The sequence below is a fragment of the Danio aesculapii genome, chromosome 9 (assembly GCF_903798145.1).
Source record: "Danio aesculapii chromosome 9, fDanAes4.1, whole genome shotgun sequence".
NCBI classification, from domain to species: domain Eukaryota; kingdom Metazoa; phylum Chordata; class Actinopteri; order Cypriniformes; family Danionidae; genus Danio; species Danio aesculapii.
The window spans coordinates 23,501,844-23,646,022 of NC_079443.1; the positions used below are offsets into that span (position 1 = coordinate 23,501,844).

General features: G+C 34.7%; 1 protein-coding gene across 1 annotated transcript; it reads right to left on the reverse strand.

The window, feature by feature from the left end:
- Window positions 1-19,341: 19,341 nt before the first annotated feature.
- On the reverse strand, window positions 19,342-86,137 carry fn1a (fibronectin 1a). The gene is made up of 46 exons (XM_056465229.1): window positions 85,884-86,137; window positions 85,538-85,663; window positions 83,960-84,097; window positions 83,728-83,859; window positions 81,689-81,826; window positions 81,260-81,418; window positions 79,236-79,433; window positions 78,964-79,146; window positions 77,521-77,697; window positions 72,402-72,557; window positions 72,185-72,313; window positions 71,834-71,977; window positions 64,536-64,657; window positions 62,916-63,084; window positions 62,613-62,798; window positions 62,364-62,492; window positions 60,426-60,515; window positions 60,122-60,322; window positions 55,826-56,104; window positions 54,871-55,134; window positions 52,950-53,044; window positions 52,183-52,351; window positions 51,975-52,061; window positions 50,853-51,044; window positions 48,766-49,038; window positions 44,220-44,411; window positions 44,040-44,129; window positions 42,397-42,663; window positions 42,028-42,144; window positions 40,340-40,504; window positions 38,568-38,723; window positions 38,359-38,472; window positions 36,950-37,219; window positions 34,039-34,226; window positions 31,060-31,147; window positions 30,780-30,959; window positions 30,600-30,689; window positions 29,546-29,734; window positions 29,333-29,422; window positions 26,439-26,893; window positions 25,329-25,467; window positions 25,084-25,251; window positions 22,119-22,244; window positions 21,933-22,039; window positions 21,725-21,841; window positions 19,342-20,222 (listed from the first exon to the last, which is right to left on the reverse strand). Exons 1-46 carry the CDS (start codon window positions 86,011-86,013, stop codon window positions 20,154-20,156), a joined length of 7,443 nt encoding a protein of 2,480 aa, XP_056321204.1. The 5' UTR covers window positions 86,014-86,137; the 3' UTR covers window positions 19,342-20,153.
- Between the last annotated feature and the right edge of the window lie 58,042 nt (window positions 86,138-144,179).

Sequence of the window (144,179 nt, forward strand, 5' to 3'; positions counted from 1 at the left end):
AACGATTCATATGTGTAATTAAAAAGTAACTTGGCATTTGTCACCCCCAAATTAAACAAATGCAGCGTGACTTGTGGAGAATTAAAACGATATCTGAAACATAAGAGAAAAACAAAAAAAAAAAAAGTCAACTGATGTCAGTTTATCCCTTCAAAGCAGTGTGCATTTTTTCAGATGCATAAATTTACCCACAAATTGTAACTGAGAGCTAGATAAGTACTATGCTTTCGCTTTGGTAAGCTAGTGTATCAAATAAATACAGCGTTGGACATATGAAACTTAATTTGAAACTTCATTAAAGCTAATCAAATCCCAACATCAATCTTTCGGTTTTAGTTTATAGTACATTTCCCATCCAATTATTTTGATTTGTGTCAATTTATGTTTGGTTTATAATCTTTTACTTCAGTAGTAAGTACAGTGTGCAAGAGCCCCCTCTAGCTGCAAGTATGAATTAAACAGATATTACATTAAGGCCAAATCCCAATTCTATTTTTGTTCCCTTTCGCCTTGGTGCTTGAAACGGAGTGTGAAGCTTCAAAATTTGGGGATTCAAAATTTACCCCTATGGGACAGCACTACAGCACCTGCTCACGTCATCATAAGTCATTGCAATCTCTTGCTTCATATAAGATCAAAAAACGTGACTGCTGTAGTTATTCCAGTGGTGTTATTTTTTGGTATTTATCTTCAGGAAATCACCTAAGGCATATATTATGTTATCATAATGATATAATGTGGCAATAAGATCGTAACTGTACTGTGTATTTACACAGGGGCCATATTAGTCGATGCAAAAACACAAACACAACATTAACATTATAGACACGGTAAAAAGGTCATTCCCAGCCACTAGACATTACTGGCAGGGTATTCGAGTGTCATCGAGAGACAGAATGTTGTGGGACTGCTGTACAGGAGTTATATGGATTATAGATAGCGAAATTTAGCAATTTTTATTTTAGAGTTTTTTTTAAAAAGCATGACGATAAAACAAGAGCGTGGTTATGAATGTATTAAAACATGTGCTTGTTGGTTGTAAAAATTTGTAATAATGACAAAAAATACTAATTTGTGCATCTCATTACTTCCAGGTGGAGCTATGCTGCCGCTGTGGCTAGTGTATTATAAAATGTGTGGTCCTGAAAAATCTCCGTTTGAAGGGGTATCTAGCTCTTCCCCTTAGCCCTACGTCTTCAAGCTAAAGAGAATTGGGACAGGGGGTAGAATTGGGATTAGTTATACTTTTCATCCAATTCAATATTCAATTCAATATTTCTTTATAAAGCACAATTAAAAACAATTGAAGTTGACCAAAGTGCTGTACTCAAAGGCAAAGAAGAATATAAGAAAATATTAATTAGTAAAAGGAATGAAGAACAGTACACTAGAAGTGATTGTTGAAAATGGAAGGCAGAGGGAGATTTGCAAGGTGAACAATACAGGCCCAAGTACTGATCCCTGTAGAACTCCACAACTGTGGAATACAATACTGGATTTTACAAACATGTTAGTATTCTCTCATTGAATGTGCATGTTTAAATATGTGCTTCTACTGACATCCTTGCAAAACTGCAAAAACATACAACCCCAAATAAGAAAAAGTTATTACAGTATGGAAAATGCTAATAAAAAAAGAAAGTAGCGATTTCCAAATTTATGTTGACTTGTTTTTCATTGCAGACAATATGAACACAAAATATTTCATGTTTTGTCTCATCAACTTCATTTTATTTGTAAATATACATCCTTTCCTGTCATTCAGACCTGCAACACATTCCAAAACCTGTTGGGACAGGTGCAGTAGGGCTAGAAATGTGGTAAATTGGTTAAATAATGATGTGATTTGAAACGGGGATGTCAACAGGTGATTGTAATTATGATTTGGTAAAAAAGAAAGAACTAGTCCTTTAGGAGTAAAGATAGGCTGAGGATTGGCAGTTTGCCAACAGATACGTGAGAATTTTATTTAGTTTAAAAACAATGTTCCTCAATGTTCAACAATGTTCACCTTCAACAGTGCATTTTTAAAGATTCAAGGAACATGGAGGAATTTTTAGTGTGTTAAGGATCATGGCACAAGCCTAAGCTAAAAAAACGTGATCTCCGATCCCTCAGGCACTGCATCAAGAATCTTCATTCATCTATTAGCAATATATCCATGTGAGCTCAGAACTACTTTGGCAAACCGTTGTCAAGTACCAAAATATGTAGTTACATCCACGAATGCCAGTTAAAACTGTACTGTGCCAAAAGGAAACCCTATGTTAACAGTGTTTTGAAGCTCCGTTGACTATTCTGGGCTCCGGCTGTATGCTCTGGACCAAATGAAAAAGGATTATCCAAACTGTTACAAGCAACAAGTCTAAAAGCCAAGGTCTGTCACGGTCAAGTGCCCTTGGCAAAGGTAACTTGCACTTCTGTAAAGGCACAGTTAATGCTGAAAAGTACATAGACATTTTGGAGCACAATATGCTGCCTTATTTTTCAGGGACGACCAGGCATATTTCAACAAGACAACGCAAAACCACATTCTGCGCACATTACAAAGTCCTGGCTGTGGAGGAAGAGGATACAGGTATTTGACTGGCCTGCCTGCAGTCCCGACCTGTCTCCAATAGCGAATGTATGTGGTGGTAGTTATACACAAGTGTCTTGACAGTTCCCAAGTGATATGAAGAATAGGATTCCATATAACATCAGCTCCTTTTGTTCCTTTTATAATTACAGGGACAAATTATCACTGAATAAAAACGTATTTTTTGTGCAGTCCTTTGCACAATACTATATAAATACTCATAAAAGTCTTACAATCATCCCCAGTAACACTCACAGAGATTTTCCAATGAGTATTGAATTAAGTGCCCAAGGTTAAATATAAATTAATTGTCTATATAATCTATCAGCTGAAGTTTGAGGTCAAACAAAGGGTTTTTCTTTTGAGTGTTATTGACCGAAGACAAGGATGTATGTGTGTATGTGTGTGCTTGTGTGTCTTTGATGTCAGGTTCCAGATGAAGGCTTCTGATAGGCACGAGGGAAAAGAAAAGGGTTCTGATTTGCTGTTCAACTCTAGTTCACAATCAGAGGGCAGAGCTACTGATCTGGGGTCAGCTGAAGTTTGAAGTTTCGAAAAGACATGACTCCATTTTAATTTCCTGCCTGTCTACTAAGGAAGGATTGAGTCAGTGGGTTAATCCACCAAATCAGCAAATCATCTGTATCCAAACCCAGCGAGAAAGAGTTTTTTCCTTTTTCACGACAGGTCATTCAAAGCGCAAAATGCACAAAGTAATCCGTTACGAGCCAAGAGATCCATTTTCTTGATTTCATGTTTCATTGTAGAGATGAAACTCCTTTAGATAACGTCTTAATACCCTGTTTCACGACACTTCTGAAGGGAGGAATGGAAATGTGGCGTGAATACGTTAATGTCTCACAGTCTGTGCTGCAATCTGGGAGAATGGAGAGTCGAGAGAGACCAACTGACACATTTCGGCAGGCAGGCCACACACACACACACACACACACACTCTCAACTGTGAAGGACACAAAATCTTCCCTCTGCCATGATGTAGCCATATGAATGCTGGCTGTGTAGGGTGAGACAGATAGTGAGAGCAGAGAATAATTCACACGGTGAACAGATGAAGGGTTATCAGTCCATATTCTGCTGCATAAATCTCAGAATATGGGCCTGCTGGAGTAAAAAAAAAGAAAAGAGAAAAGCAGTCAGGCTTTGGCTTCCAGCCTGTTTACATATGAGAGAAGTGAATGAATTAAAAGAATTTAGTAATTTTGCAGTATAGCCATAATGAGAGTTAACGCTGTCCTACCACTTAAGAATGGAGAAGTAAACTAGAATGTTTTAGTTGTATTAAATTGATATGTTACATTTTATTTTGGTATCCGCATTAAATTAAAAGTCCCAACTCGCATGGTGGCACTGTTTGGGTAAAAGTTGGCTTACACTTCTTTTTTGATATATGAAAACCCCTTTACATCTATGTATTATACTTTTTATTATTATTATCATTATTATTATTCGGTAACACTTTACAATAAGGTTGTATCAGTTAATGTTAGTCAATGTATTTTTACTAACATGAACAAACAATGAACAAATACATTTATTACCGTATTTATCAATATTTGTTAATGTTAGTTATTAAAAATAAAGTTATTTATTGTTAGTTCATTGTTAACTAGAGATGCATTAAGTAATGTTAACAAGCATGAATCTGGATTAAAACAATGCACTAGTAAATGTAGAAATATAATTATTAAATGAGGTTCATTTTTGTTACAGTCCCAGCCCAGTAAGTGTCTGATCCTGTTTTCTTATGTCTGTTACTCCTTGCTGTTGTCCTCTTGTGCCACACCCAAGGTTATTGTAAGGGTTATGCAGCAGTCATACTAGAGATTGTGCATGCGAAATTGTGTAGTACGGCACTGCGAAAAGGGGCGGGATTAAACAAGATGATTAGACATTAAAAAATTTCTGTCCAGAGAGGTCATGTTTTGATCCTCGAATGGACTCACGCAATCATGTGATGCGATTTCACAGGTCAGAGTTCACCAAGCTTGAACTGTCCAATGCAGCGAACTGTGAAACTTGCCGCACGACCTTGTGTTTCCAGCCTTTTGCGTGTGTATGAATGGAAGTCTATGGGAAAAAAGTGCAGTGTGACCGCAGCTTTACCACTGTTAGTTGCCCTGGTGAGTCATTGTCTCATCCCCTTGTTACCTTATCCATTTAATTAGCTCAATAGTTGTCACCTGTATAAATAGCCTTTGTATTTCAAAGTGTGTTTGTCTGTTGTTGAATGTGGTAGCTGAGGTGTGACTGTTCTCTGTGAGTTTAAATTTTTTGCTCTTTTGTTTCTTTGCCCCTTTCTTTTGTTCATGATTTATTTTTAATAAACTTTTGCTGCACATGGGTCTGTTTCATGCTCCAGTATTCATGACAATTCTTAGTTCATGCTATTGTGAATACGTTAACTAACATTAACCTTATTTATTTATTTATTTATTATTTATTTATTTATTGCCACATCAGCAGCTTATGGCTTTTTCATGGCAAGATGTATACATAAAAATATTACATGATAAAAACAAATTTGTATTACAATAAAAAGTTACTTAGATAAATATATAAAATATAAATAAATAAAATTCACACAAAAATATATTCAAAGATAAATATGATTTTTCAGTTCCATTTTTGATAAATAATTTAAGATTCTTCCTGGTGGTATCTTTTTAAAAATGTCCATCAAAGTACTCTCCTTATAAAAATGTTGTCTAATTGTATTAAAACTTCCACATTTCTAGAAAATATGTTTGATAGTAAGAGCAGCCTGGCAGTAATTACATTTAGGTGGGTCTTCATTATTGAATAAATACAAATGAGTCAACCTAGAATGTCCAACTAAATAACATTAACCTAATAAATTAAACACAAATGTAAACACAGTACAGTGTGGACAACTTTCAGTGTTTTTATAGATAATTCTTTTATTTATAAATAAATTTTTTCTTGCAATTAAATGCAAACAATACTACACTTAAAACTAAGCAATACTATTAAAACATTTTATCTAAGGAAAATAATCCATTTATTTTCAAGAGAATAATAAGAGTACATGATTATTGCTATTTTTGTTGTGATTTGGAAGGGCTGTTTTATATTTTACAGGGGAGTCTTAGGGTACGTTTATCTGACAATGATGTAGGCAAAAACCGATTTTTTTTCCCCTTGCGAAATTTTCAAATTCCATCACTGTTAAAAGCTGCGGTCACACTATAGTTTCAGCTTGCGAAATTCTGTAGTATGGTGCGGGTAAAGAGGCAGGATTAAACAAGATGATTAGACATTTAAAAAAAGTGAGTGATTGGTCCATATTTAAAATTTCTGTCCAGAGAGGTCATGTTTTGATCCTCGATTGGTCTCACGCAGTCAAGTGATGCGATTTCGCAAGTTAGAGTTCACCAAGCTTGAACTTTGCAATGCAGCGAACTGCGAAACTTGTCGCACAAGCTTGCGTTTCCGGTCCAACGCATTTGCATGCGTATGAATGGAAGTCTATGGGGAGAAAAGTGCAGTGTGACTGCAGCTTAAGAGACAAACATGTCCAATTATATTCAAAGATAATTTTATTCTCATGCAAGAGGGTCAGACAGTCATACAGAAACACAGGTCGCTGCAGAGTGTGACAAGGAAGGGAGGGCTTTCTCCAGCTTATATCGGTTATTCAAGGTTACATTACGGACCTGCTATACTTTTCCACAAAAGACAAAGTAATTAACAAAAATATGTCATACATCTCATGTTAGGGCCTCAAAACAACATGTTCAGACAGAAACACAATATTTCATAAGCATCCAAGTTTGGTTATAATGAATTTTTCCTCCACACGTTTAAAAAAAAAAAGATGCGTCTCCACTTTCGGCTTTAATGTGAAGTACACACTGAGAAATAACAACATTACCACATTCTACCACTTTAACTTCCCTAAACATACTATGCAAATGCATGATGTCAACATTTTCAAAGACTCTCATTTTCAAGTGTTTATGTGGACCTGAAAAAAGCACATTTTTAAAAACTGAGACATGTTTTCAGATTTATATGATTTATACAGTAAACGAACAGGCTCAATGCATAAAAGGTTTCCAGTTTAAGCTGAAAAGGTTGTTTTGTAAATGGCCGATGACAGTATTCAGCTACATAGAATAATCAAATGTAAAATAACCCTTATTAGTTGCTCCATATGAATTAATAACAAGTAAAAAAATATTAAATAAATTATAATTAATTAATAAATAATTACAAATGCTTTCATTTCATGTGTCTGAATGCTTTAAACTTGTTTGGAAAGTTTACACATTAAGAGGCTTTAAAACAAGTGCAAATTAAAAAAAATTCTCTTTATTAAAGTCAAACCTTGCTATTAATCCATAAATCACGTGTGTCTGGTCAACTATGACCCATACTTGAGATCACACATCTTGCATTGTGGACATTGTCATGTCAATGGAAAAACTATATATTTTGCTTAGGACTCTGAACATTTTTACTTGATATTGATCCTAAGAGCCAATCACACAGCAGAAATATGCAACAACAGGAATCTATAATTGTGTTGATATTAGAGATTCACCGAATTTTTTGTCACCGAAAATTATCGGCTGAAAATAGGTCATACTGCACCACCCAGTATTGTTTAGCATGCTCGTTTTAAGGCAACGCAAGGCACATGTACAATGTTATCATTCAATATAGAAAATAATTATGGAGATTGCATTTTTGCCACATTGCCCTAATTATGCTGCAAAAATACAGTATAAAAATTTTGATAATTCCATGTAATGTAATAAGTAAGTGTTGCTTAATATTATTTCAAGGTATTTTTACAATTTCAGTCATTTCAGTATATGTTGCTTAGATTTTGTTGCTTATTTGCAGCTATTAAGTATTAATGTTCTTGTCCACATTTAGTGAATGCATTGCTAATTGTATAATTTTGTGCATTTATTAGTAATTAGAACAGTACATGTCTTGGTAACTGAAAAGGGGGTACACTCATATTTGGTCTACTTCCACAATCCCATTCAGATCAGAATTAAGACGTACATAAACAGAAATGACATTCTATACCTTCATCTCCCCCCAAAACCCTTTCTTAATCAACTATACACAATGATAACAGATTTGTTAGACTCCTACAGAAAACTGCAGAGGAATTTCCTCCTTTTGAGAGCTTTGCCAAATCAAATATTTGGCCCTCCATACATCATAGAGCATCTGACATTAAGTAGCTCAGTGCGTCACGGCAGGGTAGAGAGGAAGGCCCACGGACTCGCCACAGATTGATTTACAGGGACATAAGGCAGTATATCAGCCGCCCGAGGGTGAGAGCGCCTCACAGGGCTCCAATAACAGGCCGGCAGCCAAAACGCTGTGCGAGTAATCCATCAAGACCTGTTACAGTCAGACGCAAGGGGGTACAGGGGGTCTACAACCTCAACCATGTCACTGAAACACCAGTGTTGTTGTCAGCTCCGTTCACAGACCACAAAACTCCCTTATCTGAGAGAATGAACTTCCTTTGTTCTTGGAGCAGCAGCACTGTTAATGTTTCCTGTAGAATCCTGATGCAGCAGTTCGTCAGTAACTTACTGTAAATCAATTACAACAAAATACTGTATTTATATTTACAGCACCATTTATCTTGCTGTATATGTATTTACAGCATTGCATGTCTTTCCTGTAAAATATAGTCATTTTCACAATGCAACTTTAAAATACAGTAACATACTGCATAACTGTCCTACAGTAAAATTAAATACTGTGCAATTTACAAAAAAATGCTAAGTGTAGTCTGTAGTGCAGTTGTCAGCCGGTAACTTACTGTAAATCAATTACAGTAAAAATAATGTATTTATATTTACAGCACCATTTATCTTGCTGTGTGTACTTACAGTATTTCATGTCTTTACGGTAAGTAATTTTCACAATGCAACTTTAAAATACAGTAACACACTGCAAAACTGTCCTACAGTAAAACACAGTTCATTTACAGTTAAATATTGTGTAATTTACAAAAAATGCTAATAGTGTAGTTTGTAACACAGCTGTCCACCAGTAACGTACTGTAAATCATTTACAGCAAAAATACTGTATTTACATTAACAGCACCATTTATCTTGCTGTATATGTATTTACAGTATTGTATGTCTTTACTGTAAAATATACAGCCATTTTCACAACGCAACTTTAAAACACAGTAACATCCAGCATAACTGCCCAACAGTAAAATTCAGTTCATTCATTCTTTCATTTTCTTTTCAGCTTAGTCCCTTTATTAATGCAGGGTTGCCACAGCGGAATGAACCGACAACTTATCGAGCACATGTTTTACGCAGCGGATGCCCTTCCAGCTGCAACCCATCTCTGGGAAACATCCACACATATTTATTCCCACTCATACACTACGGACAATTTAGCCTACCCAATTCACCTGTGCTGCATGTCTGGACTGTGGGGGAAGCGGGAGCACCCAGAGGAAACCCACGCGAACGCAGGGAGAACATGCAAACTCCACACAGAAACACCAACTGACCCAGCCGAGGCTCGAACCAGCGACCTAGTTGCTGTGAGGCGACAGCAAAATTCAGTTCATATTACAGTTAAATACTGTGTAATTAAAAAAATGCTAACAGTGTAGTTTGTAGTGCAGCAGTCCGCCAGTAACGTACTGTAAATCAGTTACAGCAAAAATACTGTATTTATATTTACAGCACTATTTATCTTGCTGTATTATATAGCTTTACTGTAAAATATAGTCATTTTCACAATGCAACTTTAAAATACAGTAACATAACTGTCCTACAGTAAAATTCAGTTCATATTACAGTCAAATACTGTGTAATTTACAAAAGTCGTTAACAGCATAGGAAGGTCAGGTCTGGGTTATTGACATGGTTGTGTTCGCTGTAGGGCTAGGTAATATGAACAACAGCAACATCTAAAAATTATCACAATAAAAATGTTCATATCAGTCAATATTGATAATTATCATGTCAATAATTATCATGTTTTTATTTTTCAAGTTTAAAGCCAGATTTCTGAACCATGAACTGGTCAGCATTCATTGAAGCAGCTAAAAAGCAGTGTGCCACATGGTTGTTGCTAGAAGGGGTACAGCTGTGGCTGAAAGTTAATGAGAATTATTTATATTATTTATTAAATTATCAATTAATTGTATTTTATTAGCATTAATCAGTACCCCAACCCTAAACACAGCATCGCAGTAATGTATAAAACAGTAATTAGAAATATTCAAATAATTGATTAAATTACCCATTAAATTGTATTTTATTAACATCTACCCATACGCTAAACCCTAGCCTCACAGTAATGTAAAAATATGAATTATTGTTGTACAGTGTCACAAAAATTATTCTATGTTAATGCGACTATCTATTAATGTGACTGTATGCCATATAGACTTTACCGTGCCACACCTCTTCTTTCTTCTTCTTCTAATGTTTAATGGGGAGTTACATTCTTAGCGCTTCGTCCCCTATTTGAACATTTTGTAAATGTTTGATTATTTTGTGTGAAAAAGAATTATATTGTTAGTTAGATGCTAATTATACATCAAACAAAAAGTAATTTAAACTCAAAAACACTCCTTGTTTGTTACTTTCAGAGCATAAGCTGCTATAGTAACTTACATATCCTGAAATTTAGGATTATCCTGTTGCATATCCTTATACATATTGGGGTATGTCACATAACCTGCTTTCTGGAATACCCCTCTGGTCAAGCAGTGAAATTGCCAAACTTAAACTCAGTATAGAGGTCAGGATCTTCCAGCTACCATGAGGTAAATTTGCAAATAGGTAATCACTTGCATGCTTAAGAAATCATAGATCAAATGAAATTGACATAACAGCTCTCATAAACACGCTCCTTAATTAAGATCTGCAAGAGCAGGCAGAATGGAAATGAATGAGAGAATTTAATTAGTGCATAGAGAGAAGTTCCAGATGCGCCGGACACTGGATTGGCCATTATCATGCAATGTTCTGATAACACAAAGCCAGGAAATAAACAAGAGTGAATCACAACTCAACAAAGTGAATGATCAGGTAATATGGACAGGGACAAAAGAAAAGCTCATGTTATAGAATATAAATAATAGTAAAAATAAAACTGCATGTAATGTTTTTCAAAAACTTACATTTTAGCTGCTATTAACTGAAAATGTATTCAAGTTTAAATGAATAGGAAAATTCATTAGCTGAAAAGTAGAGTGCCTTTTTAGCCACTTAGGTATATTTTTATAAGTATTTTAGCCACATTTAGAACTTAAGTACACTTTTATGAGTATCATTACTATTAGTTCTATTGTCTTTTAAATATTTACAAAAATTTTAGCTGAACTTACTCAGTAAACTTAAAAATAGTTTGATGCCATTCCTACTGAGGCTTAAATGTACCTAAATATCTAACTCTACACTTTTGATAATGAAGTCACATTTCGGTAATAAGTATTTTAAATATTATTCCTAGACGTAATCTTGAATAACATTACAGTTAAAAATCTAGTACTGCACAATACATGCAACACTTTAAAGGGTCACGAAACAACAAAACACATTTTTTGAGATGTTGAAAGTCATATATATGTCCTACATTGCTAAAAGCACTATTAGGACACATATATTTCATTAAAAAGTGGAAATTGTTTGTTTTTGCATTATTTCGAGCAAATTCGTTGATCCCAAATTAGTTTGAAAATAAATTTTGAAGCTGTGTCCCGATGATGGGATCCTTGCATAAACTCCAGCGTGGAGACTCAATGTCTGTACCAGCCGGTAAGCCCCCGTTATGAGAGCACTCCCATAGGGGAGGGGGGTGTGCATGAAATGTTACTAAATGAAAGTAAAAATGCTAAACTACAGTTAATGTCGACAAATTAAAAAAATTTTGAGCCACTTGTACATTAAGGTAGCGTTCATGAAAAACAAACCACCAGTGAAGAAACTCAACATAGAGGAACATAAAAACCTACTGCCAGCTAGCATTTTGGAAGTGTTATTGCTGAGCAACACAAACAGCGCGCAGAAGTATAAATGCACGACAATGTGCAAGACAAATGCCATGGGTCATGCCGATCACTCAACGCAGAAGTATAAACCAGGCTTTAGACTTAAGTTCATTTTAAGCACAAACTCGCTCATTTTGAGGTGGGAACCTGCGGACGTGCAGCAACATTAATCATAAGGTAAACACAAAACAAAACTTTCCACCTGGAGCTGCTTAATGGGACTCGACACTTGTAAACACTCGCTCCATCGGGCTTGCGCAGCTCTTGGTCCCACCCACACTCATCAGCGCTACCAAGCCGACCAATCACAGAGCTTGTGCCACGCGTCGTTGCGACGTGTAGTTACTTTTTTTGAGGGGTGCGAATCAACATCGATGACAGCCACGGCGAGAGCTATGCGACCACGCAGAGGCTGCGCCGGAGCATATGCCTTAAGAAAAATGAATGAATGAATGAATGTTTCTTGTGAAAAATAACAATGACTGTGTGTTTCTTAACACATCTAAGTACACTTACTGTACACAGAAGAGTAAATCAGCCATTAGTCTCTATTTCAGAGGTCGCTACAGCGGGATGAACCACCAATTTCAAACATATTGAAGTTTCCTTTAACTAGGGGCTCTTTGTTGCAAAAATGATTAAATAATAAAGAACTATTCATCTTAATTGTTAATTCAAATTCAGATATAATCCTTAAAAACTGATATTTCTTTCCAGTGCAATAAAAATGGTAAATATTCCAGAGCTAATTAATGCATCACCACTTTTGTCTACCGTTTTAAGTTCTCATAAATTAAAAACCCAATCCCATATTAGGACATTGAGTAATGAGAAAGGGTCAAAGTTCATTAATAATCACACCTTCAGTGGTTTTCTTCAAGACACACATCAAAACACCAGCTTTTACTAATCACAGTAGTTTTCTTTTTCCAGGGCTGATATTGATTAGAATCATTTTTGCACCAATCGCATGTAATGAGCACCCACAAAAGTGCACGCACAGAGCAAAGCCAGAGCATTCATCACTCAGACCAATGCAGACTCATAAATCTCAACAGTTTTTACACAAAACCATGGGCCATTGATCACTTCCATACTTGAAAGCGAGAGTCCAGGAAAACAGTGAGAGTGCTAGGAAAGATTAATAGAGATGTGTTGGTCATACACACAAATGGCATATAAATTAATTGATGGACAAGCTGGTATATGCAGACTAATCAATCACATTCCTAAAGATGGATGAGAGTATTGGCGATGGAGAGATGTAATCTCCAACAACACAATGGAAATTACCATTTTACTTCTTTTATAAGCCTTTCAAGCATCACAAATGCTCTGTGGCTTCAAACAGTCACACTTATAATTCAATAGTGAGGATGCCTTATTATTATAGACAATTTTTATGTCAATTTATTTCACAATGAATGGCATTATTTTACATTGATGAAATTATTGGAAAATGTACTCACATTCTTTTATTATGAAAAATATAAAGTAATTGTGTTCTTATCTCACAATTTTTATTTTTTTCAAGTGATTATAAGCTTATTTCTGCAATTCTGAGTTAATTCTGGTTTTATCTAAGGTTTTTGTCAATAATTTTTTTGCAATTTTGAGTTAATTCTAGTTTTATCCAAGGTTTTTGTCGTTTATTTTTTACAATTCAGAGATAATTCTAGTTTTATCCAAGGTTTTTGTCTCCCTTTTTTTCAATTCTGAGTTAATTCTAGTTGTATCTACGTTTTTTGTAAAAAAAAAATTTGCAATTCTGAGTTAATTCTAGTTTTATCCAAGGTTTTTGTCATTTATTTTTTGCAATTCTGAGTTAATTCTGGTTTTATCTACGTTTTTTGGCAATTATTTTTTGCAATTCAATTAAATCTAGTTTTATCCAAGGTTTTTGTTGTTTATTTTTTTGCAATTCTGAGTAAATTCTAGTTTTATCCAAGGTTTTTGTCATTTATTTGCAATTCTGAGTTAATTCTAGTTGTATCGAAGGTTTTTGTCATTTATTTTTTGCAATTCTGAGTTAATTCTGGTTTTATCTACGTTTTTTGGCAATTATTTTTTGCAATTCAATTAAATCTAGTTTTATCCAAGGTTTTTGTTGTTTATTTTTTTGCAATTCTGAGTAAATTCTAGTTTTATCCAAGGTTTTTGTCATTTATTTTTTGCAATTCTAAGTTAATTTTATTTCTCTCCCTTACAATTAAGTTTACATCTCACAACTCTATAAAAAATACACAGTTTTATCTTCTTTTCGCAATTTTAAGTTGACAATTGTGAGTTTAGGGCACAGTTGAGTTTACTTTTCAGCAATTCTAAATTTAATTATTTGATGTTTAGTTATGGCTGACATCTCACAATTATTGCTTTTTTGTGATTTTTGTGACTTCTGAATTTGTGAATTTTCAGCACTCTAAACGTACAGTACATTAGCATGTGTGCATCTATTTCACAAATCTTACTTGCTGCTATTAAAAGGCGACATTTTCATAATTGTAAGTTTACAGAATAAAACATGTAAATTTGTACTTTATCTAGAAGTTCAGACATTATACACAATTTTGGCTTATTTCTCACATCTTGCGATTCATTTTTTATAATGAATTGTACAACTTTTAGTAATCACAGCACTCTTAAGTTCATATCCAACAGTTCTGAATGTATATTTTATTTTTATTTTGTTCTCGAGTCATCATGAGTTAGAATGCTCTCATTTTCTTTATCATCACAGGGGTAACATCTTGTATCCTGACTTTCTTCTCACAATTATAGTAGTTCACCAAAAAAACTGAATATTCTGCTATCGTGTACTTTTTCTCCACCGGTTTGACTTTCTTTCTTCAGTTGAACAAAAACAACAACAAAAAAGAAGACGCAGCCATTGAAGTCCATAGTCAAACTACTGTACATAAACAAAAATATTTCCAATATTCTTCAGACTTTCTTGTTTAGCATTCACAGACGATAGTTTTTGGTGAACTATCCTTTTAAGGGCTTATAATACACCAAAGTTGTTAAAAACAGGCAGATTTATACAGACTTAAATCAAAAGAAAATTCTGAATAGTGAGATAGACTTGCAATTGGGAGTGGGGATGTCAGAACTGCAATTGAGACCTGAGGTCCTGAGGCAGAAACAAGTTTCCAAATACTTCACTTAACAGTAATTTACAACATATGTCTACATTATCAATGCATATGTAGCAATGTAATCCCCATTCCCCACACAAACAAACCTTGAGCTACAATGTAAAGGAAATTCTAGAAGAACTGGCATAATAATGTGATCTTAATACATTGTTCACTAATCCAAGGAGTAAATGAAGCACCTATGCAATATATGTCAAAAAGGAAAACAATTTAAATGGTCGCAACAGCTGTTTAAATGAATTTGTTGAATATAAACATACCTGAGAAACATGACAGGATGTAGAATGAGATGACGGCAGACCCAAGCTCCACTAAAGATCAACACTGCCCTCTGCTGTGGAAAACTAACAACATCTCCATCAGCAAATCAACAATCATATAAAACTTGGATTGTATTTTTTTTGCTAAACAAAAAAATAATTATTTGATATATAATAATAATAGTAGTAAAAAAAAGTAAAAGAATCAAATGAGTTTAATGGTACATCAGTGATAAATAATGTTATGTCCCTTTATGTATTAATTCTGCTCTTTTTATTTTTGTGAAGTATTCTGTGTATTTGTTCCCTCTGCTGGAAGCTACTTGCTCCTTTGCTTGGTCTTGCTCCCTGCCTAGTCAGCTGACTCCTGGCTGCCTGTAAATTCTTCCTTTGTCACTTCCTGTGTAGCTGTTTGAGCTCACTTGTGGTTGGTAGTGGGGTGTTGCCTTTCATTGAAGGAAATTGTGTGTGTAAGTGAGATTTAATGAATTGGAGTTTGTGTATGTATCTGAGAAAAATCTGTCACAGTATTTAGTGCATTAGTTCTTGCTTTGTTGTCATTGAAAATCTGACCTCTGCTTGTTACTCTGCTGTTTTGCCCTTTTTGGATTTGTTTGCTGAGTGTGAATATTTGTACATAGTATGTAGGAAGCTTGATGCCATTTTCTTTTGTACCTTCTTTTTATTGATTGTTTTTTTTTTTAAGTTTTTTGGACAAGGGAGTTAGGCAATAAAATGTTTTTTTTCTTTTGCTGAAAATGGGGAAGCTGTAGGGAATTTAAATTTAGATTGCTTTATTATTTTGGCCTGGTCAGCTCCTGAAGTAAAAAAAAGACACATTTTGTTTGAGAAAATCATTGTGAAAATAAAATCTAGATATATTTTCTTAAACAGCATTGTGTGTGCAGTCTTCCCTTTCAGGTTGCGTCCTTTTACCCCCAGACGGGACATAACATTGAAATCGGGGGCTCGTCCGGGATAATATTTGTGACAATTCATGAAAATAACTAAAATATAGCTGAAATATAAAGAAATATAGCTGACCAGTCAGAGAGTTACATCAAATAGTAATGAATTATTAATCTTTCAGGTATCACATTGGGATTGCTTTGCTTGCTCTAGTAACTGGGATTGGATGAATCCATAAATTTGCATGCAGCAAACGAGTGGATACCAGCATTTAGACTCCAAGGTCCAACCTTGTCTAAATTAAGATATTTCTTGGACATTCTTCATTCTGCTAGTTTTAATATAATAAAAAGTAATAAGTATATAAGTTCATTATAATCTAAAAATACAGCCTAAGTTCTTTGTAATTTTCCAAGATTTAATTTAACGATTAAAATTATATGGTTTTTCCAGTTTTTTATGGCAGTTCATCAATTTCTATTCAGCTCACCATTGCTAGAACAGTGTTCTGAAATAACTTCAATTTTTTTTAAAGCTTTAACAATTTTGATGTCATCATACTATTCAATTTATTTATTTATTTATTAGACTGCTGCAACAGTAAATTTATTGAGGGAATGGGATAAAGAAATGTGATCTAAGTCTTCATATTGGTTTTCAGCCATTTAGCTTGTTTCATAACACATTTTGCTTTATATTAAATTATTTGGTTCATTGACCTGGACCAATAATTGAGAACCAGTGCATGATCAGATGGCCCAGATGGTCCATGATTAGATTGTCCAAGCTCTATGAATCTTCTTATAAATCTTTTTACTACGAACGGTTTGTCATGGGAATATTTGATAATAAGATAAGCACATGAGCCTTTTCAAATGAAGGCTCGATCCGCTCTTCTGGAAGCTCAAAATCAAAATCCCCTGGTCTCAAAGCTCAAATGTAAATGAATAGGATTCCAATCAAACATGTGTCCAGTTTAGAGAATGGCTCTGTTTGAAAGAAAAACAGCAGAAAGTCATGGTTAAATCAGCGATAGCCAACAATCTTTTTAACATAGGAACATGAATGAGTATTATCGCCAAGAAGAAACAAATCAAGAGAGAGATTTCACTCACAACGAATATCTGGAGCAATTCCTGCTTTATCCTGCATTCTTTGTACTGTATGTCTGCTGCCAATCCAACCTCCATCTGTTATGCCATAGAAATCAAAGTGGGAAAAGTGTGGTAATATTTCCATCCAAACATAAACAGCTAGGAAAATATTTGCTCTGGCACAGCTCCAGTTGCATTTAATGAGAGTATTTTGATGATGATAGGGAAATACGCTATTTGTCTTGTATTTTATGGATTTTTAGTTTGCTTCAATTTGGTTTTCCTGTGTTTTGGTCACTGTATTATTTGTTCCCGCCATTCCTTGTTTCCATAGTTACTATTTGTTTACCGGCTGCATCTAAAAGCATGCTCAAACTCTAGTGTGACCATAGATTGTGTTGAATCTGGGTTGGAACTAAACTGTGCAGCGATGCGACCCTCCAGGAACTGACACCTGTGATCTACACTCAACAGAAATATTTATTAAAAACTTCGCTTTGCTCCTATTTTTAATGAGATGAATTCAAAGATCTCAAACCTTTTCTATGTATGCAAGAGGATGATTTCTCTAAAATATTGTTCCGGAAGGGGGTCATGGAAGAAGGACCTCATGGTCCTTCCGATAGAGTTGATAAGTATGTTGATTGTGGCCTGTTGGTTGACACCTCCTCAGTGGCTCTGCGAAGTTGCTGGATATTGGCAGAAACTGGAACATGCTGTGGTATACGATGATCCAGAGCATACTAAACTTGCTCAATGAGTGACTTCTCTGGTGATTTCTTTCAGAAATTGTGTACAGATCTTTGCAACATGAGTGTCACGGTGGCGCAGTGGGTAGCACGTTTGCCTCACAGCAAGAAGGTTGCTGGTTCGAGCCTCGGCTGGGTCAGTTTGCATTTCTCTGTGGAGTTTGCATGTTCTTCCCCTGTTCGCGTGGGTTTTCTCCGGGTGCTTTGGTTTCCCCCACAAGTCCAAAGACATACGGTGAATTAGGATAGTAGTATTTGAGTGTGAATGGATGTTTCCCAGTGATGGGTTGCAGCTGGAAGGGCATCTGCTATGTAAAACATATGCTGGATAAGTTGGCAGTTCATTCTGCTGTGGCAACCCCAGATTAATAAAGAGACTAAGCCGAAAAGAAAATGAATGAATCTTTGCAACATGGGGCTGTGCATTATCATGCTGCAACACAAGGTGATGTTCATGGATGAATAGCACAACAATGGACCTTGGGATCTCGTCGTGGTACCGTGCATTCAAAGCAGTATTAGTTGTCCAAAACCATAATTTGTTGTCCTCTATCCATCTAGCTTATTGGCTCCTCCTCAGCTGGTTCTGTCAAGTCTTTGGACTTCTTCGTTCTCAATGTTTCTAACAATGGGTTTAACCCAGTACAATAAGAACTACAGTGGTAGGGTGAAATTTTGACTGGATTTCACAATGTATGCAATTTTCCATCTCTGTCATCACAAAGCCAATGACATTCAACAAAAACAGCTCTTATAACGGTATTCTCCTTCCATTTTGTTGAGTATGCTGGCCATGAATGAACAGGGATGTTTTTGTCTTCCGAAAATTGTGTACAAATCCTTGCAGTATAGGGCTGTGCATTATAATGTTGCAACATGAGGTGATGTTCATGGATGTATGGCACTGCAATACCTCTGTGAAGTTGGCCCCCCACCCAACACAAAACATCAGCAAAATAGTCTCATTCTTTTGTGCTGCAAAAATATTTGTTTGTGCTGGTTTGGTTTTTGAGATATTAAAACAATATTTGTAGGTCATTCAGCTTTCACGTAACCCCACCCCGACCTCCCACATGCTTCAAATTCAACCCAAATAGTCTCGTTGCTTTGTGCTTCGTTAGTGCACATGAGTTTCAGGATCTCGTTGTGGTTCCTCTATGCATTTAAAGCAGTTTTAGTTGTCCAAAACCATAATTCGTTTTCCTTTGTCAGTTCCAACTAGCTTCTTGGCTCCTCCTCAACTGGTTCCTTCGAATCTTTGGGCTTCTTCATTCTCAATGTTTCTAACCATGAGTTTAACACAGTACAATAAGAACTACAGTGGCATGGGTGTAATTTTGACTGGATTTCACAACGTATGTATCTTTCCATCTCTGTGATCGCAAAGCCAACGGCAGTCAACAAAACCGGCTCTGATAACGGTTTTCTCCTTCCATCATGTTGCTGTTGGACAGATTACTTCACATAATGATCATTGAAACAATGAAAACAAGAAAATATGCATTTTTTTCTTTCCTTTTTTTCTTTTTTAGAAATAAGCTTCAGATCAAACATTGTAAAAAAAAAAGATTTTATTAAAAAGTATTTTTGTCCACAGTAGTTAAGACTTTGGCACCTAAAACACAAACATAAAAACAGTATACACCCATAATTTGCATTCCATCCAAACGCATTACATAAAAGGGATAAATAAAATAAAAATAAAAAAAAGTTCACTTCTTCATTACCACAGTGCTTTCCTTTGCTTCCTGACGGACACAAAGGCCACAGATTTCAACCAACCAATCAGATTAGGGAGGGGAGAATATTATTACATCATAAAAACAGGATGCCTACAAGGCACAAAGGTTTTCATTGTAAGACAGTGCTTGTTTTAGAAAAGAACACCAATGAACATTTTGATCACTGACAAAAATACATAAAAAAAAAAATTTAATTCACAAATCATAAAAAAACAAATTAAAAAAAAAAAAACAATCAGACAACAGGCAATAATACTGAAAAACACAAAGGCAAGATTTGTTGATTCTCTGCTTAAGTTACACTGACGCTCGAGTTTCCAGAAAATGTGGAAATGATGTCAACAGCCAAGCTTTAAGTCAGTGGAATTTCACTTATAGATGGATGGTGTCCTTCCGTCCATTTGCAGAGAGAGAGAGAGAGAGAGAGAGAGAGAGAGAGAGAGAAAGACTGGCAGCAGACTCAGCCAATCAGAAGAGATGTCTGGGCGTGATGTCACAGGTGGAAGCAGCAGGACAGAGTTTGCAGTGTGAGTGAAGATAAGGATGAAGAGGCACTGATGGCACTAGATACAGTCTCTGTAGGCCGTGTCCTCTCCAGTATTGGGCAAAACTCAAATGCACGTTTAATCATGAGGGTTCTGGGCATCTGCTAACAGGTCTGGTCTCAGGCACTCAATGGGACACTGGATGTTCTGTGGGGGAAAATAAAAATAGCATTTTTTAGGGCAAAAAAAGTACAAATTTGTCTAATGATCAGTTAATAACCTGTGTTACACTCCACTATATTCAACAAATATCATCACAACGCAGCTAGTTGGTGTTGGTTCTATATTAGATTGTTTTCCTAAATGAGCAGCACCACAAGTCCCAAACCAAGCAAGCCAGTGGTGAGAAACAAACTTTACCAATTCACGAAAGTGAAGGAAAAACCTTGAGAGAAACAGGCTCAGTTGGGCATGATCATTTCTCCTCTGGCCAAACTTCCTGTGCAGAGCTGCAGTCTAGGCACCTATACTTCACTACTGAGTATGGAGTAGGGCTTCTTTTTGCGCATCATTTCCATAGCAAACTAAAGGTAAATTGTTAAAAATATTGTTAATGAAGTTGTCAAACTGACGTCAACAGAGAAGGACCGGCATTACAAACACGAAAGCAACTTCTAAGACTTAGAAGATTATTAAAATAGTGGATTTTTCAGTGGATTAACTTGCACAGATTAATTGTAAATTTTGATTTCACATGGTCTTTAAAGTAGATTTCACTCGTAGCATTGATAAAAAAAAACATTGATCATTGACAATGATTTTAAAGCATTCACACATTGTGTATTGTGTCAGTATATTAGGTTTGTGCATTAGCTTTTAAAGTGATCACAGATGTGTTAATCAAATAATGTTAATCAAATGTTAATCAAACAAAAAAACATTACAGTCTAGGGCTGATACATTATATATCGTTTGAGCATCAATATCGCAATGTGTCTCCACAATAGTCACATCACAGGATAAGATTATTTAAGATTAAAAGATAAAGATAGTATGATTTTTTAAAATTATTTATACATTAATGATCATGTTGTTTTACATTTGATTGTTAAACTTCTGTACTTGAACACTGTTCGACTTCTCAGAAAACCATAAAACACTGCTTGTTTAACTTTTATTTTTTATAAATTATAATTCATATTTAAACATGCATAGTTATATTTAAATTCGCTTGTAATTTATTATATTTTATGCAGATGCACTGCATAGAAAAAGACTTAATTATTCCAGACAATCAAATTATCTAATAAAATTATATTCATATTACATTATATAAATCACAGCAAAACAAAATATCATAGTGTCAGATTTTTCCAAAATCATGCAGCCCTATTACAGTTTTGTATCGTTAATAAAACATATTTTGTTGCAAGATTTTAAGTATATTCTTCCTTAATCACATAAAACAACAATATTGTGGCATGTGGAAATGCATGGCTGACAACTTACTGGCTGAAAATCTAAATCAAATGTAAAAATTTGCTCTTTATTTGTTGGGGCGCGTGATTTTTTATCTTTGAAAAATGCATAATAATTGTATTTTTGTGCTGACTGACTTTCATCAGAGACTAATATAACTCCTCTAGCCATTTTCCCTAAAATATTTTACTTCAGTCACATCTTTAAAAATAACAATAAAAAAGACGAACCAGTTTGCGTAGGGCATTCTCTCTGTACCGGTCGAAAGCATCAGTGCGCACTGGAGGCTGAATGAGGTCTGCATCAACTTCAGCACCAGGACGACGACAGTTCTCACAGCGCCAGCCCTACACGGACAGCATGCTTATAAATATGCATATGCAATCTATAAACTACAAACACACTGATATACAAACAACACTTGAAATCCAGTGCTACCTGTTGTCCTCCGTAGCAGGTACATGTGCAAATGGCTCCGAGATACTCCTTTTGCCACTGGTTGCCCACCTGGTACAACTTCCCCTCGTCATAACAGGTGGATTCATCTAAAGCAGACAATGAACGTCAGCATTCAATTGACGTTTAAATCTGCTAAGACACAACTGTGTGATCATGTACACTTACGAGGTTCACATTTGAACTCTCCTTTCCCATTGCCCAGACAGGTACAGCTCATCATGTGTCCGTTCTCAGCACGCCGGTCCCATTTCTCACCAATTCGGTAATTGTGGCCACTGTCATGGCACCATTCTACAGATTGAGAGATGAGTGTTCGTTAGCATGTAAACTATGAGAAGTTTGCAGTGAATTCATCCATCACACACATTCATACAGTGGTTATCGTGCATTACAAGCTGGCCTCAGAGTTTAATATCATCTTGTTAAAGACTGACAATATAAATCTGAGACATGAGGCACCTCATCTCTGGATGTCATGTTTGATAACCTCTACAAACATGTCAAAAATAGCTAGAATGGGCAACAGTAGGCAATCTGAACAGAGTTTCAAACATTTATTTAGGCTACATGTTCACCATTTCTGATCCATTTGAAAAATCTATCTTTTAGTCAACATATTAGACTTCTGTCCACACAGAGTACCTGTGATACTATTTGAAAGATGCTCTTCCAAGTTGATACATTTAAAAACATAAGATCAAGATATTGAAAAAATGATTAAATGTCATTTTACCCAAAGCTATCAGTTTTTATGCAATCTATGCTTTATTTTACTTCATACTTCTACTTGAAGAAATAAAATTGTTTCTTTGTACAAAATTTGTACAGCTTTTATTGCTATTTATGTAAAGAACACACAAAATTCCACAGCATTTTTAAATCAGTCTGAACAGATATTTGTATATACAGATCTGCACATATTATGACACTATTTTTAGAAAATTTTGTTTTATAGTTTACACAAAAACAATAACCGGATTATCCTCACGTAAATCAAATATTTTTAAATTTTGCATTAAAAAAAAAAAAAAAAGCATGCTAAATGTAAATCAGCTTGCTTCGTTATACTCATTTGTGTCGGGTTTATTCAGTTATTCACTTATTGAGTCCAAAACCATCTGAAGTAACTAAATCAGCATACTGTCATCTCAAAAACACTGCAAGAATTAGATTCTTTGTTTCTAGTGAAGACTTGTAAATGCTTTTATGACCATTAGGGTGGATTACTGTAATGGACTCCTCACCGGCCTTCACAAAAAGACAGTCAGACAGGTGTAGCTCATCCAGAACGCTGCTGCCCCGATTCTAACCAGAACCAGAAAATCTGAGCACATCACACCTGTCCTCAGGTCTTTACACTGGCTCCAAGTTACATTCAGAATAGATTTTAAAGTATTACTTGTATATAAATCACTAAATGGCCTAAGACCTACATATGATATGCTCACTGAATACAAACCTAACAGATCACTCAGATCATTAGGATCAAATAAATTAGAAATTCCAAGAGTTCAGTCAAAGCCTTCAGCTACTGCACCCCCCGCTGCTGGAATCAGCTTCCAGAAATGATCAGATGTGCTCCAACATTAGGCACATTCAAATCAAGTCTTAAAACATGTCTGTAAAGCTGTGCCTTTACCAAATCAGCACTGTGCTACATCCGAAAGATCAAACTATTATGTCTTTCTTTTCTTTTTTATTCTTTTAAAACATGTTTTATAGTTTACAAAAATTTTGTTTTATAGTTTACACAAAGACAATAACCGGATTATCCTCACGTAAATCAAATATTTTTAAATTTTGCATTTAAAAAAAAAAAAAAAAAAGCATGTCAAATGTAAATCAGCTTGCTTCGTAATACTCATTTGTGTTGGGTTTATTCAGTTATTCACTTATTGAGTCCAAAACCATCTGAAGTAACTAAATCAGCATACTGTCATCTCAAAAACACTGCAAGAATTAGATTCTTTGTTTCTAGTGAAGACTTGTAAATGCTTTTATGACCATTAGGGTGGATTACTGTAATGGACTCCTCACCGGCCTTCACAAAAAGACAGTCAGACAGGTGTAGCTCATCCAGAACGCTGCTGCCACGATTCTAACCAGAACCAGAAAATCTGAGCACATCACACCTGTCCTCAGGTCTTTACACTGGCTCCAAGTTACATTCAGAATAGATTTTAAAGTATTACTTGTATATAAATCACTAAATGGCCTAAGACCTACATATGATATGCTCACTGAATACAAACCTAACAGATCACTCAGATCATTAGGATCAAATAAATTAGAAATTCCAAGAGTTCAGTCAAAGCCTTCAGCTACTGCACCCCCCGCTGCTGGAATCAGCTTCCAGAAATGATCAGATGTGCTCCAACATTAGGCACATTCAAATCAAGTCTTAAAACATGTCTGTAAAGCTGTGCCTTTACCAAATGAGCACTGTGCTACATCCGAAAGATCAAACTATTATGTCTTTCTTTTCTTTTTTATTCTTTTAAAACATGTTTAACACATTTGAATCTGTTTTTAATCATTTTTATTCTGTTGTTTTTATTTTCTTATTATTGTCTCTTTTATTCCGGTTTATGTAAAGCACTTTGAATTACCTCTCTGTGTGAAATGTGCTATATAAATATAAAGCAAGCATACTTTTTTTTTGTAAATTTTCGTGAAGGAAACTTTACTTGAAATTTGGTATTTCCACATGTGATACAGTACTTAAAAGTGTAAATTAACACAGGGTGATGGAAACCAGCTAATAACAGAGTTGTTTTCAATAAATTTAATTTTTTTTCGCATTTTCAACCTTCCATCAACTGAACAAAATGCATGAAATATTTTCGGTTTTTAGTTGAGAAGCATTATGTGTAAATTAGACCAAAGTAATTACAACCGACTGAAGCCTGGATGTACAAATAAATATGGAGATTTTTTCTAAAACGATTTCCCCTAGAAGATCCGTAAAGACAAGTAAATTCTAGAGTGGACAGAAAGCATTCACAAACCATAACAAAATGTTTTTAAATATATGCAGATTAATATAGACACAGCCTCAATTGTCAAACAGTTGCCCATGCTAGCATGAGGTGTGGTGTTTAGCATACAGCGCCACTGCTCATTCACTCACTGGACGAATCACATCTGAAATGACCACTGCCGAGGCCCAGGCACTTGCACCAGAGTTTAAAGCCCGTCTCAGACATGCGCTCCCACTCCGCGTTAACCTCATGATAGGTGGTGGTGAATGAATCATAACACACATCCCTGCCGGTGGGAATCACTCCAGCTCCTGGAACTGAAGCATATGAGGTGTCAGAAACATGCATGTAAACTACTGAAACATAATAGCAAACTATTTGGGGGGGAATTTACCACTATTTCCAACAGTCACAACATCTTCCAGCACTTTCTGTTTTTGGTCTCCATTGACAGACTCCACAAGAACATTATAGGAGGCACCAGAGGTAAGGCCGATCAGGGTAGCGCTTGTTGAGGTACCAGGCAAACGCATCTGAAGGACAGAGGATGGATAGGTTAAGAAAATGAATATAAACACGTTTTAATTTGAAAGAAATGACATTAGTAGTTTACTATAAATAATTATACACCAGATTATTATAAATTATGGTCTTCAGTTTTCTATGGATGTGTGTGTAATATATATGTATATTTTAGTAATCAAAAACAGTTGACAAGAAGTACATGGATGATCTACTACCTCCGGCAAGAAATTGTAGTGCGCATTCAATAAACGCTAAACTATCCTGTGATGCACCGCAAGACAATTCATAATTCAGAGTTGCAACTGACCTGGGTAGGTCAAGTGATAATGAGAAACAGTGGATTTAGCATGTCCAAACTCCATTCATACTACTCATGTTCATACTATATAGAACATACTTTTCTAACGATCATGTAGTATCTACTGTATACATGTAGTAGCCAGAATACATAGATGCTACATATGAAGAGTTCAGTTCCAAAAACCTCTAAGTGCCATCTGCAATTTTAGTAGGTTCAGTAATTTCACTTTGACGGCAAAGAATAGGTTCTTTTCATACCCTTTAAAGTGAAATAACTGATCACAAACATAGAAGGCTGAGATAAATGCTCATTTTAGAAGTACATTTTAGAGGGCAATTAAAGGTTTTTGCGTCTGAACTTTTCATATGTACTAATGTTCTAATGATTTTTATTTTTGTGTAAACTATCAGTTTACTTTATTGTGCTTCACTTAGGTCAGCCTTGCATTTATTACCTTCAAAATAAAATATATCAATTTGCTATAACTTTAAAGATTGATTTCAAAATAAAAGCACCAACTTTGCTTTGTGATATAAAGTAATTGCTTTTTTTTTTTTTTCAAATGATCCAAAAATGATGACAATAAATGTTAAAAACTGTTAGCTAATGACTTTTGTAGTATTTTTTTTTAAAAAAGTTAGACATCAGGTACAGGATAGTCCTAGTCCATTGACTTACCTGGAAGCTCTTCTCATTGATCTCAGTAATGGGGCTGCACCACACCACATACTCGGATGTGTGCGGCACAGGCTGCCATACAATCGTGGTCTGAGTCTGAGACTCCTGGGGCAGGTTTGTCTCATTGAAAAGGCCGCCAAAGGGGAAACCAGCTTCTGGACCCTCGTTCACCTTCACCACAGGCACTCTCTGGCCGTCAGCTCCCGGAAGAGGGATGTAGACCAGTGGCTCACCGTGGTTTGGATGATGAGGCTGCTGGCCGTTGTTGCCCAGGTTGAAGCTCTGATATTCAGTGTAGATGTGTTGGCCCTGCTGCCCCAATGTGTTGTGTCTGTTTGGCCCCAGCACATGTACGTGGTTGTTGAAGTTGTCATTGTCCTCGGGCACATCCAAGACTTCGAGATGGGGTCGGCTGGGGTTGGGGAGCTGAGGGGGAAGCTGCTCAATTTCCAGTTCTAGGAGGAGGATTGTGATGGAAGCAATTAAGTAATGCAATAGCATAGTTTAGCCAGAAGAGGGAGCATTTAAAGGGATAATTCACCTACAAAATGAAATTTACTTTGTTTGCTGTAGCTTCAATCTACAGAACATAAAATATATATTTTAGACTGCTGGTGACCAAAGAGTTAATGGTCTTTATTGACTTTATTGACTATTGGCTTGGCATGCTCACCAGGCATTAGAGAAATATATTAGGACTGAAAGATATGTGATTGATGACATAAATTTTATTTTTGTGTAAACTATCGGTTGAATTTATTGTGTTTCGCTTAGGTCAGCCTTGCAATTATTTCCTTTAAAACAAAATATCAAATATCAAAATGCTATAGCTTTAGACATAGTTTTCAAAATATTAGCACCATTTTTGCTTTGTGGTATATAGTAATTGCATTTTTTAAATGACCCAAAACGATGATTATAAATGTTAAAAACTGTTAGCTAATGACTTTTGTAGTATCTTTTTTCCTACTATGGATGTCAGTGGCTATTGGTTTTCAACATTTCTCAAAATATCTTCTTTGTTGTTTAACAGAGAAAAAAATTACATTTATAACAGTTTTGAAGAATGAAATGAGGACAAAATTTTCATTTTGGGGAACTATCCCTTTTTTATTCAGAAAGGGGGTATTAAATTGAATAAAAGTAATAGTAGAGACATGTATAAAGCTAATATACAAGTCAAATTCAAATTTCTGAGGATCACACAGAGCTAACAGCCAAAGTAACTCAGATTTGCATTAGAAGAATAAGTAGAATTTTAACAAAATATAAATGTTTTTAAATAAAAACAATAATTCAGTGTTATGTATTTTTCTTATCTGTTAAAACAATAGCACAAAAAATATATTTTATTTAAAGTGGTGAGTTATTCTTTGTGTTGTTGTATATGCCTCTGTTTGTTGTGGTTCTCTTCTCTATGCCTCTATTTACTGTCTTTCTGATAGGTTTCATTAACAGCGCACAGGTGCAGTGAATTAGGTGTCGACACATGGAAGCTTTCCGGCATGTTTGTAAAGTCCATTTAAAGGTGTTTTATGTAAGTTTTTGACTCTTCTAAAGCATAAAAATACCATAATATGTTTGCAGATATTTAGGAAACATGCCAAGTGAACATTCTTGTTTATCTGAAAAACAGTGCAGATGTCAGATATTCTGCTTTAAAATGTTTTTTTGGTGCAGGAACGCTGTCTTTGTTTTGGAAATTGGTATGATTTGTTTTGGAAACTGCCCAATGCCAATTTAGCTAAATAGATTTCAGCACCCCGGGTTGCCTTGATGGAAAACCGTGTATTCCATTCATTCATTCAGAAAGGCTCTTAAAGCATGCGTCAGAGACTGAACGCAACTTCTGGTGGACAGTATCAGACTCCGAAAGGAGACCGATTCAGTTCCACATGAAGTTATTAATCAGCAAACGATATAAATATTACAAACATAAACATTGTTGGAGCAGGTTGCATTGTAACCTCGTGTCCTCACAACATTTAAATACAGCCATTCAGAAGCACAGAATATGCGCTCACTCATAAAATGGTAAGGTTTATAATATATTTAATACATATTAATCCTTTTTAACATTACTAAATGTACATAATGAATCACTGCACAATTCGAACTGTTAATTAGGACAAAAAACTCCTTTTAATATGGAAAATATTCCTTCTATCGGGTGCAGTTGCTTTTATTTAGAGCATGGTTTAAATCTGGCATTTTGATTCAGGAGTGCAATACCTAGTTCAACCACTGGATGTCAAACCTACATACTGCACCTTTAAACTGGACGGAACATCATTCAGAGTCTCCTCTCTGCTGACTTGTTTTGTTTATTTGTGAAAAAACTTGTGTTGTATTTGCGCAGCGATACTGTTGAAGTTTAACGCTGAGTGTTGCCAATTATTGAGATCAATACGGAGACTCATGTGATGAGGAGGGTGCCTATTTGTTTTATTAAGTTTTCTCATGTTTTGTGGTTAGTAAGGAGGTAAAGTGAATGTTGTTAATTTGTTTTATTTCATGTGCAGGTAAGAGGGTTTAAAACTTAGTTGCTGAGTTTTTTGTTGGTTTTGCTTTTGTTGTGGCTTTACCTCCACAAGATTTTTATGTCTCCTTAAGTTAACTTTATGTCTTTCTTTGGCCAGTCGTCTTTGTTGTTGTTTTTACTTTTGAATGGGAGATGAGACTCTGAGCTCCTTATTAATTTAGAGGTGTTTATTTTAATTTGATTTAATTTATTGTAACGGGTCTGGCTTGAAGCCACACAGAGTTAGAAAGCATAACATTTAGTTCTTCTGTATTCTGATTAAATAAATATAGCCTTGTTTATAAAAAAATATTTTCTACATTCAAAATCTGTTTTACAATAGTATAATAAAAAAGAAATAAACAGTACTTACGAGTTCTTGCCTTTCCAATCAATGGCGTGCTTCTTTGAGCGCCATTTAACGCAACAATCTTGATAATGTACTCAGTGCCTGGTTTCAACCCTACATGTATAAATCACAAAAGATGTTGCTTAAAAACAAAAGGCATTTGATAGCCATCTAAGAAATCCCACTATAAAAAAAGGCAGAACAGTCTGAAATCCATAAACTGTGAAACAGCAGTACCAGAGATGGAAGCGAAGGTTCTGGCAGCCTGGGGTCGAGGGGTCAGCTCTTTGGGAATGCCTCCAGCCTCCTCATAGGTCACATAGTATCCAGTGATAGTGCTGCGTGGAGCCTCCCAGGTGAAGGCGATCGAAGTACAAGCCAGAGAGGTAAAATGGAGGTTTGTAGGTGGGCTAATAACTGGTTTTGCTGGAGGAAAACAAAATGTTAGTATATTATTATATTACAATACATGAAAATACATCATATCATATTATATTACATCGTATAACATTACACCATGTTATATCACATACCATTATTTCACATCACATCATATACCATATCATATTATGCTGTCACATTCTATTATATTACATTATATCATATGACAATCAGTTATATTATATTACATCACATTATATCGCATTACATTATATTATAATCACATTATTTTCTAATATAATATATTATTTTACATCATATTAAAGTACACCATGTTTTATCACATTACATTAAATTGTATCATATCACATCATATACCATATCATATTATACTGTCACACTCTATTATATTACATTATATCATATCACAATCAGTTATATCACATCACAATATATCATATCACATTATATCGTATCAAATTATATCACATTCTATTCTATTCTATTATTTTATATTATATTATATTATATTACATTGTATTAAATTACACCATGTTATATCACATTACATTATATCCCATATATCATATCATATACTGTCACATTCTATTATATTACATTATATCATATCACAATCAGTTATATCACATCACATTATATCGTATCACATTATATTATATCACATCACATTATATTATATTATATATAACACCGTATTAAATTACACCATGTTTTATCACATTACATTATATCATATCACATCACATCATATACCATATCATATCACACTCTGTTATATCACATTATATTATATTATATTATATTATATTATATTATATTATATTATATTATATTATATTATATTATATTATATTATATTATATTATATTATATTATATTATATAGGTACCTGTTGTAGCTGTAAGGGTGAAAGGCTCACTACGAGAGTTTCCATTCAGAGTATAGATATTGATCTTATAATTGGTTCCAGGCTCCAGACCTGTAGGACACAGAATTATGCATAATTTCTCCATTAATATGATATAGTCTTTAATACAAGTTAAGTTAATATAAGCATGTGATGCTGTACCAGCAATTGTGTAAGTGCGTGAATCAGGTTCAATGGTCCTCTGGATTGGATTATGGCCGCCCATGGTGGGAGTTGCTTCCACCAAGAAGCCAGAAATAGCCTCAGTCTTTGAGCGCCACGTTATAGTGATGGAGGAGTCCTTCACATTAGATATACGGACACGTCGAGGTGGACTGATATCTGGAAAAATGACATCTGGATTGAGTTATGACCAGAAATAGCAGAAATGTGGTGGAGAATGCGGGTTAGATTCTGAGGGGGTTAAGAGAATGTGGGTTACTGTCAGGTGTTGTGACTTCTCCTTTGACCCGAGGGCTGGTTAGAGAGTTCTTCACACCATAAACCTCCACTTCGTAATCAGTGCCAGGCTATAAACACACATGGAGAGGAGAAGAAAAAAAAAAAAACACACACAAAGAAAATTCTTGAAAATGTGCTTCATAGAATACCATATACTTTTCTGAAACAATTTGGCACAGGCTTTAATCTTTGATCTGCACACTGACCAAAATGAAAAGGTAGACATACAGTATGAGGTTTGCTTGATGGAGCTTAACATTTCTTTCTGACTACCAGTAACCCACAACCACAATGAGAACCAAGAGTAAATGCCTCAAAACTGTAGGAACAGCTGTTTCAATAGTGGTGAGCACTTGAAACATCTCAGCGTGTTGTTTCCAATTGAAAGTATGATTTACATTTTATGGAATATTGAAATATTTATTATACATTATTAATCAGTACAGTTATTTAAAAAAAAAAAAAAAAAAAAAAAAAAAAAAAAAAAAAAAAAAAAATCAAGTGACTTTTTAAACTCTCATCAAAAAAAAAAAAAAACTTTCCCTCCCTCTTCACTGACATCTCATAGTTGCTGATTATGTGTTTACGGGTGTGAGGGCGTTCCACCAATAGCAAACCACAATCATCCGATCCAGTCTAGATGGATTAAAACTAACTAAACTATTTTTTTTCTATTTGACAAGGGCTTTACTTGGAAATGTTTCAATAGAGAAGAAAATACTATCACAAGAGTTTCATACTGACAATAACTCTAGACCAATTTCAAACAGAGTGACATAAATAGGCCAAAGATGAAGCAGCTAATTCTACTCTGTTTTAAAAAGCTCTGTTTAAACCTGTTTAAAGTTGTGCTTTTGTGGAATCACTTTTTCATGGTCCCTTTTGCAAATTTTCTTGAAAATAAAGGCTGATTTAAACTTCTGCGTCGAGTGATTGACGTGACCCACAGTGCCTGCCTTGCGCGTAGCTGTGCATTTATACTTCTGCATGCTGTTTGCATTGCTCTGCAATAACACTTCCGAAACATTAGCTGACAGTAGGGTTTTTATGTTCCTCTGTGTCAAGTTTCTTCGCAGGTATTTTGTTTTTTCTGTAAGCTATAAGTAGCTAAAACTCACTCACTAAGAGGTGGGAACCAGCAGATGTGCAATAACTTTAATCATAAGGTAAACACAAAACAAAAAAGTTTCCATCTGGAGCTCCTTCACGGGGCTGTTTACACTTGTAAACACTCGCCCTATCCAAGTGTATCTGTCTGTGGAGTGCAGGACGGGGGCAAAAGATAAAGGGGTGTAACTTGTAGTACGTTAGAGGTGCAGTTACTGAGATCCATGCGAGATGTCACAACGAGATGTTGTTGGCAAGATGGTGGAAATCCTTACTAGAGAACATTTTCATCAAATGTTTTCATGGGTTTTCTCCAAATTTATCCACAACCAATTCATTTGATATATTATTATAAGCATTTATTTAGCAACTCCACCATGCAACTCGCTGACTTCATTCGTTTTGTCATGACAGTTAGCCTACTCGGCGTCGTCCCCTGTGGTTGAAAATAACAGTACAATGGCGAGCGCATCAAGTATGAAAACCTCCTCAACTCGCGGCTGTACGTTAATAACTGTGATGGTTGGGTTTAGGATTGGGGAAGGTGTAGACATTAATAACTATGATGGTTGGGTTTAGGTTTGGGGAAGGTGTGGTAATAACTGTGATGGTTGGGTTAAGGTGTAGAGTAGGTGTAGACGTTAATATCTGATGTACAATCTTGCCGACAACATAATTTTGACATGTCTCCATAACTCCCAAGTTATGCTTCTAACGTACTACAAGTTATGCTCCTAAGGCCCCTTCATGCATTGCCCCTGTCTTGCAGTCCGCAGACAGACCCTACTTGTTCCATCGGGCTTGCGGCTCTCAGCACTGCCCACACTCGTCACCGGTACCAAACCAACCAATCACAGAGCTTGCGCTTTGCGTCGTTGTGACATGTACTTATATTTTTTGAGATGCATGTCAATGGGGCTATGCGACCACGCGAAGGCTGCGCCACAGCATATGTGTACGCTTGACTCAGAAGTATAAATCAGCCTCAAGTTACACTGCAATTTCAAGCCTACATTGCAACTACAAGCAGAAACTCTGGAAGTATGTCAACACTACCCCAAACCTACAGTAACAGTCTATTAATACCCTAATGAGAACTAGTTGCAACTTATAAATCAACAAACTTTGTTAAAGGAGTTTTACAACTCTCCTAAAGTGAATCCATTCAGTCTGAAATTAGAATTTGGGAGGAGCATTTTTGGCTTAGCATAAATCATTCAATTGAATTAGACCATTAGCTTCTCGTTCAAAATAATAAAAAAAAAATCTAGCAAAACTCATCCCATATTGAAAAATTAGGTCAGTAGGTGAAAAGCAACTGGTCTTTTGTGGTTTCGAGATATTCAATCACATGTATGCATTTATAAAACCATTTAGACCCCTGTATTTGGAATCATCCACTTGTGATTAGATCAATTAAAATGCACCTAAATACTAGCTTTAAACAGGGTCATATACTGTAAATTTATTCATTCATCCATTCATTCATTTTCTTTTCAGCTTAGTCCCTTTATTTATTGGGGGTCGCCACAGCAGAATGAACCGCCAACTTATCCAACAAATGTTTTACGCAGCTGATGCCCATCCAGCTCCAACCCATCACTGGAAACACCTATACACTCTCATTCACACACATACACTACAGCCAATTTAGCTTACCCAAATTCACCTATAGCACATGTCTTTGGACTTGTGGAGCAAACTCCAAACAGAAATGCCAACTGACCCAGCTGAGGCTCGAACCAGTGATCTTCTTGCTTTGAGGTGACAGAGCTACCCGCTGCACCACCACACTGCCCCATACAGTAAATTATTGAGGTTAAAGTTTATAGAGAACAAAATAGTTTCTCACCATGAGTCCAGAGGCATGGAAGTCAGTGGAGTCAGGGGTGAGGTTTTCCTCTTTAGTAGGGCCGCTTTTGCTCTTGGGTGAAATGGCCACACGGTAACCTGTCAACCTGGCATCAGATGAAGACCAGGAGACTGTGAAAGATGTTGGGCCCACTTGGGAAAACTTCAGACTCGTAGGTGCAGGAATACCTGCAGGCAGAAAAGAGAACATTGAAGAAACGTCAATGATATTATCAGAATTTTACATTTTGTTAGGAATATGACTGGTGTTTTCCCCAAGTAAAACATGATGCTACAATACTGTGGTGTTGCGATTCTTACAAATGCAAGTGTTTTTCTGTGATACAAAAAGTGATCTGAGTTGTGTTTAGCATGTTGCTACACTCTCATAAAGGTACGCAAGCTGTCACTAGGGTGAGTGACAGCTTCTCAAAAGTTACACATTTGTACCAAAAGGGTCGATATTAAGAACTCAAGGGTACATAGTAGTACCAAAAATGTACAAATGTTTACCATTTGAAATTTGTAGGTACTAATATATACCTTTGAGGTACCAACATGGACTCTTTAAGTACAAAAGTGTCCCTTTTGAAAAGGTACCATCCCAGTGACAGCTCACGTACCTTTATTTCTGAGAGTGTGCAGTATGCATTTGTTAGGCTAATTGCTAAATTTAGCTAGTTACATTTCACATGTTTGAGGTCAGTAGAAGGATTTTGTAATGTTTCTGAAAGAAAAAGCCTTTTATGATTACTACTCTTATGATCTTTGTGACCCAAAATTGCAATACTGGTTTTTACAGTACTCCAGTATTAACACTGCACAATATGATTTTCTTAGATTTTTTGTCTAATTTCTAGACTTAATGTCTAAACATTCTTAAATCAAGAAGCATTTTCTAGACAAGCAAAACTTGTTTTAAGGAAAAAGTCACTCAATTTTGACACATTATTTCTTAAAGGGCACATCGTTTACCTCTTTTTTTATGATTTAACATTAATATTATGGTTCTTCTGAGTGTGCCAGTTTAGGTTCAGTTCAAAACACAATTCAGATTTTTTTATTATAATGTGTTAAAAAGTGTCATGTTGGGGGCATGTCCACAGTTCGCTGATTTAGGGGTGTCTTGCTTCACATGTAGATTAGTTTCGGCTTCGTCCCCTTGTTACGTTGGGCGGGGAGCCATGAGCTCACCCGCTCTGTGTTTGGGCAGACTGAGAGAAGGAGCAGGAGTGAGATGATCAGCAATCAGTCGTACATATACGACTCGGACACAGACCAAGCAGAGAGTACAAAATCATTTGTGTCTTTGTATAGTTTTACAGCCAACTGTGTGCTAGTTTCAAGTATCGAGCTTGTACACCGAGACAAATAACCACGCACACTGAATTAACTTTGACTGAGGCACGGGATGCGTCGCTCGAAGCCGCGACACGGCACACCAGACACTCTCTTTGGCAGAAACATGAAGTGTCCTGAATCGTCGCGCCATTGTGTGTACAGTGATAGAAACCTATGTTTAGAATTCTAAAATGCATGGCGCAGCGTCAGGTGTAGCAGCACCTAGTTAAGATCACAGGGAGCTTCTGGGATCACGAGAAATGCAAACGGCTGAAGTATAAGGTAGACTCAATAAGTACACATGTTTGCAAACCTACCTAAAGATACAACCAATAATTCCGATTAGAGCGATAATGTGGAGAATATTGATCTTGTGTTGAGCCCAATGAGCCTTGCATCTAAAAACAGAGCAAGGATGTTCCTTTAGTGATATTGCTTCGACTCACGCTATAAATGGCGGACGTGAATCAACAAACTGAGGATATGATGACACGCCAGTCAATCAATATTGGTGGGCGGGGGGACCGCACTCCTACATAAAGTTGCAGTCGATCTGAAAACCGCTCCAATTGGTCCACCGTTTTTTATGTTGTTAAATTGAAAAAAAGCACTGGGTGTGCTTATATCACCCTAATATAACGGTCTATACACCATACATGCACATACGTCTGTCCAAACAGCTTGAAAAGTAGATTTTTTATCATAGGTGCCGTTTAAAACAAGACAACATGTTTATCTCGTCTCGAAAATGCTTCTTGATTTAAGAATTTGTAGCTATTTGGACTAAAAACAAGATAAAACCTCTAGGTAGGAAAAGCATTTTTTGCAGTGCAGTCACATAATTGTAAGGAAATTTCTAAATATAAATTTTTAATACAGTTGCTTTATTTTTTTCTAAGGAAAATTTTAGAAGAAAAGCATGCATTTGAAAACTTCTATAAAACGTAAAAGTCTGCATATGTAACTTTTGAACAATTACAGGTAGACTTCCTAAATAAACATCATGAATAGGTCATTATACCTTATAATATATATATATATATATATATATATATATATATATATATATATATATATATATATATATATATATATATATATATATATATATATATATATATATATATATATATATGTGTGTGTGTGTGTGTGTGTGTGTGCGTGTGTGTGTGTGTGTGCGCGTGTGTGCGCGCGCGTGTGTGTGTGCGTGTATGTGTGTGTGTAATAAGTTCATACAATTTAGCATTGCATTATTTTTTATGTTTTTAATTTTTTTATTTGTTTTTTGGTATAATTAATAAATGTAGATAAAAAGAAATCATATAATAAATTAATAAAATAAATTGTACAAAACATTGCATTAAAATTTCAAGTAAAGACTGAGCAAATTAAGTCAATACTAAATACAAATATGTTCTACATAATTAGTATTAAAATATATACTCTTACAAATATTTTAAAATATTTGTATACATGCGAGTAATTTATATAGTTAGCAAATATACAACAATCATTCTGCAACATGCATAAATCACCAAATAAATAACATGCATTTTGTTGATATAAAATACCTGTTGTTTGAGTGCCGACCAGCGGAGTGCTTGGTGTTCGATCATGCAGTGCGATGACTTTAACAGTGTATTCTGTGCCAGGTCTGAGGCCATGAAGCACTGCAGACTCGTCATCCCCATGCGGGGCAGGGAACAGCTCTCTCTCCCCCTCCTCTGGACTGTAGTACAACACTCTATAGGAGGAGACTACGCCATCGGGACTGTCCCAAGAGATGCGCATGGAGCTGGATTCCACGTCAGTGAAGGACAGATCTTTAGGTTTGTCCACCGCTACAGAAATAAACAATTTGAAACTATGAATCCAATTGTTTGCACTGAGAGTACTTTATAAGTACTCATAAAAGGCATATTTCTATAATAACTTGCCTAATTACCCTAACCTGCCTAGTTACCCTAATAAACCTAGTTAAGCCTTTAAATGTCACTTTAAACTGCATAGAAGTGTCCTGAAAAATATCTAGTACAATTTTATTTACTGTCATCATGGCAAAGATAAAATAAATCAGTTATTAGAAATGAGTTAATAAAACTATTAGGTTTAGAAATGTGTTGAAAAAAATCTTTGAAAAAAAAAAAAAAAGGGGGGGGGGGCTAATAACTCAGGGGGCTAATAATTCAGGAGGGCTAATAATTCTGACTTCAACTGTATATTTATTTTAATTTCAAAAGGGACAGATAAAAAAGGCAGATCACACTACGGGCACATGCACAGACTCCAGAGTTTCATTTTATGCTAAAGCAAAACTGTAAATAGTTAAAGGAAATTACCTTCAAAAGTAACAATTACATTTTTAGGCAGTTTCAAGGATTTTTTTCAAAAATACTAAGAGTACCAAAAGTACTTTTCAAACCTTGAAAACTGTTGATTAAAATTGAAGCCTTTTCAAGGATTTCCAGCAACCAAACCCTGTGTGCAAACCCTGTGTACTATAGCATTACTATTTGTGCTACTATCTTTATAATTTTTTACTTAAATATAATAGTTAGTTTGCTGACTGAGATATAAATAAACCTACCTATATCTGTCACCATGATTTTTGCAACAACTTTTCACAAGAGGGCGAGTTTTAGTTACATACCACTACACTGTAAAACCCCAAAAATTAAGGTAACTCAAAACATTTGAGGAAATCGATTGCAACAAACCATTTAAGTTCAAAAACTAATCCTAATGAGTACTGTGAACTTACTCCATTTAAGTTGAAGTAATGAGGTATTTAATTAACTCATTACCGTCAACGCTGAGTTCAAAACTCTTTTCAAATGAGTAGAATTAACTTTCAGTCAATTTTGAGTTAACTACACTCATTTCATTTGATAAAGTTGACAATTGGGTTTTACAGTAAAAACATTCACAAAATGCACCTTGAGAATATATGAACTTTCATTCTCTCAATTTGTAGACCTACTTGTGACTACATTTTCGACCAGAGGGAGGCTCTCTCCATCCTGACCCAGAGCATACACCTTGATGCTGTACTTCACTGTAGGCATCAGGCCAGAGAATGTAAATTCAGTCTGGTCTGCAATCGCATATGAAAAACACACCTAGCATTAACTCCATTTCAAATGTCAATAGAAGTCGACACAGCATTTACACGAGAGCCATAAAGTATACCTGGAGCAATATCCGCATTTAACATAGGTCCTTCTCCAGTAAGAGGAGTTCCTATGACTCTGTATCTTGAGATGGGGCCAGCCACTGGGGTCCAGCGTACAGTAATAGTGTTGTCCTTCACGTCAGTCACCTCCATCTGTGACGGAGAATCAATATCTGTTTCAAGAGAGGAAATTCATTATTATTTTTTGTCCTATTCTTTCACACCATCGTATTTTTTTTTTAAATGTAAGGTAAAATACAGCTGTTTGAGAATGTAAAAATGTTGAAAGTAATGCACAATTTAAAGTGTCGAAGATGTCAAATTTCCAATACAAAAAAAAAAAAGCAAAATAATGATTTACACTTGCATGAGGTGGTTTTGAACACACTCATATACATACATGTGAGTATATATATATATATATATATATATATATACACACACACACATATATATACACACACTCATATACATATACATACATATACATACATATACATATACATATACATATACATATATATATACATATATATATACATATATATATATATATATATATATATATATATATATATATATATATATATATATATATATATATATATATATATATATATATATATATATATATATATATATTGCACAACAACATGTTTTCTTTCATCAAAATAGTTCATATAGTTCAAGATTATGTGTCTTGTCCAATCTGTTCCCTTTTTCATTAATTTTTTAACATTTATTTATATTTCATTTTATTTAGTTTGTTTTATGTACAATTTGTTTTAACAACGCACTTTCATTTGCAATACTTTACAATACTTTGCAAAACTTGCAAATGTATTTGTTTAAATCTGAGAAAATATTTTTACATATGTATCATACAGGTTAAATATGTTACAGTTAATAAAAATGTTTACACTTAAATATTCAAATTTTATTTTTTATGCCTTCTTCTCACTGTTTTTACACTAGTGGGCCCAATGTTTTATTATGTCGCCTAGGGCCCGTCAACCCTACGGGCCGGCACTGGTTTTGAACTTGAGAGAAAAGGGTCAATGCAAAAAATGGGAGATGCGAATGAATTTGCTAAATAAACACTGACGTATTCAAGATTTCACCCACATGAGAAATCAACTATTTCTCTGTTATGCAAGCCTTGTAGGCAACCAATACTACAGCCAGCCACTCTAACAAAAGATTCGCTTCACTTTAGGACTGAAACCCAGCTTCTGCCTCCCAAAGAGGTGAAATGTCTGAAGAGATTCATCAGTAATAATACTCATACTTACTAAATAGATGTGTAACAAATTTGCATGATGCCAATCTATTGTCATCACTGGCTTCTCAGAAAAAATGATTTCTCAAACACTGTAGTTGTTGTAAAGATGTGGAAGAATTTGGTGTGTGCTGTTGACATGTCACATTGTGAATGCAATCACATTTTATTTTCACTTCCAAAAGATGATGGCTTAGTCTCAAATCGATACAGTGAAACCATTGCCATGGTTATATATTCAGAAATTACATGTGGTGTAAGTTGAACAATAATCACAAAACTATTGAGTCAGAGCAGAGTAGACTCTGTGAAAGGAGGGTTTTAGAGGGACCAGATTGGTGAACAAATTATTTCAGATACTTGAGAAAAGATGTGATACTAAATTGCATATTACAAGAAAATGTAAGTCGTTTTTGGACAAATAAAAACCTTTTGTAGGACACTTCTAAAATAACATAATTGGGGCATTATTTAAAAGAAAAAAGATAGAAAGGTTATTAGATAGTTTACCGGTTCTATGTTTAACATGGATGGGAGTGCTGGATGCAGGGCTGTCCCCTCTACCAGTCACAGCATAAACAGTAATGGTGTAATCAGTGCCTGGACGTAGATCTTCAATAGTGGCTGTAGACTGGGAGCCAGGAACCATAAATTCCAGAGGAGCATCAGAACCACCTGGATTGAAAAATATCCAAACGGTTAAGCATCAAATCCATTAGTCCAAAATGATGGCACAGTTTGTTTAGAGTAAAAGCCTGTTCACACCAGCATCAAATATAATCATGTATTGATAGAAGACTCAAATGATGATTCACACATTTTTAATGCCACATATTACCTTCAAAAGGGGTTTTTAAATGTATATTCTCTCAGACTGTGCATAAAGCTGACCAACCAACCGAGCCACTGCTGGTAAAACAATACACTAATGAAGCTCATGAACAGTATTTTTCTAAGTAAATAGTAAATGAGAAATCCAGAATTGTTTACTTTACTGGGATGTTTATTAAATAACATTAAATGTAAAATACAAAAATGGCTACTTGAAGAAGTTCTTAAAATTAAACCTTTTATTTATTTATTTATATATATGTATTTATATATATTTATTTATATCGCATTATCGAAATATCGCATTGTTAAAATTGTTTAGTGGGGGAAAATGTATAATTAATCTTTCAAACATTTCACACACAATCTTTTGAGAAATATATTATTATTGCTTAACTACTTCATCAAAAGCAAGGACATAAAACTATATTGAATGCCTTTAAAAACAGGCATTTAATTCCTGGATGAAGTACTAATTGTTTCCATCGTTGTCATATAGTACAATAATACAGTTGCAAAGAATTACACTTTTTAGGGGGGTGTTTGCTTGGTTTTTAAGACACTAAGTGGATATGCACTTCTTCCATTAGTTAGTTATTGCAGTAGTTATTAGAGTTGACTGTTATATTTATAAATTGTACATTACATAGTTTTTTCATTTACCATTGTGTAAGCACAGCAATGTTTCCACTGACTGCTCTTATTGTATTGACATGTTTGCAGGTAAATGTGTAAACAGTTCTGCTTTGTTTATCATGTCAAACAATATAATTTTTCATTTTATCACCATTGTTAAAATCTAAAATAGATGATAATTATCAAGATAAATCTGGCTTATATATAGACTATTGATTAATGAGCAACAAATAAAAAATGTATCAAAAATAAAAACGCAACGGTAACACTAAAATAATGGTCCATTAGTTGATGTTAGTTATATTTACTAACATGATTAAACAATTAGTAATACCTTTATTACAGTATTTATTTATTTATTTTTGTTAACATTAGTTAATATTGTTTAAGTTAAATAACATTAGTTCATTAACAAAATGTTGGATTTTAATAATGCATCAGTTAATGTCAAACTATAATTCATAAATGCTTTACAACTTAATGTTAGTAAATACATTAACTAATGAACCATTATTCTAAAGTGTAACAAATGTTCTATTAATATTTTTTTGCAAAAGTTTTCATAACGTTTTTGATGGCTGTATGCATGTAAATCGCCATCCTTTATTTAGCTCAACTGCCATTATATGCATTACAATAGAACATTTGTGCTAAACATTTGTGAGGGTGTGAACAGGCCTCCAGTTAAATAACTGGAACAGCCTTATTTCGACAGGATCCAAATCCCTTACCTGACTCTCCATGTGTTATCCTGTAGTACCGCACAGTGACAGAGGGGGCATCCCAGCGAACGGTGATGCTGGTCGGCGTTGAGGAGATCACTTCCAGATCAGTAGGAGCATCAGAGACTAACAGGAAAAACAGCAATAAGACACAAATAATACCAATATGTTCTAAAGCAGTGTTTCCCCTGTTCCTGGAGGCACACCAACAGTACATATTTTGGATGTCTACCTTATCTGACCCATTAACTTCAAGTTTTGGATGAGTTTGTTCTGATGAGTTTAATTAAAAAAAAGAGGTTGAAAATGTGTACTGTTGGTGTGCCTTTGGAAACATGGTTGGGAAACACTGTTCTAAAGTGATAAGTAAGAGCATACTGGTAGACTGAGTTCCAGTCAAAGGCAGACTGTCTCTGGATCCACTGACGGCATAGACACTGATGCTGTACTCAGTCTCCGGGGTCAGGCCTGTCAGGGTGAAGTGGCTCCTTGAGGGGGGCAGTCTCTCCTCTTTAGCTCGTCCACCACTGGTCATCTGGTAGCGGATTCGGTATCCTGAGATGATGGCCCGAGGAGCCTGCCAGTGCACGGTGAAGGAGTTGGTGCCCACATCAGAGAACTGAAGGCCGACAGGGGCATCAAAAACTGAGAAGTAAAATGCACAAGTTAGTCAACCAACACAACAGGTTAGCAGAAGTGTTGTTTTTTTATTTTATAGCAAGGACTTTCAAATATATACTTGAGAGGGAACTCCATCCAATATATTCATACATTATAAACCATGGTAACACTTTATTTTGATGGTCTATTTGAGTATTAGTGGGCTGTCTGCTTAATATTTGTTGATACTGCTCCTTTAACAGACATTTAACTGACTGTAAGAAACTTTGTAAGTACATGTCAATTTACACACCCTAACCCCAACCCTAATCCTAACCTAACAGTCTACTTATAATCTAATGAGAATTAGTTAGCATGTAGATGCAATGTAACTAACGGACCATCGAAATAAAGTGTGACCAAAACCATAAATGTGAGCTTGCACTGAAAAACATGATTGATTGAATTTACTATATTTTTTAGGGTTAGTTGTTGCAAATTTATATGGGTTGAATCTAAACAAATTCAATTGATAATGTTCATCTTAATGTGTTTGTTTAAATTCAGCCTAAATTGTTTGCAACCACTTTTTTGTCTTATGTTGCAAGGGAAATTTGATAAATACACAGTATGGTTCAGAACTATTGATTTTATGCCCCAAATAATTAGAATATTAAGCAAAGATCCTGTTCCATGAAGACTTTAAGTCAATTTCCTACTGTAAATTTATCAAAACTCAATTTTTGATTAGTAATGTGCATTGCTAAGCACTTTATATGGATTATTTTCTCAAAATGTAGATTTTTTTCTTTTAACCCTACAATTCTAGATATTCAAATAGTTGCCAAATATTGTCCCATTGCAACAAATGAAAAGCTTATTCAATAAAATGCGGCTAAATAATAAAATTCAATAAAAAGCATCATCTGAAATAATTCAAATATTAAAATAAAAGAATTTCATAAGTGTACCATTTCATGTTGTTGATGTAGTTACAAATGTTGATTCCCAAATGATGTAAATTACAAACAACAAACTTTTCACCTAATCATAAAACACCCTACAGTTAGCACTTATAAGAAATTAATAAAAATTATTTGGTACACAAATATTATTGATTAAACTTAATATCCAGAAAACACATCTACATGTATAAACAAGGCTAGAGAGTTTTAGTGTGTGCGTGCAGATATGTAAATATTAACAATTAGAATTATTGTATGGAGATGTTTACTTGTTAGTTTCCCTTTATTAGCTGCATGTAACTTTCTGAGATTTTCTAAACAACTCAAACATCTTTTCAATTTTGTCATACACAAGTAACTAAAATTGATTTTGTCTACATACATCTCTAAATATAATGTACTGTCAACATCATCCATCCAAAAACCCAAATTTTTCAGTTTCCCCCACAAACTTACCAGTTCTCTGGGTGCCGATGGCAGGTGATCCCTCTCTGCCCTCATAGACACAAATCACACTCACCAGGTACTCTGTGTTGGGCACAAGATCTACAAAAAACACAGAGAGACCCATTTTTAGTGTGAGTTCATTAGAGATACTAAAGACAGGACTGTTTAATTCTGTTTTATGCCACGTACGGCGAAGGACGACAAAGTTTTCGCTTCCTTCCACAGTGCGTTCAGTGGTGTCGTCATCTTCATCAACTGGATGATAGCGGATGATGTATTGCTCAATATCTGAGGATTTGGGCACCTGAGGGGCTTTCCAGGTCACCAGCATAGTGTCTGCAGTCACTTCTCCGAATGACAGGCCATATGGGGCTGGGACAGCTGGGAAAGACAGGAAAAAAAAGGACATCATTTTATATTTATGTTGATTTATATTTAAGCTTCTCAATTTTTCTCATTTAAATTTGAGATTCAATTCAATTCATCTTTATTTGTATAGCGCTTTTACAATGTAGTATGTGTCAAAGCAGCTTCATATAAGAGATCATAGTAAATTGAATCAGTGTCAGTTCAGTTTTAAGGGCTTAAGATCAGTTCTCAGATTCTCATTTCAGTTTAAAAGTTGATATTGAAAGTTTATATTGATTGCTATTTTTTAGTTTAGTGTAATTGTACTATTTATTTATTTTTTTATAATACTTATTATTCATTTATTTAGATGCAATTTTTATATTTAAATTTTCAGTTTATTTTACATAAGATATTTTTATTTTATTTAATTATATAATTTAGGACAGGTGATACAGATCAGGAACAACTGGGAGAGACTGGAAAAAAAAGTTTTATTTTTTTAAATTTCAATGTAAAAGTTGATTGACAATTTGAATTAAGCACAATTGTATTTTTATGTACACTTTAATAGTATAAATTAATAATTAATTTAATTTATAAATTTATATTTATTATAATTATTTAAATTTGTATTTTTTTTTTTACACTAAAGTTCAGTATTAGTTTTAATATTCAGTGCTTTCCACACATAGACTATATTAATGGCCGCCCAAGTATATTTAGTGACACAATTAGTTTCACATGCTCTTTAGACCCACAGAGACGTGCATTTTTGGGACTTCAAAAATTCATCCAGCCCGGGTTTCTAAATCTCCTAAAATGTCCGGAATTCAACTTTTGCTTTTGCTTTCTGAAGCTCGTATACGTTTTTATTACTCTTTTATTAACAACTACAGCCGCGATACAGAGAGGAAACGTTATTAATAGATTGTTGAATCTAAACGACTCAGGAAAACTTTACTATATTCAGAAAGGACGAAATGACATCTAAACTGGCTGCGAAATATATGTACAGGCCCGTAGACTGGGGCCGGTTGCACCAGCAGTGCGCAAGTTAAAACGTAGCCTAGTTGTGACTTAAAGGGACATTAAGTTACAATTTACACATCACTAAATATTTTTGTGTTGCACCACCGAACTTAGTTTATACGTAACACTGCATTACACCTAAATATTTACGACAGCCTCCCCCGACGTACAATGGTAGAAAAGATATGACCGCGAGATTAGTTTACATTGGGGAGCTTGCAATCATATCATCTCCCTCTGCCATAATTTTCTCCCAAATCTCGCATTGGTTTCGGTTTGTGAAGAGTTTACTTTTTTTAAATCAAGGAGTGTTTTTTGTTAATTGCAATTAAAATGAGAATTTCTTCATGACTGAGTTTTTCTCTCTGCTGTTTTTTCTATCATAATAGGATATAAAAAAACAAGTATGTTTTGATTACCTCATATGTGTTTTGCATGCATTCACGGCTCGCGATGCAGGTGTGTGCGTCATCTATTATTAGTGACTGACTATAATTTAATTTACTATAAAAGCGTAATTTATCATTTAATTTTCATAGGACAGTTATATATAGATGCATTAGTTGAAGAATTTTAAAGCAGTTTAATGTTTTCAATGCTTTTTATTGGATATTACATAATTTAATGTGACTACGAATGATTTTACGGAGAGCTTACGACCTACTAACTTACCTACTAACTTGGGTTTGCCCTAAGAACATGTGGTGCAACCCAACTGAGAACAAATTTAGCTACAAACTAGCTAGTAGTTACTAAGCCCCTAGTGTGGACTTTACGTTCAAGTTTAAGAAAGAACTAACGAACAGCTGGAGCAACCCTACCCTCACTGACAAAGGTCCAGATATTGTTTCATACATGAGCTCATTTGTCCTACTTTTACAGCTATTCCATAATAAATTGTGAAAATAACCCATTAAAGAAGGCTTTAAGACCAAGAGGAATCCTGTGTTGACTATTGCTTTGGCATGGCTGAGGAAAGTTGAATGTGCTGGTTTGTTATTTATTATTAGCCTAATAATGACAATAGGCTTTTAATTTAAAACTTTAACAGATTCCTATTTTTTTAATGATATGTGATGTAATACATTTGAATTAAAAAAATAAGTAGGCTATAGTTCTTATATTTCTTTATTCTAAATGTTTAGGAAGAGCTTTTGACAATTTAACAAGTGTGGCTGATGACCATCCAACAAGCTAATCCAGCAAAATACAGTTTAAAATGTCACTTAAATTCAGTTTTTCTATTTTCAAATAGAAAATAAGGCGAATAACTGCAAAAAAGGTCCACTTTGAGAAAAAAGAACCATTGCCTACAGGCCTGATGTACACCATTAGTAATGGTTAATCAACACATTTGCCTTATTTAAATCTACTCATCTTAATCTTGTAATTATGATAATTGTTAGAGACATTGTCTGTTTTTTTTTACTTTTCTGTCATTTATTTCTCGTTTGCTGATTATTTTAATAATTTGATGATGTTAATATATTACATAGGCTATTTTATATACATATCTAAAATGCTTTGGCATTCATATTTGCTTTGAACTTGGTGCACATGGCTCCAGAATGGCATAAAAGTATTTCTTTTTTATTTCAGTCTTTTTTTTATTACTTTAACCCACTGAAAAGAAACAGTGTCATAATGAATGCAAATTATATTTTATTTGTTGCATATAGTTAACTATTTATGTAATGTGGGTAAAAGGTGTTTTTATTCACCTGATTGAAAAGTGTTTCAATCCAGCTACCACTGCAAGTATATTTCAATCCTATGGGAAGCACTGACATTAATAGCTATTTCATAATTTTAGTATTTCTTTTACTTTTTTTTTTTAATACATATTTTTTACACCAGTTCTGATTGCTTTCATAAATGCTAAGACATCAGCATACTAAAACTTTAGTTTTAGGGCTTGTTTAAAAGCCACCGGAGGAGGAAAGAGTGGGAAAATGAGCACCATCTTTAGAGGTCTGACCAAGAATCTGTTTATGTGAAAAGCAGACTTCACACAGACTGATGCCATGTGGCTCCAGACACCAGTTTACTTCAGCACAAAAGAGAATGAGAAAGTAGAGGGAGTTTAAAAAAAAAAAAAAAAAAGTGAAAGGAAATAAATAAAGTGCTGAAACAAGACACAGCTGCTAGTGTTTCCTCAATCATCTTTCATACAGGAATATGGCTGCCATATGTATTTAAACAATGAAATATTGTAGCAACAAAGAGCATGAGTGTTTAACATGCAAGAAGGCACAGATTTATTGCACATACATCTGAGTCTACAGGCCATTACATTCACTTCAAATCCATGGAGAATGCTAAAATAATAAAAAAAAAAAAAAGACATTTTGACCTCCCATTAACACCAAACTCCTATTTTTATATACTGAAACACTAGTTTTTTATATCAATATTTTTATTCAGCAAGCCAAGAATCCACTAAACCAGTTTAAAGTTATAGATAAGATATTTTGACTCACCATTAACGCCCAACTGCTGCTACTTTTTAAATAAACATTACTGTTTGGGATCAGTAAGACTTTTTACTACAGTACTCTTATTCAGCAAAGACGCCACAAACTTATTTAAAAGTGCTAATAAAGATATTTGCAAAGCTATAACAGATTTCTATATCAAATAATCACAAATTTGAGTATCCACCTATCTGACATTTTGCAGGACAGGCCCAAAATTGCCCCAAAAATCATAGGCAGCATCCTGCATTTTTAATTGTGCCTGTATTGTTTTACTTTCCCTAAAATTAAAACAAAAAAGGTAATAAAAAGTACAAACCATGATACCCTAAAAAATACATTTATGCAGATATAATGTTTTAGCCAGTGCAGGGGTGTCCAAACTTGGTCCTGGAGGGCCGATGTCCTGAATATTTAAAGTTCCAACTGCAATTAAACATGCCTGAACAAGCTTAACGAGGTCTTTCTATACTACAAACTTCCAGGGAGGTGTGTTGAAAGAAGTTAGAGCTAAACTTGGCTGGACACCAAGAGTTTGGCCACCCCTGAGCTAGTGGCTAACTACTGCTAATAGATCTAAATAATGTGCTTCTTTTATGTCAGATTTAATGCAGACATAGTGTAGGGATGCAAACAAAAACAATGGTCCAAACATATGTCCTGTTTTACATTTTGAATTTCTAAAGCTTCCGAGAATCCAAAAAACACCACATGTTGATAAAAAAAAGTTATGATAGCTGTTTTAATATTAATATATGATTGAATTACCACTTGTTGGCTACAAAACAGTTTAATAACAAGCAGGAAATATTCATGGGCCAATGACATGACCACATTGAAACGCAGCCAAAACAGTCAAACAAACACACACACACACTTACCTGTTTGCTGTGTGATTGTGATGGGTTCGCTCTCTCCATTTTCTGTAATTGTGGTAACGGTGATGTCATAATCGATGCCTGGCTCCAGGCCGTGAACAGTATAAAAGCCTGTTGTGGGCTCCACAAATTCAACAAAGATCGGGACACTGTCCCCAGCAGCCAGAACTGTGATGCGGTAGCCGGTAACGGCGGTGGAGTTCAGAGGACTCCAGCTTAAGCCAATAGTAGAGTCAGTGACATTGATGAAGCTGAGATCAGTTATTTTGGGCACATCTAGAGGAGAGAAGATGCCCGAAACAGACAGACATGACACAGAGAGATGGAGGTAAGTCATCTGTCCAGAAAACAGACCTTCATGGTTCACATTGTGAAAATGGAACCATTGAGATTGAAAATTAGAAATTTGTGATGATAGAATATAGCATTATCACAAACTCTTATTTAATTGTGACCAAAACTGGATAAAAATGTGAAATGATGATTAGTTCTTATGTTCTGTCATCCAAAATAGGTTGATTGGTGAATCACAGCTGACTAATGAATCCCTGTATAGTAGGCAGCTTTTACGGATTGCCCAGAATTTTAGTATCTGTAGCTCTCATCCGCTGTCTGAGGCGTTTAACCTACTACCTTCGGGTCGAAGGTTTCAGGTGCTTTTTAGTAGGACAAAACATTGCAGGAATAGCTTTGTCCCATCATCTATTGTTGCTCTGAATAAATTGTAATATTTTATAATGTACTTTTGTATGTGTATATGTGGATATGTATACGTGTGATTTAATTGTAACAAATGCCAAACTTTGCTGCAAAATGAATCAACCTACGGGCACCAATAGAGTTAACTGAACTGATATCGACTGGTTATCATTAACCGATGACAAAAGAAACATAGGCTCATTGTTTCATTTCACATTTTTTCTTAATTAATAAAAAATATTTTTTATTAAATGAAAAGCTCACCAAAACACAAATAAAATATTCCTGATTATTGACTTCACCCCAGTTTATCTAAGATATTAATAAATGGAAATTACAATTTCAGAAGAAAACATTGCAGTTTTTCTTTCTTTCTCCATCTAATGCAGCTGAACAAGACTCAATGTAGACCAATTTAATAGTCCATAATCAGGTCTCTTCAAAGTTATGAACTTGGTCATTTAAGTATTGTATTTACATAATAATTTATGAGATCTGATTAGCCTTCAGTTGTACGCCTGAAACTTTTCCATGCCACGATTCAGCACGCCTCATTTTTGGGGGCTTTTCCACTGCCATCTGTACCTAGTACTTTTTTTTTAGTAACAACTCTGGTAAGGTTTCAAGCGAGCTGTACCATTACCAAAATGTGAGAGAATTGTCATTACCAGCATCATTGGATTTGTGAAAAGATACACCAAACTAAATTTAAATAGACAACAAACCCTATAAACAATTAGCAACAGCCATTACATCGGCAACATTCATTGCCTCCTTGTTGAGAGTTTGTTTGTTTGTCACGTTTACGATGTCACTGCAGTAGAGGTGGCACAACTCTAGCAATAATACCACCTACTTTAAGTAGTATTAAACGGCAGTAGAAATGCAAACCTAGCCAAGCAAAACCAAAACATCTCAGTTGAAAAGTAGTTAAAGAATAATATTTCAACAACTAATGTGACTAAAATGGGTTCAATTTAGAGCCCTGACATTTTTTAACTACTTGTCGCATTGGTTCAGCTGTGAGGCGATTAGGAACAGGTCAAAAATGACTTCACAAACCCTTTTTTTTTGTTGGGGTTGTGTGGATTACTTGCCTAATTCTAAGCTGCTTTAAGACCTTCAAAATTGGCACATGCTGAGCCCTCGACACTTGCATTAGATTAGAAACATTTCCCTGCAACATTTCATATACATCTTAGATGAACTGGGTGTAAATACTCAGGAATTTATTTTAGTTTTGGCTATACCATTCTGTTAATACCTTCTGTGTTTAATGTCTCAAAAAACATTAAAAGGCAAGTATTTAATTAATTATACTGACACACACCCTCATTGAATGCTTACTGACACAGATTAGTTGTGATTTTGGTTTAAAGAAGCTTTTATACCTGGGGTTACAGTCGTGGAGACAGGAACGCTCTCCATGTCATCCTTCACAGTAAACACGCTGACATTGTACTCCACTCCTGGACTCAGGTTCTCTAATGTGCACGAGTTCTGTCCGGCCTTCACAAACTCCTCCAGCGAATTTCCCTGCTGGCCTTTGGTGGGGGTGCAGGTCACTCTGTAGCCCGTGATGTCTGTGGGAACAGGACAAGTTTAGCAAGAGGTGAATTTGCAGCGTGAACACAAGCTCACTGAGATCACTGCACACACTCTCATTGCACACAGTGTTCCTGTTCTTTCTTTTTAGAACAAAATATTTTCGAATGATCTTTCCAGTTTTTGCAATTACTGAACTACTGTGATTTCTGCACAAGGAACGTTTCATTCAATTTATTATTCAACAAATATCTATTTTTTTTTTTTTGTAGTCATTGCAGTAGGCTTCAAGTTAAACTTTTATTGTTTCTACTGTTGCAGCACCTTGAGTCTAAGAAAGGCACATTATACATAAAGTTTATTAGTAGTATTTTTATTGTATTATACTGATTTCCTGCTCAAGAAACATTTCTTATCATCATCATCATTGAAAACAGATGTGCTGCTTAATGTTAGGATTTATATATAATATTTCTATCTATCTAAAACAATGCTAAATGTCTTCATTTTTAATCCGTTTAATGCAGTTGTTATAAGTATATACAAGATCTTTTTGAAAAATAGATATTTTACTGACCCCAAGCGTGTGGAAAAAGTTTAAAAAGAACATATTAATAAAATATTGGTAACATTTTAAAATGCGGGTGCAGTAATATGCATTTAATAAACCCTTTATTAATGATTTCTGCATCAGCAACAAATAAACATTCTATATACATCATTGATTACTCAAAATGTTCTTAAGTTAAAGTTAAGTTTAACAACTCATAATAAATGAATTCCCTCATAACATAGTATAACTCAACCTGTATTATAATAGGTGTTACCAAATCTCTTCACTAGACGTGTTAATGCATACTTTCTTAATTAAAGCATTATATTCTTTAAAATAGTAGCATATATTAATAATTACATTTGAACAACCACATTAAGCAACATTTGCTCTATTCTGAGCTCTCAGCACCAACCTGGGATTTTAGCATCATTCCACTGAACGGTCAGCTCTCCGGTGTTGGGGTTGGACTCCAGGTTCAGATCAGTGGGTGGAGAAAGAGCTGTGGACAGACAGATAGACAGACATCAGAGAACTTCACCAACAGTCTGAGAAAGCTTCAATGACCTTTATTTTAAAAGGACAGAAAAAAGTTTTTTTTTTTTTTTTTTTTTTAGACTTACGAGTGACCACACGTCGAGTGATAGGGTTTCCATGCTCTTGACCACTGATAACCGGCTGGACGCTGTACGTGTACTCAACTCCAGGGGTCAGACCTGAGATGAGGACACTACCAGACTCTGAGATCACATCTCTAGGGGCTTCTCCACCTTGGCTGGGTCTCACAGTCAACTGCAGAGCAGAATAATAATAAATTAGCCTTTAGTGGCATACACTGTAAAAAGTGAAAATTTAAACAAATTAATTTGACTTGTAACAATTAAATGAATTGTGTTTGACATCTGGTATATCTGTGCTTTTTAAAACACTAATGGTTGAGTTTAAGGCATGGGGAAGGGAGGGTCAGTCGATTGGTTAGTTAGTCAGTCAACAGCTCTGGTGGATTTACATGAGAACAGCAGGCGCAAATGGCAATGTATAACAGAATGGTGAAAACAAAAACTGCAAAAAAAAAAAAAAAACTTAGCTCCTGGGACGTATTTTAGAATTCTCCAGAAATGCATCATAGAGGTACATACATACATACATACATACATACATACATACTGTATATAGGTCTGTCTTTAAAGGTCTTTACACATGAGAAGTTATGAAAAATGATTAAAATTCCTTTCTAAAAAATGTTCTGTACTGGCAAGAAAAGATAGTTTATAATGCAATCGTGAATAAAATGTGTGTGAATGTGAGAAAGATGAATGTCAAAAGTCGGTTTCTCAAGAGTGATGACCTGAAGCTGTGCTTCAGTGTCTCTGGTGTGCTTCAATCATACCTTGTATCCAATTTTGGGCACAGGGCTCCAGGAGACAATGATGGAAGTGTCTGTGACATCAGTGCTGAAGGACGGCGCATTTCCCATTAGAGGAGCTGAAAGCCAGAAAAGCATTGTTGTCTTTAACGCCATAATTATTCTCAGATGGTTAGACAGCAATTCATTGTTTATTAATCATTAAAATATTCCACAGACTGAGGTTACTTCATGATTTTGTTAAAGATTGGGTTTAAATTGTGATGTTACTAAATAGTGGTCATAAATGGTTATTGAGAGAGTTTTTTTACCCAGTTGAAACGAGTAAAATCTTAAACACGAAAAATGTATTTTCCAAATATTTTAGCTTATCAACAAGAGTTCTATTTAATAGTAAAATATTTTAGGTAAAGGTTTTCTCTTAAAACGTGTTCACAAAGCTGCAGAGATAAACTTTTACCAAGAATTTAAAGAGAAGTCTTAAAGGGATAGTTCACGGAAATATATAATATGAAGGCTTCAGATGCAAAACCCTCTAAATCCATAAGACCTCTTTTTTCTTGTAAATGAGAATTTACTATCAGGCTCCTTTAATTAGGCTCAGAAGGTTCATTTTATAGATAATGAAAAGGTTATTAGCAGGTAAATAAAATAACTTTATTTCATAAATGTCACTGCAGACAATTCTATAGTTTTTAACAAGGTAAATTTTCTTTTGTGTCAAAACCAACATGAAATACGTTACACAAACCACCTATCATAAAAGCAGGCGTATCAGCACGCAGTTACATTGAAAACATATGATTCGATTCGTACCATCTGATTGGTTCTCGGAACATAGCGGCTTTTGCTGTCAAAGACAAGTGGTGTTTAGAGGCTTTTGCCAACAGACTGTTATTTCTGAATGGGCTGACGCTGGGATTTAGATGATTTGAGGCAAAAATATTTGTTAAACATGTACTATGTGCCTAAAGCATTCACTCAATATCATTATCCCATTTTTGGGGGAAGTGGTGTTCAGTGGCTTTTGCATCTGAACTCTTCATATATATATATATATATATATATATATATATATATATATATATATATATATATATATATATATATATATATATATATATATATATATATATATATATATATATATATATATATATATATATATATATATATATATATATATATATATATATATATATATATATATATATGAAGTCTAGCTAGCAAACTAGCTTGGAAAAAGTCAAGGGTGAGTAAATGATGGCGTATTTCCATTGTAGACATATTAAAAAAAAACACTAAAAAAAATTAAATTATTGCCACAATCAAATAATTAATATAACATGCAGGCTAAGTGAAGAATTACCTTTTAAAAACTTTGTTCCTTGCCTTTAATGTTATGGACATTTTCTGCCAATATTACAAGTTCATGTATTTTCTAAGAAAATCATGAAGAAAATCTATTTTAAATGCTTTTAAATGCAATTTTTGAAAAATGCATAAAAATAAAATTTTTGGTATATATGTATTTTTTTCTTCTAAATGATATTTTACGGTATTTTTGAGTAAATCTAAAATATATCCAAAACATATTTCTTTACATTTTGGGACTATCTCTGTGATTAAGACTAAAAGTTTTTTTTTTCTTCTCCTAAGCAGATTGCCGTCAACAGCCATTTTAGGAAGTTTTGTGGATCTTAGTGACTAATGATTTCTCTTCACTGCTCTAAATCATTTACAGATTTATGAGCTTGTTTTGGCACTAAAATGTTTTGTAAATTACTCTTAGAGCAAATAAGGAATCCTAAATTTAGAACTGAAACAGCCATTTTTTAAAGAATTTCTACTAAATGTGCAAGTTAGGAGCTACTTTTAGCCTTAAGATATTTTGTAAATACCGCCTCAGATTAGGACGTTTTCAGACAGACAGGCAGAAACTCACTTGTGGCGAAGGTGGCGATGGAGCCTTCACTGAGCACGTTTCCTCTCTCCGCATGCAGAGTGGCAGTGTATTCGGTGTCCGGCTTTAGGTTGAGGAGGGTGTACTGCGAGAGACGGCGAGGAATATGCAGCTGTTTGGGGTTGGAGCCCTCGACTATCAGGAAAAGCCTGTAACCGGTGATCTGAGCAGTAGGAGGCAGCCAGACGATCACAGCACGGTCTTCAGTAACGTTGGAGAAGTAGATGTCAGTGGGGGGATCGGGCTCTGGAGAGAAAGATGTACAGAGTCAGTGCAGATAATTAGCCATGATGTATTTAACTGTGCATTTGTCAAACTGCTTATCTGATTACTTACTGTAGTATGAAGACTACAGTAAGTCTTCATAGTTTTCATATTTATTTATTTTGTGTTGTCACTTGTCACTTTATGTACACTGGAGACTTTTGTAGCCAAAACAAATTCCTTGTGTGTGTGTGAAGCACATTTGGGAATAAAACTGATTCTGAAGACCGTAATCATTGATTTTATACTCATTTTAGTTAATATATATTTTGTATTTTTAAGGACGTAAAACATCCTTAGTTTAAGAGATAAGAGGAAGAGAATAATACTTGAATTGAATTAATTTTATTTAATTTTGTAAACTTTAAATAACTTTTTAAACTTTTTTAATATAATAAATAAATGAATAATATTCATTATAAAATTTTATATGAAATAATTGAAACATAATTTAAAATAATTGCCTTATTATAATATAATATAATATAATATAATATAATATAATATAATATAATATAATATAATATAATATAATATAATATAATATAACATAATATAATATAACATAATATAATATAACATAATATAATATATGAACAGATTAATATTGAGGCATGCTTTCTATGAATGCAGTCTGATTTTTACTTCTCAGTAGAATTTTTTATTCTCTCACTTGTAGCTTGCTCTCCCACCAGCGGCTCACTCTCCTCTCCTGATTTGAGGGCAAAGATGAAGAAGCGGTAGAGGGTGCCGGGCTGGAGGTGTGAGATTTCAGCATAGGCATTCTGTGTTACTGGATACGGCACTTCTTTCTCAATCAAGCCATCTGGACCCACTTCACCCACAGACACACGGTACCCAGACACCTCAGTAGATGGAGAAGTCCAGGTGATCGTCATCTTTGAGTCAGACACCTCATAAAACTGCAGATCGGTTGGAGAAGGCACTTCCTCTGTAGGCAGAAAATGAATATTTTTTCTTTTATAATTTACTGAAAAAAGTTTTATGCTATCTAGTTATGAACCGATCAACATTTAAATTAGTTAAAAAATGTGGAATTGCAAAATTAGATCTAGTAAAAACTAAGTAAAAAATAGAAACAAATCAAATTTAAAACAAGAGTACATGAGCAATGTATTAATATATTTTAATCGCAAGATGCAGTCAGATTTAGAGACGCGAATATTGCATATTAGTTTGAGCTTGACATGATATACACTGTAAAAAAAAATCTGTTATTTTAAGTTTTTTCTCAGCAGCTGGGGTGCCCGAAAAAACCCGTAAAATAATGGGCATTAAATTACAGAAATTTACCGTAAAAATAAGAGACGTTAAATTACAGAAATTTACCATAAAAATAACAGACGTCAAATTACAGAAATTTACCATAAAAAACAGGCATTGAATTACAGAAATGTACCATAAAATTACAGACGTTAAATTACAGAAATTTACCAAAAAATAACAGGCGTTAAATCACAAAAATTTATCATAAAAATAACAGGTGTTAAATTACAAAAATTTACCATAAAAATAACAGGTGTTAAATTACAAAAATTTACCATAAAAATAACAGCTGTTAAATTACGAAAATTTACCATAAAAATAACAGGTGTTAAATTACAAAAATTTACCATAAAAATAACGGCCGTTAAATTACAAAAATTTACCATAAAAAATAACAGCCGTTAAATTACAAAAACTTACCATAAAAATAACGGCCGTTAAATTACAAAAATTTTTCATAAAAATAACAGCCGTTAAATTACAAAACTTTATTGTAAAAATAACAGATGTTACATTACAGAAATGTACCAGAAATTTCAGTTTAAAGAAATGCATGTACTTTAACGTCTGTTATTTTACGGTAAATTTCTGTCATTTAACAGTGGTTATTTTAAGGTTGTTGTTTTTTTTCAGCACCCCAGCTAAAGTAAAATGACTCAAAAATAACAGATTTTTTTTTTTTTTACAGTGTACCTTTATCTTTGTGAAATGATCCAAAATTAAGTGTAAACAAAAAAAGAACAGTAGACAACCTGAATAAAGTATGGAACAGAAGCAAAAAAAGAACGCCAGTTTTAATGTCTGGCCGGTTAAAGGATAATTTCTCCCAAAAAGGAAAATTCTGTTATTAATTACTCACCCTCATTTCGTTCCAATAACCTTATTCACCAAATTAGGATCTTTTCATCCTCCATAGACAGCAAGGGTCCAGAGACATTCAAAGTCCAGAAAAAGAATCAACAGCTTTGTCAAAACATCCCATGTGACTTCACTGGTTCAACTGTAATCATACGAAGCTCCAAGAACACTTTTGTGCATCCAATTTTTTTTTTAAACTACTTTGTCTTTTATTGTCTACATCTTCCATGTCAGATTAGTGTGAGCGTTTACTACACACTGTAAAAAAAACCTGGTTGCCTTAAAATGTTAAGCTCAATCAAATTAACCTTATGAGTCTATTGAACTTATATTATGTTAAACTGACTTAAAGCAGCTTGCATAACTTATTAAACTAAGTTAATCATGTTCTGACTTATTTTTATAAGTTACAATGAACTAAAAACATGGTGTCATGACTAATTGATCATATTTTTTACCATGCAGTCAGTCTAAAGGCGATACGTCATTCTGCCTATAGTAAACACACATTGTTATCTGGCGTGGAAGAGAAAGGAAGTAAGACAAATGGCAAAAAAAGTTGCTTTCACTGTTTTTTTTTTTTTTGCCTAAAAAACGTATTGGTGCTTCGGACAGTTGAACCACTGAAACCACATGGACTGTTTTGACAATATTTTAGGTTTTGAACATCTATGGAGGATTAGGGAGCTCTCATTTAATTTAAAATATATTAATTAGTGTTCTGAAGTGGAACAAAAGCCTCAGGGGATTGGAACAATCATCTCTATTGCTTTCATTATACTCATAAAAGCACAAAACGAACAACCATTACCCTTTTCTGCCTCTTGACTCCTAAAGCCTGATTTTAACCTTCCTTAAGTTTATCATAGCCTCTCACTCAGACATGGCAATCCACATGTTTACCATTCTGTAAACTTGCTCATCTGGGCAAAGGAATTTAGACACCCTACTGACAGACCAAACGTCCTGACAGGCGAAAGAATAATAGGCTTTCAAGACTTGTTTGTTTTAAACCCAGCCATAATGTTTCAGCAGACATCAAACTCTCGCTGCATGGAAAGCTGAACTGTTTTTTTTTTTTTTGCAGCATCAGAAGAATCAAAGCATATTCTAAAACTCAATGTGGGTAAACAGTAGATAAACATCTTCTCAATGAAACCCATACAGATTTGTAAAGTTGCAATGTTTGCTGATTTACCAGACGTCTGAAATGTTTTCAGAGCCGGTCCCCATAAAAAAAAAAAAAAAAAAAAAAAGATTTTCGGCACTTTATACCCTATAAGGATTCACAGGCGTTTGGACGCCGACTAGCTGACTCAACCTAAATGTGATCTTATCTTTGGGCTGCCAGACAAAACACCTAAATCCAGTCAAAAGAAAACAGTAAAAGACATTTATGGCTTGATGACATCATGCTATGTTTACACTGCACCGTTGAGATCAGACCATTTGTTAAACAGAGCTTATTATCTTCACATGTATCCTGGCACACATCTGAGGTCAAGTAACACATCTTCGTTTTAAAAAACGGGTGGGTGAATCTCATAAAACCTGCCAAGATCTGATCTAGACCATAATTCACCCCTAAAAACTAACTAAAGACATATACAGTCATTTTATGAAAAGGAAAGGTTATAAACACATTGCTTTTCTGTTTACACCAAATTTAATTTATAAAAGTGATTTTTATTTACCTAGAAAGTAGATTTAAATCCATTTCTGTAATTAATCATTGAATACTAATGGTTAAGTGTCTGATTATCATTTCAAATCACTTCATTTCATTCCACATATCAGATATATTTATATAAAAACAAATAAAAGAATATCTGATCATGCTATTATATTGGAAGAATAATATTTATTAAAAGCTTTTTGCCAACAACACCAAAGTAAAACCTAATTGTTAGAAGGACGGTGGCAATGTAAAAGATTAAACACTAAAATTAAACAGCATTTTGTGGCTTCACAGTATTCCTAAGATATAGATCTTATCTTACATCTTATTTTGTGTTAAAAAATTCCAATCTTCTCAAATCTCTTTATTTTTATTTTTTTAAACACAAAATTAGATGCACAAATAAACAAATTAATAATAGAATTAATTTCTTGTGGAAAACCTGATCCGGCCCAGCCTCACCAAGGCTCTGCCTCCAGCGGCCCCCAGGTAAATTGAGTCTTTTGAGTGTGTTTTCTAGTCAGTTTACGATATATTAAGTTTGCTTTTGTGTATTTGAGTCCGTGTGAGTGTTTTTGAATCTATATATATAGTCTGTTTGAGTTTAATAAAAAACTTTTAGATGACATTTGGTAAGAATAACACGTTTTCATGCTTAAGACTAAAAATCTTTTTTTTTTAATTTAATTCTAAATTTATTTCTTTGCTAAAAAATAAAAAAAATGGTTTCATGCTATCATCATCTGAACAACATCTGCTATAAATGTCTGAAAGCATGGCAAGAATGCGAAAAAAATAAAATAAAATGACAATTTTAAATAAAATTGGAAAGAATTGTCATTGAAAGTTTTTAGAATAAAACAAAAATGTAAAAAAGTAATAAATAGTACGTTCAGTGGTCTCCTAATCTAATAATGTGCATAATTATAATGGTGTTACAATGCGTAAAGGAGCTCTTAAATTACACAAATATAAAATAATAAAAGTGAATGTCATATGCATAAAACTAAAAACCTTTTGGGGGAAATATATGAAATGGTGAGGAAAATATCACAAAAATGATCAACTGTAATTTAATCATACAAATTTCTACAATCATGCTATTTTGAACTTCATTTTTCTCATGATTGTTTAGTGATTTCGTACCTGCCAGTGGCTCTCCAGCAGTGGTGACCTGAACAAAAACAGGTTCACTCTCCAGATTCTCTTCCACAGAGAAGATGCTGATGTTATACAGCACACCAGGTCGAAGATCACCCAGGGTCAATGAGGTGGAATGTTCTGGCAGATTCAGCTCAACGCTGCCAGAACTGCCTTCTTCAGATGGAGTGTAAACCACACGGTAGCCTAAAATAAACCACATGGACACTTGTTAGCATCAATACATTTTCCCCCAGTTTCTGTATAGATCACATAATAGTTTGTTTGACAAAAGAAAGCCTCTGTTTACCTGTGATAGGAGCCACAGGTTTAGACCAGCTGATACGAATGGAGGTGTCTGCTACATCCTCCACTTCATGATCAGAAGGAGCATCAGGAGCTGGGAAAAAAAGAAGGATCATCTTTTAATGCAGTCAAATACTAAAGTAATGGTATTTGTCTATGCATTTTAATATATCTTATATTATACTTCTCAGTTTCTCTGGATTTATTACAAGTTTCATCAAGTCAAATTTAAGATTTTTAAGACCCTTTTGAGACTATCATGAAGTTTAGACTTATACAGAACTAAACACTAAGGATTTTTTCTAATAGCCTGGCTGTTTTTTTTTTTTTTTGTTTTTTGCTTGCCACAACAGCAAAACAATTCATTTACTTATTTCTTAACCACATATTTTAATGTGTCGAAACAAGAAAACTCTAATTGTATATAGTTTTTCAATATAATGAAAAACTATATACTATTTTTTTTTTTAAATGACAAGTTAAACATTGTTAAAAATATATTTCTTATTATATATTTCTTAAATTACATGAAATGATCCAAAAAAATTTTTTTTTTCGGCTTTTTGTCTGAATGGAGTGAGTATAACTCCTATTCAATATGCTTTTCTGTTCTGTTTATTTATAAATGAAAAAAATTATAAATTATGTCCGCTCCCTCTTACTTCTGTAAATAGTTTTTGTATAAAAGGACGATCATGTAAAGGGAAATATTACAGTTATTAATGAGAGAAATTTTGTAATTGTTTTTAGTTTTCTTTCCCTGATTAGAGAATTACAAAAGGGGGCTAATAATTCTGACTTCAAATGAATATATAAATTATATCTTTATATAAATTATTCTATCCATCTATCCATCCATCCATCCATCCATGTGCGCCTGTGTGTGCGCCTATCTGTGTGCGCGTGTACTGATTTGGAAACTTTAATGGACAGGGGAATATTAAGACCTGTTTAAAACTTGACCTGTTTTAAGACCTACAACATAATATTTCAGTGAAATTAAAGACTTTTTAAGGCCTAAAATTTTGCTTTTGTATTTTGCTTTTTGTCTTTTTAACACGCAGACACCTTGTATTAGAAGTGGGTTTGGGTAAACTATAAATGTTTGTTTTAACTGGTTTGTTATTTCGGTTTGATGACATTTGTCTTTAAAACTAAAAATGACAGTTGGTCAGAATAAAAAACAAAAATCTAGAATTTCTTGTAATTAAATATCAGGGTTATTCCACTAAAAATTATTGGAACATTGTGCTGTGTTTTCTAAAAACAAATATAAAAATGCTTGAAAATGCACCGTTTAATAATTTTTATGCAAAAAAATATATATAAAAATAAAAAACAACCTTTTTATTTCAATAGTTTGGAGGAAACGTCATCAGCAGTTTACAGAATAAAAGCTTTAGAATAAATTTCAAAAATGTTTTAATGAAAATCATTAATATAAATTTATATTAGGTAGTCAAGTGATCTCTTTATTTTCTCCATTTTGGTTTCTATATAATATCATATTTGTATAATTTTTGTTGGGAATGATCAATATAACTCATAATAAATAAATAAATAAATAAATAAATAAATAAATAAATAAATAAATAAATACACTGACAAATACCCTGTTACATAAAATGTGAACAAATGACTACAACTTTAAAACACTTGTCATCATGATTTGATGGATATATAATTAAGACAAAAAAATAAACACACATGGTGATAAATTATCTTAACAGAATTAAAATGTGTTTTTTTTGGCCCACCTTAAACCTTTTAAACTGGTATTTTAGCGGGGGAGGGGGGAGGGTGTTAGCTTCTCATAGTCCTATCAAAGCTAATGTCTAATATGAAGACCCACATTTATCCACTTTAATCTTCAATACATTCAGAAATATGTCAAGCCATTTTTGTAAGAGGGAAGAAGACAAGAAGGAGAGAAAAGGCTCACCGGTAGTCTGGGAAGTGGTGAGGATGAGGTTAGGTTCTCCTTCTCCTGTCACTTCATACACATTCACAGTGTACTTCCGTCCTGGCAGAAGTTCGCTGATGTTCACGGATGTAGCAGTATGAGGCAGGTCTGGAAAAGGATTATTAAGTTGAATTATGAAAATTGGCACATCCAATTTTTTTGAAAATCAGTATTATGAGGTTTACTAGTCTAAATTGATAACATCAGACTTGAGGTGAAGGTACTGACCCAAGATCATGGGCTCTCCAGGCTGGCCTCCCTCTTCACTCAGCTCATATTCCACCCTAAAACCAGACACTGTGTCGGATGCAGACACCCAGGAGATGACGAAACTGCTGGAGGTGATCTCAGTCACAGACTCAGAGGTGTCCACCATTGGAGGGGGTTGGTTGGTCTCACCCTCAGAGGTCTCCACTAGAGAGATGTTGAATATAGCGAGTCTTATTCATAAACTTGCATAATAAGAATAATAATTTATGCACTAAAACATGCATATGTTTAGTTTATGACACCAAAAGCTGGATGACCTACATGAGCCATGTACGGTGGAGAAATCAAAGCGAGTGGTCTCTCTACGTCCAAAACGCAGGATGCTGATGAACTGACCCTCGTAGGTGACTCCCGGCTTCAGTCCCGCAATGGTGTAAGAGTTCACATGGCCTGGAATAGTTACCTCCATCCACGGAATATGGGTGTTTTTCTGTTAAGAAACGTCTATTTTTTTAGACTCATGCTGAATGGATGGATTTAACAAGGCAAAACCAGGCTCAAATACACTCAAACAAACTCAACTAATTAAATGACTGAAAACACACTCAAAAGACTTAAAGACTCTACAATTTAAAGATTTAAATGTCTTAACTACACCCAAACACACTATATAGGCTCAAATCCACTAAAACTGACTCTATATAGACTCAAAACAAAACTCGACAAACACAAATGATAGAGTCTTTTTAAGAGTATTTGAATCAATTGAACTTAGTTTAGTACAGTAGTCAACATTTGAAGTGGATCAAAAACATTTTTCAAAATTGTCCCAAGACGAAAATGGGTGTTGTTCAATAATTTTAAGACAACTTTAAATAAATGCTTTGATCCACTTCAAATGTTGATAATACAAATCAAACAAATACAATCAAACAGATTCAAATACACTAAAATAGACTCTATATATAGTCAAATGGCTGTGAACACACTCAAAAGACTTAGATTATACAGTATAAAGACTCAAATACACCCAAACACAGTATATAGGCCCAAATACACTCAAACAGACTATATAGACTCAAATACACTCAAACAGACTTTATATATATAGTCAAATGCCTGAAAACACTCAAAAGACTTAGATTTTACAGTATTAAGACTCAAATACACCCAAACACACTATATAGGCCCAAATGCACTCAAGCAGAATATATATAGACTCAAATATACTCAGACTCTCTACTGTATATATAGTCAAATGACTAAAAACACACCCAAAGGTATGGATTCTACAGTATAACGACTCAAATACACACAAACACACAATACAGGCCCAAATACACTCAAACAGACTACAGTAAAAGGATTTAAATGCCTTAAATGCACCCAAACACACTATAAGCTCAAATACACTCAAACTCTATATAGACTCAAATACACTCAAACAGACTACATAAACTTGAATATACAGTATATAAATTTGAATACATTAAAACAGACTCTATGTAGACTCAAATACCCTCAAACAGACTCTGCATAAACTCATGACTCAAATACACTCATGACCGAAAACATACTCAAAAGACAAAGACTCTCCAGTATACAGACTCAAATTCACTCAACAATAAATACTTAAATACTCTCAGACTTAACTTCACAAAAATTATTAAAATAATCAAACAGATTCTATATAGACTCAAATAGACTCTATAAAAACAACTATAAAAACTACCATACTCAAATAAACACAGCCTCATCTGACTCAAACAGACTCAAATACAAAACACAACTGACTCAAACAGACTGAAACAGATTCAAATGATTCAAACAGATGCATAGACCCTCAACAGATTCAAAAAGGCTCAGTTGACTCAACTAAGAACTTGTTTCTAAGAGAGTAAAAACCCAGTTGCACACAAAAGTGTCACTAAAGAGACTCACCGGCCTCCATTTAAGTATGTACTGTGTGATGTGAGCAGAAGCCGGCGCATTCCATTGGATGGGGTGCGAGTTGGGCTGGTTTCCAGCTTCTGAAATAATAACCTGGACTGGACGATGACCACCTGATAGAGATAAATAAAAGATATTAAACAAATTACATCATAATAACAGCCAAGATCACCCAGTTTTTTGTAAATTATGAGATGTGAAAATTAAGCTATGGAGATTAGCATGTGACTAGCTTACTATGCTAAACAACAAATAGTATTTGATATATGTTCTGGTTTAAAAATACATTAAAGTACTCAGATGTTCTATAAAAGAGGAAACAATTTAGTGTGTTCTGTTCCTTTTGAAAAACGGTGAAATGGTAAACGTAGCACTAGCATGTGAGATTCTTAAGTGGGTTTCAGCACTGAGACATTACTTAGGACCACCAAGGTCTCAGGCTTTTAAACTTTAAAATCCAGCAAGTAACTGCCTTAAAAATGATAACAATTCTGAAGTCCTCAGCAACTTTACCCATATTCAAATCTTGCATAGATATAGCCAAATCTGAACATAACTATAGTGGATATATAAAAACATATGTACATATTTGTAATTCAAATGGTTGAAAAATATACATAAAAGGCAATACCTTTATATATATGCTGCAAATATAGGCCATATTTTTACACATGAGAAATTAAAACATGAACTTGCATATGTGATTGCATATATTGCACTACATAGGTTTTACAAGTGGTAAATCTCCATTATTTACTCATGTATTTACAACAATTTTTACAACTCATGTATTTAACTACTCACTTTTCATTTAGTGTTATGTAGCCAAACTCACATGGCAATATCCCCAAATTGCTTCTGATTTCAATATGGTCCTCATTTCTCCCAATTACTGCCGTGGGGGTAGTCTGTATACGGCACTTAAAGTTCACTTAGTCTGCATTACGTTCCGCCAGCCTGCACCAGCCTCTCACCCCCACTGTTCCCAGCCTTCTCACAGCTGGATGCCATTACTGAAGGATATTGCTTTGGGGTTGCTTCCACTCACTGAGCAAAGAAATCACTTATAACCCCAACAACCACTCACAAAAAAGGGGAAAACTTTATTAATGCAGACCTTGTCAGATCTTGTGGTTGCGTTTAAATACATTTACTTCACAATATTGCTTTTGTGCTAGAAAGGATTGGATCAAGAAAAACAAACTGTGTTTGTCATCAGTGATGGGCACTATGATGATTAATTAATGATTGAATATCTTAAAAAGCATTATTTTTTAAAAATGAACACTGCCATTTGGTGGTTAGGGGGCAAATTTAATAGGATAGTTACCCTAAAACTGAAAATTCAGTAACACTTTATTTTGATGGTCCATTTGAGTATAATAGACTGTCTGCTTAATATCTGTTGATACTGCTCCTTCAACAGACATTTAACTGACTATAAGAAACTTTGCCAGTACATGTCAACTTGCACTAACCCTAACCTAACAGTCTAATAAATCTAATGAAAATTAGTTGCAATGTAACTTATATTCAACAAACGGACCATCAAATTTAAGTGTGACTGAAAATTCTGTCATGATTTACTTATCCTTCACTTTCTCAAACTTGTTGCAGCTTCAACAGAACATAATCTAAATAGACAAACTCAAACAGACACTATATAGACTCAAATACTCTCAGACTCAACTAAACTCTAATGATTCAAATACACTTAAACAAACCCTATATAGACTGTAATACACTCAGAGACATAGAGAGAGAGACATATATAGACTACTAGACTCAAACAAACATACAGTATTTAACCTCATCTGACTCAAACTCAAATGAGATAATACAAAATACAAATTCCTTGCAAAGAGCCTCAACAGATTCAAAACGGCTCAATTGAATCAACTAAGAACTTGATTCTAAGAGCTGCATGCAAAAGTGGCACAAAAGAGACTCAACAGCCTCCATTTCAGTGTGTACTTTGTGATGTGGAAAAAAAATCTTCCTTTTTTGTTCAACAAAACAAACAAACAAAAAACTCAAACTGGTTTGGAAAATGTGGAGGGTGAGTAAATGTACTTTTTCTGCTCATATAAATCCCTCATACTACATGTTTCTGTCTATTATTTTACAATTATGCATGTGAAATGACTAAAATACTTGTTAGAAACCTTCAGTACACAGACTGCCTCTCAACAAACAAGGAGAGAAGAAAAATCACATTGAAAAAGACATTGTCTCAGAGAAATAATTCCAGAAATTTTATTTTGCCATCAAATTCAAAACATATACTCAGGAGATGTGTGGCTTGTGACCTATTACTTTTCTGTATTGCTCCAGCATTATTGTCATATATTTGTTTATGAAATAAAAAAAATGTTTAGTGTGGTGCATAATTTTACAATACTTAAGCATCTACATCTTTTTTCGATTTGAGCATCATAAACTCTAGATGATGGATAGTAAAGCCTAAAGTGTCTTCTTTCCAAAGATTCATGAACTGTGAATATAGCCCTTATTCAGCATCTGTTAATGTCTACCTTTTAGCAAAGTCATTTTTGTGAAAGTGCCTCTTAGGGCTGGGCGATTTGGCCTAAAGTCAAAATGTCGATTAATTGAACATTTCAACTCGATTACGATTAATAAACTATTATTTTATTTATTTATTTTTTTCCCTCATAGTTCACTGACATGTTTTGTACAGTAAATATGCTCACATATTACAAGTGAGAGATTTCAGAATGAAGGGCGCATTACTTGAGTTTAAAATAATTGAAGGAAACAGACACTATCTGATATCTATGATTATTTATTGAAAATTAACGTTGAACAACTGAAATTAAAACAAACATTGCCAAAAACCAACAGTCACTTTTATTCTTATAAAAAGTGAAAGCAAATAACTAGCCCTTTTGTAAACAAAACTAATTATTTTTCAATGTTTTCAAAAGTATAAAAATATAATTTTCAATGTAAATAATTTTATTGTATTGGAAATATGCCGTTTCAAGGCATAGCTGGCGCAGCTTCCAATCATCGTCAATGTATTCACCAAAAGTGCGACATGTAGTAACATTTTTCGAGAGGTGTGTATGCGACTGGGCAAAGGCTGCACCGGACCATATCAGTGCGTTCGATGCAAAAGTATAAATCAGCCTTAACAGAGTGAGGTTACGTGACTCCATAAACAGTACGAAAAGTAATTGAAAAAATTGACCTGGAAAAATTAGATCGATTATAAAAAAAAAATAAATAAAGTTTTATTTACCAAACATTACCATAAAGTTTAAAACTTTTAGACCGCTCAAATAAAGGTTTAATATGCCATTAAAATACTGTTCATTGAAACATTGTATTCATTAAACACCTCTAAAAAATTACAAGAGAATCATAGTATATGTCAATAACTCTATATAACAACATCACTGTTTTATGGTATTATGATCAAATAAATACAGTCTTAGGAGCATGTGATGGAAACAAAATATTTTTTTGAAAACTGGTTTTTAGATCTCAAAACATTCCAATAACTGAACTATAGCAAGAGCTTATAGAACAAAACTAAATCAACAAAACATATAAATATAAAGAGAAAAAAAATATTATAAAATAACTCCATAAGGCATTATTTAAACTCAGAATTAAGTGAAAATTTGGTCACACTTTACTTTGATGATCCGTTTGTTGAATTTAAGTTATATTGCATCTACTGTACATGCCAACTAATTCTCATTAGATTATAAGTAGACTGTTTGGGGTTAGGGTTACAGTTAGTGTAAGTTGACCTGTACTTGCAAAGTTTCTTATAGTCAGTTAAATGTCTGTTTAGCTGCAGTATTAAGCAGACGCCCTAATAATACTCAAATGGACCATCGAAATAGTGTTTCAGATAATTTACATGTACTCCAAACTCGCCATAGACAACATATAAATCTCACTATAATCAACAAAAGCAGTCTACATTGGAAAATATTAAATGGCAGCATCGCTACACATTTCTATCATCATGGTGGTTATCCCTAGCTGCTGGTTTTCCTTAAGGTGACCATTAACCACCCACTTGATTTCACCAAGTAGGACATGTTCCTGGATTAACATCCATGTTGATCCTGGAACAACATTCCAATCAGCCAATCAGAATTAGGGAATATGATTACCGTTTATGTAAAGTTTAGGCTTATGGTTAGATTTATGCACTTCTACATGATTGTTATCCAATTATTATTGCCCTCTGCCCTCAGTTATGGTTAGGTTTAGGGGTAGGGAATAGGTATGGATTACATTTTGAACAAAAATGTTGTTCCAGGATAAACATATATGTTAATCCAGGATCGCATCATACTTGACAAAACCCATGACATGAGACTATTAACAATGGAAACAACATGTGCGAGTAGAAAAATTAACAGGTTTGGTTGAAATTCAACCTAATTCTGATCACAGGATAAAAGAAATAAAAAAACAAACAAACCAACAGTGCTAAAAGGGCCACAGGGGTGGACTGAGACAGCTGTGTTGATTGGGTGTGTGCTTTTTCTCCATACACAGAACTTCAAAAGAACAGACGGCAAACACGAGGCATGGGCCCTCCCAAATCAAGGTGTGGATGAGGGCATCTTAAAACCAACATCCTTGATTTCAAACGCTGTCAGAGGTCGAGCATTTGTAGAAAGTTGTAAAAGAAAAAGATCACAAGGAAGAGCGAGCCCTAATCAGCACTCCAGCAAAACACCTGGGAGAATCAGCAAACAGCGCTCTTGCTCTCGGTAAACATCTGGAAGCCTTTGACTTCCAAACCTCTCCCCACCCATGCCCACAAGACTACTTATAGCAGCGTGACCCACATACTCCGTGTACATGTGTGTGTGTGTTCACAAGAGAAGCAACATGTGCTTCATAAAACTGGTCAATCCAATGAATCACTTACAAGTAGCCCAAAACGCAGCTCGAAAATTAGTAGTAGACTCTAAAATTGTAAAGTAAATAAAGTAGATTCTAAGATTGTACTCTTTGGCTTTAAGCCATTTGTGCTCAAAATTTTAAAAATGGTTTCATGCAGGTAGCCTTGTTAATGGTGTAATATTTGTATAATATTTGTTATGTATTTGGCATACTTAAAAATGCAAAACATCTGCTTTTAAAAGATCAATTCATATCCATAAACACTTTTATTACGTTTAAAATTAGAAAAGCATTCGATATGAATAATAAGTGAAGCTGCTGATTCTGTTCGTGGAGTTGTTTAATAAAATTGACAGATTTATTGAGTTTTCTGTTGAGTTCCTAAGGCCATGTCCTCCACCTTCAGATCCGGCCACAACTGAGAATAAAGCTCGGCTGCCCCCTACTGGTAATGTATTTGCTGAGTCAGAGAATTTCTCAAGTGCTGCGGCTAACCGCGGTTAGTCATGGCATTCTGTTCCCTGAGATGTGCATTTCTAAAGGCCATATCTGTAGTCTTGTACTTTTCTTTAGTGATTCTGCTTTTTAACAGCAGGAGTTCATTATTCTCTGTTTAATCAGATCTTTAACTCTGCTCCAGTGTTATTTTAACTCTCATTGTGGGAGTGGGGAAAGATAATTTCATTCTATTTTAAAGATATCAGATAAATGCTTAATTGATTTTTTAAATGGGGTATTATGAAAGCAAAAAAACAACCATAAACAAAAACAAACAACCATAAACTTGATTTATTAACACATTATTGCCTAATTGCCCATGATGTAAATACTTTTGACAAAGTATACAAAAAACTATAGATCTCTTGAAAGATTTGTTTTGTTTGGATGAATCTAGAGACCTCCATGATTATGTTGATAAATATTATATATAACAAAAAATAATTTTTGAGAATACAATGAAAATTGCCTTTATTTGGGAGGGTTTGCCTTTACTTTGTATCCTGAAATTAGGAGTAGGAAGTTGAAGGCCCTTATGTGACAGGAAAGAAATCAATTCCTTTTTGTCTTCCTTGAAATCTTTCATTTGGTTGTTTGTTTGCATGTCATTGAAAAATTAAACATGGATAACATGTAGAAAATTACTTATAAAAGCAAAATGGCAACTATGAACTGCAGCAACTATAGTTGCCGGTGGGCTTAAATGGGTTATGGTCTTAAATAGCTCGACACTTTCTTATTTATCTGAACTTGTGACTTAACATACCTGCTAGCAGTGTTTAAGGAAAAAAAGTAATATACTACAATCTAAAGTTACTTTTTAAAAAAGTAGCTAAATGTGTTCCCTAGTTACTTTATAAGGAAAGTTATGATAACCTTGGATAAAAATATCACGGTGTCACAATATCACAGTATTATGATTACTGCTCTAAAATATGTTCTTTTTAAATGTCTGAGTAGAAAAAAAACAACAACAAACTTTTCTCCACTGAACGCGGTATATATTTTATTTTAACATTTAAAATATTTTGAAACAAACATGTCAGGCTAAATAATTAATACAAGTCATTGACTGTTTTGCTGTCAAAAACACAGATTTCTTTATAACTTGAAAGGGCATCTTTGGATATATTGCTTTTCTTTGAATATCAAGTAAGTCACTGCACTATTTAGGTCTAGATCATGCTTGTATAATGGTTTTTATTTGTTTCTCAAATGTTTCCTGGATCACAGACTGACCATTAACTTTTTTGAATACCTTAGGAATGGTATAACAAAAAATTAACGGTTTGTAATTCCCCTGCCCAATTCCCAATGCCATTTTCAACGGAAACAGAATATTGATTAGGGGCGGGGCTATCTTTTGCATATCATTCTCTCATTGCAAATTAATGGTAAAAGGGGCGCATTAAAGATATTGATATACATTTGCTATAGAAGCTCTCAGGTTGACGTCAACAGAAGGACCATCACATCAAAGGCACAAGCAAATGGTCAAACATTGACTGAAGATTAACAAACCAAAACAAAAAATAATTCTGTAATTAAACTTGCACGATCTTGATTATTCATTTTAATCATAATGTGAACTAGCAAAATAAACATAAATTAAGATTTTATGCAGATTTGAAAAGTTCCCAGATCAAAGTGAAAGTGAAAAGGAGATGAGGTTTTTGACATTGTAGAATAGGGATTAGGATAATCTACAAAGAATTCTTATTTAAGGGGAAAATGAAACTTCACCATTTAAAACCCTCGGAGCATGCTTTTTAAAATTTCTCTATACACATTTCATGTATTACATATTGTATATTCTTTTACTTCTTTGATGACTACTGTCATTGCATTGGGTTGGATAAGTAAAAATATCTCCAGAAAAGATGCAGTTTACTCACCAGAGGTAGAGTGCTGAGGCTCGCAGCTCAACTCCCCGATGCCATTTCCATAGCAGTAACATCTGTAGTGGATTCCCTGAATGAGTTTCTCCCAGGACTCTCCAATCTGATAGAAAACTCTAGTCTCCGGCTCCTGGCACTGATCTGGAAATGGAAATCAGAGCAACACGGTCATTATGCAATCATTAGCTCTGCCATTTATAGGGAACAAGGCTAAAAACTGCTGATTCTAAGGCTCCAATTTGTAGGATAAGACATTTTAATTGTTTCAAGAAAAGTTCACTTAAGCAATTGAAGACAAATGTCCCACTTCCATGCTAATTGATTAAATGACTGAAGTGACCAGCTCACCGACGGCATCACACTTCCAGCGTCCACGGCCTTGACCAAAACAGGTGCAGTTCATTGTGTAGCCTTCGTCGTGCCTTTTAGTAAAAGTCTGATTTACTTCGTAGGTCAAATTATCCACAATGCACTGGTCTGAAAGATTAAATGACATATGTACGTTAATACAAGAGAGAGGTTTTCAATAAGTTCATCACTTGTGAAAACGAAAGTTAAATCTTACCTTTAAGTTGAGAGTAGGCGATGCAGCTCCATTCTCCACGGCCATTGCCCACACACGTACAGCGCATCATGTGACCCAGAACATCATGGCGTCTGTCCCACTGATCCCCCACACGATACATCACTCCCTCATTGGTGGTACACACCTCTTCATGGGCTGATGGAAAACAAAAGGAAAACAGAAGAGGGTTAGCAATGCTGCTTATTATCAATTTTACATAAGATACCAACTAATATCATTTAAAGGGCACCTACTTTAACCATTTTTCAAGATTTAAGATAAGTCTTTTGTGTCTCCACAATGTGTCTGTAAAGTTTCAGCTCAAAAGACCCATCAGATTATTTATTAGACCTTTCTGGATATTGGAATTGTCTGCTCAGGACACAATATAGTTGTTTTTGTGGCCTGTGCCTTCAATGCCAGTTCTCCCCGCCCACCGTTCAGAGAGTGTGTCTGAATTTCCGGATGCGTACATCGGATAAACAGCAAAGTGACACATGAAAGAAGCAGATCTCACGTAACGTTTGTGAGAAATACCACAGCAAGAACTTTCCCATTGATTTTTTGATGTACTTTTTCCATACAAAGTTCACACACACAACGGACACACACAGCAAGCGGGTTTAACTTTGCATGCAAATGTGACAGGATACACAATAATATCCACTGCTGTATGGATATCAGTTATGTTAATATACAAAATAAACCTGATTTAACATCCACAAACCAAGACTGAAATGTCTTCTCTCATAATTGTACTGACCAGCAGCTGTGATGATAAAGACGGTAAAATCGGTGTAATTCATTACAAACATGCACTGTTTTACAAACGTTTTAAACTTGTAAAACTCATTCTTGACCACATTTGAGGATGATTGATGATCACAGAGAATTGAACAGATCTTTTAATCCAAGCTGCTTTGCGCATGACCTGTCTTGTTGATATAATTATACGTGTTACTACAGAAACATGTTAATATAAGTCTATCACTTCGGTGGGTGAGGAAACTCCTCCATCACGTTGTTGTGGGCCTCAAAATGGGAGGGATTTGGATCCTATTTTAACATCAGGACACACTATACCTACACACAGTTCTGACTCAACGGCTTCCAATAGATGATTTTCATCATAGGTGCCCATTAAGACATATGAAAGGCTACTGGTTTGAGAGTCGAAATGTAGCTTGTTTATGGCCTTGCTACTTCAGATTTGAGGCCTCCTCCTAGGAAGGTTTGTGGGTTTATATTATATTATATTATATTATATTATATTATATTATATTATATTATAAGTAAAAATCACAAGGGCGTATTTTTATGTTACATAAAATGACTAGTACAAAAATAACATTAACTACAATTAATCATCATCAACACAAAATGCATGATCATGACAGGCCTTAAAATACCTAATTTCAAAGCATGACAAAGAAACTAAATACAGCTAAATGAGTTTATAATGACCTAAAGAGTTCAGCATAATTAATCAGTTAAGTCATTTGGAGGTCAATTAGGGCCACAACTCAATTCTAATGACCACAGATTCATAAACCTCAAGGCAGTTCCTATAAAACAGCCTCATTGTTTTAGCTATGAAATCACTGATTGGAAGTATCTGGTGTAATAAAAGCGGATGAGAGTGAGGAAATCTCTCCAAGGTTAAGAGAGGAGGAGTTCCACAGCTGCCCTGGAGATCAGCCAGATGTATAAGCTTTACTGCCAGGCAGACTCTGGTCTGGAGCCAAACTCTCTCCGTCTGCAGGTCCGCACAGCTGAGGGGCCACAGCTATCACAGACGATCACAACTCTGAGCTTAAACAATAGCTGTAAAGTCAGGTCCTTTCCCATGTGGTGCACATTTAGTACAGCAAGTAGAATCTTCTATTACTTATTATACTACAACAACACAGTTGATGCATGATAATGGCTCTACTGTTGAGACAGAAATCCCTGCCCCCTACAAAACAAACACTACAGGGCAACACAAAGAGCAGCTCTGGTTTCAATCTATGTCAGATCACTGGATCTCAGCACTTATAATAAACCCCCATGGTTCGCCTGCCTCTAACTGGCACCTTGGTGACAGAGACACCCATCAAAGCAGTCAGAAGGTGTTTATGTAAATATGGCTGAATAGGTGCTGAGTGATCTTTTGTTTCATACAGTTAACATCCTCATCTTAAGTCTTATCAAAATCTCCTCCCATACAGACCATGAGGTAATTCAAACAGCCGGGAGACAAATGTAATGACACTTTGTTTATCCACACTAGTGAAGAAAAGCATGTGGCCTGGACCAACTTTGGGTTACAGGTACACTGAAAAAAATATTCATTGAATTTCATAAATCTTTTTGAGGTGAGTGGTTGTGAACAATTTATATTGGCCGAATTTAAACAAACGAATTAAATTTAGTAACATTCAACTTAATTTGTTCAGCTTAAATAAATTGTTTGCAACAATTTGCAATAAACCATCTTTTTCAGTGGACTCTTATCTGGATGCATTTGAAAATGTATATTTTCTGTACTACTAAAATGTTATACTACTATACATATTGAAATGACCTTTTTTCATGTGTTCTGAAATCTGAATATAACAAATGTTTAGTGAAGTTATGTTTGTGTTTTAGACCACAGAGGAATGGGAAGTGCATACACTGAAACAATAACTTATTGGATAACGTATTGAACTCAATTTAATTGAGGGCAGGATTTCCATTCAATAAAGTTGTTTAGCACTAACAAAAAAAAATCATGTAATTAAATACAATTGAGTTGGTCCAACATAATTATCAAATAAAAGTTTAAAATATATTTGTATTTTTATTTAACTTATACTCAAAGGTCTGATAATATCATGTATGGCTATTATGTGTTGTACATTTCGAAGTCTTTTGGATTTATTGAATTTTTTCCTAAATGAACATTTTTATGACCAAAACAAGACATATTTATTTACTTCACTAAGGCCCTGTTTACACTAATACGTTTAAGTTTTAAAATGGCGTTTTAGATTGAAAACGATCCGCGTCCACACTGGTGTTTCACCCAGCGTTTCTGAGAACTATTTGGCCACACTATACCACTGAAAAAGCCCATCATGTGATCAAACACACCCTCTGGCATGCGCTGCATCCAGACTCTGTTGGAGAAGAGAGCTGTGCACGTCGGACTGTTCATCAAGGCTCTACTGCTGGATCTACTCTCACTTTATTTGTTAAATGTGCTATTTAATTCATCTTGTTGTCTATTTAGCAACATATTTCCCGACTTTGGTCTTTTGAATCTATTTCTTGTTCTCGGGTAACATGCTTTGGCTAAGCACAAAGATAAGTTAATATATTAATGTGTAACCACATACACTGATTATGCACATTTGACTGATTGCTTGCCTTTATTTCCTATAAATGTATATAATTTCCTATAATTTTCCCCCCATCCACACTTACATGGAGCAGCAGCGTTTTAAAATGAAAACTGCCTCTTCAGCATTTTCAAAAAGCTTACTTTTGGCGCTCGAAAATCTTAGTGTGGACGGAAGGCATAACCGTAGCAAAACATATGAGTTTTAAAACTAAAACATATTAGTGCAAACGGGGCCTAAATCACTTGAAGCCTTGACTCTACAACGTGGGGTTTAATACCACAATTTACTTTATTGTTTCTTTGCTGAAGCCGTTCCAGAGAGATACATAAAATTACCTCTCTGTAGAGATGGGTTTCAAAAATGTTTGGAAAGTTTGACACATTTGCTTTGACCGTTTCAGTGTTTGATGAAGCCTCGATTTGCTCTCCACTACATATTTCATGAGTTACATATACAGTTGATTGTTGAATAAATTTTAGGACAGTTATTGCGTGACTAAGCAAAGCAGAAAATTGCATTTTTGCTGATTAATCTGCCAACACCCAAAGCATGGGTGATTCTGCAAAGTGTTAATCTCAAAACTCAAAGCATTATATGAAAATCTTTTAAATCTTCAAACTAAAGAAGATTAAACTTTAAGAAGTCTTTCGATTAACTTGAAACACCTAAGTTTACTTTTATAGTCAACATTTCTCTCTCTTAAATTCAATCCCACGCAAAGCATGCTGGGAACTACAAATCCTCAAACCAGGTAGTTGGACTAACACAATTCCTTCATGTTGTTCCAACACAAAACGCTAAAGTTAACTTAATGGTTTTCAAATTTAAGTGGACTGAACATAAAACAAAGAAATTGGCCAAAGAAATAACAAGAATTGTGTTTTTTCAGCTTTTTTTAAACAAGCAACAGTAATCAGTTTTTTCAATGTATAGGCAGGACCTACCAACATATAGATTTTTCTAATAAAATGATTGCATCAGTAGATTCTGGTGGGAAATACATTTTTATAGTCTCTCGCTCTCATCTCAGGGAGCCTTTATGACACTTTCTGATGTGTTTGTGTGGATGAGACACTTTTGGAAAAAATTGCTAGCGTGGACAGCGTGCATTTTGAAACCAAAAAACATGCCACATTTTTAAATTTAACTGGATTAATGTAGACATTGCATAACAGATACATTATTAAAAAAACACACTCTACTTTTATTAGAAATAGGCTAAGTTTACAATCCCCTATTAGTTAAACAGTTGAGTTTTACCATTCTGATAATTTTCCTATAAAGTTCTGTAGTTACTTCATGTGCTGAGACAGAAAGAAAATGAAAAATGTATATATTTCTAGGCCAATATGGCTATGAACTACACTTTCATTCTTGTGTAAGTACAGGATGCAACCACAGAAGAGTCAAGGATTAAATTAAAAAAAAAAAAAAGTTTTTTGTTTTCTGCAAGATGCTAAAGGTCTAATCTGGTTCAATGATTTATGCTAAGCTCAACTAAAAGTGCTCCCACCAGAACTGGAGATCAGCCGAACTCAAATGTTTAACTCTAGGTGACTTGTAAAATGAGGCTGATTTCCAAAACAAAGTATAGTGTTACTTTAAGATCCAGGATAGTTACAGGTCTAAAGTAATTCCAAAACATCATTATTCTCCGTCTTCCAGTTCCTATGTGCCAAGCTTCAGTCAAGTCCTGACCCGCTTCTCTCTCTGGCTTCAACCTTTAATGCTAGTGTAAAGCTGGCACTTACCTGCCATTGGGCAGAAGCCAAAGCGCTGTTCTTTGTCAAAGTTATAAGTCGTGCCGCACCATTTCATGCCATCTCTCCTGCCATCAGCAGTGCAGTCAGTGTAGTTACGGCCGTTGTATAGGAAAGGGAACTGGCACAGGGCACCACTGGAGTTTCCTCCTCTGGTTGTGACCATAACTAAAAATGAATACATTAAACAGTGTAAAATAGCAGTAATTTTGAATTAGTTACATTTTATCCCTTCAACAACCCCACCAATAAAAAAATGTTTGGATTGCATTTCTTAACACCTAATGTTGATAGTTAACACACTCAATGCATATTTTCCAACACATACTATAATTTCTAAAATATCAACCTCTACCATACGAATTAATACATATACTATGATTTTTTTTTTTACAATAGAACCAAAATCAAGTGTAGTAGTGCAACAGGATTTGATTTTCTTCTAAACCAACAATGCTGTGTGTGTAAACCATTATTTAAATTGGTCGTTCGTTAAATGACTTTAACAGTCAATATTTAAAACAGTCAAATTGTGGTCAACCATTTGGTAGAGCAGGCAGTTAAAGGGTCAAGACAGGAACAATTAACCAACATCAACCTTGGGGATAAGTGCCTTGCTCAAAGGTACACATTTATAAGTTTGTGGGAATTAATACTTTTATTTAGCAAAGATAAATTCAAAAGTTCAAAAGAGACACTAAATACATTTATAATGATGATGAACATAAATTTCAACTAAATTTTTAAAACTAAAATGTTATTTTTGTGGCATTTTACTTTATATTTGTGACCCTGGACCACAAAATCAACAAGCTGAATGAACAAGCTTTTCGTTGATGTATACACACAAACAAAAATACCTAAAAGCTGAATGAATAAGCTTTCAATTAAGGTATACTGTGTTAGGACAATACAATACAACTATTTGAAAATCTGGGGGTTAAAAAAAATCTAAATACTAAGAAATTTGCCTTTTAAGTTACTCAAATTAAGTTCCTAGCCTTGCACATTACTAATCGGTAAATTTTGATACACGTACAATAGGAAATTTGCTATATATCTTCATGGAACATGCTATTTATTTAATATCCTAACGGTTTAAGACATAAAATAATAAATATTATTGTAAATGTTTACTTGCGCAACATAAGACTAGGGTTCAGGGTCACATTTACTGTATGAATAAATCATTTGAAAGGCTTACACAAAAATATCATGATGCACAACTGTGTTCAACATTGATTTTAACATACAAAGCTTTATCGAATGTCAAATTAATATATTAAAATGATTAAAATAGATAACATTCATAATAAATTGTTAAAAATGTTTAAAAACATACTTTAACTCTGATAAAATACAATCACTCGTATATAGACAGTATAAATGAAGTCTTTCAACAAATAAAACCTTACAAACTCTGAATGAACTCACCATTGTTGCTGGTACAGAAGGAGTACTTGTAGTCTTTCTCAAAGTCAGATGAGGTGCTGCACCAGAGCTGTCCATCATTGCGTCCCTCAGAAGTGCAGGAGTAAAACGTTTTCCCCATGAACATAAAAGGGAAAACACAAGGCTCACCACCTGAGGTCCCGCCATACACCTGAGACTGACTCTCTGTATACACAAAAGATAATCAGAAAATGAGATACGACCACTCGGTCTAAATGAACAACGACAGACTCGTTTGAAAAAAAGACACTAACCTGACTCTTCACAGCTGACACCGTTCCCCAAGCAGGTACACAACATCTGTTTGCTACCTTGAGTCTTGCTCCAGCGCATGCCTGGAGCATAGGAAACACCTGCTTCGGTCAGACAGGATCCCTCCATAGGGTGTTCGGGCACCCCTTGTGGGTGGTACACCGCTGGCTGGACATTGGTCACGACACGAGACCCAGTACCTACAGAAGAAAATAAAACATAGGACACACATTTATACTACATTCATTAGGTGAGCGAGGCACACTAGGGGACTTCTGAAAATGTGTATGGACACCAATAATACATTCACATTTGATTATATTAGCACATTTTTAAGGACAAGAAGGCTATTGAAATTAGTTTAAGACAATGAAAATGTTCTGCTCTACAATATTTCTATAATATTTGTGAATATTCACTTATGCTGCAGCTCTAAAAGGAGTAGTTCACTAAACTTCACTCAAAAATGCAAAAAAAAAAACAAAACTATTTACTCATCAAGGATCTAAACTTTTTTTTTAATTGAACATAAAAATCTATTTGTTTTGAATAACACTGTAACTGGTAGCCATTTAGATGTAAGAATAAACACAGCAGAAGTCATTGTCTCAAACAGAGGAAGGAGTAAATGCCCACATGGGAAAAAAAAACACTATAGTAATTTCAAGAGTTCACACTTAGCTGATGATTGATAATAAAGCGTTTTTGGCATGCTGTCCCGGGAGAAAGCCCTGAGCTCAGAATATCCTCGAGCCCGGGGCTCCCTCCTGTTTGAAGGGCAAGAAGTGAGTGTGAGCTCAATTAGGTCATGAGAACTCCTCTGCTTGTAAACATGTTAGGAATAGCTAAGAGATATAGCAGGCTAAGAGTTTGTCTTATGATTCCACTTTAGATTAGTCAATTTATTTATATTGTATGTCTTTGGACAGTGGGAGGAAACCAGAAATGCTGACTGGCCTGGTAAAGGCTCGAACCAGTGTCATTCTTGCTGTGAAGCAACAGTGCTAACCACTGGGCCGCCATGCCACCCTATCTGGAGAAGGGGGAGGAGTAGGGGTGGAAGGGGGCATTCTTCAAGACAAAGATGACTGTAATGAAAAAGCTCTGGTTATTTAAAATGAGTATTCTTCTGATTGGTGCAAAATGTGAAGCTTATGCGGGACCAGCCATGATCAATCATAAGCGCGTAACCCTCTCGAAATTAGTTTGTAAATAAACCGCACTTACAGCAAATACTACAATGTTTTTGAACCAGACTATCGTAAAGTACTTTAATTCATATGTTTTGGTAATTTTATTAATTGCTATGGTAGCACAACAACTCAAGTAATACAAACACCAATACGGTGCTATGTTTTATACAGCTAAATAAATTATCCAAAAATACAGCAGTTTACTGTAGTAAAACCCAAATTACTGTATGCTACAATTTTTTTTTACAGTTTTTTAGTTAATGATAAATGATACTACAGTACGCTGTAGTGTTGATTAACAGTTTTAAATACTATAAAATACAAACAAACTTTAAATAATAAACAAACTTTACTACAGTATGGTTCAAAGCACCAAAAAGTATTTTCTATAATCAAAAGTATTTACTATAAAAAAACTATTGTAATTTTTCACATGGGTGATGACAGAATTTTTTGGTGAACTACCTCTTTAAATAGTTTGAACATCAGGACTGATCAAACATCCTGAATTATTAGCTTCTTGCTTTATTTTGGATAGAAGGAAAGATATACAGGGGCCAATTAAAAAGACTTTCAGAGTGTACTGAAAATTGTATATTGTACACAAGTTTGTAAACTGTCTATACAAGCGTGTTGTACTGAGAGTGTATACAGCTTGAAACCGAGGAAGCTGTCAAAAGGAAAAAGCTGTGTCGGGATTCAAAATGATCCCTTCATGCACACAAAGTAAAAGAATGACTGTTTCAAATGACATAAAGCCAAGTAATGATTGGCAGAAATGTGTATTTTGGCTAAATTTGTATTTTAAAACAGCATTAATGTGAAGTTCTTACCAAGACTAGTGGTGTGCAGAGAAGCATGTCTCTCACATTTCCACTCTCCACGTCCATTACCAGTACACAGACACTGTAAAACGTGTCCACGAGAGTCCGTTTTACTCCAAGTGTCTCCAATCCGGTAAGAAGTGCGTGTGTCCTGGTCATTACAGCGGTCTGTGATACACACAAACATACAAATGCAGATGTTTCCCATTAGAATCCTTTTCTTCATCAATAACACAGTTACCAGTTAAGCTTTCGAGTAAACTTTTTTTAAATGCAATAAAGTAAAAGTTTCCCCTTCTATTCATTTGAAATGCCAGAAAGTTTAACTGCACTTTAAGTGGATAATTAAAGTGAAATCCAGCTGGAAGATTGGAAAAGGGAGGTTTTTGTGGTTTGGACTGTTTCTCCATTCTATTAAAAAAAAGCTGGAGTGCTTACTTCTGGATGTGCAAGTAATACGTCCACTTCCTTCTCCGAGGCAGGTGCAGTCCACGATCATCCAGCCCTGGTAGGGCTTCTCCCAGGTCTCACCAACCATGTAGGAGGTGCCAGCTGTATTATCATAACAGCGCTCCGCTATGAAGGAAAACAAAAGTGGATTCATTAATATGTTGTTGTTAAAACTAATACCATCACTAATGTAAAACATCACTATAAATACTTTTAAAGATATAATGAAATCATTTTACAATTACAGATTCTTTCCTATGTCAACCTATTTTATGTAAAATCATACAAACTTGGCGGGATTAACAAGAGAAATAAACTAGCTGATAGGCTGCACCAAAAAGTGGGACTAATTTCTGCAAGTAAGATGTGATCCTGGTTATTTATCTGCACATGTTGATCCTAGACCATCATTTCTGTTCCTGAAAGTGAAATCCATACCCCTAAACCAAACCCTAACTGTAAATCAGAGGGAATTAAAAATTGTATAACATTGATGTAGAAAAACATAACCCTTTAATATTAAACTTAAGGGACACCTATTTTACCCCCTTTTTAAAGATTTAAGATAAGTCTTTTTTTATCCAGAATGTGTCTGTAAAGTTTCAGCTCAAAATACCCATCAGATTATTTTCATATACCTTTATGAATTTGGGAAATTTGAGCAGTTAGGACATTGTAGCTGTTTTTGTTGCATGTTCTTTTAAATGCAAATAAGCTAGTTCTTCCTGCCCACAGTGTGCGTCGGACCCATAGAGATCTCTCTGTATTGCTCTTCATGTAGATAAACAGCACAGTGACAGACAAGAATGAAACAAATCTCCCTTACTTACTACAGTAAGAACTTTCCCAACTGTTATTTTATATATTTGTTGTGGAGTTAATTCAAGCCTTTCTGCAATGATGAATCACACACAATGCTGTTAAAAAGTTCGTGTGCATACCCATGTTTAGCTTTGCACTGTTTTTGCATGGCAAATGTGACAGGATACACATTAATAGACACTGGACTGAAGCATCTTTTTTTTTAATTATACTGACACTATGTGGCTGTGGTGATAAAATTACGTAGCAATTTTACTGTCTTTATTACAAACATGCACTGTTTTAAACACGTTTTAAACTTGTAAAACTGCAGATGATCACAGAGAGCTTGGATCTTTTAATCCCAGTTGCTTTGCGCAGGTCCTGTCTTGTGGATATGATTATACATCTTACTATGTAGACATTAATACGCATCTGTCAATCAATTTGGTGAGAAGGGAAACTGCACTCCTATGTCATGTTGCGGTGGGCCTCAAAACGGGAGGGATTTGGATCCTATTTTAACATCAGGAAATAAAAAAAGACTTAGTGTTTCTATCCCTTCAACATGACTGTGGACACACTATACATACACACAGTTCTGTCCAAACACCTGAACCCCTTGGAACAAAACCAGGACCTCCTCTTCTCTCCCCTACATGACAACCCTAAAACATGATCAATTCTGCCTCACAAAGGTGAGTGGGCTTGACAAACCACCTGTAGAAAACACTTTTTTCTCTTTCTCTCTCTCTCTCTCTCTCTCTCTCTCTCTCTCTCTCTCTGTCAAAAAACTCTAGCACTTAATTCTCTGAGCACAAACAGTTCCTTTGTATAGCGCTGTGTGTATTGCCTCTTCTTGTCAAATCACTAAATGCCTCCTCAATTTTAGGTCACTTTGGACAAAAGCATCTACTTAATAATGACAAAATGTAAAAGTATCCCTTAAATCTGATTAGCTGATTGGAATGTTGTTTGGGGATCAACCTATATGTTTATTCAGGAACATGTCCTAGTATACTAGGTGGAATCACACTAACTTGAATTCACAACAACCGACAGAAGGATTTTTTTAATCTAGAACTCATTTGGTTCTCTGGTTGTAAAAGTCTATTTAATATGTATAATAAAATGTAATGTTTAACAGTATACTACAATTGATATCAAAGTAAACCACAAAAGTCTTTACTTGATGATGGAATGTTTAAAAAAATGTCCAAACTCACCAACTGGTTTGCAGGTCCACTCTCCTTTCCCATTTCCCAAGCAGACGCACTCCAGCATGTAGTCTCCAGTGTCATGAGGTCTCTGCCATGTGTCTCCAATCTTGTAGGAGTGCCCTCCCTCATGACAGCGGTCTACAACAGAGGCCAAGTAGGTAAACAGCAGCACAACTCCCAAAAGTCTAATTACCAAAGTGCGGTTAAGCACAGTTAAGGAAAGTTCCAGTCTACCCACTCGCAATGGTGCAACTGATTTTCCCTCGGCCAGAGCCAATGCAAGTGCAGTCCCAGATCATCCCATCCTTGGGCCTCTCGTAAGTCTCTCCAACCCGGTAGGAGAGAGAATTTACTTTATCGTAGCAGGTCTCCTCAGCTGGAAACACACATAGACTTTGTTCTTCACACCAGTTGATATCAACACATACTTCAAACTTAAAGGCATAGTTAATCCTTCCAAAAAGGGAAACTGGCAGTTTATTTACTCTTCTTTAGGTCATCCTAGATGTAGTTGACTTTTTTTCTGTAGTAGAACACTGGAGTCCTTAGTGATTTCTAAAAGTCAATGGCTACTAGCTAACTAAATGCATAAGCCTTTGGGTCTTGACAATACATGTCTCAATCTGCACAAGAAACTAAACTTTGCAAAGGTTTTAAAGGGTTAGTTCACCCAAAAAGTTGAATGTACTCACGAATTACTCTCCCTCAAGTGGCTAAAATCCTGTATGAGCTTCATTCTTTGGTTGACTGCAAAAAAAGATATTTTGAAGAAGCAGAAAACCTTCCATAAACAAATACTACAGAAGTCAATGGTTACAGGTTTTCAACATTTTTCAAAATATCTTCTTTTGTAAATAAGGCAAAGAAAGAAACTCATAAAAGTTTTAGGCAAGTAAATGGTGAGTAATTTTAGTTTTTTTTGCATGAACTACCCCTTTAAGTCGACAATCTAGGTAGATGTTTTGAAGTGTGTTTACTCTGTCACAATGACATGCAAAGACTCAAACTCACACCTGAGTTAATCCTACTTGTTTACAAGAGAGAGAGTTGTATTGGTCACCAAAATGGTACTTCTGCTCATTCTATAAGTTCAATCCTATATAAGAAGTTGTAACCCGGGGTGTCCAACCTCCTGGATGGCCAGTGTCCTGTATATTTTAGTTCCAACCCCAATTAAACACACCTGAACCAGCTAATCAAGCTCTTTCTATGTATACTCGAAACTTCCAGGGAGGTGTGTTGACGGAGGTTGGAGATAAACTATACAGAACACCGGCCCTCCACGAGTTTGGACACCTCTGTTGTAAACAAACAGCATCAGTTGCTTGCACATACGCCATTGTGCAATAGTAAAAGTGCACAACATGTACAAGATCATTTGCAAAGACTTATTTTTGCTTTGACTGAATATGCATTTCCAACTCTCAAAGTGCTGATCACCATTGATTTGCTTTCTGTAAATCCCATCAAAGGGATAGTTCACCTTTCACTTGTTCCAAAGCTGTTTTACTTTCTTCTGTACAAAAAAAGAAGACATTTTAAAGAAAACATGTAACCATCGACTTTAGTATTTGTTTTCCCTACAATGGATGTAAATGGTTACAAATTAGTATTTTCAAAATCTCTTTTGTGTCCATAGAAACTCAAAGATTTATAACTACTTCTGGGTGAGTAAATTTTTAATTTTGGGTGAACTATACCTTTAACTTGGCATATGTATCATAGGGTGTGTCAATCAGCTCAAATTAAAAAAGAAAACAGGAAACATTCATCCACTGCAGTGCCTTAAAGGACAATCCAATGCAAATGCACTCACCATCAGGTTTTGATTTACACTCAAATCCAGAAACTCCATGACAAGTGCAGAGCAGCATGCTGCCCAGAAATCTGCGCTCCCACTGCTCTCCTGTTCCATAAAACTGACCGTTCGCAACACAACCATCTGCACAGGACACAACAAAACCTCAGAGTTCTGCAGGATGTTAACTGTTCCATGACCAAATAAAAATCACACTAAGTAGGAAAAACTAAATCATACATCTGCACTGAAAAATGGATTTGGATTTACATTTTTAAAGGAAGGTGGTAGCAAACAATTTATATGGGCTGAATTTAAACAAAAAAATTAAACCCAAAGCCAATAGACACAGAGTACCTCCTACCTTGAGATACAGATGACACCGAGTGTTCCTGAGCTTGTCTCCTATGTTTCCCTGTTCCTTTCGGCATACACTGCACAGCAATGGCGAGCAATGCCACCGCCAGCGCCGTGCCCAAAGGACCACCGGACATTTTTCACAGGTGAGACTGAACACAAGCCTTATCCCTTCCTTTCCTCGAGAGTTGACTGGCTCGGGGATTCAGGGTGTCCTCCAAGTTTCCTGTGCCTTTCTTCTGTTCCTGCCCCTCTTGCTCTCGCGCGCACCTCTGTGAAGCTCAGATGTGCGGAGCGCTTTTATTTGACCTCCACATTCCGCCCTGGAGGAGGAGGATCTAGGCTACCCCGTCACACGCGCACGAGAGGGTGTATCAAGACGCCCATTCTAAATTTTGCGTCTTTATTTTTAAACATTTTACTACACACAATGCTAAACTGAAAGCTTTTAGCCGCTATCATTGTAGCTTAGTAGTCTACTTTTTGATTTTTTTTAAATAAATGCTGTTACGCAACTAATCCGTTCAATAAAGACCCAAACTTTAAGGAAGCCGGAGCGACTGACTGACTGTATCTAATCTAATAGAGATCACGCTACAATGTCTCATCCACAGATGGTTCAGGGCGCTGCGTTCATCTGAATCCAATTAGGCAAACTCTTAACTTTAATAATACTTCCTTGGTGGTAAAAGTCACAGCTTACCATCGACCTAAAAAAGAAATAGAGATTGAAACGAAGGCAGACGAAAGTGATACATGAAAAAAGCAACAATAATTTCATTTACTGTTAGTCACCAACCTTCAGAGACTCTATCAGTTGTCAAGAATGATTATTTTTTTCCATGATAAAAGTCTTTTAGGAAATGCATTTGTAAATATACAGCATAAAAAATGTATTTTTTAGGCTTTTTAAATTTTTCATTTACAAAAAAATACACTGTTGCAAAGATTGCTTTGGTTTTTGGAACTTTTGCTTTAATATTTGACTTCGATAACAACAAATAAAATGACAAATTTTTTTGCATAATGAGGCTAGAATGTCAATAATATATTGCAATAATTTAAACAAATTTTAGTATTTAAAAAAAAAAAAATCAATTTTAGTGTTCAACAGAATAAAGAAACTTGTATTGGTTTGGAACCACTTGAAGGGGAGTAAATTGTGAGTAAATTTCCGTTCTTTTGAGTAAAATATCACTTTAAAAGGAATGACAGATTATATTTTCCAGATGTGACAGAATTATTTTTTCTCTATAAGCTGTTGCTGAAATTTAGTTCAGTGTCTGTAACGAAAAAATGTTATTTAGTTATAAAGTATTTCAGTATCTCAAATAGGCTGATATTAGGTTTAATGTAATTATTTTATTGTTTTGGAATAAAACTTCACTAGTTCACCCAAATCCCCTGCCCCCCACCACCTCCTACAAATGACTTCACCTATTCCAAAGCCTTTTGACTTTCTTTCTTCTGTTAAACACAAAAGAAGATATTTTGAAAAAAGCTGGAAATTGATTGTCTTCCACATTTTTCAATTATGGATGTCTACGGTTAGTGGTTTTCAGCTTTCTTCAAAATATCAATTTTAGTGTTCAACAGAATAAAGAAACTCATATTGGTTTGTAACCACTTGAAGGTAAGAAAACTGAGTACATTTTCATTTTTTGAGTAAAATATCCCTTTAAAAAGAATGACAGATTATATTTTCCAAATGTGACAGAATTTTTTTTTCTATAAGCTGTTGCTGAAGTGTAGTTCAGTGTCAGTAACAAAAACATGTTATTTAGTTGTAAAGTGTTTCAGTATGTCAAATAGGCTGATATTAGGTTTAAAGTAATTATTTTAATGTCTTGGAATTACCCCCCCCCCCCCCCCCCACCCCCACAAAAAAAAAAAAATGACTTCACTTATTCCAAACCCAGTTGACCTTCTTTCTTCTGTTAAACACAAGAGAAGATATTTTGAAGAAAGCTGGAAACTGATAACCATTGACTTCCATGGTATTTTTTTAACTATGGCTGCCTATTGTTACAAGTTTTCAGCTTTCTTCAAAATATCTTCTTATGTGTTCAACAAAATAAAGAAACTTCTATTGGTTTGGAACCACTTGAAGGTAATTAAACTGAGCAATTTGTTTTGAGTAAAATATCCTGCAAGGCTATTTGAGTTTAGATGCAAAACCTCTAAATGCCATCTGAAATTTTGCATTTTACTTATCCTCCTATTTATGTTCTGTTATTTACTTTAAAGGCAATGAAAATAAAATATTCATGATCTTAAAAGTGAAATAACTGGATAAAAGCACCGGTCATAAACACAGGATCCTGAAAAAAAAGATAATTTTAGAAGACAATTTCAGACAGCACTTAAGAGTTTTGCATCTGAACTCTTTATATGTCGTAAATGTGTTTTTTTTATATCAATGTCAAAAATAAAAATATGCTATTTTGTATTGTTTTTAGCTTTAAAATGTTTCAGTTATTCAGTTATAGATTTCGTAATTTCTTTTAACTGTCTTGTTTCCCAAAGCTTCCTAAGTCTTATCTTTAAAAGTATCTTGCAGGTCATTCATGAAAAAGCAGGGACTGATGTCAGCACCCTTTCATTTTAAAACGACTCCTCTGAATGAATGAAGGTCTCTGTGCTGACAGAGCTCCCATTTAAACATCATCACACTTTTCGAAACTGCATTCTGAACTTTTCTGCATTTGTAATAATCATACCACCATGTAGCTAAATTCTTCACCTGATGAAATGAGACAGATTACCTCTGAACAGATGATTCAGTGATTCCCAGGCCAGATGTTAGCATTGACTCATGTTTTATTCTCTTTCCACAGTCTTACCCTCCCCCAGGATGACTGTAATCTATGCTTATGAGCTGATATGCAAGATATCTCTCTCTTAATGAGCTTATAAAGTCTTCCGTCCGCAAAGTTTTAACGACATTTCGCTCCTGTTTAAACATCTGGGTAAATCCAGTTTTCTGTTTTTAATCTGGATGACTCTCTTAAGAAGTGGTTTCTCAATGCATTCTCATCAATGAGGTACATGGCCTATATGAATCAGACTTTATTTGTGAGGCATATGTTGAGGTTGGTTTTTCTGTGTTTTGGATTCTTTGTATCTGAAACCACAGGTATGGATGATTGGCACACATGTTCTTGTTAGGGGATTTTTACTTTTGGAAATTAAAGAATATAGAGAGACTGAAGGTTCTGCATCATGGAGGTGAATGCAGCAAGAGTGAACCCTGGAGGATTGACTTCTTAAACAAAGGTCTGAATGTGTGAGCTCATCTGGATGCATTTGCTTTGACTCAGTGAATGACTCAAAGCCATTGTTTTCGTGCTTTTTTCCGCACAACAATATTCCAGAAAAAACAATAGTCTGTGAAACTGTTGACAGTTGACGGATGTGTTAAAGGGATAGTTCACAGAAAGATGGGGGAAAAAAACAGTTTAAGATTTTTTCCTCATGAACACAAAATAAGATATTTTGAAGAATGTTGGAGACCTTAAACAATTGACAGTCATAGTATGAAAAACAAATACTGTGGAAGTAAATGTTTATCTGTTTGCAACATTTTTTAAAATATCTTCTTTTAGGTTAAAAAAGCTCAAACTGGTTTGGAAAATTCAAGAGTGAGAATTTTCATTTTTAAGTGCGCTATTCTTTTAAGAAAAGACTTAACTAGCCATGACTAGATCAAGGAGAGATAATGCATATGGGGCTTTCACACCAAGTATAGTTACAGGAACTCAATCGTATAAGGGGCTTTCGACCCAGGCAGTCAGGAATCCTTTATAGGAACTACCAGACCTGGTTCCCTGAACACTATGATTTGACTGAAACAGCAAAAATGAACTTGTACAAAACATTGAGAAAGAAACATAAAGCCCACAGCAAAGGTAAAAGTCAGTGTCACTAACATTGGCTTTATGAATGTAGATGTCTTGTAACAGTTTTTCTGTAGTTCCTATTCTGTTGGATTAGACTCTGTTGAAGCAGGTGCCTAATGTTTGTATTTATAATGGGATTATAAGAACTAAAGTTATTCTCATTTCCTGTGCTGTGAAGATTCCAAAATTGGGTACTTCTTCCTATAGTTCTAGGAACTGTGGAAAAGCTCCTCCAGTGTAAAAACCCCTTTAGTATATTATATTAGATATTATATATTAAATTATAGTAACTCAGTTATCACCCAGCAAGCACACAACATCATAAGACGTTTATATTAGGTTAGATTTACGTAATGATGTCACGTGACCAAAATTCTATGTCTAGCCAGCGTCTAAGGACAACGTTATTTTGACGTCCAATAATGACAGCAAATTACGTTGATATGTGGTTAAATTTACATTGTGTTGGAAAGTGACCAAAATCCACCGTCTGATCATGTCATAGTATATGTCATACTGGTGACGTCTACACAACGTCAAGGTGTAACATGATTATGTCACAATCACCAGCAATCTAATCACCAGAGATCACTGGAAAACATATATTCGGCTTACTTTGAGACACTCATTGCCGAGTATTGTCTGCTGTTTGTATGACACTACAACGTGGTTTCCTTTGTCTTGCTTTGCCGTGTTTTTGCTTTTTCCAGTTATCATCGCCTTGTTTATTCCTGTCCGCTGCCTATTGACTATGCTTCTGGATTGCCTGTATACATCTGTGTGCCCCTGTGTTGATCACTGCTTGCCTGACCATTCTAATAAACCTGCCTTTGGATCCACACCCCTGTTGTCAGTGTCACTTCCCTGTAACAGATTAGACGTTGATTTTTAGGTTGGACGTTGGACATTGACGTCCATGATTTTCATTTCCAAACAAAATGGGATATGTTGGGGCACAACGTCAATATGACATCATGTTGACGTCCTGTGCCTGCAGGGCAGAACCAATCTTCATGGCTGTCCTCTGAGAATTTATTTTTTCCAGGCCATGTTACTTAGATGAATTGGCACCTCAATTACTGTAGGAAGTCTGAAGCAATGTAAGCTAGCTTAAAATTGACTTCATTGAAGAAAGGCAGGTTTTTTTGTTCATAAACAAAAGTGCACTTATAAATTGCACTAAAAGTGGTTCTTTGGCTCATAATTATAGAGGAACAAATTTAAGACCTATACAGCACCAGTAATGATTCTTTAGTGGTTATTTGGGGTGGTTAAGGTGCTACATAATACCAATTTTAAATATGTGGCATTTAATGTAGCACTTAAAGTGGTTCCCCTATGATTATGATCCATAGAACTACATTTAGTACTATTTAGCACCATTTTTGTTTTGTTCCCCCACAACTTAATTATCATCTCAGTTCCTTTGGTGCAAGCACACCAAACAGCTTTAGCCCCATTAGTAGTTATATGAACTCAGTTATCGGAACCAATCTCCATGGCTGTCCTCTGAGAATCTTTTTTTCTAGGCCATTTTACTTGTTGCATTGGCACCTCAAGTAGGAACTCTTAAGCAATGTAAGCTGGCTAAAAAGTGACTTCATAGAAGAAAGGCATTATCCATATTCATAAACAAGTAAACTACTTACATGGATTTTTGAAAATGGTGTGTGGTGCTGTTTCGTATGGCCTGCATTTGGGCAATCACTTGCATCACTGGTACTGGTACAACTGGTTCTTCAGTGGTTCTTTGTGGTAGTTGAGGAGTGAAATAAAAAATGGTGTCAAATAGCACTTAAAGTGGTTCTTTGACTCTTAATCATAAAGAAACAAATTTAAGCGCTATATACTGTGGCACCAGTAACCAAGAAAGCAAAGAATTTTGGCCCAGATTTGGCATAAAGCTGGCACAGCAGGCATTTATCCAACACTGGCATACAGGATGTGGGCCAAACATGGCCCGGGTTTGGCAGAGGTGGCACCATTTTTAAGGCGGCACACAAGACATGGGCCAGATGTAGTATTTGGCCCAGATGTTAAAAAACTGATATTCGGGTCACATAAGTTTGGACTCTCTTGACCCACATTTAAAATATATTTTAATTATTTTTGAGTAAAGAAAAATATTCTACCAATCAGGTCATTTTGAGAATTAACTTGCCTGAGACTTGGCCAATATATGGTCCATGTTTAGCCCTTGTCTGGAAGCCAGACCTGGTCCAGTCATGTACTGTACTGTTCACGGCGGCATCTGGACCAAGCAAATGCTGATTTCTGGGCCAGAGCTGGGCCAGAGAAATTTTGCTATGTGGGAATGGTTCTATCGTTGTTTTTTGGGGTGGTTAAGGTGCTACGTAACACCATTTTTAAAATATGTGATATGTAACGTAGCACTTAACATGGTACCCTATGATTATGAAGCATAGAACTACTTTTAGTGCTATTTAGCACCATTTTTAATTTACTTTAAGTGTAATTCCCCCTCAACTAAATTATCATCCCAGTTCCTTTGGTGCAAGCACACCAAAAAGCTTCTGCCAATATAAAACTATGAAAACTTCAGTTTGGTAAAGCCCTATAAAGAAAAAAAGACAACTTATCAAGGCAATAGCCTGTTTGGGGGCTTGAAAATACAAGGTTTAGAGAACCTTTTGAAAGTGCATGTTTTTGAAAATGTTACTGTTAAAAAACTGTTTTTGTGATGTAACGTAATGTGCATCTACATTTTGTGTTCAATCCATAGATATGTTCTAATGGAAGACAACAGGAATGCACAGTATTTTTGTATATGTTTTACAAAGTACTTTAATTGCTTACCAAAGGGGTGGCACAGTGCATAGCACTGTTTCCTCACAGGAAGAGGGTCGCTGGTTCAAGCCTCAGCTGGGTCAGTTGGCATTTCTGTCTGGAGTTTGTATGTTCTTCCCCGTGTTCGCGTGGGTTTCCTCCGTGTGCTCCAGTTTCCCTCACAGTCCAAAGATATGCGCTATAGGTGAACTGGGTAAGCTAAATTGTCCTTAGTGAATGAGTGTGAATGAATGTGTATGGGTGTTTCCCAGTGATGGGTTGCAGCTGGAAGGGTATCCGCTGCGTAAAACATATACTGGATAAGTTGGTGGTTCATTCTGCTGTGGCGACCCCTGAATTATAATGGGACTAAGCCGAAAAAGAAAATGAATGAACAAATGAATGCTCACCAAAGCTGCGTTTTTTATTTATTTTATTGAAAATGCAGTAAAATAGTGGAAAAATTAATAGTTTTTTAATTGAAGAATATTTTTAATAATCATTATAAAATGCGGGTTTGCTAAAACATCTTGCTGTATAACATAATTTTAAATGATTTGACCAATAGAAAATACTTTTTTTAAAAATTAGAAATATTTAGTAGTAACATACTCAATATAATTAACGTCACTTTCAGTTACTTGAGTGTATCCTTGCTAAATGTACGGTGAACAATGTAAAAATCGTAAGACTGTTTTACTTCTTTTATAAGTAAGAAGGTCATTTTATTTTGGCAGACTGCTCCTAAAAGTCCCTATATTAATGATTGGATTTTTAACCCCAGTTAACTGATGTGCCCTAAAGAAACTTTTAAGAGCTTGTAAGCCCCCTCTTAATCTCTATATCACTGCAGCAGTGTATGACATCATTCTCCCAGAGGACGGGGCGAGGTGCAGCTGCAACCCCCTTTAGTTTTACCCAGACTTTACTAAACTGCAGCAACCCCCAACCAAATCTACAAAATCACATTTATCTGCTGTGTCTGCCTCCATCGAAAATTGTCTCTGTTTGGAGTAGGCAAGATGCATGTTTTGTGCAATATTAGGACACTTTTTATGTAATTATACAAGCTAATGCTAATCACAACACACATGTGTGGTACAGTTATCTTCTCACATCATCTATCATCTGCAAGAAGCGATGGGCAAATGAAGCCACGAATTGATCAAATCACTTGCCAGAGGAAGTTTAGTCGGTTAGAGGGGCGTTTGTTTATTTGAATAAACTGTCCAACGTGGAACAGTGGTTTCCGTTCTTGTCTCATTATTGTTTGTGTTGTAGATGTATGTCACACAGTGGTGGGGAAGCTACTCTGAAAAGGTTAGCTTGATAAGACACAAGGGTAACACTTTACAATAACAGTACATGAATAAGGATGTATTAATATGTAAACTAAACTTTACTTTATTATGAACTAATGACGAGTTAATGCATGCACTAATCATCAACTAACGTTAACGACAACATGAGTCACATGAGTTCAAGAGTGAACAACGGCTACCTTAATTACTTGTTAGTACATGATTGTTTGTTAATTAATGAATTAATTGCCACATAAGTTTATGCTTAATTAAACCATCATGAACTCATAAGCTGTTAATGTATAATTACATAATGACTTTACTTGGAGGGGCACATCATCATTAATCCATTCTGAACTACTCATGAACTCCTTATGCACGTCCGTCTAGTGTGTTTACACTGAATAACAATAGAAAAGTGCCCTGTCAACATCAACATGAACAGTTTAAACACAGGAGTTCATGAGTAGTTAAGGATGAGTTCATGATAATGTGCCCCTCCAAGTAAAGTCATGACATAATCATACATTAACAGCTCATGAGTTCATGTTGGTTACATTTAGCTTAACACATTAATTAAGTCATTAATTAAGTCTTAACACATTAATTAACAACATGTTCTAACAAGTAATTAAGGTACCCATTATCCACACAATGTACTCGTGTGACACATGTTGTAGTTAAAGTTAGTTTAGCACAGGCCTTAACTCCTCATTAATTTATAATAAAGTAATGTTAAACATGAATAAATGTTCATTGTATAAAAAATGTTTAAAATAGTAAAATACTAAAAACAGTGGATTCAACCCTACTGAAAAAAATGGCTGGTTTTAGCTGGTCGACCAGCCTGGTTCTAGAGGGGTTTGGGTCATTTCCAGGCTGGTTTTCAGCGGATTCCAGCCTGGTCTTAGCTGGTCAGGCTGGGAGATGACCAGCTAAAACCAGCTTGACCAGCCTAGCCAGCCTGGGAGCCCAGCCAAAACCAGCTATGTCCAGCTTAAACCAGCCTGAAAATGGCCAAAACCCCTCTAAAACCTGGCTGGTCAACCAGCTAAAACCAGCCAACCAGCCTAAGCTGGATTTTTCAGCAGGGAATTGACATCAAAGCTTAATGTTATTGTTTTTTTTTTTGTTTTTTTTTTACACAGTTTTCAAATTACACATGTACTGACCACCACCATGACAACCCAGATGTGCATTTAGTCAATGATGTCTCAGAATTTCCTTTCCATAGACTGTAAGGCTGCATGGAGGACAAAGGTTATCCCTGGTTACAGCAAAACACACAGGCCTTCAGCAGCAGGAATGCTTACTCGGTTGTTGAGTCACTGAGAACATTTTTATCTGCCATTTAAGAGTAAAAACTCCTACAGGAAATAAAGTGGACAATGTTTGTGCATGGAAGTTCGCTGTTTTTTTTTCCTCAACGTATTGCTCTAAACCTAAAGCAACGCTATTTAACACCCTAGAGGTTTTGTGAGTCAGATATCTGGTAGTGATTTGGGGATGAATTCTGACCTGCCCTTTCTTTCATTAACCTTCATGTTCTGTTTGGATTGACTTCACTGCCCAGAGACCCCAATAATGCAATAGCAAAAATGACTTAATGTGTTTTCATTGATAACAGTATTACATTAATATCCGCTGTCGCCACTAGCTTGCATGGTTCGGGATCTATAGAGCTGTGCATCGTTGGATTTGCCCTTCAGTATTTGGACTTTGAACAGTAGTAATTATTAAACCACACTGAACTGAGCTAAACTAAACTGAACTTAAACACTACAATCTGAACTACACTGTTCCTATTTACTATGACCCTTTATGTGAAGCTGCTTTGACACAATCTACATTGTATAAGCGCTATACAAATAAAGGTGAATTGAATTGAATTAATAATAATATTTCTCTGGCCTACTAAAAAAATAAAACAAAATTAGACATACAGTGCATCCGGAAAGGATTCATAGCGATTTTACAATTTTTTTTATGTTACAACCTTATTCCAAAATGAATTAAAATTCTACACACAATACCCCATAATGACAATATGAAAAAAGATTTTTTAAAATTGTTGCAAATTTATTAAAAATAAAAGTATTCACAGCCTTTGCTCAATACTTTGTTGATGCACCTTTGGCAGCAATTACAGCCTCAAGTCTTATTGAAATTGATGCCACAAGCTTGGCACACCTGTCTTTGGGAATTTTGTCCATTCCTCTTTGCAGTACCTCTCAAGCTCTATCAAGGGTGCGTTTCCATCGTTAGCTAACTAAGGTGGCAAGTTGTGTCGTTACAAACTTAGTTTGTTGATTTAGTGTTTCCCAAATCTGTTGTGCCAACAAACATTCGCAAACTGCATTGCAAATTTCTTTGCTTGCAACTACACCCCTGGAGCTCTAGTTAGAAACATAGCTCCTGGCTGTGTTCTATTCCCACTTATCCCCTCTATGCCCTATCCATCTAGAACATTCTAACATTTAAACTTGGAATGTTTTTTTAAACAAAGCATTAAAGTCATCACTCTTAGGTGTCATTTGCTTTCAACGCATTTTTACAGTTCCGTTTTAGCTATCTACATGTTTACAATTGCGCTCCCTTCATAGTGCACTTTGAAAACATTTATGCCATTTGGAACACAGTCGTGGCTCATGACAAAAGCTATAGGTTACCTATTATTTAAAAGCAGAATTTATATTATGTCTCCAAAGCTGAAAACAAAAAAGCAGCATACGTTAATGATTTTAATTTATAGTAGGTTATTTATTAAGTATCTGTAATGTATATGACATGGGTCTGTTGTTTAGCACATTTCTGCAGTGATTTACATGTGTCAAATTGTAAAAGTAGACGTTTCAAAAAAATAAAGTAAAATGAACAATATCCTTCTTAATAATAATAATAATAATAATAATAATAATAATAATCATCATTTATATTGTTAATATTATTATTAAAGTATGATTTTTTTCATTTCCTAATAAATAATAAATAAAAAATTTAATTTCTTAATAAATAGCTTCATTATTTATTTATATGATTTATATACGATATTAGAATACGTGTTAGGTTTTGAAAGTGCTTTTATGTTTTAGAATAGAATATGTGATGTTCTCAATAATATTTGTAAAGGAAACAAAATTAATATGGAAAGCGAGTGCATGTTTTTACCAAAACTAATATTGGATTTTTTTAAATGCGTGTACGTGAAAACAATATAATTTGCACAAAGAAATTATGGGGTTCTTCTCTAAAGAAGTTGTTACTCCACAATCCTGTCTCGGAGGTCTACAAAAAATCACTTTGTCTTCATGCTTGGTTTATGCTTTGACATGCACTATCAACCCTGGGACCTTATATAGACAGGTGTATGCCTTTTCAAATCATGTCCAATCAATTGGATTTACCACAGGTGAAGCTGCTGAAACATCTCAAGAATGATCAGTGGTAACAGAATGTACCTGAGCTCAATTTAGAGCTTCACAGCTAAAGCTGTGGTCACACTGCACTTTTCTCCCCATAGACTTCCAATCATACGTATGCGAATGCGTCAGACCGGAAACGCAAGGTCGTGTGTCAAGTTTCGCAGGTTGCTGCATTACAAAGTTCAAGCTTGGCGAAGCGTGACCTGCGAAATCGCATCACTTCACTGCGTGAGACCAATCGAGGATCAAAACATGACCTCTCTCTACAGAAATTTAAAACATGGACCAATCACTCGTTTTTAAATGTCTAATCATCTTGTTTAATCCCGCCCCTTTTCGCAGCGCCGTACAACAGAATTTCACAAGCTTAAACTCTAGTGTGACTGCGGCAAAAGGCTGTGAATACTTATGTACATGTGATTTTACAGCTTTTTTATTTGTAATAAATCTGTAACAATTTCAAAGAAATCTTTTGATCTAGTTGTCCTAAAGCTACTGAAGAAAACCCATTGTCTTAGAACAATTTTAAATAACTTTTTCGATCCACTTTAAATGTTGACTACTGTATTGTGTTTTTTGGTGTTTTATCTAAGGTTTCAATAAACCATTCCATTTCAAAATATATATATTTTTTACTATTATGTCGTATTTTAGTAGAATAAGATACAATCAAAATGCAAAAAAATTGTACTTCAAATTGTACAGTACTATAGGGCTGTTTTAGTTAAGGAAAGCTAACTTTAAAATGTAAATAAATTATAATTATTCTTAATTTACCACACTGTAGTTATTGCTAATGAAACCTCATTATGAAGTATTACTAATTAACAAACTTTAGCTGGTTCAAAATGCAGCTGCTAGAGTGCTTTCTAGAACAAAGAAATATGATCATATTACTCCAGTTCTTTCATCGTTGCATTGGCTCCCTAAATATCGTATAAATTTAAAAATGTTATTAACTACATACAAAGCCCTGAACAGCTTAGCTTCCCAGTATTTGAGGGAGCTCCTGGTGTATTATAGCCCCCCGCCCCCTCCCCCCCCACGTCCATTACGCTCAAATAATTCTGGACTGTTGTTTATACCCTGAATATCAAAATCAACAGTAGGTGGTAGATGTTTTTCATATCTGGCATCTAAACTCTGGAACAGCCTTCCTAGCACAGTTTGGGAAGCAGACACACTCTGTCAGTTTAAAACTAGATTAAAGATATATCTCTTTGCATAGGCATAAAACACAAATGCTTTTGAAATCCAAATCCTTTAAAGGATTGTTAGTTTGCATTATTTAGGGCAACCGGGGCCGGGAACACTTCCCAAAAGACATTATAATTTTAACGTCATCTGCGCTTATGTTATCCTGTTTTTCATTATTCCTGAGGTTTCCATTATCCTAGACCAGGCCGTATCCTGAGCAGATGCTGTGGCGGTCATGAAGGAGTGGAGGGCATGAGACTAACTCCTGAAAGAACCCATTGACAGACAAGTCTCTGCACTGATCCCGTGGGCCAGCCTGTACACCAGTCGGTGACCTTCTCACACCTGTAGCTTCGAGAGAGGTCTGGATGCAGACCTGGTGCAGTGCAATCTGAGCTGCATCCAATGCTTTTTAATGCACTCAACTAACCCCACCCCTAACCCTACCCGTCACAGTGATGTCACTCACTCCATTGAGTGCAGTGTGTCTGACATTGAATCGCTGAGTGATGCAATCTCAGCTTGCATCATAAAGGCTGCATCCAGATACTATTGGCAGCTTCTCCACATTGAACTTACAGTGTTCTTCACCCTGCGGTGCCTAGACAGTAGTTCTGCACAGGATGTTTGGCCAGAGGAGAAATGGTCATGCCCAACTGAGCCTGGTTTCCCTCAAGGTTTTTTTTTCCTTCACTTTCATCAATTGGTGAAGTTTGTTCCTCGCCACCCTTACAAATAACTGCAGTAAACTGAAGTAAAACTGCAGTATGTAGAAGTATAACTGCAGTAAAATAAAGTACAACTGCAAAATTGCAATACGTTGAAGAAATACAGTACAATAAAGTTCAACAGCAGTATAACTTGTGCTGCTGTAGTCTAATATGCCAATGCTGTGGTAAGAACTGTACTGCACTTGTGTTCCTGGGGGTTTGTTCTTCAACATCTTCCAAGATTTAAGTGACATTAAATAAACTGAGAGGGCCCTTACAAAAATTACTGCAGTTTAAAAAAAAGAATACTGCAGTTTTTTTAAGAAATACTGCAGTTTTAGTTAACTTCTGAAAAATGCTGTTTTTTGGACACGAAAAAAAAAAACAGCATTATTTAAATATATTGCAGTATTACCGCAATTCAACTGAAGTACTAAATTACAACTATCTGTAGTACATCTACTATTGTAATAAACTATTGCAATAGATGTACTGCAGTTGATTTTATTGTAGTACTTCAGTTGTATTGCGGTAATACTGCAAAATACTTAAACAATGCATTTTTTTTTGTGTCCAAAAAACTGCTATTTTCAGAAGTTAACTAAAACTGCAGAATGTTTTTTAAGGGCACTGTCACCACTAACTTGCTTGGTTTGAGACTTGTGGAGCTGCACATCGATGGAATTGCTCTTCAGTGTTTAGACTTTAAGCCGTGAAAATTAACCACACTGAACTGAACTAGACTGAACTTCAACTCTAAAAACTGGACTTACTTTAAACTGCTTTAACACAGTCTACATTGTAAAAGCGCTATAGAAATAAAGTTGAACTGAATTATTACTGAAAGTATAAATAATTATATATTATTAGAAATGTTAAAAAATATTAGTCAAAATGCGTTGTTGTGCTTTTAATGTATATCTAGAAAGTTTAAGTTTAACAAACAAACAAATAGCATGAAATTAGCATATACTAATCACATTTCACGGTATTAGGAAAGTTTACATCTCAGTGTGATACAACAAAAATATGCATCAGAAATGATTGGTTTGGAGGTTATCTTTGGGGGTTCTTAAACCTAACATTATTGACCATAAGCAAAAACTTCAACTACTGTTGAATGCAACATTATTAGCCCTCCTGTAACATTGTATAAAACAAAATGCATGTCTTCTTAAAAGTAAAGTTGGCCAACGCAACATTTCTGATTTTTGGGGTGGAGTGAAAAAACCACAAAATTAAGTGTTTTGCAACAATGGAAATGTTTTGTGGAAAGAGGAATGGGCGGAGAGGAAAACTGCTCACATGAGGCCAGGGTGAATCCAGCAGAGCCCCTGCTGAGATGATAAGGTGACTCTTTATTCATGATGAGAGAGAGAGAGAGAGAGAGAGAGAGAGAGAGAGAGAATTTAAAAGTGCCTTTCATTACAATTAGTTAATCATCATCATTTCAACATGTCAACAACTCACCAGGGATGCAGTAAAAATATATATAAATACATTAATTAAAAAAAAGTAAAAACTAACTCTTCTTCAACAACTGAACACAAAGCCCCCACTTTCACACCACCTCATTTCAAAAGCCAACATATCTTTTATAGATTTATAAAAACAATAATCAATCAGAACTCGTGATTTCACAAAGTTTACAAACATTGCCACCACATCACATCACACAGAGAGAGAGAGAGAGAGAGAGAGAGAGAGAGAGAGAGAGAGAGACCGAGCGAGAACCTTTACCACTGTTCCCAATCTACTAGCAGACAGACCTCTGTCACAAGACAATGGCTGATTATTTCTGTCCTGCTAATGATCCTGCTGATACCAGTCCACCAGCACTTACAAACCAAGGCTGTAAACTTACTGTAAAAAAATAGTGGTTGCCTTCAGTTTTTAAGCTGAATCAAACTAACCTTAAAGGGCACCTATGGTGAAAAATCTACTTTTCAAGCTGTTTGGACAGAAATGTGTGTAAGTATAGTGTATAAACTGTCATACTGGGGTGAAATAAACACACTTTTTTCAATTTAACCACCAATATTGATTGACAGCTGCGCGCATTAACATGTCCCGGTAGTCACGTGTATAATCATATCAACAAGACCGGACAAGCGCAAAGCAACCGGGAATAAAAGATCTGTTCAGTTCGCTAGGATCATTAATCATCATCAAATGTGATCAAGAGTGAGTTTTGCAAGTTTAAAATGTTTTAAAACAGTGCATGTGTGTAATGAATTACAGCGATTCACTTCAGATGCACTTAATCGGCACAGCCGCGTGTCAGAACAATTATAAAGGAAGACGCTTTTTTTGTACATTAATATAAGAGATATCCATACAGCAGTGGATATTACCAGTATCATCTCACATATGCGTGCAAAACGAGTGCAAAGCTGAACGCGCTGTCTCTCTGTGTGTGTGTGTGTCTGCGCTATGTGTGTGTGTGTCTGCGCTATGTGTGTGTGTCTATGCTATGTGTGTGTGTGTCTGCGCTATGTGTGTGTGTGTATGTGTCTGCGCTATGTGTGTGCGTCCTCGCTGTGTGTGTGCGTGAACTTTGTAATGACATTGTGTGTGACTCGTGGTTGCAACTCTTCCAGCTGCAACCGAGTACTGGGAAACGCCCATACTGTTTGTTAAACATTTCTACCATAAAACAGTTGACATTGTTGAATGTTTCTATTTAAGTCGTATTATGCTCTCTCTAAACATTTAAGTGATTTGTTTGTTGGAATTTACAGGATTAGTGATTAGTTACTGTAAAAGAGTGTGTAATCTCGTTGTGTTAATGTGATCCTTCACCCAAAATTCTAAATTCCGTCATTATTTACTTCACACTTTTTTCAAACCTGTTTGAGTTTCTTTCTTCTGTTGAACACAAAGAAGATATTTTGAAAAAATATTATAGAACTCAATGGTAACAGGTTTTCATCTTTCTTCACTATATGCTATTTTATGTTTAACAGAAGGAAAGAAAGAAGGAAAGAAACGCAAAAGAATCACATGGCTGTTAGTACATTTTAATTTTTAAGTCAATTATTTCTTTAAAAGTGACAAGTTGACTACTTAAAAAGTGAGTAAACTCATTGTAAATTTTAACAGTTAAGTTGACTTAAGTTTCATTTACTTGTTTTTAAACCAACAGATTTACTCACTTCAAGTAGTCAAACTTATCATTATAAAACAACAGGTTTAAGGGGTTGATCACACCGAATGCAATTTTAAGTTCCAAAAATGTGAGGTGCACCTCACTGCCTTTTTTTGTTGACAAGAAAAAAAGCATGGTGAGCTTTTTATGTCACTAGGCAACGACTGTATCATCTGGGTATCGTGTGCGAGTGTTGCTGTTGATATTGTAACAATTGTAATATTTCATAATATTGTGATATTCACGATTTGTGAGTCATATAGCATCGGATAACTCAAAACAGCAACCACAAGTCTCTCCTCCATCAGCAAAAGTCTCCGTAGTTGTCTTGACAACACAAAGGCTGCGTCCGAAATCGCCTACTACTCAATAGGTGGCCTATTGCATTTCAATTCAAACATATTACTCAACCATTAGAAAAGTACATTCTGTACAGTATGAATGTGAGCAGTATGATTGGAACTGTGACAAACTACATTCGCCATTTTGTCATCATAAGGTGACCTACCCATGTTAGTTGCGTCACTTCACTTCCATATATGAATTATCTCGTGGGGCATCATGGGAGAGTGTAACGCCCATCCAATGCACACTTCAAAATCTCGTCGGAGGGTATCGGTCATCCGGGTACTTCTCGCATACTGATTTTCAAATTCTATGAATTCGTATATGCTACTCGACTTGCATACTGTTTTTAGCGTAACGTTTTTAGCCAAACATTGCAGTACCCTCAATGGAAACCGCGCCTCTGCTTTAAGTTTGATTGGAATGTAATGCAATTTTTCTGCTCAGAGTTTACTTTTTTTTCAAGGTGCATGAGCAGCGTGCACAACACTTGTGGCCCTTAGTAAATCATTCAAAAAAGACGCCTCTCTGTGCAAAAAGCGCATTCAGTGTGATCGGCCCCTTACCCTTTTATTAAAAGTAAAGTCAACTAATTGCTTTTTACAGGGTCTGAGTAGCAAAGGCAACCTACTTTGATTTGATTTGCCATCTCAAAAATGTTGACATCGACACATTATTGAAGCCATCAGCTTAAAACGTTTAAAACTTCGTTATGCCTCCTAAAAATAGAATAGAATGCTGAGTAATGGAGGTCAACAGCACAGAGCATGAAGTTCCAGAGTTGTGAGGGGAAAATTAGTTTCTAATTATTGTGGTGGACTCATCCCCCTCTGTGACGGTTACAGCCCTGCTGCAAACACAGCAGAATGACGTTAGAAAGGGAGGAAAAGATGGCCTGGCAGTCTTTGACTGTGTCCTGTTTATCAAGACTAAATCATCCACAGATAAAAGCATGGGAGACAGTTCATTACTCCGGACTGACACTGAAAGCACCCAGTAATGTTTGTCTATCTAAAACATAAATCACACAACAACACAGATGAAGACTTTTTTTAATCCTGGATTAACTTTAACATCTATTACATATACAAGAACCTCCTCACCTTATATAGTAATGTAAAGCAAGTAAAGCAATACCTGGTTTATAGGAGAAGTGCAGACTGAACACAAAAGTTGATATTAGACGTAGCCATAAATACTGATGCTTTCAAACTGTTATATGTATCATTTATATCATTTGTATAATAAAGACAGCCAAATGCTGTGAGTTTGGTGCAAACTGATCAATGGAAACTGCTGTTTAAACCCTAATAAGTGCGCAAGTACTTGTTTGCTTTAAATTTATGAGTTCTTCGACCTTCAAGAAAAACTTAATCGTGTTAGTTCCATAGCATGCTTCATGAAGAGAGTTTTATATATTGGTTTCTCAGACGTTTCCCAGAAGAGTAGCACTTGATATTCCTCTGGGTTGATTTTACAGGACAGCGAAAGAAAAACACAGTATTTTAAAAGGAAAACAATGAGATTTTGAAACAGATAACTATAGTTCAGTGCAAAATCATGCAGATTAAACCATAGAAACCATTGAAATGAAGGATGTGCATGAGTGGAACTATTACTCAGTGCCATAATTCAACCAATGTTATGTCATAGTACAGCGTCTGTGGGCAATTTGAGTGGAAACCCTGAGACATGGATAAACACCTGTACGTCATTCCAGATGGTGCAGCGCTAGTAATGAGAGAGTTTCCTCGCACTGGAAATCCAATAGTGTGAAGTGACAGGCATCCAGTGGAAAATTTGTGGACTTCTTTATTGCTGCGACACTCTGAATCATTCCATTTCCATCCCTAACGTGATTCTTTCACCGCCCACTGGGGCTGGAGAGTTGGATGCAGCTCAAAAGACGCTTAATTCAAAATGACAAAAACATGTTTATCTTGTCTATGAATCTCTCTGCATCATTGTACAATTGAGGAATGACATCATGTCGTAAAGGGCTGTGGTGTGAAATAAATCATTGATCAACGATTTCTCTTGATCACATGATGCATCTGTGAAACTTTCATTATTAAATGACTAGTTTTGGTCCTTGAATCAATTGGTCAAAATTAGTTTTGCTATTTAGTTTGATTGTTTATATATTGACACATATCTGTTTTTTAGATACAATACATACATTTCTGTAGTTCTTTTTAATTGATGTGGAACTGTATTACAAATAAAAACAAAAAACATGGGAAACACTTTAATTTAATTCACAATTCACTATATTAACAAACCATTAACTAACACTAGTAGCTTAACAAACCACTAATTAGCTGCTTGTTTATAGTAAGGTAGAAGTTGGGTTTAGATTTTGGGTAGGGTTAGGGATGCAGAATAAGATCATACTTTATAACTACTAACGAAAAGTTAATATCTTAATAATAGGCAGGTAAAATGCCAGTAGTTAATATGAAATATAAAATATGTACAAATCTTTTAAATCATGAGGGTATTTGTATAGGTGCAATGATTTTATGTAAAAAAGGTCAAATTGCAGTCCTATATGGCCAAATACAAATGTTTTGTTCATGTTTTGTGTAGGAACTAAACTTATTAATTGTTGAAAAAATAATAATCATGATCTACTTTTGTAAATTTTTCATTGAAGTGCACATTGCTTAAAACATGGCATGTCACAATCTAGAATGAAGCAGACGAGCACAAAAGAATAAATAAATTAATTAATAGAAGTCTTGATGTGAAAATTCTTGACAAATATAGGTCAAAATAAATGTGTTGTTTATATGTTGTTAAATGTGTTGTTTATGTAAGTATAGGGATTTGACTCCCCCCAAAATGTAAATTTACTCACACTTAAGTGTTTTTTTTTTTTGCCATAATATATTTTTATTTAAATTTTCAGTTCGTACACATTTAAATACAGTACAACACTTTACATGCATTTTTTTTTGCAACAATAACCTTGCTACATTTACAAATTATATATATATATATATATATATATATATATATATATATATATATATATATATATATATATATATATATATATATATATATATATATATATATATATATATATATAAAATTTGTTAATGTAGCAAGGTTATTGTTGCAAAAAAAAAACTGCATGTAAAGTGGGCATAGATACATTTTAGATTAATCTCACTGTATTCTTGGAATTAATCTAGATTAATCTAGATTAAAATGGCACATCTGAATTCTGCCGAAGGCATTTAGAATATATGTGTCTTTGAGAACAGGTTTCTCAAGCCAGGTGGCGCATTAGACCAGGGGCTCATTTCATGTTTCCAAAATGCATCACAAACTGCTTGAAAAACTGTTCTTCTATGAAAATTGGTGATGAAAATAAAATGTTTAATAAGATGTACTCGTGTTAACTAACTGTTTATTCAGTTAAACATGAATTTTGAACTGTAGGCCTACATAAGGTCATAACTGAACTAAACAGAAATGGAATTAAGACATGAGGATTATGCATATATTAGTGGCATTGTTGAAGTAAACACCACAATCAAACTATTACCGTTATATAGGACTTTTCACCATATTTTCCGACACACACACACGTTTGATGTGGTAATTCCACAGTAGGAATACACACAGGTTCGAAGATAATAATTCTGACTTCAACTATATATATATATATATATATATATATATATATATATATATATATATATATATATATATATATATATATATATATATATATATATATATATATATATAAACTAAACAAAAACAAACAAACACAAATAAATAAATAAATAAAAATGCCCCTTTTTGGTTAATGGTAATCTATTCAAAAGTGATCATTATTATCATATTGAATACGGTGTACAGCAAATATATTGATTAAAGAGTGTATCAATACAGAACTGTAAGACTGGAACTACATTGTCCACATAAAATTATGTTCATTGACTTTTATAGTAGGGGAAATAAAACCTATATAAGTCAATGGTTACTGCTTTGCAAAAGGTTTCTAAACAACTTATTTAATTGTTTTTTTTTTTTGTGATTTTTATGTGAAACTTGTGCTGCCTGCCATTTTGACCAGTTCTCACTGGAAGAAGAGATAGTACTGTCTCAATGTGATCTCCTGGCTAAATAAAGAAAAATAAAAAATATACAGAAAAAAAATAAACAGAAAAAAAGTTGTGTAAATGATTTTTATTTTTGGGTCAACTATCCCTTAATTGTTTTCAGAAATTAAGTTATGTTGAATGAGTAGGAAAGCACGAAAATGAAAAAAAACAAAAACAATCATAACTGTGTGTCTTGGTACAACAGTGAAGTACTTTGTAGTATTGTGCTTTCTCACAAAGTCTATTAATGATAATATGTTAGGACACTAGGCGGAGAGCAGGCAGTCTTGCAGCAATTTATAGAAAATCATTCTGTAAAGAATTCCTAGCTCTAAGCCAAATGCCAGCTTGAATAATTCTCAATTTATTCATTTTATTCCCCATCATATGACAGTCTTAGGCTTTAACCTTGAAAACGACAATGTTTTTTCGTTTATTTGCACAAACTAAGGTTAGAAAGACTGTAATCTGTATAAATACATGTCATTAACACTGAAGCTGTGACCATCCATTAACAAGTTTGACTACAAATTCTATGCAAATTATGTGTACATTGCTGTGACGTGATTACACTTCAGCAGAACTATATGTTAGATACCATATCTGTCGTATATTCAGGTGTAAACAGCGGTCTCTGTCATCTGACCATTGGATCACCCAAGGTGGATGTTGACACCAGGTGTACACAGGGCCTAAGGGTTCTAAACTAATAGCCCACCAAGTCTACAAAGCAGTCTCACCCACTTGCCTGTGAGTTAGGCCTTATTTAAATCTTCTTCCTGTTTAATTTATTGCTTGTTTGGTAAGACCTCAGCAGATGAAAGGCTACGCTATGTTTTATCACCATGTGTTTGATGTCAAATGCTGAAAACAGACAGTAAGCTGTGTGTGTGTGTGTGTGTGTGTGTGTGTATGTGTGTGTGTGTGTGTGTGTGTGTGTGTGTGTGTGTGTGTGTGTGTGTGTGTGTGTGTGTGTGTGTGTGTGTGTGCTTTCTGTAATCATTCGTCAGCATTAAATTCAGGGGTAGTTGTTAAGTGGAGTGGTTAACAATCTGTCTCGAGGAATACTTCAACTAGTAACTATCACTATCATGCCCTTAAAGGCATAGTCCACCCAAAAATGAAACATCTGTCATTATTTACTCACCTGCGTCATTCCTGAATCGTCTTCTATGGGCAACAATAGAAGGTATTTATAAAACATTTTGGTAGCCAAACACTAGTCGGGTTCCATCCTAATGTGAAACAAATCTCAGTTCTCAAACAAACAAACAAACAAACAAACCAATCTAAAATGTAATTTACATACATTTCTTTCAAGTTGTTAGAGTGGCTGACTGTAGTATTGGTAACCTAGTAACCAACAGTAAACATGTCAAGCATAATGAAGATATGGAGATTAATCAAATTGATGAAACATTTGCTACACCAGTGTTTATTCAGCAAACGTGTTTCCATCTCCCATTATTGGCATTAACCCTTTATAAATCCAAAATAACCTCAAGCAAGAAAATTGAGAAAAAAACTGCTTAAACAGCTTTTGGAGGGATTTTGGCCTTTTCCAGACTGGTTTTAGCCATTTCCAGCCTGGTCTTAGCTGGTCATGTTGGGAAATGACCAGCCTAAACCAGCTTGACCAGCCTCCCAGCAGCTATTGACGGCTACACTGCAGACGTTGTTCAGGACTATTTGTTGAGGATGTGGATTGAAAGTCATAATGTTGTGAATGATAGTTTCTTGTAAAAAAAAAAAACTGTTCCGCAGAAATAAAGATACGTGAGCTTTCACTGGGGTGGTACCTTTTCAGAAGGTACATGTTTGTACTTAAAGGGTACATATTGGTACCTCAAATGTATATATTAGTGCCTAAAAATTTTAAGAGGAACACTTTTGTAAATTTTTTGTACCATGGTGTCAGCTAAAAATTTTCCATAACATTCTAATGAAGAAAAAAGTCACCTATATCTAGCCTAAAGCAAATCATCAGCAATATATCATTATTATATGACCTGACCTATATACATGTATTAAAGTTAAACCATTACAGTACTTTTGCCTCGATAAACTCATAATCATTCCTAATAATTAAGGTATGCAGAACAAGATAAAGCAGAATATTCACTATTACTTTATTGACCTTATTCTTCATGTACGCGCAGGCGCAACCATTGGAATCTTTTTAGCCCAAGACTTCCTGTCTCATTCACTTCCATTGATTTTTTGGCGTAAATTTTACTGCAAACTGTGAATTTCTTAATATATTATTCTACTTTTTATGTATAGTCATGAACACACTTGTTTGTAGTGCAAGTAGTTTGACCATTTTCTGCTGTTTATTGTTCCTAGTCATTTCTCCGAAAGGTAAATGAATCGGAAGTTCTAAAACAATCTCAGAAATTACAACGCTTCCGCATTGTAGAATAATCTATAATATATATAATAAGCAGAGAATAGCTTAATAAAAGTCAGGTAATAAGCAGGTAGTTAATAGTGAGAACTGCGGTCACACTTTATTTTGTTGAATTTAAGCTACATTGCATATACATAGCAACTTATTATCATTAGATTATAAGTAGACTTTTAGGTAGGGGTTGGGGTTAGAGTTTAAGTTTAGAGTATAAGTTGACGTACTTGGAAAGTTTCTTATAATCAGTTAAATGTCTGTTCAAGGAGCATATCAACAGATATTAAGCAGACGGTATACTAATACTCAACTGGACCATCAAAATATAGTGTTACCAGAATTTAATGGATAATTTAATGTAATACAGCTTGGTATAATTAACTTCGGCCCACAGCCTTTAATCAAGTTTGGTTTTTGGTCCTTTATAAGAAAAGGTTTGGGCACCCCTGCCTTAGATTGTCACTTTCATACGTGGGCTACTTTGAAATGCAAGCTACAGTAAATGACTATGATATTTCATAACTGTAAAGCCTGACCTGTCTATATCCCATAGACACTGACGACAAAACACATCCAGCTGTTAAAAAGGGCAGACCTTCACAATTTTACTTCCTCAAATGTAGCATTTACTGTGTAATATTTATTGCGTCCATGGTTACAGGAAAATCAGCAACAGTCATCACTTCAAATGGCTCGAAGCAAATGCAAATTGCATTTCTAACAGATGTTGTGGGCGTGCTTGCATTACCTAATTTTCTTAATTCCTTTAGTAAGTCAGGCACTAAAACAACACAGATAACCTATTACCACTGTCCCCTTGAGCAAGCACTTGCTTCAGGGATGCTGTTCTTGTGATAAGAGCTCATTAGGAGACATAAGTCTTTGTAGAATTAAATGACTGAAACCCCTTGTCCTGAATTTCTCAGGAAATATGTTGAGCTTTTAGGGTTTTAGCTAAAGAATTCTATGGTCAGAATCTTCATCACTCTCTTGTGAGAGTATAAAGCATAATTAAATCAAAACACAAATAAAGAAGCTCAGACAGAAGGTTTAGAAACACATCTAGGAGCAGTAACTAGAAACTTCTGGCAAAAGCCAAAGACCACATCTGAATGAACACAAAGCAACAGACCAAACACTCATGTAGTTTATAGTAGGGCTGTATGAAACTGGAAAAATTACACATTGCAATATATATATATATTTTTTATTCTGCGATATATATCATGATATGAATACAATTTCCCTAAATGAGTTGAATAAATGAGTTGAATCTATAATTTTAGATTGATTGGGAAAATTCTGTTTAGGAGTGCATAAAATATAATGGAAGTTTATTTGTATAGCACTTGAGCACAATAAGTCTTACCATAAGTTACTATATTATTTATATTATTGAGCACAATGTTTGTATAATAAACAATCTACAAAGATAGATAAATTTAATAAAGAAAAATATGTTAATTAAAGTTGTTTTCCAATGACTCGAAATGTATTCAGGTATACAGAAATTAAATAATGTAAAATGTAAAATAATACTGCATAGTTTCCTTTTTATAAACAATTTAATAAAATTAATCGTTGTTAATTTTTCAAAGTTATGAACATTACATGTTCTTATGCCTGAATGAGTTTAAGACCCTTACACAATCAAAAACAAAAGGCCCCAAAAACATTTGCAAAAAGATCAATTATAATATAACATTACATACAGTATACTCGCAATGTGGCTTTTGCGAATGAACACATTGCGATTTCGATGCCGAAATGATATATTATGCAGCCCTAGTTTATAGTACCCGTGAATTATCAATGATTCTGTCATTGCGCCATAGTCATGAATTTGCTCAGATTTAAACTAAATAATGATTAATGTATTTATTACTTGATGAACACAAAAACTTGATGAACACTTTAGTTTAAGGACTTTATTTTAAGGTGTCATTGTTACAATGTATATATTCATTCATTCATTTTCTTTTAAATTTAGTGGCTTTACTAATCAGGGTTCGCCACAGCAGAATGAACCACCAACTTATCCACCATATTTTTTATGCCGTGGATGCCTTTCCAGCTGCAGCCCAACACTGGAAAACACCCATACACTCATGCATTCACACACATACACTACGGCCAATTTAGCTTATTCAATTCACCAATAGCACTCGTCTTTGGACTGTGAGGGAAACCAGAGCTACAATGTAACAATGTAACAATGTAACAATTTAAAAAAAGTTATAATTAATGAATTATTGATATCAAGAATTGTATCTTAAAATAAAGTGTTACCAACTAGCCTGACATATAATTCAAGCATTACTAAAGATAAATAAACAGTCAGCAATAAAATAAGAACAAATCAATTATTTAGCAAGAGCAGCACAAATAACAACAACTGAACAAAGATTCAAATGAAGTAAATGTTTGCATACGGGTACACATAAAAAAGGTAAATTAGGTAAAAGTAAATTTGAAGTTCTTTTGTTGTGGTTAAAGTACATTTTAAAAGTAATGTAAATTCAAAATGGTCTTTATAAATTAAATTGAGAACCAATGCACTGACCCAATATGATGATACACATTAATATTTTTTTCTTAGCTGGTTACATTTATTTTTTAAGACTCACTAAAACAGAAAATGTTTTTGCATTTGTTTGTTTATTCAAAGGCCCATAAGATCACTATAAAAAATATTTTCTGTATTTTGTAATTCATGCCTTTTTCCCACTTATTTAGGCTTTTGAACTGAATTCTGGGACCTTGATCTTCCTTCCAACAACTTTTAACTTTGAAAAGTTTGAAAAAATTGACTTTTATGAAAAAAATTAAAAGTTTGAAGTGATTTATTGTCTGAGTTGGTGTTGTATATTATGCTTCAAAAACCTGGCAATAAGCTGCCAGTAGATTTTTTTTTGTTATTTTACAGATTTATTTATCTCTATATTACTTCTTATACATTATAAATAATTTAAAGCTACTAAAATGTCAATAAAAGTTACTTTGTTAAACTGCAGAGTTGAATTTTCAACATCAAAAGTTGAGCAGAGATCAACATCCCATAATGCAATTAACAATCATAAATAAACAGAAAACATAAATTACGGAAACTGTTAATTAACAGATATTTTTTACAGTGATGTTAGCTGATACAATTATAGTTATGATGCTAATGCTAACTACTAAAACCATCTCTTTGTTTTTTCTTTTCATATTTTGGTTCAGGGATTGTCCTTAATTTCATGAGTTTCATGAAAAATTACCTCAAGGGTTGCTTACAGTTGTTTATGCATTTCAATTACTTAATTTAAAGCCTTGACATAATTATTTAGTAAATGGTTTGTTATGTGCTGTGAATATACTATGTTCTCTGAATAATCACCCATTTGCAGCTTTTGTCTTTCTTCGTAGGAAACAACCCATTGAGTCTATTTGCTCACAGACCCAAGTGGATCCCAGCAGAGCATCCGCTGTGACTATTTGTTCTGTTAGTTTGTTATAAACAGCAAAGGATGAAGGAGGAGGGAACATCCTGACACTGTCTGTCACGTTCTGACATGCAAATCTGATGTCAGATAAACTGGGGTGGGTTATATGAGTCCTGCACCCCCGAGGAATAAAAAAAAGCTTTTCTAGTGCTTCAGCATTTACCACAGACTTCAAGGGCCGGTTCGGGCACATCTAGATAAGCTCTTTGCAATTGTGGCTCCTCAGGGAATGAAAATGCAAGGCAAGCTTAAAAGGGACTCCACCTTATCAAGTTCCTGCCCGACTTCTGCTTCGAAGGTATTTCCGGTGATTCCGGCGAAGAAGAAAAAACACATTTACAGCTAAAATTTGACTTCGCAATAGCACAAATAAATACAGCTGATTGTAGATATGAATGAAACAAACAGTGTCTAGTTTGTTGTCATAAAAAAAAGCTAATTATAAACTGGTTAAGGAGAAATTCTCTTGTTGAAATTGGTCTTTTTTTTTGTAGAGCTTAACATTTCCAACATTAGAAAATTACATCAAACTGTTTATTACTATGAAAGTGCATTAAAAAAAAAGTCGATAGCACAGAAACAATTTTCACTAATAAGCTGCTAGATTGCTAAAATGCTAAATGATAATATATTTTCATAAATGCACTTCACTCATTTTTATGTACATATAAAAACGTCAATTGCTATACTGTATGAATGCGACACTGGAGCACACAACTAATCATAAGGAAAATTTGATTCATGCATTGAATAAATTTGCTTTTTTTAAATATATATGGAAATGTTGGTTTATTATGACATTAATATGACAATATTTGATACAATTATTTGAAAAGTGACTATTTGTAAGTTAAAAAAAGAAAAAAAGGTTGAATCCTCTTCTATCAGTCTTCTATTGTTGAAACTGTTCTTTTTATAGCTTTAAATTTCACATATTTGAAGTGTGCATCAAACTGTTTATTACTATCAAGCTGCATAAAACAATAGCACACAAAACGGCTAAGAAACTGAGAGTTTGCTAAAAGTCTATTAAATGTGAATATTATATGTAGAAAAACTTTCGTGTATTTTCTTAAATGCACTCTAATATTCTTAATTTACATATACAGAAACTTATAAAATCCTTAACATAACTTAGAAACAAGCTGTATTGCATAAGCGCTATGAAAATTTGACACTGGACCACAAAACCAATCATAAGGAAAATTTGATTTCTGCACTGAATAAATATGTTTTTCATAAATGTATGGAATAGGACAATATTTAATAATAGGATAATATTTGGCCAACTATTTGAAAATCTGGAAGTTAAAATTTAAGAAAATACACTTTAAAGTTGTCCAAATGAATTTATTAGCAATGCACAATGCTATCATTGTCAGATTATTTTGACACATACAATACAGTATATTTTTGGACAAAAACATAAGACTACTTTTGTGATGCAGGGTCACAAACAAAGGTGACTTTGGACCCCATTATGTGAGCCAAAATGAAAACATTTTTTAAAAATATCTTTGCCTAACAGAATAAAGTTTGGAGCTACACATTAGTGAGTAAAATCACCTGTCCTTTTATTTTGCTTTGAGAGTTTTTAGCATTAATCACATGCTTTATATCTGGACTGTGTTTATTTATTTTGTGCATTTCCCATGCAGTGGTAAATGGCGCTCATTCATTTCAATAAAACAAACAAGCATTTTCTCAAAAGATTCTGGACTACAATCAACCCATAAATGAAAAGGAAAGTCCACCCAAACAAAGTCCACCCTTTTTGTTGGAAGATTTTTTGAAAAGATTATGGAAACTGAAAGCCAAAAAATGGCTGTAAGGAAACTGACATCCATAGTACACTGTAAAATATATCTGTTAATTAACAGTTTCTGTATTTTGTGATTCACAAGTGTTTTCTGATTTTTGATGTAGAAAATTCAACTCAAAGTGACTTAAAAGTGACTTTAAATTAAATAATGTATAATAAATAATATACTGAGAAATAAGTCCATAAAATAACAGAAAATGTACTGGCAGTTTATTACAAGGTTTTTGTACCATAATGTACAACACATTAAAACTATTAAACTTTTAAAATGTTAATAAAATTCACTTTTTCAAGGTTAAAAGTTGTTCAAATAAAAATCAAGACCCCAATCAATGCAATTCAAAAGCATAAATAAATGTGGAAAAACAAACAAAAAAAAAAGAATCAAATAACAGGAAAATTGCCAACTTATGGATATTTTTTAGTGTAGGACCAAAAAAAATTACAATGTATGTCAATGGCTGCAAGTTTCCATCATTCTTCAAAACATCTTTCTTTGTGCTCAACATAAGAAAGAAACTCAAACTGGTTTGGTAACAGTGGATGAGAGTGTAAGTAAATTATGATGACTATCCCTTTCATATTGGTGCCTGGACAAATTTTAAGCATGAAGAGAGCTCATTTAATGGATTCTCCCTAGTCAAAGGGCACAGGACAATATTTCCGTTGTCTTTTTTTTCTTCTTTACACAAAGAAGGTCAAAATGATCCATCTAATTTTGTACTTTAACAATAGCTTTGCATTACATAATGTTTGAACTCAGTATGGGAAGGAACTGAGCCTGTGGAGTTCCCCATGTCTGATTTAGGAGAATGTTAAAGCTCTTCTAGAAGTACTGGGATAAATCAAAAGGACTTTTCCCGTAAAGAGCTAAGATAAGCTTTGGATTACAAATACAGAAAGTAGTGCAAAAAACAAGCAAGAAAGAACAGATCTACAGTCCCAAAGAGTGACGTTTTAGTGTAAGATGAGCTATGGAGGTCTTTCTCAGGAGACGTAAAAAGAGCGGAAACACACACCACTTCACATCCTTCCTAGAGAACGATGTAATTACTAATGTTTAAAGTCCATTCAACAAGGGACGAGTCGCTACATGTTAAGACACAAAGTGACCTACTAAGAAGCAGGAATCCCTTTTTCTCCTGGGTTCCTTCTCTCTTCAGTACGTCCTCTGACCTTGACTTGTCTAACAAAGCCATGTTGTTTCCACCCCCCAATGGGAAGCTGTGCAAAGAACAAAGGTCAACACACTTATTTGATAAATTAGCATCAGGACCCTCCTTTAAAGCCAACCTGTTAGTGCTTTTAGCATTTAGAGTCCCACATGGAATCTGCACCAGTCAATAGAGCCATTGTTAAAGCGTGTGACGTCCAATAGAACTTCATCATGTGACCCCAGGGAAACTTCTGGAACAAATGTTTGATGAGGTGACAGATGCTGTGATTTATACAGGATAGTATGGCTCTTCTCCTCTAAAAACAAATATATGTAGAGATTTGAAGCCAGCGGTGTGTCCTTGGAACTCAAAATTTAGGGGGAAAAGCTATTCATCATCATTGATTGAAGTGTATGAACTGCTGATGAACAACGGAGAACAACATTTACTTTCTTTGTCCCACCGAGAGACTATTTTTAATGTAATTTGTCATCCTAAAATGGGCTGTGATACCACATTTTGTATATTACTGAGAATAAATAAAGCAATAAGCAAAGTCTGGGAGTTACATTACATCCAAAACAAGCACATGAATAGAAAGTCGTGTCTGACATAATGTGCACTCGGTCTGTATCTTCCAAAAACACAATTTTCCATGGGAGATTATAGGACAGGAAGTCCACTAGACATATGTGGTGACCTCAGTGGCTTTTCCACATTTGGCAAAACTTAAGAATTTGGTGTGAGTCTTGGTGACCAGCTGAAAAACAGATGAATCATATATAGTGAGAACCCCAATTGAGCATTTACTGGCCAAAGAGTGATATGGTCACTATTAGCCGATCCTAATAGGTATTTGTGTAGCGGCTGCTTTCAGAAGGGGCAGGAGGATTAGCTGAGGAGTGATAACAAAATCTGTGTTAGCTGACAGGAAACTGCCAGTCCCTCATGTCCATCTTCAACACCCCCCCAGTCTCCATGCACTTCTGCTTTGCTCAGGACAAACACCACGGAAAGCAATGGCCTTTTTGGTCATTGGGCTTGTCCCTTTGGAACATGTGTCCTTTGTCAAAATAGCTTTTATTTATTGTAAAAGGAATGTTTTTAGTCATATGTTATCCTGAACTGTACAAAGTAGCTCTTGGTTCAACAACATGATGCTTTTTTTGTATAGATTAAATTTAGTTAGGGAGCATGGTGGTGCAATGGGTAGCACAATCGCCTCACAGCAAGAAGGTCGCTGGTTCGAGCCCCAGCTGGGTCAGTTGGCGTTTCTGTGTGGAGTTTGGATGTGCTCCAGTTTCCCCCACAGTCCAAAGACATGCGTGGGTGTCTCCCAGTGTTGTGTTGCGGCACTTATTTAATCATTAAAATAACAGTATGTGGCAATGCTGTGGCGCAGTAGGTAGTGCTGTCGCCTCACAGCAAGAAGGTCTCTGGTTCGAGCCTCGGCTGGCTCAGTTGGCGTTTCTGTGTGGAGTTTGCACGTTCTCCCTGCATTCGCGTTGGTTTCCTCCGGGTGCTCCGGTTTCCCCCACAGTCCAAAGACATGTGGTACAGGTGAATTGGGTAAGCTAAATTGTCCGTAGTGTATGTGTTTGTGAATGAGTGTGTGTGTGTGTGTGTTTCCCAGTGATGGGTTGCAGCTGGAAGGGCATCCGCTGCATAAAACAAATGCTGGATAAAACAGAGGTTCATTTCGCTGTGGCGACCCTGGATTAATAAAGGGACTAAGCCGAAAAGAAAATGAATGAATAAATAACAGCATGTAATTTACACCACTAGAGGGTGCATGTTCACAACAAACAAAGGCGTAGTTTGTTGACTCTGCAACTAAGTGTGGAATCACGGGAGTTGTGGTCCTACATCCTAAAGGTCTCCAGCAGAAATCAAGTTCATGGAGGAGCTAAAGTATTCAAAACTTTTATCATGGTATTAAAAATCAAAATGGAAATGAGACTGCTGAAGCAAAAGGTGATGAGAGTCAATTGTAACATGGCACAAAAGCAGTAAAGCTTTTATTATGCCACAGTCGTGGACGTGAAGAATAAGCAGTGCTGTTTAATACGACATACGTTTTAAGTTTTTTTTTATAATGCTGCTTTGTGCAGTCTAATAAAGCACACAACATATTAAAGTGTCTTTGGTGATCTATAAAATCAAATTTTAGAAAGAGGGTGTATGATGTCATTAGCATGGTGACAGAACATGCATTGTCACTAGTTGAAATAGTTTATTTATCTGGATTTAAACATTCTTCCAAACATTTGGGATAATATAAGTTCATAAGTCATATACAATTTTTAAAGTGTTTTTTGAGTATTTTAATGAAAAAAATCTTACATACTGTGCCTTAGGTTCTGTTTTTGTTTTATTGTCTTTTTCTGTTGTCTGAGGTTCATGGTTTTTACTTTTAAAACCATGAAAATCAATAAGTATTACACTTTTGTTTTTGAAGCTGATTTCAGAGTCGGTTTTAATGGGCGGTCTGCTCTGATGGCTTGGAAGTACACGCCCACTACTATGATTGGATAACAGTTCTGCATAGTAAACTAGCTCTCAACTGCTCAGTCACTTCATGTGAGGAATTAAATGTTTTTGTACGGTGAACTTGACAACAAACAGAGCGTTTTTCCTTTGTTTTCACTTATAAGGTCAAAGATTTCCAGGATCTGGCGTTTTCTTGGCCTGTTGTCAATAAAAGCTTTTATTTCAGTAACGAGGATGTTTTAAGCTCTGACACTTACAGGACTTTTGTTTTTCATATAAAAGATGCCATCATACAAAAGTAAAAGTTGGACATTTTAACAATGCAATTAATACATACAATTACTTGAAACTTGATGAAACATGATAAACATACTTTTTACATTTTTTTGACTATATCATAAGTACAAAAATGCACAAAAAACAAAAAAGAATGAAATTCTTGAAACTGTTTAGGTACAATATATACTTATTTTTAAATCTAAAAAAAGAAAAATTAAACTTAGGACAGGAAATTATATCACAGAGGACCAAAACACAAAAACTTGTTGCCATCAACATATTTTTCTTTCATTTGTGTAATGGGTTTGTTCAGTGGAAACCTTATAATTGTATAAAAAAAAAAGAAAGAAAAGAAAAAAAACCCACCAATACACTGAATAAAGAGTACATTTCTAAAAACTTATTCTGAACTTAACATGAATTTCCACTAAGGGTTCCTCGGAAAAATAAGCTATGCACCTTCCAATCGCAAAAGAACCATGTCTTCGGTTTTTTACACATCTTAACTGCTGACAGCATTTACACTGGCAGTTATCAACACACATGCATAGTTATGAGTTCTATGTGCTGTGGCCTGTTACATAAATATAGCTGACCTATATCTGAGTTACAGAATATGTTTAGAGTTAACAAAGCCAAACAAATCCAACCTGGATTAGATCATGTTTGATGACTTTGTAATGCTAAATATAAACACTCTGTTACTCTGGGTTTAATCCAGAGTTTATGATTAAATCTGGACCTCATGCGCCAGAAAGTGCGACAAAGTAGAAGCAAAGAATCAATCACATGAAACATGCAGAGAGTCGGTTTGGTTCATTTCTCACAAGAGAGCCAGTGCCATTATATATTGGGAGAGATGGGTCATTCTACAGAAATGTAAGTTGACATTTTTATGGGTATGTGCGTCATTTTTTTTCTGAACCAAACTTTGATTCGGCTGGGTCGTTCTAGCAGCTTTATTTTCTTTTCTAAAAGCGGTTTCTTTGGCTGGGTTTGTCTTGCTGAAATCTGCACCCTGATTTCATCTTTATCTTCTGGTAATGTAGTTGTTGGGACTGAAACTGCAACCAGCTTTAGGCAACATGCCTCTGGTGCAAAGTAAACCATGCAGACCTCCTAAGGAATAAACAAACACACAAAAGCCATACAAACTGACTCACATATGTACCCAGACACGACTGTCACTGGACGCCTTATTGTTTATGGCATTTCTATAATTTCCCATACAACAAAGCACAAGACACCCCTCCTTAGCCTCTTCTAAGTTTTGTGCATCTGTACACAGGACATTCTGTTTTCTACCCCACAGCGTCTCACAGAATGTATGCTGGAGAGCGAAAAGACAAGACTGATGTCATGGACATAAATATTTTTGGAGTGCGTAAGTGTAGTCTGTAGACCTAGAAAGGGAAGCAGACGGTTTGCTTTATAAATAATGAAATATAAAGCATAAAGGCCTAATTACTGGCACAGAGGAGGGCGACCTCGTCTCTTTAATCGATTACATACAGGCTGTGATGAATGAAATACAAGCCCTGCCTCCTCGTCTAAAGAACAACAGTCAGTGAAAACCTCTTTATCTTGGTCTGTAATCTTTAGTAGCACATGTAGCCTCTGTTAGACAGTAATTCCATCATTCCCAGTTCATGTTTACTGAAAAATAATGTGCTTTTTTTCCGGCTTCTCCTTTGCTCTTTTGCGCTTCACTCTCGCGTTTGTGACAGGATCGGGTTTCAAAGGCACGTCAATAATCAAGCGCAGGTTATTATCATCAGCTCAAGAAGTTTGTTATTTCAGATATAGACACGCGGTGAACGCAAGGAAGAAAGCGAAACCGCTCGCATTTCAGACTGCCTCGTAAAAAACTACGAGGCACAGGGTAGATTCTGCTCTACTCCATTGCTTTGTGGCTGTTCATCAAGACGACGATAAGGTTTGTTTGAACCCGGGTCGACCATGGCTCGTTATTATATGTATATATAATTCCGCTGTAATCTCTCGCTGTGTATTTTAAACATGGCAGGTTTTTTTGTTTTCATTCTGGCTTGTTGCGTAGGCGAATGACGTATCTCTGTAAACCAATAGCATTCAGCTGCACGTCTAGCTCCGCCTTTTGGTACCCTTTATCGTGTTTTGTACCCTTTCGAAAGGGTGCCGAAAAAGTGGTAGGGTACGGTTCGGTTTGGTACGTTATTAGACAGTAGAAACGGCCATAAAAGCGCACCAAACCATACCGTACAGCGGTGTAGTCCTAAAAAAAAGGTGGTGTACTATTACATTCAACCCAAATTTTAAATGAAAGGAGGGAAAGAAACAATGAAAGTCAATGTTTCTTTGATTTATTAGCTATATTTACATATATTTACATATATATATATATATATATATATATATATATATAAGCTAGCCTTGGAAATTGGCTGTATGTATACAGTATGTAGCTTATATAATCATTTATTATATAATTGTTGATAGTTACAACAATTTAGTTAACTTTTATTTAAGTTAACTCAATAGGGCCTGCGCATACATGAAAAGACAGCTTTTTTACTTACTTTCTTTACTGGCTTGTTACTTTACATTTAATAGGTTCCTTCAAACATCAATCAGCCATTATTTTTGATTGTTCATTTGTGCATGCTTGTTTTAAACCAAACTATTAGGAGTCTGTCTTCTGTTGTCGCCATTATATACTAGTAGTTACCCTTTTAAATCGCACATTGTATCGTTTTTAGTGTTTTCATTTTAGGGCGGTTTTAGGATTTTCATTTTAGGGCGGATCAGGAACAGATCATTTTGGGGTAAACAAAGAAAAATGTATATACATTTACACACATATACATTTTAAAGTAAGAATTTAAAATAATACACTAAAATTAGGGAAGTTTAATCAGAAAAATAAGTGACTATACCGAGGGTATATGCAATTATTGATCCACAGAAGTGGTAATACCCAAACAGCTCATGGAAAAAAGTAAGCATACAGAGTATACGTGCGTATAGCAAGGACTACACCACTGGTACCGTACCGTATCGTACCACTCAGTGGAAATGGACCATTAGAAAAGCAGGAGGAAACTGAGGACTACCGTATAAATGCCCCAATAAACTCACTGCAGTGAGTTAATAATGAAGCTAATAATAAAGTTAAATATCTTTATTATTTAATTATATTTACAACTGTATGCTACTGGCAATATTTAATACCACCCACACTGCATAAAATGGCATATAGATCAATTATGTAAATATATGCTGCATGCTATTCTCTCAAAAAATAACACATAACAGAAATTACACAGATGTGAAAACAGCACTTAAGAAAGCATCTGATCATATCAATTGGATTTGCACAAGGTCTGAAATTTAGCATTAAAGTATATTTATACAGAACTTTATATGATACATTGTCTTATAGGTGCCATATAATATTCTGGGTATATATGTATGGGAAATAGTAGGCATGGCTGAATAATCAAAGTTCAGTAAATGGAAACAGCATACAGTGAGCTTCAAACTCCATTGTTTTCTTGTTCTAATCTAAATCCTGTAGTTGTTAAATCCTGGTGAGAAATTGGCCAATCAGAACAAAACACAGACAGTGCACAACCCAGCAGTGTATGGCAACATTTCCCAATGAAATTACAACAATTATCATGTTCAAGTTTATCTAAGGTTGTATTATGTTTATTATGTATATGGGATATTTTGAAAACATAACAAACTTTAAGAGTAAAGGGGCAGTTTTGAGAAGCAGGCAGGCATGAATGTCCGCAGAGTGTTCACAGTTCATCTGTAGGGCTGTCACGATATCTATTTTTTGCTGGGAAACATATTGCACCCAAATTAATTGTGATTGATATTATTGCCACTTTATAACTTATATCACTAATAAAAATAATTTTTTTTTTTACAAAACAATAGTGTAATAATTCAGGTACACTGGATGTTTCAAAGAACATTTTATTTTTAATAATATTTAGAATATTTAGACATTTGAAATTGAAATGAAAAAAAAAAATCTTAAGACAAATAAGTGATAATAAATAGCAGATGTAAAAAAAAATTCCAAGTCTAAAGACTTTTAAAGCATCTTAGGTGTCATTTCTTAAATCTCTTTAGCTATATAATGGTATATACCTGGTACCTGTCTGTTAGTGTGTGCCATTTCGCACTGTCACGTTTATATTTGCACTGGCAGATAAAAGCATCCGTTACAGTCTGCAACTGTCTGGAAGACCTTGTTGGAAAAAATGGGTAGAGTGGTTATGTTTTAGGAGTGATTTAAGGTTAGACGTGTTGACTTTTTTCGTTGCCACTGTTCTGAAACAAATTCAGCATATCAGCTTGTTCATGTTAGCAGACTTTAATTTCTCATTCAGCTTAATGCCAAAATGTTCCCACACTGGAGCTGAAGACTGTGGCTTTGAAACCAAGTCCATTGCGACTTGTTTATCCTAACTGACTGTAGTTTCTAAACACGAGTCAGTGGGTTCGCGTCTTGTCTTCTTCGCCTCCTCTATCCGCTCTTTCTCTCTCTCTCAAGCACTCTGTCTGTGTGTATGTGCGCAGTGTGCGTAAAGATGCTGCATAAGCCCCGTCTTCCACAGAAAGCAGAATGGAGCGCGTTCGACAAAAAACTTAGCTTGTAATGTTATGCAAGCTTAATCATCATCATCTTAAATTTCTTTGTATGATATAGACAATATACTGCGCCTCCAAAATTAACCACTTTCATTTTCATATATCGCGCGATAAATATATTGTGACAAGCCTATTCATCTGAATACAAAATGAGGGATATACAGATCATAGATGTATTCAATTCTACCCTGAAGTGGCATAATGTCTGTTTAAATGTATATTTTGTTAGTTTAACGTGTATATTGTGAACTACATATGCTACGTATGTTTGTAATTAGGCAACAAACACATGCAAATTGCTTAATATATGTATTATGCACATTTATGCATTGTGTCATATCGCTAAGCTCTTACTGGGATTTTTCTGGACTGAAGGAAAAGCAATAAACTTCATAAAACTCATCAATATACAACTCTAAATACATCTCTTTTTTTATTATAAATACAATTAAGCCTATATTATAATATGCATGACCCTTCCAAATATGGTCAAAACCAGCATATCATATTAGAGCATATCATATTTGCATTTACCTAATCCACATAGCTACTGTTTAGATATCAGAGAACAATTTAACATATTATATCAATGTATTCTGTGGCTTTTTTAAACCCAAATGTGTTACTGTTGCTATCAATTACAATCAAACTTCAATATTCTGTGTTTTTTTACTTACATCTGCCTTACATCTACTTACTCTATGGACTGAAAAAAAGACATGAACCAGAGAAGAATGCTGGTTACGTAATCATAGTTCGAAGGATTTAACTTTTTCCCCAGAAGAAAACTTTTCTGAAAAGCTGTTTCTGAACTCCAGATATGAACTCCGTATGAACTTTGTTTGTCAGATTTTGTTGGAAATTTTATTACATCAGTTCTTCAATTTTGCCCAAAGTATACTGATGTCGTAAAGAGTTTCAACTTGAAGGCAAAGTTGGAAGATAGTACATCGGGAGAGAAAGCCATATCAGAGACTGAATGAAGATAAAGAGTTCATCCTATAATCCTATGAGCAGCAAGCTGTAAGTCTGTGAGAAAAACAGAAAAAAACTCAGTATAGGGATTACTGACTTTAGTCATGGACATTTTGCAGACTTTGCAAAATTCTTTGCAGAATGTACAAAAAAAAAAAAAAGTAAAAAGACAGACGTTTGGGGCCTGGGTAATACTTCCTGTATGAGGAAAGATTTGGCTCGGTGCCTGTTGAGTCAGATTTAGAGTAAAGGTAGCCTTAATTTTCTAGCTTCACATTTTTTTTGATATATAAGCATTACTTACAGTAAAAGAGCTATTTAGTAATACTTGATGTATGTCCACCCCAGGAACACAATAAATCACATCACAGGTCTGTAATGTGAGAAATGAAAGCATGTTGGTATCCATTGAAGAGTTTGGAATACCTTCAAAATGTGGCCATATATTTACTGCAGCAATACTGGTCTTTGACGAACCTTAGACAGGTCACACCCCACCTCTCCCTATCTCTCTGCAATTGCTACCAGTTCAAGACATCGATATGTACTAACAGGAAACCTTGTTTATTTCCATTCACTTCACAACTGTACAACTCCTAAAGCCTGTGGGGGTAAGTTAGCATTGCCGACATGTTTCCTTTAAAGAGACAGGCACAAAATCACTTTCTAAAACCTTCTCATTTACTGTTCCTTGCTGGTGGAATGATTTTCCCACCCCCACCCAGAATACCAAGGATAATATTCAGGACTTGGCTGAAAATGTATCTCCTTTGTGAGCATCCTGGGGAGTAGAATATTCCACATTTAAAATTATGATTTCCTATTATTCCTCTATTTTACATAAATAATGTACTAAATAATGTCAGACATTTACAGTAATTGCTAGTACCTCTCAAGATGTTTTGCCTTTGTATGATGAATCCCTTATTGTATTTCTCGTGTGCCTGCCAATGTGGATAAAACCATCTGCGTTACATTTATTTATTACATTTAAATTTAATCTGACTTTTTCTTCTGTGGAAATGTGTCCTGGTCATGTTTCATGTTGATGTTTTTTCTGGTCAAGCCTAAATAAAACCTTCAAAAACACATTAAAAATACAAAATATCATAAAGCATTTTAAAGTGACACAATAAATTTGAATGAGGAAGACATAAGAATGTTATTCACTGATAAATCTGTAAGTATTAGTAAGAGTTTAAGTGTGTGAAATTACACTTTTTTAACACAAATTTTAAATGGGGATGAAAAGATACATGAAAAATTGTAAACATTTAAAAGGTTTTTACAATGGATAATATATATATATATATATATATATATATATATATATATATATATATATATATATATATATATATATATATATATATATATTTATATATATATCGTCACCATAAGAATTATAAGGTTCTATCTGACAGTTTTGTCAAAATTGGGTTATTGACATATTCTTATTAAATGACAACTTATTTACATTATGGTATGTTTTTTTTATAAGTTTTCTTATGATGTTTATAACATTTTAAGACTTTTATTCAAAAACTTTAAAGCTCAATATCTCAAAAATCATTCAGAACTCAGATAGAACCTTATAATTCCAAGGTGACGATATATAACATAGAAATTTCTCTTCTCACTAGGGATGCACAATATATTGTTTCACCATCAATATCGCAATGTGCACATCTGTAGTCACACTGCATGACGTGGAATGTTGAGTCTGAGTTATAGTTTACCAGAAGCCACAGTTCACACTTAAAAATGCTTTTCACTTTTTGACTTCTTAAATCAAGAAACATTTTCTAGACAAGTAACAATATTGTATGGTTTTTAAAAAATATTGGTCAAAATTTATATATTTTTTTCCTTAAAAACTAAATTATCTGCCAGTGGGTTAAGTAAAATGAACCTATTTCAAACCAAAACAAGATTTTTTTCCCTTGTTTTAACTTAAGTTTGATGTATTTCTGAAAACAAAACAATATATATTTTTGCTTGTCTATAAAATGCTACTTGATTTAGAAAGGTTTAGATATTTGGACTAGAAATAAAACAAAAACTCTAAGTAAGAGTACAAATTTATCATTTGCATGTGTTTTTAAGACCCGTGACTATGTACACGTTTCAAGCGAGAAACTATGACATTTGGAGGTGTAATTAATATTAATAGTATTTAACTAAAAATTGTCAGGTTCCACACAATTCCTTCATGTTCAATTATAAATTATTAATCATGTTCACAGATCAATTTAGTTAACTGTATATATATATATGTATATATATATATTTATATATATATATTTTTTTACAAATTTAACATGTTATTTTGCTCCTTATCTTCTATGAATGAATAACATTTTCTTAGTTCTCAGTGCATGGTTTGTGTTTTGGTTTATATCTTTGGGTGAGAGCACGGGACACCAGAGATGATGCTTTTAATCCCTGTTGTCTTGCTAAGTTTTTGGTTAAACTTCTTATTGATTAAGGATTTTTATTCTTATTGATTAAGGATTTAATTTGTAACAATAGTTTTTTTAACTAGCAGCAAACGTAATTTTTTTGAGTATACAATGAAGTCTCTACAGTATTATTTTACATTTGATTCGCTGTACCCGAATGCTCATGACTTCCCAGGAAAACATTTAAGCCATCTGGTGATATTATATTCATATTGCAATATACAGTTTAAGTCAGAATTATTAAACTTCCTTAGAATTATTTTTTTCTTTTTTAAATATTTCTCAAATTATGTTTAACAGAGCTAGGACATTTTCACAGTATGTCTGATATAAACTTTTCTTCTGGAAAAAGTCTTATTTGTTTTATTTTGGCTAGAATAAAAGCAGTTTTTAATTTTAACCATAAATCATAAACCATTTTAAGGTCGAAATTATTAACCCCATTTAAGCTATACATTTTCTTTCAATAGTCTACACAACAAACCATCTTTATACAATAACCTGCCTAATTACCCTAACCTGCCTAGTTAACCTAAATTACCTAGTTAAGTGTTTAAATGTCCCTTTAAGCTGTATAGAAGTGTCTTGAAAAATATCTAGTAAAATATTATTTACTGTCATCATGGCAAAGATAAAATAAGTCAGTTATTAGAAATGAGTTATTAAAACTATTGTATAGATATGTGTTGGAAAAATCTTCTCCCTGTTAAACAGAAATTGGGAAAAAAATAAACCGAGGGTTTATAATTCTGACTTCAACTGTATATTGCAGAAAAACTAAATATCTCAATATCAGATATTTCCAATATTCTGCAGCCCTACTTCTGTGTAAAAGATAAAAATATGTAAAAATGGTTCCAAAAAAATAACCAAAAAGGAAACACAGTAAAAACTCATTTCTGGTTCTTCCTGGCACTTTTATATTTAAGAGTGTAAGATCAGTTTTGTGAACATAATAAACTGATTACAACTTTCACCAATAAAAGATCACAACTATGACCATCTTGATTACAAATTTGACACTACTAGTTTTCACAAAAACATTCATAAATGTTTAAATAAATGAATTTCAAGATTTCTGAGAAAAGTAACTGGTTCTTTTTCATTTTGACAGTTTTTTGTTATTGCATGGAAAACTGTGTTCTATAAAATAATTTGTGCTCCTCAGTCACATATTTTGTAATAATATGAGGGAAAACACATGATGCCAGCATTGTTTTTTGGTGACAATTTTCATTAAAGAAAATTCCGATCTCATATTTTCGATTTCATACTTTACTTTGAATAAATCTTCAATTTTGAATGTAAGGAATCTTTTTTTTAATATACTATGCCTTTTTCACATCCTCTTTTGACTACAAACTACCCCTTCATCAACTTCTGAAGCCATAGCAACATGGGTGTGTCTTTATACACACACACACACACACGCACACATGCACACACGCACACACGCACACACACACACACACACACACACACACACACACACACACACACACACACGCACACACACACACACACACACACACACACACACACACACACACACACACACACACACACACACACACACACACACACACACACACTTATTGCTGCCTGAAGGGGAACCTTAGCCCAACATGTTTCTCTCACTTCAACTGATATTAATAGATCAAACTTTGCTTAACTGTGGGTTCATTGCCTGGCTAAAGTCTGAGATACTCCTCAAATGTGGTTGAGTTCTAACCATACAGCAATGTAGGCTCTGTAAGCATCTTACAAACATCTTGACAAACACATGTCTCAAAGGTCTATCAGTGATGGGTCAGGCTGTAGTCATGGTTACAAGGATGGTCATGGTTATATGTGTTTTCACCCTGATGTCATCGTGACCCGAGTCAAAGACTATTTCAGCAAGCCGGTGGTCAGAGTTTTTATGGTCATGTGATGCGGATGTTTTAAGTAATGGATAAAATGAGAGTTAAAATGGATACAAGAGTTTGGAGAGACTCAATGGTCTATGAACGTCTGGTCAGTGTGGGTTATGTCTGTGGAATGCGGATACTGTGTGTGGATGGCTGGAAATAAAAAGAGATCTCCTTTATGTACATTATGGGACAGCAATGAGATTCAATGGAAAACTTCTTTGTTTCTCAGATTTCAGTGGCCAAATATGTATTATTGCATGTATTGTGATTGCGTAATAGAATGGAGGAACTATGACTTCAATTTGTATTCAAAAACCTGGAAGTGAGTTAGCATTTAAACAGTTCTAGGTTCCCTCGTCCCAAATTCAATGGGTTTTTGAATGGGATTTCAGTTAAATTGCTTAAAAAAGGTCTGTGGCTACCACAAACTCAAGATACTTTCACATTTAATCTACATCATAAAACACATCAGTTACATCTTGATTTTTGAAATTGGTTATGCTTCAAAAAGACAATTGCTACTATATCAAGCTGCTAAATGGGACTACAGGCAGTGTTTTTTTTAACAAGTGTTTTTATTAGTTTTACACGTTCCAATAATTACCAAACAACACAACAATAATAAAAAATACAAGGAATAAGCATTATAATACAAAGAAAATAATGGTTATAATAATTAAAATAAAGAAACATAGATAAGTAGAGAAATAATTAAAGAAAAAAAAAGTTATTATAAAAAAAAAAACAATTAGGGCATATAAATGGTTTCAATGAAAATACAAAGAGACCGTCAATAAGGGTAGGGAGCATTTTAAGCACCTGAAATCCTTATTATATTGGTCCAGGTGATCAAGAAATGGTTGCCATATATTGTAAAACTTAGCAAGATTATCAATAATTCCATAACGAACTCTTTCCATGTGCAATATTTGGGTAAGATAAGTTAACCATGTCTTAAATTGAGCAACAGAATCTGATTTCCACAGTTTTAGAGTGACACTCTTAGCAATAATCATTCCATAAATTATGGTGCTTTGTATGGACACATTATGATCCAGCAGAGAACTAGAGTAGCCAAATATAACAATTTCTGGGTTGGGTGTAAAGGTAAAACCATACATTTCGGAAAACCATTTTAATATGTTACACCAGAAATCATAAAGTTTTGGACACGTCCAAAAAAGGTGGGTCAGGGAGCCTTCAGCAGACTTACACTAGTCACGTGTAGGGGAGATGGTAGGAAGAATTCTGTGTAATTTAGATTTTGAGTTTTGCAGTCTATGCATTACTTTAAATTGAATTAACTGATGCCTGGAATTAATAGAACAAGATCGAATTCTACTGTGATTTTCCTCCCATGTATCAGTCTCAATCTGCATACCCAATTCCTCTTCCCAAGCATTCCTTAAATGAACTGTAGAGTAACTCAGTTCTTGAAAAAAACACATCTACAAAATCTGAAATCAAATGTTTGGAATTAGGTGAGCCCAATAGTGGAATTAGGTGAGCCTGTAAACCGTTCTTTCATCTGGCAGTGATTCAAAATTGGGAAATGCATGATTTACATAATTTCTAATCTGTAAATGTCGAAAGAAGTGTGTTGCGGGGAGAGAAACTTTTCTTTTAGTTGAGAAAATTAGGCAAAATTTTTATTAACGTACAAGTCCTCCAGGGTAACTATACCTTTTTGCCTTCAGATATTGAATGTCGTGTCAGAGATAGAGTGGGGTTATGCATGATTACGATACACAGGGGCAAAAGTGTTAGTGTCTGGTAATTTGCTGCCCTTCTTGATTTTATGCCATATTTTTAAACAGTTTGAAACAATCCAATTATCAATCTTAACTGATGTGAGCAACTTAGTATTTGAAAACATCAGGGCTAGAAGTGAGCTGTTTGTAATTCCATTTTTTTCAATGGCGACCCAGTGGGGTGTGTCAGTCGTGATTTCAACTTTATAATCATCTTGCCAGTAGACAAGGGCCCTGGCATTCGCTTCCCAGTAATAATGTAAAAAACATGGTAGCCCTAGCCCACCTTCCTCCCTTGGCTTCTGCAAATGTGTTTGAGCTTTAAATGCCCAGTTAAAAGGGAGAATTACGGAATCTAGTGTTTTAAAAAAGGACTTGGGCAAATAAATAGGTAAGTTTTGAAAGAGGTATAAAAATCTAGGTAACGTAACCATCTTAATTGTACAGGCAGTGTTTGAGACATTAAACGTCATCGAGCTGAACTGGTCTGGAACGCAGCTCGCTTGCGTTGGAAATTTGGATCTGTCTGTTATTTAAGTATTTTCATTAATAGTTGGGCAGCGCAATTAATCGAAATCGCAATCACGATCTGAAATGTTGCGTTTAGCTAATCGCAAGAGGCTGCGATATGAATTGTATATGTATTACTTAATTTCTCCCGCCAAATGCGTGACTGCCGTCTGTGTGATAGTCTTATTAGCCAATTAAACACATTGGTTCTGCCCAATTATAATTGCACAACCGAACTATGTGTAACACCCAAAAAAAAAAAAAAATACAGAAAACAGAAAAGTGCGGATGAGTGGGATGATGGTGTCTGCCGCTTCAGAAGCAAAAGAAAAACAGCACGACAGTAATATGGGAATATTTTGGTTTCAAAGTCACAGACACTGAAAAAAAAACCCAAGTAATTTGTATGAGCTGTCGCAGAATTTTTGCCCCATCACGAGGAAATACAACAACCAGCACATAAAAAAGCACCACAGCCAGCAATATGAGGAGTGTTTAGCAAAAAAAGTCAACTGATAGTGTTGCCAATGACACTCAATCTAGTAAATGTTGGAGTAAGTTAATATCTTTTCAGTTTCTTTTTTTTTTTAACTAACACTCACTGCATTAAGAAGCTACGATGCAGATTATTGAGCTGAATCTTGACTATAAAATTAAATCGCAATCACAATATTTGTCAAAAAAAATCGCAATTAGACATTTTCTTCAAATCGCACAGCCCTAATTAATAGTATTTTATTGTTTTTAGTATTTTTTAATTAGGAATTTATATTGTGTGTATAATGCCTTCATTTGTAGAAACCGTCATGACAGATTAATTTGTTGATCATTTATTTTAATAAAACGATGAAGATACTGCTTACCAGTGCAGCCAGTCTCTTTTCTGCTCTCAGTAATGCAAATGTGTGAAAAAATTCATAAAAATACAGAAATATTAGCTGTCATTTTAACGTGATCAATAGATTTTTCGCCATTTTTTTCTTCATCTGAACACATTTAACTCATATCATAACTATCTATCATAACTGCAATATTTACACCTCCTTAAAATTTATAGTATGTGTCACTGTATGGGGTGCTTTTTGCTGTACTTTGTGGCAAAAATAGAATATTGATTGTAGTTTGCTATCCATGATGGAATTTGCAGACATTTGATAGACCTGTCCCTCATGCCTCACCACTAGGTAAGCAAGCTGTATGCACATGCACGATACACCTATTCAAATATGTCTTATGATTATACTAAGTAGGCACATTTATCAAACATAGAGTACGTGTTTTAAAACTTTTTACCACTGTAAAGGAAAACAAATGTATTTCCCACTTAAAAACTATCCAAAAGGCATGTCTATAGTCTATATACAGATGTGTTTTTTGCGTATTTGTATTTGTTTATAATATATAGCGTAGATTATAATATAATAATCAGAGGGAGTTTAGCTTTGTCATGGACCATATTTCTAAAAATAAGCTTAAAAAGTTGTCAGAAGCAGGGTGGTGCGGACTTAACAAGCGAGCACCTAGAAGGCACTGTAGTCCGTTTTTAGCCTAACGTTAGCATTTCAGTTCTTACATTGCATTTACAATCCAAAAGTGCTAAAAGTTATATTTTCGTGTGAGGATTATCCGGTTGAACAAAACATGTAAATGTAATGACCAGTGTTTAAACACAGAGATTATTATTTACAATCTTCGAAAAGCCTATGGGAAAATCCTATAGGGATTTTATCGAAGGGAACCGTTTTTATGCTAGCAGCCAATTGGCCTTTAAGGTGACGTCATAATTCCTCCACTCTGTTATATAACTGGAATGTAAATATATTACCAGTGCACATGGACTCACAATTTTGAACAACACAAGACTTGTTTTTTTTTAAAGTAACGTCAACTAATCACTTTTAACAATGTACAGACTGGTCCATAATTGTTTGATGTGCCGCTAACAAAGTAAAAATGATCTCACAGACAGTCAAGCTAGAACTTACTACAAGCAAAAAAAAATGGCAATGCTTAATTGTGGCTACTGTATGACTCACATTAGGTGAACATGTCAGTCTCAAAGAAACCTGTGCGAGTGTCTTGTCCTGTAAAGTTTCACGAGATGTTTCTGTGGGGTCTACAGAGGTTTTCTGAGCCCTGGGCTGCTGATGTCAGGCTGTGATATGAGTCACTGTCTGACAGCTCAGTGTAATATACAGCCGTCTATGAGATAAAAGTCAGCAGGTAACAGTCATGGAACAACTTTCTCAATATGTGCTTGTCGTCCCGACCCGAACACGCGCCCTCAGGTTAAAGATACAGGTCACAGATTAGGTCTTGCTGAAAGATGTCATGCCTTGAAATATAACCTAAACAGTCCATGCAGCCATCGTCATTTCCAGTTACCTACGTGGACTGTATATCAAGTTCAATACAATGTCATGTTCTTTGTTTTTAACAATTTAGGTAAAAACATTAAAAACACTCTAAAAAGTTATTAGTTAAAAAGTGAGTACACAAGATGCCTCAAAAGTGATAAATTGACTATACTTACCTTCTTTTTTGTAAAACTATAAAACAAGTATGTATATATTCACATTTACTTTAACATGTTCAATTCAACCAGCAGTACAATTTTACTAATGTAATTTTTTTAAACAAATCTTCATACGCATATGAGGAAAGTCTTTTAAATGAGCCAGATTGAATTGAATATTAGCAAAATTATCATTTTTGTTACACCACTAGCATAAAGTGTAAGCCAGGAAGAAGCAGTTGTTCAACAAAATATTTCAAAGTTTAAATCAGCCCCAGAAATAATATGCATGTGCGTTACTCTCGACCGCACACTGAGAGAAAGCAAAAGTAAAACTAAACCAAATATACAGTGCAGTACTTAAAATGTCCAGTATGTGCCATAAGCCATAGATATATATATACTAGATATTGCATACGGACCCTGAGCATGCGTCAATATCGCCACCACATTTGTACAGGGCTCCCAGGACAAATGTCATTCAACTGCACTCAGTCAAGACTTAAAGCCAATGTGAAGATGCTGAACTTTAGTGCTGTGTACAAGTGTAGTAATGAGTAAACAAAGAAAAACAAAGCACAAAGTCATAACATTTCATAGGTAAGATTTAAATTTTGTTTTACGTTTTTGTATGTTATGAACTTTTGTGCTAAACAAGTATTGATGATAATACAGTCACTTACTGCACTGATCATAAGGCAAAGTAGCACCAACTTGTTACTAAATTCTAGGCTTATGCTGGTTTTATTGAATAAAATAAGCAAATAATGTAAATAAAATATGACAACAAGATGCTGCGGTGCCAGAAACTTGTATTATTGTCGCTAAGTGAACGAGTCGTTCATAACAGAGATTCATTCACAAACAAATCGTTCCCTCTGTTAGAATGAGAAGTGAAAGCGTTTCAATACACAAATTAGATTAAGTTTAACAGGGAGGGAGGATAATGCATTTCCATCTACACAAACACTACAATCACTTATCCATTGATGTAGAAAAGTGATGTAAAATTATCATTTTTATCATTAAAAAAATATATTTTGCACACTGTCCACAGAGAAAACTCCCAATCATAGATATAAGTATATGTGTATATATTTTTGGTCTTGGATGGCCAGTCCTCCACTGCACCTTGGACCCACATTAATTTCAAAAGTATTTCGGGTAGTACTAAAATGACAGCTCTAATGATGCATTCCTTCCAATAGACAACAGTAGCGTGGGCAACATCTAATGTAAATATCTATGGCTATAAGAGATTGCACAACAATGATAGTGATTCAAAAATATGTTTTGGTGGGCCGAATCTCGTTATATTTTTTACCTCAGTTGTGGGCCGCAAGAAGGAGGTTTGAAAACCCTGACTGAAAGGAATATGTCACCATAGTTCAAAAAAGAAAATTACACAATAATTTACTCACTCTCGAGCCCTTCTCTGTGTATATAACTTTCTTCTTTCAGTCAAATACTTTTAAGGCAATGGTTTTACTCACTTTTTAAAGTAAAGTTCACTATATATCACTATATATATATATATATATATATATATATATATATATATATATATAATAAGCTAGTTGACTAGATGTTACTGTATGGTACTGTCATGTGAGGGATGCTGACAACTGATTTGAGGATCTAAAAGCAGGTTTAATATGAGAATGATTAGGCGCGCAATGGTCAAAACAGTGGCAAAGATGCATGCAAGGAATCTAGAGTTGAACACAAAAGACGATATTTTGAAGAATGTCAGTTGCAGGGACCCATCAACTTCTATCGTAGGATGAAAAATGAACTTCTGGGAGCAGCCAAATGCATATTATTCACGATTGTTTTATGTTCAATCCACTTACATTTGTGTTGGGTCAACCTGAATAAATTGTACATGAATACATACATTTCTTTAGTGTATAAAGGAGAGTAAAAGATGAGGTCATTTTAATTGTTGGGTGAACTACATCTTCAACTTTTTTTGTAATTATGCAAATAGTTGACTTAATTTTAAGGCAACAGGTTTACTCACTTTTTTAAGTAAATTGAACTGATTGCTTTTAACAGTGTATGTACTGAAAAATAATACTGTAACAGGACATAGCTCATTCAATTACACATAATCCAGTCGATAATAAAACAGGTATTTGTTTTGCAGTAATGTGAGGGGCGTTGCTTGAAGTGTCTTGCTAAGTTCAGTAATTATCTGACTGTACTGTGCAGATTCTTTAATGTGTATGTATAAATCATGCCATAAAAGGGAGATTCCTGCTCAATTATAGCCTTATATCCACCACACTGGGCTCGTCATACAGTCGGCCTCTACCAGCCTGCCAGCCCTGGGCGTTCACTTATAAGTGAATTCAGCTGCATGTGTGTCTGTGATATCTGGTGCTTCAGGCACTTTTATGTTGCAATTTTATTAAAGCAGATTATTTCATTCATTATTTTTTTTATTTTAAAACATTTTCTTGTTATACATTATATAGCTTGGAAAATTATATTGAATCTACTGGAAATCCTCATCCATCATATAATTTGTTTTTAGAATTTTTTAAATACTGTTAGAAATTTCTTATACAATTATAAAGTGATTTTCACTACATCCAATAGCTGTATGCCTATGTTATACTAAAACTCAACACTCAACTTTATCAAATGAAATGAACTCAAAATTTACTAAAAAGTTAATTCTGCTTATTTGAAAAGAGTTTTGAACTCAGTGTTGAAAGTAACGAGTTAATTAAATACCTCATTATTTTAACTTAAATGGTTCACATTACTCAAATAGATTAGTTTTGTAACTCAAATGGTTTGTTACAATTGGTTTCCTCAAATGGTTTGAGTTGCCTTAATTTATTGGGTTTTACAGTACTCAGTTAATTTGAGTTCTCTTCATTTATTGTTATTTACTGTGCTCAAATTACTTCGTTTACTCAAATGGATTAAGTTCACGGTACTCATTAGGATTAGTTTTTGAACTTAAATGGTTTGTTGCAATTGGTTTCCTCAAATGGTTTGAGTTGCCTCAACTTATTGGGTTTTACAGTGTAATAAATGTGAAAATATAATTTAATGATGTGTATTTAAGATTTATAAATTGCTGTGAAAACATGTAATAAGTTCAGCTATATTTTATTCACATAAATATTATAAATGTCACATCCTTTCTAACTGAAAAAAATGGTCATTATCATTTACACACAAACAAAAGAAATAAAATGAAAAAATTTTTTTCAGCATTTCTAAACATAATAGTTTTAATAACTCATTTCTAATAACTGATTACTTTTATCTTTCTCATGATGACAGTCAATAATATTTACTAGATATTTTTCAAGATACTAGTATTTAGCTTAAAGTGACATTTAATGGCTAAACTAGGTTATTTAGTTTAATTAGGCAAGTTAGGGTAATTAGGCAAGTCATTGTATAATGATGGTTTGTTCTGTAGACAATAGAAAAAAAAATGCTTAAGGGGACTAACAATTTTGACCTTAAAATGATTTTTAAATAAAAGAAAAACTGCTTTTTTTCTAGTCAAAATAAAACAAATAAGCCTTTCTCCAGAAGAAAAAAATATTATAGGAAATACTGTGAAAAATGTCTTGCTCTGTTAAACTTCATTTGGGAAATATTTGAAAAAGAAAAAAAATAAATAAAATTATACGCCTGAACAGTTGCCAGTTCATTCCGCTTTGGCTACCCCTGATGAATTTAGGGGACTAAGCCGAAGCAAAATTAATGAATTAATATATATTGGCAAATAGATTTCATTCCAAAAGCCCAAAAATCTAACAATTAAATAAGTCAGCAACTTTATTTTTCAAGAAAGCAAATTAAACTTCTTAAAGTAAAATGGTTTTGTTTTATCTTCTAGGTAATAAAGCATTTGTTAAAAAGCTCTTCTTTTGTCTTACGTGGCAGCCTGAATTTCTCTCTTTCTTTTGGTACACTTTTTCTTACTGCTGTCAGTGTGATGTTATTGTTATTCTGGATGCTTAGGTATTTCAGGGTCATACAGTCAGTTTTGGTGAGAGCCAGCTTTCCATGGGAACATACACACAATCAAATGAGCATTCATTTTGCAGAGCAACAAACACATTCAGATTAACACAGTGTAGATTTCAAGAACTCCTTTTAAAACCCTCACCATCATAAAATATTTTGAATTGCATAACAGGCTCCCTATAGTGGCCACTTTGCAAATTTGAACATGTACAATTTAGAATTACAATTTTTATATTGTGTCTTGACATTGTATTTTGCTTGAACTTCTTATACAATTTAAACAGTGATTAGTTCAGCCTGATCTCACGAGGAAACGTAACTATTTTTTTAGTTTAGTGGCTAATTCATGCGAATTCGAACGAGTTCAGTCGTATGAAAAAAAAAAAAGATTTTGAAAAGAAGGTGTGGCAACCAACCCCGCCCCTAAACCCAACCGTCATTGGGGGATGAGCAAATCGTACTAAATTGTATGAATGAGATCATACAAATTCATACGAATTAGACACCTAATCAAAACGTTACAAATTGCAAGTGAGATGTGTTGATTAGTTGACTTTACTAAACTCTCTTTTTAAAGTAACAAATCACTTTTTATAGTGTAGTCACCAAGGCTGCATTTATTAGATCAAAATATAGTAAAAAGATATACGGTGGACTTTTTGATTTAGTGGCAAATTCCAACACAGGCTCATTGTCAATATATACCCCGTCTACATTTCTGAAGAGTGCGAATTATGTAGCCAGAGTTCTTTTAAATGAACGTTACGAGGCAGTATGATGCCGCTGACGGTTCCTGTTCCTTTATGCTGTACCAGCTGACCACTTACCTCCATATGGACAGAATTTCCAGTGTTATCGGTTTGCAAAGTAGCTCGCGTCATATGTCGATGGTACTTGAGACACAGAGCTGTATTGACTGTGATGTCGGAGTTCGAGTCCAGTGAAGAACGATTCCAGAAATCAGGTAAAACAAAAGCAAAATAAATAAATAAAGAAACAACAGACAACAATTTTTCTATTGTTTGGGTTTAGGGATGGGGGTGGGCGGGTCAGTCAGTCAGTCAACAGCAAGTTGGCTTGGTCATCTGAAGTGTATATTGTGCCCTCTGGTGGATTTATGCAAGAACTTGTGAGAGAAACTTGAGATCATCTAAAAAGCAGACACAGCAGACTCTGCTAGATTTGCAAAAACAAAAACTGCGAGAAGACATACCCGCCTGTTACGTATTTCACTGTACCCAGTAATGTAGACCTATTTGTTCATCTCCAATTGATGTTTAGGTTTAGGGGTGGGGTTTGGTGCCACGCCTCCTTCAAAAATTTTACATTTTCGGTATTTTTTTGGTAACAACTTTAACCATTTGAACTGCAGCATACTTCAAGAATCCAATCCATACTGAAAACCTACAAATCAATGTTGCTCACTAAAGATTTGCAATGAGATTTTCAATTCAGAATTGTTCTACAGACCCTTCGCCAATTCAAACTGGGTATTCTGGTGGTCCACAGACGCTTTAGAGCAGAGGTGTCAAACGTATGGGCCGCGGGCTGGATCGGGCCTGCAAATGGGTTTAATCTGGCTCGCGAGATGATTCTGTAAAGTATAAATATGAGCTGCAATTTTTCGATAAAAGAAACTGCTGTTCCAATTGCATCCACTGGAGAGCGCAATAGCAAGTGCAAACTGGTAATTTCATTCAGTCCAGAAGACTGAATCAGCATCAGTTTGACATTCTTCTCAGAGAGAAAGACCACATCTATGACCTGCCATACCACACTGAGGTGTTCTCACAAGGAAACATACCGATTTTACATTTTGTCAGTTTAGTGGCTAATTAGTATAAGTTTTGTCATATAAAAATGTACGATACAAAAAAGGAGGCATGGCACCCAACCACACCCCTAAACCCAATGTCATTTGTGGATAAGCAAATCGCAATAAATTGTACGAATGAGATCATACAAATTCATATTAAATCAAAAACCTATGGATTTTCTTGAGATCATTGTGTCCCCAGGCTCCAGCTTTATGTTTAATGTTGATTGTATTTAAACAAAAGAAGAAAACAATTTGAAGTAGTTTTTTTAAGTTATATATACCCTGATTTTACTGGTCCGGCTCACATGGGAATAGATTTTCCTCCATGTGTCCTCCTGAGCTAAAATGAGATTGACACCCCTGCTTTAGAGTCAAATCCTCACGACTCTAACCTCACACACACATCTCAAGCACATACCACACTGAATGCAGATGGCAGTAAAGCTTTCTCCTCTGAATGTTTATCTCCATTGAGAGGGCCTCTCTTAAACAAATCTCCCATGCAGCTCACCTCTCTCTCTCTAGCTCTACAGTGACATAACAGCAGCACATCTGGATTTCTGCTCTGCTACAGCGAGACAGTGTCACCCCTCTAAGCATCTTAAACCAAACTGTTTAAATCACTGTAAAGCAGCAGAAACCAAAAACGCTGGACGACTCAACGCCAGTATGCTTACGTGCAAGATTTCAGATTCAGAACAGTCCAGTCTCAAGGGAACAGAGGATAATGGGTTTCATTCGTGGGCTACGTCAACTGACCCAAATAAGACTAACATTGTGTGAGTGTGCAGACTTGGCCAAAGGGGTCAGTTTAGGTTGCAGAGTGTCTTGTGTTGAGATGAAGCAGAGTAGAGCAAGGCTGTTGATAAGGACCAATGTAGGAGTCAACTTAACTGGATTGATTTAAAGCTGGCTGTCGTACCTCAGTCTGGCAACTTAACCCTTTTGATGTTTAGGAAGGAAACAGAAAAACAGATTTGTGGATTTAACGTGATTTAAGATCCCTGGCAAAATGCCTTCAACCAAGTGTGTATGCAGTCGCATTGTACTAGTTTGTTAGAAATAGGACCAAGTTTTTTTCCATGTAATCTGTGGGTTGGGGAATGCAATTTTGTGGAGCATTTTTAACCATAAAAAAGTATATTTTATAGTGAACAGGAAGTAAATGGGATTTTTATTTCAGTGTGTTGGTGTACTTAAAATTGAAATGGAATATTGAATGTGGGATGGGGCTTTTTTTGCACAAATTTTCCTTGTAGTAAACTAATCGTAAGAGGGACATGATTAAGTATACTGTAGTCATCAAACTGACGTCAGCAGAGAAGAACTGCCACTACAAATGCAGAATCGAATATTGATATTTGATTTAAGACTACCTACAATTTTTTTTTTAACTTGTACAGACTATTTGTTTACTTAAAGAATACCAATGTGCGCTATCAAAATTGTAAAAGTTTTTTGTAAATAAAAGTAACTTTTTTCATTATATTTAACAGAGACAATGTTCATTACTCAACAATAAAAACAAATAAATAAGCCAGAGTTAGCCACAAGCAGGGGTAACACATTACAAGTTATGTGAGTTACACAATAACATTACTTATAATAAATAAATCATTCATTTTCTTTTCGGCTTAGTCCCTTTTATTAATCCAGGGTCATCACAGCAGAATGAACCGCCAACTCATTCAGCATTTGTTTTATGCAGCAGATGCCCTTCCAGCCGCAACCCATCACTGGGAAACACATACACACATACACTATGGACAATTTAGCCTACCCAATTCACCTATACTGCATGTCTTTGGACTGTGGGGGAAACCGGAGCACCCGGAGGAAACCCACATGAACGCAGGGAGAACATACAAACTCCACACAGAAACGCCAATTGAGCCGAGGCTTGAACCAGCGACCTTCTTGCTGTGAAGCGACAGCACTACCTACTGCGCCACTGCTTCGCCCCACTTATAATAATATTACTTATAATATTACTTCATTACTAAGTAATAAATAAAGTAATGCATTACTTTTAAAAAACAAGTAATAATATTTGAGATACTTTTTTGAAAATGTAACGCAATGTAACATTAAGTTTTTAGTTTAATTAAAATCAGCTTTAAAGGGCACCTAGGTTAGCTCTTTTTTCAGATTTAAGATAAGTCTTTTGTGTCCCCAGAATGTGTCTGTAAAGTTTCAGCTCAAAACACCCATCAGATTATTTGTTATAGCTGTTTGAAATGTCTGTATTATAGCCGGTAAAACTTGGTTGCTGTTTTTTGTACTGGGCCTTTAAGGCTAGTCCTCCCCGCCCACTGTTCCCAAGTGCCTGTCAGCAACATGCCTCAGTCGCCGCCCTCGGCTGCCTCAGGAAGCAGATCTCACGTCGCGTTTGTGAGAAATACTTCAGTAGGAAATTTACCAATCAGTATTTGATGCATTTTTTGTGAGTTGCAACCATGAGTCACACACAAAGTCGTTACAAAGTTCACGCGCACACACAGCGAGGACACGCACACAGCAATAGCGCAGACACACACACACACACACACACACACACACACACACACACACACACACACACACGCACACACACACACACACACACAGAGAGAGAGAGAGAGAGAGAGAGAGAGCGTTTAGCTTCGCACTCTATTTGCACGCAAATGTGACAGGATACAAGGATCTGTTATGTTAATATACAAAAAAAACCTGATTTAACGCCCTAAAACCGGGATTGAAGCGTCTTCTTTTATAATTGTTCTGAGACGCGGCTGTGCTGATGAAGTAAAGCTGAAGTGAATCGCTGTACTTTATTACACACATGCACTGTTTTAAAAATTTTAAACTTGTAAAACTCACTCTTGATCACATTTGATGATGATTGATGATCCTAACGAACTGAACACACCTTTTATTCCCGGTTGCTTTGCGCACGTCTGATCTTGTTGATATGATTAGACACGTGACTACCGGGACATGTTAATACACACAGCTGTCAATCAATTCGGTGGGTGGGGGGACCGCACTCCTACGTCAAGTTGCAGTCGATCTGAAAACCACTCCAATTGGTCCACCGTTTTTATGTTGTTCAATTAAAAAAAAATGGACTGAGTGAGTTTATATCACCCCAATATGACTGTCTATACACTACATCTACACACATGTCTGTCCAAACAGTTTTAAAAGTAGATTTTTCACCATAGGTGCCCTTTAAAAAAATAAATTGCTGAGTTAAAAGTAGCCACAGTGAATTATGCAGTCAATGAGAGAATGTGTTCATTATTTTAAAGGCATCCAAGAAAACGAAAAGGGGATTGTCTCACTAGATAGTGATTTTAATTAACAAATAGTACAAAAGTAGCAAAAACATTGCTTCAAACTTTCAATAATCTGGGCTCTGGCCTCAGGAAGTTCTCAGTTAAAATTATCCTAATTTTTTTTCGATTTGTTTTTTAAATGTAAATGTAGTTGTAGGTTATACAGCGCATTGTTAATTACAGAGCTCCTTTATTAAAAAATATAGTAAATAAAAAATAAAAAAAACACGTTCTGAAAGAGAACAAGCCTCAGACAGGTTATAAAAAGTAACACAAAAGTAACTCAAAAGTAACGTAATGCATCATAAAACGTAACTAAGTAATGTAACTAGTCTATGTAACTTTTTGGGGGAGTAACTCAATATTGTAATGCATACTTTCAAAAGTAACTTTCCCCAACACTGGCCCTTAAAGGCTAATTTTCATCTGTTGCCCCCGCCAGATTTGAAAAGGGCAACTTTAGATCAAAAACACATTACTACAATATTAACAATACAATACATACAATACCTTACCCTAACCCTAACCCTAACAAAAATACAAATGTTTCTTATTCAATTTACTGTAAGTGCACTTGTAACGAACACCTAAATTAAAATGTTGACCCTATATTATATATTTGAATATTTCAATCAGTTTTAAAACATTTGTTTTATAGAAGTCCATTTAATTTATTTGTAGACTAGAAAAACACACACACACACGCACGCATGCACGCACACATACAAAATACTTGATTAGAATTGGTTATGCAGTGTGGTATTACTATATTTAAATGGACTACATTGCAACTTTTATATAAATGGCAAAAGAGTCCATAACACTTTATTTTGATGGTCCATTTGAGTATTAGTAGACTGTCTTAATATTTTTTGATACTGCTCCTTCAACAGACATTTAACTGACAATAAGAAACTTTGCAAGTACATGTCAACTTACACTGACCCTAACCCTAACCCTACGAATAACCCTAACCCTAAGTTTACTTATAATCTAATAAGAATTAGTTGACATGTAAATGCAATGTAATAAACGGACCATCAAAATAAAGTGTGGCCAAACAGTCTATTGTAGTTCATGTAAAATTTTGGCAGTATATTAGGCAGTAAACTTTAACCATATTTCGAAGACACGTTACAGTCCAGTGTGTTGTCCAGGAACAAAATATAAGGTGAGGATCCAAATGAAGTATAAACAATTTATTAACAAAACTTAAGTAAAACAAACAAAACACATGGACGCCATATAGGAGTTACTAAAAATAACAGACAACAAGAGGCAAATGCAAAATGATATGTATGTGAAAAGAAACAATTTAGCTAAAGTAGATAAGACGATGGGTGGAGACAATTTTTTTGCAAGGAAAATCAAAAGGATGTGATATTTATCCACAATTCATAACGCCAATTAAAAATCTCTGTAAAAAAGTGTCAAGTTGACTTTACTTAAAAAGTAGGTTCACCTGTTGACTTAAATTTTCATAATTATCCAAATTTATGCAATTATGCTCATTTATGTAATTGTATAAGTTGAGAGGTTTACTCACTTTTTAAAGTAAAGTCAACTAATTCTTTTTTATAATGTAAAGTGTACTTGTATATACAAAGTAGATTAGATTTTATTACAGTTCATTGTGGTTGTAAACATCCTCAGTTGTAAAATGAATACTTGCACTAGTGTTATGTTGACTGCGTTAGCTTAATTATGTTAACTATAGCTATATATTATGTTAATTATCTTGCAATAATTATCTTAACATGGCAGACTGGCAAAAAACAAGCAGCATTTGAAATGATTTGCACATGATAAGCTGTATATTTACTGT

Excerpts from the sequence above, each read along its gene's own strand:
- fn1a (XM_056465229.1), bottom strand. The coding sequence starts at position 86,013 with ATGTCCGGTGGTCCTTTGGGCACGGCGCTGGCGGTGGCATTGCTCGCC. Across the intron at positions 56,105-60,121 it reads TGCTGGAGAGCCACTGGCAG|AGGAAGTGCCTTCTCCAACC; the intron begins GTACGAAATCAC and ends TTCTGCCTACAG. Across the intron at positions 25,252-25,328 it reads TGTGACTGTTGGAAATAGTG|TTCCAGGAGCTGGAGTGATT; the intron begins GTAAATTCCCCC and ends CATATGCTTCAG.